Consider the following 144,179-nt stretch of genomic DNA (forward strand, 5'->3'; position numbering starts at 1 on the left):
ACCGGTCAAATTTGGAAAAAGACCTCCAAATCCAGTATCTCAAGAAGAAGTTGGCAGAGGATGAAATGAATCTACAGGAAGTAGAGGCAGAGCTACAGTCAGTGAAAGGTTCTCTTAAGGGGAGAGAAGTGTTATGCTGTGCAGCTCAGAGAGACCTTGCTGCCAAAGATGAGGAAATTAGGACTCTCCTTCAAAATTGGAAAGTGAGGGAAGAGGAGCTAACAAGGTTAAGAGCCGAGATAATGGAAGAGGCAATGGGTCTCAAAACCCTTCATGTTCTTGCACAAACACGGGGAGCCAACAATCTAAGCCCAGCTGAGGTGGCTACAGAAAAACTTGAGTTCGAAGCTGCAAGGCTTAACGCAGAAGCAGCGATGTGTGCTCTCAGGAGCCTCGCTGAACTGGGCCATGTGCTTGTTAAAGATGGGAGAGTGGACGAAACTGGGAATAATAGTGAAGCTTCAACAGATGACATCAGTGCTTCTGAGAAGATGAAGCATAGTTCTACAGAGTATCAGAGTTCTCATGTCCTTTTTTCACAAGAAGGTTGAATGAGAGGAAGCTGTTGTTACATACAGGCTACAGAAGTTGGTGTCACAGGTTTTTAAAAGCAACCAGAAGCTTCAGGGAGGCAGTGTGTCAAGAATTTTACAGTAGCAATTGGTTTCCATTTGCGCTTGGCCACGAGTGGGTTTACATTTTCCACAATTTGAGCTACGCATCCAATGAGTATAGTCTTAGCTTTTGAAGAACTCTTCATATTGTACATTATACTGCTTCGGGCATAGATGTGAACTTTTTTCTTCCTTCTTCAGGGATGAAGTCAAGACAGTCAGTCTGCAATTGCACCTGTGTGCAATGTATAGCTCATCCCCTAACTTGGTGGATGGCTGGAAGCACTCTTCACGGGTCTCATAGTAGTTGTATTGAAAGCCTATGGGTACTCTTGTCAGGAGGCCATGTATAAGAGTGGTTGGTTGCCTCTTTTGCAGTACACTGGGGCAAAATGGTTGCATAGGATTCGAACAAGCTGTATGGGTGAGTTTTGCAAACCAGTATGCTATGAGCTTCGGTATAATGCAAGAAGATGGTTAGTATTGCTGACAACCTGGTGAGAAACATTTTAAGAATGTAGCGTTGTTATGATGGGGTTCAAGTACGTTTTATTTTACTGATTTTATAGTATTACTTTTTGGCAAATTCACAGTTTGACATAATATGTGGACTTAAATTCAAAATTTGATATAAGCGTTTGAAAGAGGAACCAAATTGAACTCAGAAGATAGCCTGCATGCACCTCTGATCTAGTTTTAATTGTTTTTTTTTAATTTATGGACATGCAAATTGTTTTGGTCCAAGTTGTGGCTTGATGATAATTCTTTCTATTTGTCTAGTGCTATATTGGTCGATCAAGTATATTTTATGCTTATTTAAGAGAGAGTGAAATGAGATGCACTCGTTGTCGCAACCAGGAGGAAGAGTGTGGTTCCCACCAGTACCTTTTGATGAGCGTTCTCCTTTAAGCTGTCTTTTGTCATCACGACTAGGTTTTCCCTTCACCTTTGGGAGCTGACAGAAACTCAGTACAATTAACTGTGTATGGATGAATGATGCTTATGTGTGTGGGGGTGTAGGTATTTGTATTTATGTAAGGGAATATGTTTATATTTGGTTTACACCCATTGTTGGCTGATGACGTTGGTGGGGATGTTGTAGCAGATAGACAGTACTACATGTGATGGAGTTCATGGTTTCAACCTTGTGGATGACCATCATGAGGATGAGATTGCATCATTTGTTTTGATTTTTGAGTTGTCTGGGCATGTTCCTAGGTTCATCTGATATATGTTTGTGATATTAGCAGACATGTTAATTTCCCCTTCTGATTGCAGCCTGCTGATATTACGATAATACTTAATACTCTTTTGAAGAGAGAACTGAAACGCTCCACTTCACAAGAAATTGCAACTTGGATGAAGAAATGTGGAGTACATTTTGACACATGTTCTCCTTTAGTCCTAGCCTTTTTTTCCAAAGAACCTTTAGTCCTAGCCTTTTGTCATATATGAGCTTGTTTAAGTGCTAATAGAAACTTGACATGAAGACCTTTGTGTAAACGAATGGTCACATATTGGTGTGTGGACATGTGTATATGTGTCTCACATTTGCTTATATCATGGTCTACACCCACGGTTGTGGGCAGTCATCATGGACGTTCTTTTCAACCTTTTGGGTGACTTAAAAGTGGTGCTATTTGTTTTATTTTTGGACTATGAGTTCGGGCATGTTAATGGATTCATTTAGATATGTATTTTTGTCGTACCGGTGGACATGAAATTTCACTTTGTGAATTTGTGGCCTGCTAATATTGTGATCATTCTTTGTGGTTATAGCTTGGATGAAACTACTTTTTTTTTAGCCTTTTCCTTGAGCACTAGCCTCACCTTTGAGTGCTAATTTTAGATATATATTTTTGTTTTATTACCAAAAATGGAAATTTCACTTTGTCAAGTTGAGGGTTGCTCATGTTTTTTATTCGTAACAGTGTTAGCTATATCTTTTATATGCTCGTTTAAGAGCAACTATATGAAATGCTTGTCTTCACCAGCGGTTGTAGCTTGGATGAACATAATGTGGACTACTTTTTGATTAACCGTCTCCTTGAGTGCTACCTTTTGTCATGGCTAAGTCTACCCTTTACGTTTGAGAGAAAATATAAATGGATGTGCATACATGTCTGGGGGTGTGTGGATGTCACATTTGAGAACATGGTTTACTAGCATCCTTGTGTGTTGATGATATCAGTGGCGATGTCATAAAAGCTAGTCCTTTTTGTGCATGGAGTTCATGGTATTTTACCTTATGGATACATAGTAAAATAGACTTTGCTTCTTACTACTGAATTCATTGCTGCATGCATTCAAGGACTATTTATAACCCCTTATCTATGAACTTTTCATTATTGAGATGCACTTGATTCTATAAGTTTTTTTCCAAAATCCTTTTTACGACACTCTTCTGTGTGTGTCCTTATGTTGAACTTATCACATATATTATTGAGTGGCCCCCCCAAGCACCTCATTCCTTGTGCGAATCAATCTCATTTGTTAGCACTTAAAAAGTTCAAAATTTTACTCACATCATCACAAAATTTAATAATCAAGTCTACAAGGATGAGATTCATCATCATCTTCCCCATTTTTCTCATCTTACTTGTCTTCATTGTGGTTTGGAAGACCAATAAGGTCATCCTCATCCTCCTCTTCCTCATTGTCCTCATCACTAGTACCACCTTCTTCCTTGAGCTCCTCCTCATTTGTTTCGACTACAATGACAATTTCACTAATGGCAACAACTTCTTTATGAGGGGTGGAATCAGAAACATATATGTCCATTGATTTATAATTACAATAAATATATACAAGCTTCTCAGGTCGATCTTCTAGGGGTCTATTCATCAAAGTATTGTGGATCTACTTGTAGTGACTCCAATTCGTTTTGGCACCTAAGTTGGAGCATGGCTGTGCCAAAATCCTCATGGCAAGTGGGATGTAGGAGTTCAAAACTACCACCATTTCCATGTAGGTGTAGTTTTGGCTACTACGTGTACTTTGGTAAATGCAAATAAACCCTCATTGCATCGATACTTAGCTAGGTTATTACAACTTCTGGTAGATGCAAAATCCTATGGAATAATATGCTGGATTCACCTTATGAAAATTATTCATGACACACTAGGAACCTCTTCAGGTTTCATATTCCACCACTCTGAATCAAGGAGGTACCCAACACTGTGCTTGCCTCAAGGCATCCTGAAAAGACTTCTATAATCGTGGTGATGATATATTTTCTTTCATATAATTACATTAATTTCTTACTAGTCTATTCCGTGGCTCAAACACCATGATTGAAGGTCTCCATCACATTTTTAAAATTTTTAATCAATGATTGCAATGTCTAAAGATGCATGCAAGATGTTCTTCTTGTAGCCAATTGCAACATTGTGGACCCATCCCGCGAATTGTATATTGTCTTGAGCTGTTGATGCAACCGAACAATTTCACAATTTAAGAGCATCATATATAATCTCCTTGAACCATGGTACATGCTCGCACCAATCTTTCAACACCAAGTTCAAGGTGTGAGTGTAGCTCATTGATGCATACAATTGGAAAATTTCTCTTTGTAGTAGTCTACCAATCCTTGTGGTTGATGTGATCATTCTACTTCACATATGCTTAGTCTAGTATAGTAACTGACCACAAGGCACTATAACTAAAAGGTTTGAAAATTGCATTATACTATTTCATTCACTTATATGCATCTTTTAGGTCACCGTTTATCAAACATACTCAATGGAAAACCAAAACTCTAAACTGATCGACCAAGAACGTATTGAGCCATCTCCACATCTTGGTTTCAAATACTCTCTACAATTATACCTTGATGGGAACTCTCATGAACATTATGCGGGGAGGATGCTGCATCCACTTGTGGTTATGGAGCTTCATTTTGACTTGCATTAGCACTTATAGCTCCAAAAATAGTCTCATCAACCACATTGTGCACAACACCAACCAATGAGGCCTTTGTGTTGTTAGCTTGATATGTAATCTCTTACTTCTTACTTGTAGATTGTTCTCTCATTATGCTTCCTATGCACCTCTCTCTCTCTCTCTCTCTCTCTCTCTCTCTCTCTCTATCTATATATATATATATATATATGAAGCAAGTTGCACTAGGATTCCAATCCAAAAAACTGGGCAAAAATGACCTCTTGGAAAACTCAATACCTCACATAATCCCCTTTCCATTCATTGGCTTGCAGTTGTGATTGACCCTTTCTCCAATACATTGGATATCGAAGCAATCAACCACTTCAATAACCAGAATGAACACACTCCTTCTCACGACTCGATTGTGCTCCACCTTACTCCACCATACTAAGTGCAAGCTTGAGTTATGGATTATAATCTTTCCAAATGAAAATTGCTCATGGATCTTGCAAGCTTTCTCAATTGTGGTCCACCTTATCCCACCACACTAAGTGCAAGAGCTATGCACTATAATCTTTCCAAATGAAGAGTGCTCATGGCTCTCACAAGCTTTCTATATTCAAAAAATGGGCAGGAAAGTTTGTGATGTGAGACTCTATTTTTCACATGGAGAGACAGATCTAATAGTCCTTGAGAGATGTAGACCCTGTCTAGCCTGGGGGGGAGTGTTTTTGAATCGCATCCAAGCTCTACTAAGACAGCTCAATGACTTGGGAGCACCAGTTGCGGATGAAGACAAAAAGGCCATTTTGTTGAAAAGCTTTCCCTTGGAACAGTATGGAGAGAGAGTACGTATATTGCGCCTTGATGATGATCTGGAGTTTCTAGACTGTGTGGGGGTGCTGCTAAGCGAGGAGAAGCGCAATAGTAATCAATTGTTTGACAACATGGTGTATGCTGCAAGTGATAAAAGGATGAGGACACTGTGTGATAATCGAAAATGCAATTATTGTGGGAAAGAGCATCACATAGAGAAATTTTGCTATACTAAATAGCGTGATGAACTGATGAAACAAGCCAAAGATAAAGTGCTGGCAATAGATGATTCAAAAAAGAATGAAACTACCATGTTGGTCAAGGCTGATCATCTTCATGATCAGAATTTCTCTTTCTAAAATTAGGCTCTTTGTGAGCTATTGGTGCTTTATTTAACAGTTGATGTCTAGCTCTTTGTGAGCATTGGATGATGAAGATTTTTTTGTTGAGTCACTCTTTGTGAGCACTTGATGGAAATGCTTTTCTGAGTAGTTGTCTTGTCGACATAGTCTATTTTTCCTTCCTCGTTTTGGCTAAGGGGGGGACTGTTGGAGTTAGTATGTAATCATCAGTCTCCACACTATCTGTTGCACCAAGTGAACAAACCTAGGCATCCTGTATCCACTAGTTGTTGTTATTCCTTTAAGTCTTCCCAGATCTGCAATTCGAACCCTCTTAGGACTGATCCTTTTTGAAGCCATCTGTCTTGAGGCCCTTCTACCATGTTAAAGTCTTCTAATAAAACCATGTTGTCTACCGTCTTAAGTGTCTCCCATGTTAGCCACCTTTTTGATGCACTAGTAGGGGAATACATAGAAGTGATTGAGAAGTCAATGACTCTAATCTTGCACTACAAAGAAATTCATCTGTCACCTCCATCTGATACCTCTATGAATGCTAGCTCTAGTAGGGGAATACATAGAAGTGATTGAGAAGTCGATAACTCTAATCTTGCACTACAAAGAAATCCATTGTTGCCTCTATGAATGCTAGCAACACCCTCATTTAAGAAAGTATCCCTAATGTAACAATTCCTTTTCCTTCCTCATGGGTAGTGTAGTACTGAATTCTTCTTTTATTGTCTCAAACGACTTTCGAGAATTTCCTATGTTCCTAGAGAGCCAAAAAGGTGAGAGAGAGTATATTTCCCTTAAGCCATCTGGCAAGTTCCTGACTTCTGAGTGGGTCAATTAAACCACACACGTTCAAGGAGAGAAAAGAAAAGGGGCTACTTACCATTTTTTATTTTTCCCTTTTTAGCCTTGGGGTCAAAGCTTTTTGGTGGGACTCCTTGGCCTTTCACTTGGGATAACCTTTTCTTTTTCCGAATAATAGCTTGTCGCTTACCCTTAGCAATCACAACATCTTTCTCCACAGTGTTAGGCATAGGTAGTTTTTCCTCCGAATCATCCATCTTTGTGTCACTCATACTGGAATTAAGTTGATTGACATTATTCTCAAACTCTTGAGACCACCCTAGATTTAAAGAGTCCACAACCATCTCATTCTCTCTTATCCAATCTTCTGTTTCTTGATCCTTTAGAGCCTCAAAAGCATTGTTTGTTACAAGTGGTAAGGGGGTCAAATCATGCTTGGTCAATGCCTTTTCTTATTATAAAGGCTTTCTAGGATCTACTTGATTCCTGCCTACTGGTTTTTTCTCCCTATCCACTAAATCCTGTTTGCTTTTTCCTACTTCCCCTTAGTTGTCCACTTTGTTTTTGGGGGTGAGGGAGCAGGAGTCTCCTTCAGCGATTTTGTCCTATTTCTCTTGAGAGAGCAATCTTTAACAACATGAGAAGACAAACCACAAAGGAAGCAAGAGTTGGGTAAGTATTTGTAAACTAGAGGTTGTTCCCTGTAGATACTACCATTTCTATTAACAATAACTAAAGTAACTATCTGGTAGCTCTTCAGCAACATCAAGTTTGACACATACTTGAGGATATCCTATGGGGTTTATAAACTGCTCTTTCTCTACACCAATGACCTGGCCTAGACTCCAATAAAGGTTTGTAGCTTGGTTGACCAGAGAGACGAGAAGATCAAGTAACTCAACCCACACAAGGATGATAGTAGACTTATGTCTGTCAGGGTTAAAGTCCTAAGTCCAATATTAGCTGGTGTCTAATTGTCCACAAGCTATGGCTTGGCTTTGAAGTTTATGTCTTCTTTCTCAAAAAGGGAAAAATAAAACCTTTTCCTTAAAAATCTAACACTAGTTACAATGAGATGCTTCCTTATCCAATTCTCTAGAAAAGCAACTGGGGGTCTAGGGCAGGCCTGGTAGGAAACCTATTAGAACATAAGAAGAAAGCAAATCTATGGATTGCTCAAGTCTTTCTTCATTTAAGAAAGCAATAACCTTTAGAAATGCATAGGGATTTAACCAAACACAAATGGATTATGTTACTTTTTGTAGATTATGAGTCACATAAGCATAAGTGTCTAGTATCTAAGACAGAGCCTAATATGAGTCACATCAACAAAAGTTTCTAATATTTACGAGACTAAGTTTCTAATATGAGCCTAATAAGTGTCTAGTATCTAAGACAGACCCCAATACGAGTCACATCAACAAAAGTTTCTAATATTTAAGAGAGATCCTCATACTGCAACAAATGCACATGGCAAATTGTGTTTGTACTTTTATAACATTTGTCTATTTAAGTCAATAAAAAACCATGTTGACATTATTTATGAGTGGTTTTCCTTGGACATATATTGAAGATAATAAAAAATCATGTTGAAATTATTGGTTAACCATTCGTAAGAGTGGTTTGGCTTGGACATGTAATGAATTATTTTCCTTATTCAAGCTATGCTAGAGGTGCTAAAACTAAGCCCTTTTAATATTTTGATTTATAAACTAGGAAATCACTAGGTAAAGAAGCATGGACATGTACCTAGAGCTATTGATAAAGGAATGATAGGAGTTTTGGATGGGTGTACAAAGATCTAAAATATAATGTGCATTCTAGCCAAAGTTTCACATTTCATATCATCACGCAATGTGGACCTTTCAAGAATGCTAAAAGGGTCTTCCAAAGGGATATGCAAGCTAAAAATGTATCTTTTATATATTGGATTAATAGAAAAATCTAAAGATTGTTCATAATTTGGCTCAATGCATATTTGTATAATTTAGTAGATGCATTATGGAGGCATATCACTATTGAATCTAACATGCAAGCAAAGAGGAGATCTATAGGTAGGAAATGTAAAAATTTATTTGTGGCTACAACAGATTGTTCATAACTTGGCTCCAATGCATATTTTTAGAATTTGGTAGATGCATTGTGGAGCATATCACGATTGAAGCAAAGATCAAATGCGTATATATTCAAGGTTTGAATGCTTTTTGGACTGCATATATTCATTGCCTTAGCCCCCTTTTTATTTGGCAGTTTGATTGGATCTCTCCTTTGTTAAGGAATTTGCTTGTTTCCAAATCTTTAGGCTCCGTCCTTTAGAGTTCAAGCCTTGAAAACAAGGAAAAAAACCAAATTCATTAAGGTATTTTTAAACCTCCAAGTGGGGAACAATCTAGCTGGCTTTTTAGAATTTACCTCATATTGGAGAAGAATTCAAATTGGTTGTTGTATATGGATTACCACCAAATGTGTCTCATTCCTTATGCTCGTGCTTGAGATAGGTAGTGGGTAAACACATAAATTGGTGGGGTCCATTGGACTACCTTTTAGGTTAAGGGTGGGTACACATGTGCACACGCACCCACACCCACACACACATGCATGCACGCACATACAAACATGAGATTTTTTGGGTGAAAATACACACACATGCATCCACGCACGCATGCACGCACACACACACACACACAAGTTCTTCTATCCTATTCATCTAACGCTCTCCTCTAAAGCTTTGAGAATTTTATAGAACAAATTTTTGGAGCATGCAAATAGCCCTCTTCCCTTCGAATTGATTATTGTCTTACCTTACAAGACATCTAAAAAGTTATTGTATGTGGAATTGGGTGCTAGCTTTATGGTCAATGTATAAGCTAATTAACTAGGATGGGCAATTGACTTAGACTAATCAAATGACTATGAAGAGCAAACCAAGACAACGATCAGCTCTTATAATCCTTTATATCTCTGGACATACCTTATGCACAAATTCCTCTATACAAGGAAAATAATCAAGGAGCTACTTACATGGATGGAATGGGCATGATACTGAGATGTCAAAATAATCAAGATAGATGACTTTTTTTTAACACAGATCCACGACTCTACTCATAGATCCTATATTTCTTGCGTGAATCGATCATTCTCTTACTTCAATTAATGAACCTATTTCAGATTTATATCTACTCTCAATTTACCTACTCTCTATTGGAAAACATAGGCCATAGGTGAAGTCCTTATATGTGGTATAGCTATTGTATTATTCAAATCTTCTTTGACTCTTTGTGTACCATGTGCATACTTTATGTGCTCTTTAGCATGATGTGCTTTGGAATGTTCTAAATAAGTTTCATAATGCGTTGAAGCATGTCCGTGGTGCCAGGCATGAAAATATTCTAATTTGAGAAGAGCTAGACTCATGGACTCGTGAAAATTAAATCTTGCCTTAGGGAAAAGTGGAAAGACTTGGACCATGGATTAGGGAAAAAATTCGAGTTGGATTCGGATACATTTTTTGACTACTTTTTAAATCTTTTAACATTAATGATATGCTTCAATTTTTTTTAGCTTGATTTCAAGCTATGAGTTTAGGATCAATTGTTGGACTTGACCTATTAAATCTAGACGGATGGATTCAGTGTTTGGATAGGGATAGTAATGTATTCCATGTTGAGATATGGTGCCATGAGCACATAACTCAAAGGCTAAGGTATGGTGTAGGAATGTATTAAAGTAGCCACCCTAGGATGTGGACTACATGATGTGAAGATGTGGATCAAGGACATCCACTAGGAGAGATGTGGATCAGAGGATCCCACAAGTGTTGACTATTCTAAAGGCTCTCTCTATATAAGAAGCCTTTCATGTATTGTTGATATACACATACGCTCAAGATTCTCTTTATGAGTCTAAGCTAGTCTATCTTGGAACCTAATTGACTTGAGGTACATGTCACAAGCACTCTCTTTGTCATGTTTACACTTAGGCTACATCCTCCTTAGGTTAGTGTTTCATTAGGATATTGTCTCATTAGTCTCTAGAGAGCTCGATTCGTGCTTTTACATGGTATTAGAGCTTAGGTCTAGCTCTCCTTGATTAGTTGTAGGCAGATCGTTGGTGCTCATGGTTTCTCTTGACTAATCTTGAATTCCATTTAGAGATTTGTGTCCATCATGTTTGAGTAGATAGCTCGAAGGCAGCCTATAGAGGTCCAAAGCTCAACCTCCTTCTTCAACTCCATCAATCACAACATCTACACAAGCAAAGTTGCTACCGCTTTCTGGGCAATCACATTGGATGCTTGATAATAAGATGGAATTATAGTCCCTCATAAGCCGAGCTTTGCCGCTTTAGTATGAGAATATTTTAGACTTGCACCTCCATACAACAACCTAATGCAACCAACATAGACAATAGGCAGTCGGCTAACCAATAATGTCCAATGCATGGATGGAACCATCGACGACTCATAGCCCACAAGTATGACTTCAAGAGATGCTGAGGTGCTCCTACACCTTCAACGACTAGTGAGAGCAAGAGCCAGAATGAGTGACGACAATCAAGATCATCAACGTCCTCTAAAGTAGCGCAAACAGACTTCACACAAGATTCAACTGCACTATAAGCAACTCCAGCAAAAGTTTGGGCAAGCGCAGGGGCACCAGCTCTCCAGAGCCTAGCCTTAGCGAGATGATTTTGATCACTTTTCCAAAGGTAAAGACAAAAGGAAATCTTGCTGGTATTGCTATTGATATTCTCAAAAAGTCTCCATCTTGCATCCTTCTAGCATCCATATTTGCCCTTTGTTCCAAGCTGGGGAACTCACATCTTCAATTGCCAAAGGCACCTGGGAGAGGTTATGCAATGTCAGAGTGCACATGGTGACATGAAGAGCGGGCGACCGGGAAGACATGAGCATAGAAAGAGCTAGGGACGGTAGCAAGAATGAAGTCAAGGATAGGAGAGTGGCAGGGATCAAATGGCAAAGGATCAACAGGGGAAAGGCGGGCAAGGCAAAGACGAGATGAGACGGGAAGCCATAACAAGGGAAAGCTACGAGCAACATGAAGATGGCTCGAAAGGTCTAGTAGGTGACGGCAGGTGTAGTCAGGGAGTAGAGGGATTTAGACTCTATGAGTAGGAGAAGATAGGGGCTTTGAGAGGTTTGTGAGGGTGTGCATCAAGCGAGGGGGGGTCTAAATAGATGGAGAAGTCACCTGTGTGAGCAAATGGAGTGATCATCCCGAGGTAATTTAGACAATCAAGGGAGGGGAGGATACCATGAGGATGGTGAAATCAAGGGTCGGTAACCTTGGTGCAAATTGAGGGAGAGTCGGGGGCCAAGTAGGTCAAGTTTTGATAGGGAGTCGGGTTTTGTCAGGGGGTAGGTAGTTAGGGTTAGATTAGGAGGTTGGGGGTTGGGTCTAAAAAAGGTTTAGAGTAAGGGAAAGAAGGGTTAAGAAAATAGAGAAATTAGGAGAAATTTAGGAAATAAAATATAGAAAATTAGAAAATTAAGAAATCAAGGAACAAATGTGAAAAAGATTTTGAATTTTAAGGAGAATAAGAAGAAGAAAGAAGTAATAAAATATAAGAAAAAGCTGAGAGAAACAAGGAAAAATTTAAAGAAAATTACGAAAAATGAGAAAAATAATTTCTTTTTAAAAAATAAGACAAAATTAAGGAAAGCAAGAAGGAAAGAATAAAAAGGTAATGGGAAAAGTAGAAAAAAGGAGGAAAACATTAAAAAGTATAAATTAGGAAAACTAGAAAGGTATAATAAGATGAAAGAATTAAGGAAGGAAGGAAAAATGAGGGAGAGAGAGAGAGAGAGAGAGAGAGGGGGGGGAAGGTAGTTTTAAAAGGGTTTTCAAAGGATTATAAAGGGAAGAAAAGTAATTAGTAAGGTCAAAAGGAAAAAGGGATAGTATGCGTGTGTGTGTGTGTGTGTGTGTGTGTGTGTGTGTACCCATCTTTGCCCCAGTAGGATACAACACACTAGGTGAGACAGTAGGTCATCACCTACTGTCTACCCGAAGAGAATAAGAAGTATTAAAATGAAAGAAAATTAAGGAAAATGAGAAAAATAATTTATTTTTAAAAAATAAGACAAAATTAAGGAAAGCAAAAAGGAAAGAATATAAAGATAATGGGAAAAGTAGAAAAAATGAGGAAAACATTAAAAAGTATAAACTAGGAAAACTAGAAAGGTATAATAAGATGAAAGAATTAAGGAAGGAAGAAAAAATGAGAGAGAGAGAGAGAGAGAGAGAGAGAGAGAGAGAGGGAGAGGGGGAAAGGTAGTTTAAAAGGGTTTCCAAAGGATTATAAAGGGAAGAAAAGTAATTAGTATGGTCAAAAGGAAAAAGAGATAGTATGTGTGTGTGTGTGTGTGTACCCACCTTTGCCCCAGTAGGATCCAACACACTAGGTGAGACAATAGGTCATCACCTAGTGTGATGACCTACTGTTTACTCCAAGCAGAGGAAAGTGGACAATTCTGACAATAATCTAGGCTAGAAGAGTTTATATGAAAAAGGAAAAACTAAAAGGTAAGTGTAATAAAACAGTATTGCTCATAAGACAAATGAAAGGAGTCAAAAGGCCAAGGGCCATGATGACTTAAATGTATTGTTTGGGATGTGGGAGTCGAAATCAGGGGCGAGTTGTAGTGAGCTTTGGATTTGGAGTGTGACATCCCCTGAATAATTCTACGAGGACAAGAGAAGGATTAGAAAGATGTTTAATAGAAAAAATAAATAAAGAACAAGCTATAGAAGGGACTCAGGAAGCCAAAGAGGCCTTGATGACTTAACTGTACTATGTGCAATCGTCCAGAGTTACAGGGGAAAGGACATGTGTGTGGAAGACTTGACAACACCCCTTTGCATAGTGATTTAAATGCCTAGAGAGTGAAGCTGGAGAATGGAATAGAAAGAGAAACCTATTGCATTAAAGGAAAAGTATTTGAACAAGGAGGTGAACCTCTAAAAGTTACCAAGCGGTGGGCAATTTTGTAAAAATGATTTTGCACAACTGCATAAAAGTAGAGCTTGGATAAGTCCTAGCAAGCATCACTTTTATTGAAGAGGGGAGTCTGCATATTTGCCACCATCCAATAAGAAAACATGGTAAGAACAATTTTATTTTCTTTCCCTCCTTACCCTTAATTTTCTTTAATTTCCCCCTCTATTTCTTTATGATCCTAACCTATCTATCCACTTCTTTTCTTACACCTATTAAGGCCACATTGAGCTATTTAAGTTTGTGTTTAAGCGCCTATTTTATTGTGACCCCGATAACAAGGGAAGGGTGTTTATGACACCTGTCTTCCCAATCAAAGTTAAAGGAACATGCTAAAATATCTAGAAATAGAGGGCAAAATTGAAGAAAATTAAGGGGAAGGGGGGAAAGAAAATAGAGTAAAGAAACATGCTAACATATCTAGAAATAGAGGGGGAAATAAGGGGAAAGGGGGGAAGAAAATAGAGTAAAGAAACATGCTAAAAAGATATATAGAGAAGGGGGGGGGATATTAGAGAGGGGGGTAAATCTCAAGAAATAGAGAAGGGGAAACCTCTTCAATTGTGTCATTTACCATTTTAGACTCATTTGCTTCTTCTTCATGTACGCTTTCTCCTAGTTTTCCCATATTTTCTTATCTTTTTTCATCACAGGTGCAATTATAACAATGTTTTATTGCATGCTCTTCCTTTACACAATTTTCATACTTGAGCATCTTTGGTTTTTGAAGCTTTAATAAAAAGCAGCTTCGTGTGAAAATAGATTTTAGTTACTTTCCATTATGTGATCCGCATTTAACAAAGTACTGGCAATAGTGTTTAATTCTACTGTTTAATTCTACATCAATATTGAGCCTTAGGATCTTTACAATGCCATCACACCTCAGTGGTCAAATTGCGAGTAGGATTGCTTTTTAGAGCCATCTTCATCCACCTTGGCTTCTATTCTAGTCAGCTACTAATGAAGAACTCCTTGCATTTCACTTAGGTCCATGGCAATCGGCTGATCGTATGATGTCTTTAGTCGAAACAACTTTGGCTCCAATACTACCTTATAGATCTTTGAGCAAAATATTTGATCCAAAATGATATAGTTCTTTGGTGTCATCATCGATAAGAACGTAAGCTTCTCTAAGTATTCTATCGAGTACATCGATAGACCTCTAGTTCTTCTACTTCCACATATGATCTTATCACTCCCTTGGTTGTTGCTAGGTTTCTTCTACGTCCACAACTGAATCTTATCACTCCCTTGGTTGTTGCAAGATTTCTTCTGCATGCTAGACACCACCTCCCAAATACTCTTCTCCATGAGATGAAGATGAATGCCCAGTTGCTAGATGGGGAATTGTTTTTGTCAAACTTTCCCATGTGTGATGCTTTGACAATTGAATTAATGAGCACAAATCCTGTGCTCATATATTTTTGAATGAAATCAAGCTATTAATTCATGTAACCATGCAAAGTAAGAAAGTAATAACAAGATTTCAAAGCTTTTGAATAGTACACCATGCTCACAAAAAGATGAAGAGCAACATTTGTATGAGTGCTCATAAAGAAATCTTTACATAGAATAGATCCGAGCCCTTTGAAATATTTAAAGCCTTTAAGACAACGGTAGAATCTCAATCAAGAAGAAATATTAAGAAATATTTGTGGTAGATAATAAGTTCTACAATAGCAATGGCATCTTGAGGTAGAATACTATAGCATATATACACTCTAGTATAGAATAGAGTCTTAGAATTATAGAACTAGGCAATTTGTGAAAGTGCCCAATGTACGTTGCAAAGAAGTAGTTTGGCATATTCTTTATGTGTAGACACTCTAAACACTATAGTGCTCACTAACCCATGCAATTCTCTTTACAATCACACACACATATATGCACGCACTTCAATCTCTCCACTTATCAAATAAGACAAGCATAGGTTGTTTGTTGTGTTGTACTGGAGGAACCATCACCACTAGATGTGCCGATGAGATGAGGTTAGAAAAGAAAAGGCTAGGTATGAGAGTAGAGATGGAGTGGAAGAAGATAGCTGACATTCTCATGCATCAAGGGTAAATGGATGGTTTGATGAGGTGGGCAAATATTTGCAAGCTTACGGAGTTGCGTTGGATTTCTTAGATAGAAACGAAAGACAAATGTCAGTTGAAAGATGAGTGTTATGATGTATATTGTGACCAGCCTCGGGAGAAATGATAAGAATGGGAAAAAGTGGTCAATGATCTGGGAAGACAAGAGCAAAAAATGCGTACATGCTCATTTTGGACTATGATGTTCCTGGGAAAGGATGAACAAGATTTGGAAAGAAAGATACTAAAGATTTGTGGAAAAGCATTAAGCATTGACATGCGTTGAGAAGCAAACTTAGCAAATAGGTTGAATTCCCTCCCCCCCCTACCCCTCTTTGTTCCATGTGGGGGAGATATGCAATGGAGATTTTACGCATTTCTAGAGTCAATAGTGAGTGATGAGATCCTTTGAGTAAGGCAAGATAGATATGCTTTTGAGATATGCGATGGACATTTTACACATTTTTAGGTTGACTTGCCTCCCCCCCCTACCCCTCTTTGTTCCACGTGGTGGAGATATGCGATGGAGATTTTAAGAATTTGTAGGTGATGAGATCTTTTGATAGATATGCTTTGTGATTCAAGTAGGTTAATTTAAATAGACCCCATGCCACCCACTTTTAAATTTGTTGGAAAAATGGAGTCAATGGCGTCAACGTTAAGACCCTAACTTGTGGACTCCCACAAAGAGTCCTATGGGTGCACCCCATTACAAACCAGCTCCCCCATGGTACCCACCATGGGCACCCGGTTTACACACTGTCCCAACGAATTCCCTGACGCTGATAACATAGGTGATTTACACTTTGAAGGGTGCCCATCTAGGAATGTGTGTGGCTGCGCTATCCCCCAGCTCTGAAACAGTTGGTTCAACTTGGGTCTGTCCTTGGCTTTCTGGAGCAAGGTGACGATACGGCGGTTCTGTATGGAGGCTTTGCAGACGTACGGGTCGGACTCTGATTCTTCCGAGTCTGAAACTAGTGGGATTGGCGCTCAGAAGAAGCCGCGTTCGGAAGAGCGTCCGGGTGAGCAGTTGCCCTATACGTTACACGGCAGCCGGTCGCGGCAACAATTGTCGTATTTCTCCGACCAGGACGATCAAGCGTCCGTCAGGGAACATAGTTTGGGGCAGCACGCTCGTCCTGACGATGACAGTTTTGCTTCTTCGCAATCTAAGCGATTGACGGAGCGAAACTTCGAGTCGTCGAGGGATTCTCCTCCAAGAGCCTCTCGCTTGCCTACCTCCTCTTCGTGCCTTCCTCCTCCAACTGACCTTCTCAACTCTTTTAATTCAGGTAAGGCTTCCCGCATTCCACGTATCAGTTTCAAATGTTATTCAATTCTATTTTACCAACAGTTTGAAATGTATTTTTAATACAAAAATACATTGTCAAAGTAGTGTCTCAGTTCGAGCTTGTGCACAATATATTTACAGTCATGCAATGCAGCGAATCCAAATGGGTGGCAGACATACCAGCTTTACTGTTGCAATTTTATTTCATTATTGCTGGAATGGCAGTAAGAATAAATCTGTCCCCTCTTGAAGCACGTAGAGCTTGTATCTGTGGGACTGTTCCCAGTCCCAAATCAGTCCTGGATCCCAGATTTTAGATTCCAGTCTTCAATCTAGAATTGCACATTACATGTCAGTACCTGGATTCTGGAGCACCGTTGTGAATTCTGACAACTGTCAGTGCCCAATCGGTTGCACACTTGTGAATTCCGGCACAAACCATGAGCAAGCTGCCATCCACAGTGGGAGTGCTTTCTTGCAAAGGATGTCAAAGATAAGCTCATGGTATGCAGGACACTCGTACACCAAATGAGCTGAAGGAATGGTTCATGAAGCGGAAGATATTTCTGCGTTTATCCCAAACATGATGAGGAATGCCTCATCTTTGTTGGCATGCATCTGCAGGACTTGGTGGCGCTACATGTGAGATTCCTTGCACAGACTCACCAGCAATACGATGCATGTCGATGAGGTTGTAGGACTGAAACTTTTGACATAGTCATCATTAAGAGATTTTGTTTCTATTCGTATGTTGGCATTCCCTCATATCAATACTGAAGATTCATGGGAGCTGTTATTACATGGATGTGACAAATGGAAGCATGAAATCAAAAATAGATTTTAATACACTACTTGCAATTGCAGATTATGGTACACATATCCCATGACAAAAAGGAAGTTTTCATTTGTTAGCTGTTCCAAGCAAAAAGGCAGTAGTAAAGACGACTCGTCAGCTCAGAGAAATTGACTGGAATGAACAAGGTTAAAAAGGATTCTTAGCTGCTATGATGATTGTGAGAGACATAGACTTTAAGATCTTTACAATGTTATTTACTCTTGGAATAAACTCCAGCTCATATGACTTAAATGCAGACCTTACAAGGTGTCAAATGCCTTGAAAGTCAGCCTTACAGTAGGCAAAGAAACTCAAGGGCTTTGGTGTAACTGAAAAGAGCTGCTGAAACGGACCCCAACCTTGCGCCGTTTGCTGTCCCAACTCCCTGTTTGATGCGCTGCATGAACACCTTCCCAGAGGGCTGAAGTGATGTCAAAGGCTGAGGCTGGTCAGAGGGCCACCGTGGGTGAGTGTCAGGCTGTTCGGAGGGGGCTGGAAAGGAGCTGTAGGAGGCTAAAGGAGTGGGGGAACTGAATCAGAAATGGGGGCCTGGAGGCCCCCTATTTATAGGACTGGAAGGGCTGAGCCAACCAGCCCAAGATGGCCGACTTTTCAGTCGGTTTTCCTGGCTGGTTGGCTGGTCCCTTGGCCCCATAAAAGGCAGCCCTAGGCCCCATAAATGGCAGCCTAGGGAGGGGTGCAGGGTAGCCTATAAGGGCAGCCCTTTCTTTGTGAAACCAGCCTCAACAATGTAAAGGTTGGTAGGATCTACTTAATTACAGCATACACAGTAATTTGACAAATAAATATGCACCACAGATTAAATCACAAGGGAACTAGAGTGCTCCTACTCAGAAACAAGGGCACCAATTGGCCCTAAACGTTGGCGCCCCTTGCGGTATTTATTTAACATTCATTTGAAGCCAAGCAGTTGATTACAAAGGTATCTGGGAAGCTGCACCACAGGCAAACCAACGCCCGTGGACTCCCCCGTCCGGCCCACCCTGTAATTCCCTGCTCAACTCCAAACGGTGAAATGGCATCCAATCACTAGACAATCCTGTATCTTCAGCCAACCAAAGCATGCAACAGAGACCTCGAAAGCATCCACAATCTGCGTTTATCCCAAACATGATGAGGAATGCCTCATCTTCGTTGGCATGCATCTGTAGGACTTGGTGGCGCTACATGTGAGATTCCTTGCACCAGCAATACGACGCATGTCAATGAGGTTGTAGGACTGAAACTTTTGACATAGTCATCATTAAGAGATTTTGTTTCTATTCATATGTTGGCATTCGCTCATACACGCCACAAAGGGCTGGAGCCACAAAGGGTGCAGACTACGCCAAAGGGAAAAACCTCATACAAGCCACAAAGGGCTGGAGCAAGGACGCGCTAAGGCCCTTGCTGAGTACTATGCTGAAATAAAGAGCTAAAAAGCTCAAGCAAAATCAAGTACAAAACATGTCTGATCTTTGATCTGTCGTAGCAGGATATCCTTGCGTCGTAGCAAAATGAGACTCCTCTTCTACTACTACTTTTTAGATGCAAACACTAAGTACGCTGAAAAATGTTTTTTCATTACGTTGCCAATGGCAGAAGCAGATACAACAGGGATGGATTCTCCCTTCAATTTAGCATCAAGAACGTGGGTTTTGCCACGGTGAGTGATTGTGATTGTGATTGTTTTATTCTTTGTCACAATCTGTGACGTATTCCTTTCTCTATATCTAGACTTATGGATGGTTTGATGAATGGACACTTGTGGAAGGGTATGCCCTTTCGACGGGACACTTCCTATGAAGGGTTGTCCTTCACTTCCTATGAGGCACAACCCTTCACAAGAGACATTCTATTGAAGAGACACTCCTATTGTAATGTACCCTGTCATCAAGGGTCACACCCTTCACAAGGGGTACACACCTCTTCATGCACATACACTTTGGAGTACACACCTTTTCATGTGTGACTCTTCACTCTCTATATAAGAGAGGCCCAATTGTATGGATGACACACTACAGCTACACTACAGACACTCAAGCAATACAATTATTCCTTGTTCTCTACTATTTCAGTCTCCTTTCTGTTCCTTAGCACATTTCTAAATATAGTAAATCTAGGATTTCTTACAGTGGTATCAGAGCAAATTTCGCTCCTGCCTGTAGGAAATGCCCCCCACCTTCTAGCGCCTATCTGATACATCTTTTTCCGCTAGAAGGATATCCGTGCACATTGTGCATGGAAGAGATGGAGAGAATGAGCGTAAAAATTTTTAGTGCCAACCTGCCTAAAGTCATCAATGGCCTCTACATCTCCCACACATCACGAGTTGATGTGAATGGACTCGACAAAAATGGTGTCTTTTCATGTGCTTGGGCTGTCCCAAAACCAAGGGACGCACCTTTTCCACGATCGGACACACCTTTTGATGAAGAGTTCTGACTCCTCACCCAAGGGACACACCCCATCGTGGAAAAAAGGACACACCTCTTCATGTGGGGACACCCCTTTTAAAAACAGGGACACACCCCTTCATGAAAAGATGCACCTATTCCAAGGGTCACACCCCTTCGAATAGGCACACCTTTTGGAACCAAGCACCTTATAAAAAGGGTACCTAGAGGGGTTAAAAAGGAAAACCCAGCCCCAAACCTGAGGTCTACCCTAGATTACCCAAGGGTCAAATAAACCCGCCCTTTAATTTTTTTGGGCAACCACCCAACCTAGGCAGCACAAACGAAAAGACAAACGGGACGATCCATTTCAACGCCTGTACAGATTTTCATCAAACAGGTTTGCCTCCCTGCGCAGCCCCTGCCCTCGCCGTTTGCTGCCCTGCCCCCCTCGCCATATGCAGCCCTTGCCCTTGCCAGTTTTTCGGCCCTGGTTCCCTGCCAGCCTGCAGTGCCAGATCAGCGCCAGCCCCTACCATTAAATCATCCTTGGAAGCCTGCAGCCTGGTTTCGCCAGCCTCTATTGCGATCCAGCCCTTGGAAACCTGCAACCTGTTTCGCCAGTCTTTATCACGATACAGCATTGGAAGCTGCAGCCTGTTTCGCCATTGACAGCCTGCCCTCCCCCCTTGTTTCGCCACCTTATCTGCCAGTTCAGCAGCGGTTCAGCCCTCCTCTCGCGAAGAAGACAGCCTGTTAAATGTGCCCTGTTCCTGCTTTCCAATCCGGACCAGCCAGGTCCAGATCTGCTCCTCGCAATCCACTGCAACATGGAACTCCGGACAGAAATCTGCAGGCCTTTTCTACGCAACAAATTGGCAGATTAAATCAATGCCAGGTGGATTCTTTCCATTCTACTTCTAAGGATTCTCTTATCAAATTACAACAAATGAAAGACGCCCCCTTAAAGCATGGAAACCCCTGGTAATTCACCCGGCCTTTCAAGGACACCTCAGGCATCATTTACCACACAATATCGTGTTCAGATTGCACAACCAGCCCATTTCGGAGCTTTGGCATCTTGGGTCTTCTGTGTCACGTGGCCTCCTAGTGATTTGGACCACATCCTATACCTTCTGCGTGAGGCACCTCAGTTACATTACTTCCTCAGCACAGTCCAGGTTGTGTTCCACGAGACATGAAGATACCCAGAACCCGATATTCCTCAAGAGTTTACTGTCCATCTTTGGAGAGAATTTTACCCCTCACCTTCGGCATCTCCGGGGTACTGTCCACCTCCTTCAGCTCTCAGATATCCTCCTATACAGGTTGTACCTTCCCCAAGACAGTATTTACACTCTGAAGGTACTCCTTCTCCTGGATATCCTCCACTTCCGACAACAGCTCCTTATTCTTTCTCAGATCCGTGGACTCTGCAACCTACCCCTGTACTTTCATGAGCAGTAACACCCATTTCGGCATCACCAGTGTTACCTCAGATAGGACCTCCTTTACCAGATTTCCACGGGTGGTTTCATCTTGTGTCGCCTGCGCCCTCCAACATGAGCAACCTCAGGGAGCAGCCTGAATCTTCTTCTAGGAATGGTACAAGCTAGAGCGCAAGTTCATGCTTTTCTCACGGGGACCTCAGATATGTCGCAACGCTCGCGTGCAGCCTCTCCAGAGATCAAAGACTCAAGTCCAAAAAAGGCCCTTGAAGTCAACGTACAAGGCGACACAGTACTGCAACTTCAAATTTCCCAGCTTCAGGATAGCATCTTCGACTTGGTCCAGATGGTCCAACAACTCCAAGATTCTCGCAGTACCACACATACAGAGGATGAGTGACGCAACCAGATGACTATGCTGATTCATTTTCACCTGAGGTAGAAAACAATGAACTCCGTGCCCTCTACCGTTTACTCCAAGCTTCCAAAACTAAAAGACTTGACATCAAACTTTCGGAAGCCTACACTGGTCAATGCAATCGCCTAACAGTTGACCAATGGCTCGCAAAATTGCACATGTATTTTGATACTGTTGACCTCACTGAAGGCAAAAAGATCACCTTGGCAGCCTCCTTCCTCAAGGATACAGCTTTTCTATGGTGGCAAAGACGCTTAAAGGACGGCAAAAGTGTGTTGACATGGGATCGTTTTGAACACGTGCTCCTTAAGCAGTTTATACCTGCCAATGCGGACTTCCAAGCACGATCAAAACTCCGATAGTTGGAGCAAACAGGCTCCTTGTCTTCCTACATCTCTCAGTTCACCACATTGGTGCTGGAGGTTGATGGTTTAACTGAGGATGATCGCCTTCACGCTTTCATCTCAGGCCTTAATCCCTCGTTACGCATTGATGTTCTTAAAGCAAACATCACCACCACAGCTGGCGCTATTGCTTACGTAGAGCGCAGTACAGATTTTCAAAACACAGGGAAGCAGAGTGCTAATCGCACACAGAACTCTACTATGGCCAAAGGTACTCGCCCTCAAGATAACCTCAGGTTTCGAAAAAACTCGGGTAATCAAGGTCAGCGACAGTCTCAAGATCCTTAGAAGTCTCAGAAATCATATGCTGGATTCCAACAGAAGCACTTCTCCAAGGATCGCGCCTCTTCTTCTTCACAAAGTCATTACCGACATCCCCAACATAAAGGTGCGGCCACTGACAAGAAGAACAACTCCAGCACAAAAGGACTTTGTACCATCTGTACAGCATAGATGGTTTGATTGTCCCAAGTGACCAAAGCAAAATTCCAATATGGAACCTAGCACTTCCCAAATAGAAGATGCTACCCCAGCACAAGACAAGAAAGGCAAAGCTGTTCGAATGGCGAATACCATCCACCTGAGCCTTGCCAGCAACCCCGAACCTTCCCTGGTCACTCAAGTACTTTGTGTTCAAGGATCGATTCGTGGAACAACGGTCGCTATCCTCATCGGCAGTGGCTGCTCTCATAACTTCCTAGCTAGTTCTATGGTCGACAAACTTCGGTTGACCACCAGTCCTAGTCTCATGGACTATCAGATTGAACTCGCAAATGGAACTACCTTCTTGTGCAACACCAGGATCAAAAACTTGTCTTTTCGCATCCAACATTATACGGACAAGTTGAACTTTGACATCATGCCTCTTTCTCGGTACGATGTCATACTTGGACAACAGTGGCTCTACGACTGTGATCCATCAATCAGTTTTCGCAGCCATACTATCCATTTTGTCCACCAGGGAAAACTTATTGAGCTAACTGGTTCTAGGGACTCTCCTTCAATCCCAGTTGCCTCTGCTCTACAAGTAAAGAAGTGGGTTCGTAAACGCCAAGTAAAGACTGCACTTCTGTTGGTTACGGCAGTAGAGGAGACACCAACAAAGGATCCTCCTGAATACCTCAACCAACCTTTTTTCCAGCCCTACCTGGATATTTTTCCATAGGAATTGCCAAAGTAGTTACCACCTCGACGACCAGTGGATCACTTAATCGAACTTATTCCCGGCAGTAATCCACCATCGAAACCTTCTTATCAGGTTTCTTACACTCAAAATGAAGAAATCCAAAGACAGGTGACCGAACTACTCGACAAAGGTCACATTCGGCCTAGTCGCAGTCCTTTCGGATCTTCTGTACTACTTGTGCAAAAAAAGAATAAGTCAATGCGCCTCTGCATCGACTACCGAGCCCTCAACAAGCTCACTATCAAAAACAAGTATCCATTGCCTCGCATCGATGACATCTTCGATCAACTTCTACACGCAACACAATTCTCAAAGATTGATCTTCGTTCAGGTTATCATCAAATTCGCATACGAGAAGGTGATGAGTACAAGATAGCTTTTCGAACAAAGTATGGACACTATGAATGTTTGGTCATGCCTTTTGGGTTAAACAATGCCCCGGCCACATTCATGACACTAATGAACGACATCTTTAGGCCTTTCCTCGATAAGTTCGTCATCGTTTACCTCGATGACATCCTCGTTTTCAGCAGATCCCTACATGAGCACAAACAACATCTTCACCAAGTTTTTGAAGTTCTCCGCGCAAATTCTATCCACATCAACATTGAGAAGAGTGAGTTCTTCAAGACCCAACTCGAATATTTGGGACATGTTATTTCAGCGCAAGGCATCTCTGTGGATCCCAAGAAGGTCGAGGTAATCCGAGACTGGCCTACTCCTAAGAATGTTCATGATGTCCGCTCTTTTCTCGGATTGGCAAACTTCTACCATACAAAGGTCTATCAGTTTTCCGAAATTGCAGCTCCTATGTTCGAATTATTGAAAAGCACAGCAGTTTTTCAGTGGCTTCCCGAAACAGAGTATAGTTTCCAACAACTCAAGCAAGCACTCACTACCACACCAGTTATGGCTATTGCTGACCCAAACCTTCCATTTGAGGTCATGACCGACGCTTCCGACATCGCTACAGGAGCAGTCTTGATGCAAGAAGGCAGAGTTATTGCTTTTGACAGCCATAAACATTCCGATATCCAAACTCGATACCCGGTTTATGATAAGGAGTTTCTTGCCGTTGTATATGCTTATCGCTCTTGGAAACATTCTCTCATGGTAGCCGACTCGGTGGTTAAGACAGACCATCACTCTCTAAAGTATATCTTTACTCAGCCAGTCATGAACGCTCGACAAGCACGCTGGGTTGAGTTTCTGGCCAACTTTCACATGACCATTGAGTACATTCCAGGACTACGCAATGTAGTTGCAGATGCTCTCAGCAGGTTAACTCTAGCATTAGCTATGGTAATCTCTACATTATTTGTGGATGTTCCGAATTCATTCAAAGGGAAGTATTTTAATGATAAAGACTTCGGCACCACAGTACAAGTTCTTTCAAAAGATCAACCTTTGACTTCCGAACAGAAGATTTTCTCATCCTATTCTTATACGGACGACCTTCTGTATTATCAAGATCGTGTCTGTGTACCACATGACAAGAATGTTCGACGTCTTTTGTTAAAAGAGCATCATGTAGTTCCTTATGCTGCCCATCTAGGCATCAACAAGACTTATAGGTTACTCAGTGCAACATACTACTGGCCTCAGATGAAAAGCGACGTCATCAAAATGGTTACATCTTGCCTATCTTGTCAACAAATGAAAGCAAGCCGACGACTTCCAACAGGACTTCTTCAGCCTCTTCCAGTTCCAACTGAAAGGTGGGAAAGTATTTCCATGGATTTCATTACAACACTACCACGATCCTCCAAAGGTAACACTGAGGTTATGGTAATTGTTGATTGACTGTCCAAAATGGCACACTTTGTTGCTTGCAAAAGCAGTGCACAAGCTCCGGACATAGCCAAACTCTTTATACAACACATTTTCTGACACCATGGATTGCCCAAGAATATCGTATCTGATAGAGATCCTTAGTTTACCAGTCACTTTTGGATTTCACTGTTTAAATCTTTAGGTACAACTCTACTGTTCAGTTCAGCCTACCACCCAGAATCAGATGGCCAGACTGAAAGAGTCAACCAAGTTTTGGAAGAAATGCTTCGACATTATATTCAGTCACGCCTAGCAGCTTGGGAAGAGTATCTATCACTCCTTGAGTTTGCTTATAATAACTCTTTCTATAGTGCCATCAGCATGACTCCATTTCAAGCAGCTTATGGATACACTCCGATTGTACCAACGAATTTTGTACTTCAACATCGAGTGGCCCTAGCTGATCAACTGGTTCAAGAAATGCAAGACATTCTACTCCAAGTCAGGGATCATATGCGAAAAGCGCAAGAGCGGTATCAACAGTCTGCCAACAAACATAGACGTCACCTGGAATTTGACACTGGTGACATGGTGCTATTATTTGTAGCCCCACATCGCTATAAGACGGTTAAGTCTGTGTTTCCTAAGTTGCGACCAAGATACTATGGACCTTTCCGGATCATCAAGAAAAATTCACCTTTAAGTTACAAATTGGAATTACCACCATCATGGGGTAAAATCCATCCGACATTTCATATTTCTTGGCTAAAGACGTACATTCCAGGCGATGAAGCAGTTCCTCTTGCAAGTGATTATGTCCCAGAAATCGAAGACGATTATGTTCTCCTTATTCCTGAGCATATTTTGGACCATCGACAGCGAGAGACTCGACATCGACTTATCATAGAATTCCTTGTTCTTTGGCGAGATTTGGACAACTCCGATGCTACTTGGCAATCTGATGAAGACTTACAGCAGTACCCTGACATTTTACAGCAGTATTTTCAGAATTTACCGTGATATTTTCTACATCAGTTCATTATCTCCACCAGGGTCTTCTTTTGAGTGGGAGGGGATGTCACGATCTGTGACGTATTCCTTTCTCTATATCTAGACTTATGGATGGTTTGATGAATGGACACTTGTGGAAGGGTATGCCCTTTCGACGGGACACTTCCTATGAGGCACAACCCTTCACTTCCTATGAGGCACAAGCCTTCACAAGAGACATTCTATTGAAGAGACACTCCTATTGTAATGTACCCTGTCATCAAGGGTCACACCCTTCACAAGGGGTACACACCTCTTCATGCACATACACTTTGGAGTACACACCTTTTCATGTGTGACTCTTCACTCTCTATATAAGAGAGGCCCAATTGTATGGATGACACACTACAGCTACACTACAGACACTCAAGCAATACAATTATTCCTTGTTCTCTGCTATTTCAGTCTTCTTTCTGTTCCTTAGCACATTTCTAAATATAGTAAATCTAGGATTTCTTACATTCTTTGTATCCAAAACAGCCCCAACACGAAAGTGCTAAGGTATCCCTAGTAACACATAACAACCATTCAATGGCATAGCTCTGAATATGCATCCGCAGCTCGCCTATCACCAGAGTAACTGACTGGCTGAGTCTCGGTTAAGTCATATTTGCATCATACAAGGGACCCATCTCTTCAGCCCCAATTCCCAACTTTCCAGCCAGCTCTGGAGAGATGAAGTTGGCCTTTGCTCCTAGATTGAAAAACATTAGAGCTGTCTGGTCTCTTATCTTGCCCCATGCCCGGCATAACTCTGTAGCATCTGTAGTCTGAACGGCCCCAATCAAGTCTGGCAAAAGACCAATAGTGGGCTTGGGCTTTTTATTCTTCTGATCAGTTCTCTTATCCTCCTTGTGCTCACCCTGCTTAGTAGGAGGGAACTTCCGCTTCTTATGTGGGTATTCAAAAGCCTTGGGGCCTTCCTCCTTGCAAATATAACACTCGTTGGCATCATAAAGAATTTCTTTTCCTCATCTGACATATGGGTCGGTACTCGCCTCTGTCCTACAACAAACTTTGCCTTCATGGGCTGCGGAAACTTTCTGAACTTCTTAGGGATTCCGTCTTGCCCCTTTGACTTTGATGTCTCCTGTGAGCTTCCTTTGAACCCTGAAACTTTTCCTTGCATTAGTGCATAAGCGGTAGTAGCATTCTCAACCAACGGGGACATATTGGAGACCCTAGTCTTCGTGCAGTAGTCTCGAATCTCCTTTGGTAACCCATAGCAATATCTTTCAATTTGCTTGGATAGCAGTACATGTCTATAAGAACTCATTGGCAGTAGGCCTTCCCAAAACTTCTTATTGTAGTCCTCCAAATTTCTCGCAATTTGCAGCATCTAACTTGTACCAGGCGGTCATGATATCCACCTCAAAAGTGGTAGTGAGGCATGCTGCTGAGAAGCCCTGCTTGAATTCAACCCAAGTGGTAGGTGCTTTGCCTTGCAAGAGAAGGTTGGTCCATTGGTGGAATGGAGCGCATTGCCCTTCAAAAAGGTGGCTGTCTTTCGGACTTTGGAAGATTCTGTAAACTGTTTGCCCGAGTAGGCAGCATCAATTTGTTGCATGAATGTCAAAGCCTTCAATCTGTCGTGCATCCCATTGAAGGTCTCAAACTTGACAGTTGCCCCTCCCTCCTTGTAATCTTTCAACTTGCCTTTAGGGGTGAGATTATCATGAACGGGGGGCTGTAAAAATGAAGGAGGCATCACTGCTCCCGCATTTGGAGCCATTCCACGTGTACCCATGGTGGGGTTTGGCATTCCAGGTCCCACTTCTTGCATCTGCGGCATATTCCAAGTATTGCCCATTGTCCCAGGCATTCCTGTTTGCATTCCAGGTTGCATCCCAATGTTTGAGTACATCATATTGGCATTTGCAGGGGGCATTCCACCCATCAAAGGTTGCTGGAAATTCTGCATTCCAGGCTGCGTGCTGCCCATAAAGCCACCTGGCATTTTGGGTGCCTCTACGGATGGTGCCACCATTGCTTGAAAAACCGATCCCCCTCCAAGGTATCCTGGATGCATCGTGGGCTGAGGAAGTGCTTGCTGTCCGTGATTGATTGAATGAAAGTTGTTGGCATTACTCGCTATAGGGGTGAGCGAGGGCATCTCTGAAGGCTGTCCATTGAAAGAAATGTGCCTTTGAGTCTTCCTATGCTTCTTCTGTTTCTTTTGAGCTGACTTTTTGCTTCCAGGGGAAGCAACCATAGGGGGAGGAGCTTGCATAATCTCTGTGACGGCATGTTGCAACTGCGACAGGGCTCCCGCTACACTTTGCATTCGCAGCTGAAAAAGGGCATTGGGATCAAGCTCCTTTGCCTCATCTACCTCATCCTGTGAGTCCTCAGTGGCATGCTCAGGAGAAACTGGCCGTGCCCCACTATCCTGCTGGTCATCACCCCCGCTGATGCTGTGCTCCTCTTTAAAGCTCTATGAGGCTCCGTCTTCCTCTTGCACCTCCTACACCTCCTGCTTAGAGATGGTCAATGACCTCTCACGGTGTCACATGCTTGCTAAGATTGATGGCTATAGCAACAATTGCAATGATAGTGTCCTTTACCCAATACTACCAGGGCTCACCTCTGTACAAAGATGGTGACTATCCCGGCAATGGAACCATTGAAACCATTCTTCAATAACTAAAAGGGTAGTGATCTTCTTGTACTCAGTCATAAACTTCATAAATAGCCACAATGCAAGATTCATTCACTTCAACTACTTGGCAAAACTTAGAAACAGATGAGGCTAGAATTCTATTGCTCAATGAAAATAGTACACAGTGCACCCACTGGCCCCAAATGCCTTGGTGCCCCTTACGGTATTTATTTAATGCTTCTGAATGGAAATGCTTTACAACAGGGGTTCAACCTTGCAGTGTTCCTCTTTGCAAATCGTCTACCCGTGTTCAAGGCATCTAATTCAAGTGCACCATGTTAAGCGTAGGTTGAGTTACAAAGATACTTTACATCACTCTTCGCATCCCCGTGACAGTTTCCCGAGCTTTCAGATCGGTTGATTGGTTTCTAGGAGCTTTCCTACTGCCTTAGAACCTTCAGATTCTTTTGCTTTGTGCAGCTGGTCTTTTTGTTTGCTAGGACCAGCCCAAAAACTCAAGAAACCGTGTCCTCATCCTCTTCGGACCCTTTAGACTAAGAGGCACTCATACCAAAAGGATTTATAGCTTGCTGTGCCTCAACATTTTGGTCATCCTGAGAGGCTCCCTCATGCATAGATTGCTCTTCTTGCTCATCATGAGAGGAGGATGCCTTCTTATCCCAATCTTCATTAGTGTAATAAGACATATTTGCTGAGTTTTCCTTGCTGTAATCCAATTATAGTAGGCCTATTTCACCAGAGACAATCACAGGTTCACCTTCTTAAGAAAGATGGTGATGTCCTAGCAATGAAACCATAGAACCGGCGTCAAGGCCAACAAGAGGGCGGTAATAGACAACTAACCAGCCATTGCTTTCACATTAACAATATTCAGCAACTACCAATGGGGAGCTAGAGTGCTTCTGGTCAAGAACAAGGATGCTGATTGGCCCAAACCCTTGGTACTCCTTTCGGTATTTCTTTATTAATTGGAGAAACCAGCAAATAAGATACCAACTCAGTCTCACTTGCATTCAATGCATTTCCCACTCTTAGTAGGCATCAATATCCCTAGCAATAACCGTGCTGGGCTCTGCTCTCACACTTCAATGGAAGAAGGCATCCACCTCTGTGCAAACCACCTGCATGAGGCTTGGAGTTGTTGCTAGCAGTCCATACGGGGTCACACAACTCCCCTCACTGCCTCTAGTGTCCACTAATTCGTTGAAAATACCCAAGCAATGGGTTACAGCATAAATGATCTGCCCACAACCTTGGGAACAAGAACTTGAGCTACAAGCATCCACTGTGGACCACCTTGCCAACTAAGCCTCACACAGCTCACAACAAGGATCAAACATTGAGCAACTCCTCCTGGGCAGCCTTTGGGCATGTGACAAGGCCCGTACACTAGGCCAAGCATCTGCAATCCGTGCAGCTGCCAGCCCTCAGTTAGCAGCCCGTACTATGTATCAAAAGCAGTCAGTACAACAGAGGTATAGAAACTTGTACAGTCTATACACATCAAAGAACCCGTACAACATCAGTCTATATAGCAGGCCGGTTCAGTCCGTACACAGTTCTACATGTTCGCCCGTACACTAGTAGAGTTCCGTACCTGTGCTATGCCAAGTGATTCATACAGCCGCCGCAATCCGTATCCGTTTCCGTGAACCAGTTCTTGGCTTCTTTTGTCATGGACTTTTACTCGTCGTCAAGCCGCCTTATGTGAATTCCAAAGAATTCCTTGCCAAAACCATCCAAAGCATGGGGAAATGCCACATGGCATGCTCCTCTTCATTTGTCCCCATTACCCCTTCTAGTGGGGCAATTTTAAGGTTAGGTATGACCCAGTTGGGTTCTAAGGTTATTTGCCACCCTCTTTAGGCTAATCACAAAATTTACCCCCAAGGCACAATCCCCTAGGGGAAATCTTGCATATCCACATCGCATGGCCTTGCCAACTAATTTTCTAGGGTCCCCCTCACATGCAAGTACAGAACTCATGCCCTCGTGTCACCCCACCACTTAGCTTTTATTGTATTTGGTTTTTTAAATTCTCATAGATCCTTCGGTCTTTCAAATAGGTTTAGAAACTTTCTTCTCACTCATGCACCTTTCTCTTCCTCTCTTCTCCACCTCCCCTTTCCCCATCTCTCCCTTTCTCTTGCCTTCTTTCGCTAAACCTATCTCCTTCTTCTAATTTGCTTTGTCCTCTTCATTATAGGCGACAATCAGCCTCACGTGGCACGCCATACAGAGAGGAGTCGACATCTGTTGATCTTAGACATGCTCCAGAAACACCAAATTTCTCGATGGGACCCTAGTCAGGCCCACATGGAGCTTACGCTACTCATGACCGACACTTAACGACTCCCAAACTCGAAGTCTTTCCCTTAGTTCCTGGGATTACCGGTGTTTTAATTTATTTTTTGTTTACGGAGGCATGATGGACACCCCCACGAGAGTTGTACTTTCATGCGACTTTAGTCTCTTGGTCTCATAGTTGATAAGCCTCTCTCTCTCTCTCTCTCTGTCTGTGTCTCTCTTCCCCCCCCCCCTCTCTCTTTCTACGTGCTGCCATCCATCGCTCGTGCTCTTCTTTCTGCTGCTGCTGCTGCTCTCTCTCTCTCTCATCTCAATTGTTCTCTCTTTCTTAGATAGTTTTACAAACCTCTCTCTCTCTCTCTCTCCCCCCCCCCCTCCCTCCCTTCCTCCCCCCTGGTCCTTACGTACTTGCTTGTCTGTCCGTACATTCACTCTTCCTCCATCCGTCCGTACTTGCTTGTCCATCCGTACCTGCTCACCCATCGTCTATACGTACGTATGCCCTCGGCCTTTGTCAGTCGTACTTGCATCATACATCAATTGACGTCCGTACTTGCGCCGTACATCAGCCCCAGATCTTTTTGAAGCATAAGGGAGCAGTGCATCGCAGGTAGTTTTATGGGTTAGTCCAGGCTGGGCTGAGCCCTTGGCCCAGTTCTTGGGGTTAGCTCTAGCAAAGGGCCTCCAGGTTAGGAAGGGCATGGAGTTCCCCAAAATGAAGCTATTTGCCTCTACCCCAACCAACAAGCCCTCATATTCAACTATTGCAGCTACACCCAGCCCCTTTGTGCTGGCCTACAAGAGAAGGATCGGATCAGACCCCTAGGAACGCATTTATTCTCTGGAGGATGAATTATTCAGGCTCCTAGTTCCATCTCTTAGTAGAAAGGTGAATGATATGGAGAGCAAAGGCAAGCAAGAATCATTGCAGAAGTTATGGGGAAATGCAGCACATCTCCACCAGCACCAATACTTGTCTCCAAGGGCAAGGAAATGATCAATACTCAGGTCAGTTCAGCCGAAGAAGAGATGGCCATTGTTGCCAACAGAAAACTTAACAAAGCAGATCTTTACACAGAAGTAAAAGAGCAGCAGGCCATAGTACATAATAAGAAGATACTACGCATTGGAGGACTGCCCAAGGATTGTCTTGGCTGCTTTGGTGTAGAAGAGGAGTACATAGAAGATGAAAAGATTGCATGCCTCAAGAAGGAAATACCACAAGTAGAGTGGGATGAAAATGATATCAACTCTGTCTCCCAAACAGGAATGCAAGTACACGTATTTTTCAGAGAGAGGGCAGGAAGAACTAAGATTCTTCAGCAGTCAAACAAGATGAAGGGCACAAGGATTTGGATCTCTGAGGAACTCATCCCAAATAGAGGAATGTTGAGCTTATTAAATTGAAGGACGCATGTAAAGCTGGAAATTGGGCTGTGTATCGAGATGGAATAGCTTTAATTAGATATTTCAAATCTATACCCGAAGACTCTCAGTCTTAAACTGATGTTATTAAGACCATTTTTATAGATTTAGTATGTAGAGGTATGTGTTATAATGATCGAGCTGAGATGCCATGTGCACTCCTCGACTCTCTGGTTTATCCAGATGATTAAGTCATTTTGATATTTTGTCTTTTGTCCCATAGGCCCGTGAGGCCTCCCGCGGACGTTAATATGACATTCTTTCTTCTCTCTCTCTCTCTCTCTCTCTCTCTCTCTCTCTCTCTCTCTCGGTCACACAGAAGAGTTCTGCTGTACTAATAGAACTGATCCTTTTTACATGACACGATTGCTTTATCATTCTTGTGCGTATATCCCACCTCTTTTCTCTGCCTTTCCTGCTTGTATAGAGCATGGGAGATTAGTAGGGGGGCAAATGAAGAATCTTGTATTTTCTTTTAAATCCATTTTTAAACTCCATGTATTGTATTATCAAAGGTGTATATACAGCAAATTCATGTGTTAAATACTTTATTGCCCGGTTGTGTTGATGTTCGTTTTTGTGTTCCTTCTCATTTTGTTTTGCAAGTAATTTGTGATTCTGTAGGCTACTTGTTTGTGAAACAGCATCTTCGCCAATAATTGCTGATGCTCATGGCGGGCGAATCAGAAGCTTCCCTCACGTCGAGGGCAATTTTGCATTGCATGTGTACATACCTGGTATAGCTCTGCTCCATCCTCTTTGCATGTGGTTGTAAAGGGGTCCTAATCTAGGAGAAAATAACACTTTCTCAAAAGGCCATCAAAATTGTCAATCTTTGAAAATGAGCACGCTTTCACCGAACGGTTATATTTGGTCTTGCTCAGCTGTTTACCCAATGGATTTATTTGAAGGTTCTATGTCTTACCTTGTTTTGGTCCTCTTTGTTTGAGTTGCAGGCTTCTTTGCTTGCTGGGGTTTCCATTTAATGTTTTCCTTTACCTTGTTGCCATTATAACTGTGTTGTATTCTTGATGGATAACATGCTTTTTGGTTAAATATTTTTGCATTTCGGTTTCTTTGATAACTTTTACAGACTGTAAATATGGACATTTGGAAGGTTCTGCTAACATCAAGGGATGGGTGTGTTTGATCCTCTGATTGAAAATGATGAGTATGAAGTGAAATATCCTAGAATCATCACTCAACTGTGGCAGAGGATTCAGCACACCGTGGTATGCACATAAATCATGATGGTTTTCTAGCCAGGGTATCCAGATGGATTGACACCTTCCCATCTAGAAGACAGAACAACATGGAAAAGAGAGAGTTAAATCTCATGCTTCAACTTTATTGGGCTTTTAGGAGCACACAAAGGGTATTGATCATGTAGAATCCGTCCAACAATAACTCTCCTCGAGTATTATCATCTGAATTTGTGTGCTTCTCTTGCACAGGTTTCGATTGTGTTTCATTTGAGTGCAGCATGAATTGTTCACAGACTGGCTGTTGATAGTGGCCTTTTGGCCAAACGCTCAGGGAGAAGTTTCCGTAGCCTTACATGGAGCCAAGTGGTTAACACTTTCACAATTTCTCCTTTTTTATGTCAAATATGGCACAGTATGCAATCCTGCTACTTGTGTTCAGCCCGCCCTTTAAGTACAAACATATGGAATTGCATGATGCTGCAACTGGCTGGGCTCTAGAACATGCCCTTCGGCATGTACATAGGAAAGTAGCTAGGATGGTGACAAGTGGCAAATACCAAATTTAGAGAGTTGAGATTCACATTTTTCCTGTATGACAGCCTCGAGCTGAGAAACTATGTATTCAGAAGTTTTTCATTAAATACCTTATGGGGGGGTCTAGCATGTTGGTTCTGGGCCCAAGTATGTTGGAGAGAGAGAGAGAGAGAAGAGAGAGGGAGGGATTTATTTTCATGAAGGCTACATTGAAGAAAGTTGATGTCCGGCGTTGAGAACAAGTCTAATGGTTTTAGAATTTTGCTCGCACACAGGAACTGCACAATGTGATCGTATGCTGAATTTGCACACTCCATATTGGGATTGCACGTGATTGCGATATTGGTGTCATAGCCAGCTTCAACACCTTTCGTGGTGGTGAGGTTCCAAAGGAGGAAAGCTGAGAAGTGATGAAATACCAAGCGGAAGCCACACCTGTGCCGCGTGTAGATGCTGAAGGAATTGGCATGAAGGAAACTCATTGTAGTTTGTGTTGGTGTCATAGAACTGATGTAGACGCTGGAATTGCACCTGGACGATTCCATCAGAAATACACAGTGGGATAGCACATTGAACATTGCATTGGTGAATACTGCCAATTCGTCACGAGGGGGGTCGCCAACGGGTGCCAATTGCCATCGGGTCTTAGTTGTTCCATTTGGGACAAATCCGTGCAGTGGGACGATGGACAGACTGTGCGATCAGTCACACAAGCAAATGTGCACTCGGGCACACTTGATGTTGGTAGTCCAGAACGTCTGTCAGCCAATTTTACAGACAATTGCCCATGATGAGTGGTAGCGCAGGCAATAGAGACGGACTCTAGGATCAGATGTACAACGAATTGCCCATGATGAGTGGTAGTGTAGGCAATATAGACAGACTATAGGATCAGATGTACAATGAATTCTGCGATCAATCAAGCGTGGTAGCATGCAATGCGCACGAAAGTGTAGAGAGTCTGCTGTGCGCAGTTTGTGGCCAACGAAGGAGTGGAATGACAGGACACAAGATAGAGGCGGTCGAGGAAACCCAATGGAGTTTTAGAGCATGGATGGCAGAGCTGCACATACCTGGAGACTTGCTACATGTGGAGGCTCTTGCACTGCTCTAGCCCTGTTGCACGAGATATTTCCGACCACCACCAACTAGCCCACCTTCAGCTAGTTGGCAGGCAGAGCAAGCATCTCGTAGTACACACACAAAAAAAAAAACAGAAAAAAGAGAGCAGGCCTGAGTGCTTTACTACCCAAAATTGATAGGCCCAAAATGCAAGGTTTTAGTGATTTGATGCCTAAGAAAACTTTTGCGGTTATGCCTTGAGCTGAAAGCAAGTTATTGGCACAAGGGGAAAATTGTCGAAATAAAGTTGCAGGTTTGCTATACCTTTTGTTAAGGGATTTTCCAGTTGAACAAAAGAGACTGTTTGGATTATTTTTTTAATCCTGATAAATTTCGAGCTAGGATTGTAGAGATGGCTTCATAGGACCATGCTAACCCACCCTATGAAGGGATTGCAGAGATTGATAAGGTCAGGCAAGAAGAGGGCACACCGTTGAATAATGAAGACTCCTGCAAGGAGTTTGCTTGCACAGCTTGCCCATGCAAGAATTTAGAAGAATGGTGCATTCTTGTGGAGACGAAGAGCAGGAGAAGACCCCTTCTAGAGCAGCAGCCCAGAAGGAGGCAAGCGGAAAAAGATCACCCTGTCCATCTCTTTCTTTTTCATTTTCATTTGGGCATGTCTCTAAAAAGAGCAAGAAATCTCATCAGGAGAGCAAGAAAAGGAAGAAGAAGAAGAGTAAAAAGTCTTCTTCCTCGAGTTCTTCTATTGCTTCAAGCTCCTCTTCTTCTAGTTCCAGATCTTCCTCTTCTTCCATTGAGCGTGAACACTCTAAAGCCGAGAAGAAGAAACAGAGCCACGAGAGTTCAAGGAAGGAGGCAAATTAGTAAAGTTTGTCACCTATAATGGCTAGTATGGTCTTACAGAAAAAGGCCATGTAGTTCTTCAGGCAATTTATTGCAGCTTTTGGCTTTGAGAACTTGAATCATCCAAGTTACATATGGTTAGCTTGCATTTGACTAGCATAGCTAGTTCATTGTGGAGTGCACAGATCATAGATGGTTTAGCTCCTAAAGAGTGGAAAGTCTTCAAGAAGGCATTTTACAAGCAGTTGATGCAAGCAGTTCAAAGACTATGTCGTCCTCATCTGGGAGAGTACGCATATAGATGCAGGGGACACAATAGAGACCTGTAATCAGAAATTGTTGCATATTTCAGATTGCACTTTTCAAGAAGGTCTCTCCAGCTCAGGAAGTACATGGCTAGTCTAACTCCAAAGATACAGATTATGGTCAATACCCAGCACAACAAAGGCATACATAACATAATGCACTCAGCCTTTGTGGCTTGTCTCATGCACATGAAGGACCCTGCTACTGTACCGTCACTTCAAGCAGGGACAATAGAACAGAGGAAATGTGCTCCACCCATGCTAAGAGAGAGTACCCCGAGGCAGAAAAGAGAGAGCTTCAGCCTCAGAACCCGATCAAATGCCAAGAGTTTAAAAGGGCAGGTCCCAGTTTACCCCTGAGTAGATTGCCATATTTTGCAAAGAGGGGAAGTGTTTCTGATGTGGAAACGAGGTGCAAGGGCATGTGGCTGCCTAGAGCCCTAAGAGGCCTTCGTTCTCAAGGAAACAGAAAAAGCCACAAGGAGTGGCAGAAGGAGTCCCAGATGTATCGGGACGAGTTATTGATTCTGAAGAGAGAGCTATGCCTTGCTTGGGGAAAGATTAGAGACTAGCAGGTATTAATTCTGTTTGACCCAGGGCTTATGGATAATTTCATATCAGAGGGCTTAGCCCTCAGATTTTGATTGGGAGCTTCGTTTGCATGCACATAATTTTGTGGATCAGGAAGAATGTTTTATTTCGCCTCTCTAGCATCATGACGCTGTACTTGGCATGCCATGGTTTCATCGTAGGGGAGTGAAGTTATCCCTTCCAGAAAGGTGTTGAATTTTGTATATAGAGAAAAAAACCAACGGATTGTTGTGAAGGAGAGAGGGGAGACCATCCCCATTTTATCAAATACTTTTGCTAGCAAAGCAATAAAGTCTGCTATTTTTACGTATACAATTTTTATTAAGGAAAGAGCTTTGAATGTGCATGCTGAGTTAAATACTTCTGAAGAGGGAAAATTCCAGTTTGGTGAACATTTTAAAGATTGCTTCTCAGATGCCCTACCAAGGGAGTTGCCCCCTGAGAGATTAGAGGATCACTAGATAGAGTTAATGCCAGGGAGTGAGCATCTCATTTGATGCTGTTGTTACAAGGATGTGAAATTATGCGACTTTTGATTTGCGACTCCCGTAATTTGCGCGTGATTGCCTTGAGCCTCCAGTGGAACCTTGGGAATTGTGAATGTGCACCTAGTTACTAGGCAATTAATTCCTAGGGCCAAAGTGTGCAATAGGGGGCCAAAAGAGTGGTGCAATAAAAAATTGCTAACTTTAGCACAGGATTCTGAAAACAGCAGAGAGCCCTGTTTTTGGGGACAGGAGGCTAGAATCAGCCCCAGAAGGAGCTAGATCTTTAGTTGTGACCTGTTGGAGCTGCTAGGTGTCATAGTTACCAGCCGAAACGGAAGAAACGGAGTTTCCGGGCCCCGCCGAAACGGAAACGGAAGAAACGGCAATATGATACAATTTATGTATAAAAATTTATTTTTTATACATAATATAATTATCAATAGAGTGCAAATCATACATAATACAAATTACAATTATCTATACTTGAAGCTTCAGCCTTCAAGCATCAATGCATCATTCATGCCTCTATGATTCTAAATTCTTGAATGATGCTTCAATAATCTGAAATCAACATGTATCATGAGTCATGACTAACAAGTTTGGCATTACAAGAATCTGAAATTTAGAAGTTTGAAGTACTTTAAAGTTTAAACTTAGCACACAAGTTGAAAGTTGAAACGTGAAACTTGAAACTTGAAAGTATCCAATGTCTTGACTCCATAGATGATCATGATTCATGATCCACAAATTTCATGATCATGACTCATGACTCATGAGTCATGCAAGACTCAAAATAAAAGCACCCATGGATGATATAAAAAGAAGCAGCAGGACTATTGATCATCTGCATCATCCATGGACTCCTCATCATCGTCATCCTCTGCGTCCTCAGATAAGCTTGAGGCATCTGTGTCACTGTCTGAAGACGAATCATCAACATCAGGATCAGGACCATCGGGTGCAACTGAAGTACTAGCACCATCTCCAGATGGTTGAGTGTATGATCGTGTGTGGTGTGCTGGTGCTGACAGCTCCTCATACAACATGGTGTATATGTCCAGCTCCTCCTGTGGGATATCTGGTATGGCCATCATCTTCTCCACGTCCACCTTGTCTACATTCACTTGGCGAGGTTCGGGGCAGCCGGTGGCGAACTCAAGGAGACGGAGGTTGCAATGACAAAACATCAACCGCTCCAATTGAGCCGTGCTCAATCTGTTCCTCTTCTTTGTGTGAAAGAGGGCCCAAGTGCTCCAGTTCCTCTCACAAGGACCGGAACTGCAGTCCCGTGAGAGAACACGTATAGCAAGGCGTTTCTACCATAAGCCAATTAAGCCGAGATAAGTATCAGGAACTTGATAACTTTAAACATATTTGTAGTAGATAAAACTTCAAATTACTTAACGACTAAGCTCTAACTAGTGGCGTTGGAACTTGTCTCTTAGACTCTTACCAAAGTAGGAGTACAGTTGCCATATTTCTCCCACCAGGAGGCAGGTTGCAACTGTGTCTCTCGGAGCCTAGCCGTAGGTCGACCAAAGGAGAGGCTGTGATTGCGGAACAATAGAAGTTCATCCTCCATTCTTCGTTGCATCTCCAAGTCACCACCCGTCCAATTTTGTAGATACTGTTGCATCCCCTCCTTCAACTCGTCATTCTCATATTGCTCTTGACTGCGCCAGAGCGGATGCAATACATGTGCCACCGCATGGATTGGGCGGTGGAACCAATTCCACCGCTTATTCCATATAGCACGGATGGACTCAACCCTAAATCATGCCACAAGAAATTAGAATGCATTATGCATGCAAAATTCATAGACTATAGATAATAGTACATACATAATATATATCTGAAAATTCCAGGCTTCATGATAACAAAATGCCATTTAGTAACTGCAATAATTATACATATTACGAAAGTAAAAAGTCTTATCAGGCGATAGGGAAGTGTTTCTGTTGAGGGCCTCTCCAATCTTGTCCATAAACTCGTACAAGAGCCCTAATGTGCTTCCCTCCATGTCCGTGATGCGAAGCACTGTGTAGATAGGATTAATCGATTTGATTAATGCCTCCGCTTGATTCCACCAAGACTCATCCATGATCATGCGAAAAAATTTGATAGACTTTGCTTGGCCTCTATCATCCCAATCTCCCCACTCCCGAGACACAATCGTGCGCAACAAGCCCTGGCGCACTCGCACAAGCCTCTCCACCACTCTGAACATGTAAGCAAACGTTGTGGCTGGAGGTTTCAATAGCTCAAGGTCACTGTAAGCCCGATAGATGCTGAGGACTTTGGGTCTCTTTGTGACAAACTTCACAATACTGCGGGCTGTGGAGAAGATGGCATCAATCCAAGGTATCTTCCCTAGGTCCTCGATCAAAAGATCAAGGCAATGTGAGGCACAGGGTGTCCACACAATCTTAGGGAACTCATCTTCTAACATGGCACCCATTGACACACAATTGCTGCCATTATCTGTCACCACCTGCACCACATGCTCAACACCTATCTCCATAATGGCTGCCCGTAAATGCTCCCAAATATACAACCCTGTAATCACTGTACCTGCAGTGGAAGCGTCTATGGCTCTCAAGAACATGGTTCCCTTGCAAGAAGACACTAAAATATTGTACACATTCCTCTTGCGTGCATCTGACCATCCATCGCATAAGAGTGTGCATCCATATTTTTTCCAAGTCTCTTTCAAGGGCTTCATTTGGTCTTCCACACATTCCCTCTCTCTTCTTAGCTCTCTTGTCCGCAAGGCCTCATATGTAGGCCCTTACCATTCATACCCAATGCGGCTTACGGCTCTCATGGCCTTCCTCCATCGTGTAGTCTTCGCCACATAAAAGGGTATTGCACACTGTATGAAGAGCTTTGTGAGCTCACTAGTGGCCTCCTTCACTGCTTGCTTTTGCAAGCGTGCTTGAATGCTAGACCTTTGCAGTGATCCTCTTTTCCCCGCACTAGCATCCACACTAATTGATCCATGTGGCAAGGGTGTTCTTGTAGCACTAGGACCCGCGCTCGATGTAGTTGATGCCCCTCTACTTCTCTTTGCAGAACCCAATGTGCTGGCATCATCCAATGGCTCAGTGTCAGCAGCCTCTTCTTCATCTTGCAGCCCTTGTCCTCCACTCTTTGCAACCAAGGATGCCATATGCACACGCTTCCATTCTGTTAGGCCACCTTTCACTGGAGTAGACACGAACTCACAAGGTCCTATATCCTTGCTGGGAACACCTGCTAGATGGTCTTTCACCCGTGTGACAGACCCCGTTTTGCTTATGCCGCAATAGTTGCATCTCCACTTCTTGGAGCCACCGCCTCCTTTATAACTATCCAGGAGGGAGACGTGGACCCAATAAGCATCTCTCGGCATTGAGGAGGATAGAGAGGTGAGAAGGAGGATGGAGAGGTCACAAGTGAGAAAGGATGGAGAGGTAGAAGGAGGATGGAGAGATAGAGGTAAAAGAGGATGGAGAGGTGGAAGGAGCCTGGAGGATCAGAGGTAGAAGTGAAGGAGGATGGAGAGGAGGAGGATGGAGAGGTAGAAGGTAAGATTAAAGAGAGGATGGAGAGAAGAAGGATGGAGGGATGGAGTTTGGAGAGCAGGCTGCCAAGCTGCAGCTTGCAAGATGGAGAAGATGGAGCAAAGGATGAAGAGGATGGAGAGAGAAGGATGGAGGTCCAAGAGCAAAGGATGGAGGGACTCAGGGATGGAGAGAGCTTAGAGAAGGTGGAGAGAGCAGCAAGGATGCACAAGAGGAGTGGAACGGGTGGGAGGCGGCGAAAGATGAAGAGAGGCGGTGAAATCGCATTTTTAGGGTTTAGGGCAAAGCAGGTTTTACGAAACGGCATTTCTTGACGAAACGCCGTTTCTGTTTCGTCGTTTCCGTTTCTGGCCACGAAACGGCCGTTTCGTGTAACTATGCTAGGTGTTGCCAGAGCCAAATTGCTTTTTGCCAGGAGGGTCCAGAGCTTGCCAGGGGAAATTGCCATCAACTAGGGCCAATTCTAGTTGATTCTAGGGCTCACAGGAGAAATCACACCTGATCTAGGAGCCTGCTGTAAATTACAATTTTTGCCAGGGAGCCTTCTATAGATTGCGATTTGATTTCTAGACCTTCCGGGCTGTTCCAAGTGATTGCGACTTGTCAAGGCTGCTGTTGGAGATTGCGATTTGTTTTCTAGGCTGTCCAGGCTCTGCAGGGAACTTGCGATTTGATTCTGGGGAGCTTCTGGGTGTTGCTGCTGATTTTGGGAACTTTCCAGGCGTGGATGTCCTCTTCTTCTAAGCTGCTTTTGGGGCTATGCCAGAGCAGAATCTAGCTAGGATTCTAGAATTTGCTTTTCCAACCCCGGTTACCTAGCTTCTGAGGATTCTAGGTAGGAGGAGGCTTGTTTTTTTATGTGCTTTTGCGGTTCCCGGATTGGTTGCTGGCTAGTTTTTTCGTTTGGGTTTCTTTCCTCGTGAAGAAAGGTTGATTTATGCTGTTGGGCAGTGGTTGAGTAGGCTATAGATTGAGGCAACATGTTTGGAAGTGCTTTGTTGATTGATTGCACCAGAGTTTGGCTGCAATTGTTCAGCCGTGTCTGGTTGGTTGGGCACTTGGTTGTGCAATTGTAGGTGTCGCAGAGATAGTGGGTGCTTTTGGGTGACAGTAGCCATCTCTTTTTATCGGATCCTTCAACATTGACATTTTCAAATCTCCTCCATTTTAGAGCAACGTGGTTGTCTTTTCTCATTTCATTTGGACAGACATTGAATGTCTTCTTTTTTAGCTTCAAACTGCAATGCTCGCATGTGCCACGGATGCATTTAATATAGTGCCACTCACGGTCTCCCTTTGGACAAACCACTGGCTCCCACAGAGACCTTAGGCTACAAAACCTACCCTCCCTTGCAACACACGATGTGAATCCAAGTGGCTTACAGAGTGCGCATTCATCGGGGAGGCATGGGCATTGATCCCTATGGAGCAATGCTCCAACACGACTAGATCTCAAGTCATTCATAGCTTGCCGGGCCAGGTCAAAGTCTATGTGTGTTTTGTAACAACGAACATTCCTGTCTATGAGTTTCTTGACGTACCAGGGCTTACAATGCTGAAGCATTGGATGCAGGCCATGTAAGCGTAGCTTGACTCCATTCAACAAAACCACACTTGGTAGCTAGTGCAAGAAAGCAGTTGGAACTAAATGGGTGTACACATTGAAACAGAAGTAAGATGGTTCCATAGACAGGTACAAAGCCTATCTCGTTGCAAAGGGCTATACTCAAAAGAAAGGTATAAATTATGATGAGACCTTTGCTCCCACTTCCTGTGTGACTATCGTTGGGGTGTGGTTGCTTTGGTTGCGCTGGTTTCCTTAGCTAGAGCGTGGCCGGCCGGTCAAGAGGCTATGGCGTAGTGCTGGAGTCCACAAGTACTATCCAATACAATTGACACTCTCATCTGTACAAATATGAAGATATTCTAAAGAAGCAAGACTGGAGCAGAGTGACAAAATATGAAGAGGGAAGGGGAGAAGAGTGGAGATGAGGAGAGTGGGCACAGCTAGAGAGCACACAACAAATGACTAACTGTACACTAGATTTAGTTGAAAAAATAGAATATATGCAAACCCTTTTAGGGTTAGGGTTAGGGGATCTAACCCTTTCCTTTATAGCACTCTATAAGGTTAGTGCTATGCACATATGATCACGTGATGGTGCTATGCACACATGATCACATGATGTTGAGCGTGAACTCTCAACACCTTCCCTCAAGATCAACATCATGAAGTAGGCCTTCCCTCAAGATGATGATTCTGGGGAATCGAAGAAGGACTGAGCATTACATTCCATCACACCCCTTTAATGGGAATGTCTTTCCTCTACGTCAAACCAAGAGCTAGTTGGTGTTTCTCGAATAGCTCTTTACCGAGTGGTTTGGTAAAGATGTCTGCAACATTCTCTTTGCTATCACAATGCTGCAGTGTGATGTCACCAAGTAACACTCTTTCTCTGATGAAGTGCTCTTTGACATCAATGTGCTTTGTCCTGGAGTGATATACTGGATTTTTGGCCAATGCTTGAGCCGATTGATTATCACCGTATATTGTTGTTGGCTTTGACTCATCAAAGTAATCTGTTTCTGACAATAGTCTTCTGAGCCATATAGCTTCGCATGCACGTGTAGTGAGTGCTCTATATTGTGCTTCAGTCGAAGACAAAGAAACAGTTGGTTGTTTGTTTGACAACCATGATATAGCACCTTGACCAAGGAAAAATGCATATCCCTGTGTCGATCTCCTGGTCTCATGATCTCCGGCATAGTCACTGTCACAGTATCTATGCAACCGTGGATGACTTCCTCTGTATTCTATCCCAAATTGTCTTGTACCTCTTATGTATCTCAAGACTCTTTTGGCTGCATTCCAGTGAGACTGTTTTGGATTTGCCATAAACTGTGCTAGTGAGCTTACTGCATAACAAATATCTGGCCGTGTGATTGTCAGATATATAAGAGATCCGATGAGCTGCCTGTAGTATCTGTCATTGACTGTAGGTTTTTTTGAATCTTTAGTAAGTTTCAAACTCTGTTCCATGGGAGTGGCTGCAATCTTGCAATCTGCCATATGAAACTTCTTCAGGAGACTGTTAACATACTTGAGCTGACTCATGAATGTGCTATCTGAATCTCTCCAGAACTCAATTCCAAGACAATAGTGCATAAGTCTAAGATCTTTCATGTCGAACTCTGCAGATAAGTTTTGTTTCAATTTTCTGATGAAGCTATCCTTGCTTCCTATCACAATCAGATCATCTACGTACAAAAGTGCAATAGTAATATCTTCCCCTTGAACTTTTTAGTAGAGAGTATGATCTGCATTGGACTTCATGTATCCCAGATCAGCAAAATAGTTGTCAATTCTGCTGTACCAACTTCTCGGTGCTTGCTTTAAGCCATAGAGACTTTTCTTGAGATGGCAAACCTTATTCTCCTTTGCTTGTTCAATATAACCTGCTGGTTGTTGCATGTAGACTTCCTCGTCTAGGTAACCATTGAGAAATGCATTCTTGACATCGAGCTGGTACACATTCCATCTGCTGAGTGTCGCTAGTGATATCCAGAACCGTATGGAATCCATCTTTGCTACTAGAGCATAAGTCTCATCATAGTCTTGACCATATTGTTGTGCAAATCCTTTTGCAACTAATCTGGCTTTATATCTTTGAATACTTCCATCTGGATTGTACTTCACTTTGTATACCCATTTGTTTGCTATGGCCTTCTTTCCTGGTGGAAGGTCGCATAATTCCCAAGTATTATTCTTATACAAAGCATCCATTTCTTCATTCGTAGCAGTTTGCCATTTTGGCTTTTCTACTGCGTCTTCGAAGTACACTGGCTCTTCTGTAGCCATGATGGTAGTCATAAGAGCATAGTTGGTGGTTTCCACCTGAATTGCTTTGCCTTTCTGAGCATATGTCAATCTGGCTGGTGGTCTGCTTTCCCTAGTAGACCGTGTGAGCTGTTGTGACTCTGCTTGGGGTGTTGCTGGCAATTCTTGCTCTTCTTCATCAACCTGTTCTGTAGATGACTGTGAAGTCGATGCTTCTATCTGCTGTGTAGGTGAGGTTTTTCATTCTGATTAAGATTACATCTCTGGAGATAATGACTTTGCGGTTGATGGGATCATACAATTTGTATGCTTTGCTTTCTTCACTGTAGCCAACCATGATGCATTTGCATGACTTCGCATCCAATTTCCTGCGATGATCATCATATATGTGGGCATATGCTATGCAAATATGCGGAGATGCCCAATGTGTGGCTTTTGTCTAGTGAATGCTTCATAAGGAGTCATACCCTGTATCGGTTCGGTAGGAAGCCGATTAAGCAAGTAGTTTGCAGTGGCTATTGCTTCTGCCGAATACTGATTCGGAAGATGCTTTTCACTAAGCATTGCTCTAGCACTGTCTGCTAAAGTCCCATTCTTCCTTTTAGCTCTTGCATTCTGCTAAGGAGTATCTGCACATGTGAATTGTCTTCGAATGCTGTGATTTCTGCAAAAGTTCATGAATGCTGAAGACATGTATTCATCTCCTCTGTATGATCTCATGACCTTGATCTTTCTCCCTGTCTGGTTTTCTACCATGGCTTTGAATTCTTGAAATTTGAAAAACACTTCAGATTTCTCTTTTAGAAAGTAGACCCAACAATATCTGCTGTAGTCGTCGATGAAGGTCAAGTAATAAAGTGAACCATTGATGTTGTGGGTCTGGGCATAACCCCATACATCTGTATGTATCAAATCAAGAATACCTCATGCACGAGAGGTACTTCTGACAAAGTTGGTTCGCTTTTGTTTGCCGAAGCAGCATGCTTCGTAAACCTTTCAAAGAAACTGTAGCTTCGGAATCCCAATTGCCATATTCTGATTCCGGAGATCTAACAAGTACTTGAAGTTGACATGACGATATCTCTTGCGCCATTTTGCAGATAGTGGCATCTGTTGCATTTGAGCTGACATGGCATGCTTATTTGGTACTGTAGCTAGCATTCTGTATAAGCGTCCTTCCTTGACACCTTTTGCTACTAGCTGACATCTTTTGGATTTGTCTCTGATAGTGTATTCATCACCGTCGAAGATGACTTTGTAATTGTGTTCCGTCATTTGACCTACTGACAAAAGGTTCTTGTTGAGCTTGGGAACATAGAGCACATCTTTGACTAATCCTTTTGTACCAGTGAAATTGTTCATAGGGATAACACCTGTCCCTTGAACTGGATTCGGTGTATTGTCTGCTGTGTAGATGACATTTTTCTGTCCTTCTAATGGCTTCATTTCTGTGAACCATTCTTGATGATTTGTCATATGAGATGATGCACCGCTGTCGATGTACCAAGGATCTTGTTCCACTTGGTCGACTTGATAGCTGTAATCCTCTTTGGGATTGAAATCAGTGTCTAGGTACACTGTATCAGTCTGATGCAATTTCTCACTTGCAAGAAACATATTTCCATGTTCATTTGCAAAATGACTGTGACTAGAATGTCCACCACGATGATTTCCTCTGCCTCGGGAATTCTCTCGGTTACTGCTGGATTGACCGCCTTGGTTGTACTGCTTCTTGCGGCAATCTCTTTCATAGTGTCCAAACTTGTGACAGTAGTTGCACTGAATGTTTGACACATTGGTGGATGCATTCCCTGGTCCTTGGAATCTTCCTCGATTGGAATGATTTTCTCTTTGCTGATTTAGATTTTGCTGAGGATGATGCTGATGCTGATGTTGATGCTGACTTTGATTTTGTTGCTGATGATCACTTTTTTGGTATGATCTACCTCTGCCTCTGCCTGTGCCTTTGCCTCTGCTTCTATTTGAAGCTGTGAATGCCTGATCATTAGAATGACCTTTACGTGCTTGAATTGCCTTAATCCTGAGTTCTTCACCAAGTAGAACTGACTAAAGTTCTTCCAGTGTCGGAATTTGCCATTGGATCGCAATACTCTGGACTAGATTCTCATATCCCTCTCCTAGTCCATTCAGGATTACTTGAACCATTTTTGCGGGGTTCATAGTCTCTCCTGCTGCTGCAAGTTGATTGTTGTACTCTTTTATGCGGAGTACATAAGCATGACCGGTTTCACTGCTGTTGCGGAAACTTTGGTTGATCTGGTTTCTCAGGGTGAGAATCCTGGATGTGTTCTTGGACTCGTAGATGTAGGCCATCTTCTGGTGGTTCTAGTGATGCCCTATAGGCCATGGTATGTGCCTTGTAGGCATAAGTGTAGGCACTTATAGTGTTAGTGCCTTTTAGGCCACATAGGACACTTAGTCCTATGTGACACCTAGGACACTTAGTCCTAGGTCTAGGTACAAGTACTTTGTACTTGTGTATTTTCATCTCATCTAAGTTGTGATGTGACTACTCAATAATCGATTCGTCTTGTACCTGCACTCTCTCTCTCCCCCTTGTTTCGTACCTTCAGTGGTATTAGGGCAGAGCTTTCGCTTCCTGTGCCTCTGGTCCGTACTGCCCGTACAACAGTACGGACGTCCGTACAACCAACGGATATTGTACCGTGTACCGTACCTTCAGTGGCTGCGCATTGTCGTACACTGCATCGCCGTACTGAAATCGTGCATCGTTCGCATATGTATCGCGGGTTGCCGTACATCCGTCGTCACCTGTACCCGCGCCGTACAACCGTATGGCTCTACTCCGTACTCTGCATCGTCACTTGTACATGCTCCGTACTCTACGTCATCGTACCTTTAGTGGTACCTGATCCGTACTTGCGCTGCCCGTACAGACCCGTACATGCAGTACAAGTTCTATGTAAATCCGTGTACCTTACCTGCAGTACAAGTCCTACGCAGATCTCTGTACCTTCAGTGGTACACCGTACGTCCGTACAGCCATACAGCAGTACTTAAGCTGACAGTACAGCCATACGTTGTACTTGAGCTGTCTGTACAGCAGCTTGATTGCAGTGCATTCAGTCACATTTGGAGGACATTGAATCTTTTTTGCAGGATATTGAGTCAGATTTGCAGGACATTGGGTCACATTTGCAAAATTTCAGCAAAATTTGGGGCTTTTCCACATTTGCCCTCTTTTTGGCCTATTTGCCCTCAATAAATTTGGGGATATCACACCTTTCGAAGCATGGAAAGGCAGGAAGCCTTCACTTTCACACATGAAAGTTTTTGGGTCTCTTGCATATGTTCATGTACCATCTCAGCTGAGACATAAGCTTGATGACAAGGCAATCAAATGCATATTCATTGGTTACAGCCAGGAGAGTGGAGGGTATCGGTTATATCAACCAAATACTGGGAAGATTATTGTCAGTAGAGATGTGATCTTGCTGAACATTCAGCTTCTCCTCTTGTGGACTGCAAAGCAAAGCCAGATGTTGACATGTTTGATGCCTTTGAATCTTGGTTACCTCTACCATCATGAGAAGAGGATTTTGAGCAGCAACATGAGCCTCCTGCAGGCCCTCCACTAAGCAATAATCAGCCTCACCCTCATGCTGATTTGCAGCTTTCTCTTCGGGCACAAAATGATCCCACTACTCATGATGCAGTCATTGAAGAAAGAGCTGTCAATAGACAGCAAAGGCAAGTTCCCAGATGGCTTCTTGACACATTGAGGGACAGCAAACAAGATCAGCCTTTTGCTGCCCGGACAAGATCAGGGAATAGACAGCATGGTCACTTTCTTGAGCTTGCACTCCTTGCTACAGCTTGCAATGAAGAGCCTTTGTGCCATAAAGATGCTTTTGACAGCAAAGAGTGGATGGATGCAATGAAAGTTGAGGTACAATCTATTGCCAAAAATGACACATGGGAATTAGTAGATCTCCCACCTGGCATGCATGCCATTGGAACGCGGTGGGTCTACAAATTAAAAAGGAAATCTGATGGCAGCATAGATCGATACAAAGCCCGTCTTGTTGCAAAAGGGTATGCCCAACAACAAGGCATTGACTTTGAGGAGACATTTGCTCCCACATCCAGGATTACTACCATTGGATGTGTCATTGCCATTGCAACCCATCATCATTGGCAAGTGCACCAGCTTGACATCAAGACCGCTTTTCTTCATGGGGATCTGCAGGAAGAAGTCTATGTCACACAACCTCCTGGCTTTGAGGTTGTTAATTCTGAAAATAAGGTATGCCGGCTTAGAAAAGCCCTTTATGGTTTGAAGCAGGCACCCAGGGCATGGTATGCCAAAATTCATGCACACTTACTATCCCTTGGTTTTCAAAATAGTCCCACAGAACCCACTCTTTATGTCCGTGGGAGTGGACCTGATTTTTTAGTGCTGATTTTATATGTGGATGATATGCTTATTACGGGCCCAGATACTCAGCAAATTGCAGCTTTCAAGGCTGATTTGCAGCAGATTTTTGACATGTCAGACATGGGACTGCTCCATTATTATTTGGGCATTCAGTTTGCTCATGTTGAGGGGGGTATCATGATGTCTTAGTGCAAGTATATTGGACAGCTCCTTGATCGTTTTCAGTTTGAGGATTGCAAGCCAATCTCTACTCCAGTGGACCATGGCTTCAAATTCTCAACTCATGATGGGAGCCCACCATGTGATATCACTCTTTATCAGTAGGCTGTTGGATGCCTTATTTATTTATGTCACACCAGACCTGACTTGGAGTATGCGGTATTGAGACGGCTGCTTGTGAGCCATGGAGTTTGAGTAGCTAGGCACCTATCTCGTTGCAGGTGCTTGCAGCATGGAGTTGGAGCTCGCCTTAGGGGCTTTTTGATAGGGACGGCCATCAAAGGAGCTTTGTACGTTTGGAGCTTGGGTCGCGGCTGGACAAGAAGACTCCAGCGCCTGGAGATGTGACATAGGACGTGAGGCAGGGCTTTCGAGCCTAGAGCTTGGAGTGTGCAGCCGTGGTCGCAGCCGCATAGAAGGAGGTCCATCGGGAGTCACGTTTGGAGAAGGTTGCCGTAGATGGCATAAGAATATGGCCAGCTGTGGGCTTAAGGCTTTGTTGGAGTTGCATGCGACGTGAAAGGAGGCCCGTTGGTGCAGTGGCTTGCGTTCGTTGTAGCCCACAATATCTCGTCGATGGAGCCTTGGTTGTTGCTGGGCTTCTCTTGAAAAAGAAAACACTCTCAAACTCTCTTGAGACACCTCTCTATCTCTTTCTCTGAGAATGAGACTAAAACCTTTCTTTCTCACCCTATCTCTTTCACACAGTAATAGCTCTTGAAGCTTTCAATGAACACTCAAAGGTCTCTCTCTCTCACAGAATAAGAAACACTCAAGAGAAGGAACTAAAATCTCTCAAGAATGAACGGAATTCCCTCAATGCAATGGAAGGAATCAATGGACGGAAATTCTCAAAGCAATGAACAAAATTTTCATTCAATGGACGGAATTGTCTCTATCACTCAACAAGTGAAAGAAGAAGAAGTTCTCTCAACGGAAGAGAACACTCGATCTCTCAATCTCTCAATCACTCTCACAAGAAGGATGGTGCCTCATCGGAAGGCAGAACCATGCTCTGATACTATGACAAAATATGCAGAGGGGAGAGGAGAAGAGTGGAGATGAGGAGAGAGGACACAACTAGAGAGCACACCACAAATGACTAACTGTACACTAGATTTAGTTGAAAAAATAGAATATATACAAACCCTTTAGGGTTAGGGTTAGGGGATCTAACCCTTTCCTTTATAGCACTCTATAAGGTTAGTGCTATGCACATATGATCACGTGATGGTGCTATGCACACATGATCACATGATGTTGAGCGAACTCTCAACATAGAGGGTAATGATCTTTTCAAACTCTCAAATGTTAGATGATGTATCTCATTCTTGACTGGTTCTTCAAAACTAATATTAGTCAGTGAAGAACCGATCTTTGCAAAATTCTGAATGAGCCTCTTATAATAGTAGGGTTAGGCAGCACCCCATTCTGCAGGAGCTACACACACCAAAGAGCAATCTCAACTTGTGAATATTCTTGAGCGTAGGCTACTTTTGTGTTATGATAGTTTTCTTGGAATCCACCTTAAATCTCTTGGCGATGCCTGCATAACCTAAAGATTTCTTTCTGGTTGTGACAGCAAGTAGGGGACTTATAAGGTCCTTATTTCTTCTTTGGGATCCTCTAAATTTCTGGTTGTGACAGCAAGAGTAGGGCAGACATAACATTTTTGAATTTTTAATGATGTCTAAAGATTCCGTACTTCATAGTTTGATTAGAATTTTTGTTCTTCTTCTACTTTCTGAAACCTTGTTTGTCTGTGTTTGTGCAGTGCCTTTATCATCCATTGCCAAGAGGCAATTAGAGCCTTTGATTCAGAAGGCAGCTTCTTTGGCACCAGAACTTGAGTCCATGGGGATTGATCTACCAAGCTGTCCAGCAGATGCGAAAAGTAGAGATATGGTGTATGGCTTAAAACTTGCAGAGGAATATCACATAAGCTTGTCACGGACAGTCCCTATTCGCATTCATCAGATTGATTCAATTGTAGCTATGCTTCGGCACAAGTTTGCAAGCCAAAAGCGGTGAGGAGCCTGCCTTGCTAAATGCCTTGCCTTGATGTCCCTTGAATGAGACTTCGTGTTTTGTTGTGAAATTTGCAGGCTAATGGTCTCTTTTGTACTTGGGGATATGCGATTGCTGATTTTCTTGTTTTCCTGCTGTTTAGCCGTACAGGTGTTGGCTTGAATTTGCCCAATGGGAGGTGTTTGTGAATGATGACCACTCTCGGTCTTTTCTCGCTCTTGAAGTCACAAAAGCAGGATCTTCTGAGGTGTGAGATTCCTTGTTTTTTTTGGTTGCAACAATGACAAATGCTTGTTTGCTCAGTTTGTAAGACCATGCCATAGATAGGGGGAGTACCAATTGGAGCTATTAGTGTTACCTCTTGTCATGGACATGGGATTTTGGCGTGTAGGATTACTGAAACCAACTCCAACCACAAAATTGCAGCAGCTGGGAGACATGGTAAGTTATTCGCAATCCAATCTGGCAGAATTGCGGCAGCTAGGAGACATGGTAAGCTATTCGCAATCCAATCTGGCAGAATTGCAGCAGAAACGGGCCTGTTCGAGAAAACCACAACTACATCTAGCCTGCTGGTACAAGTTGCAATCAGTCTCTCTCTCTCTCTCTCTCCGCCATACAACCGTACAGCCGCCGCCGCCGTATAGTTGTCTGCTTAAGCCTTCGTCTTATAGGCCATATAGCAAAAGCCATACAGGCCATACATTAGCAAGTCGTCCAGAACAGAACAGAAAGGGGGAGAGCTAATACACCTCAAACTGTGCTGATCCCCTGCCCCAATTTGAGGGGTTAGCTTCAGCTGAGGGGTCTATAGATTGCACAGGCTACTGTTATGGAGTCCCCCTCTTTCTGTAAGATGAAGCAACTCACCACCACACCAGTCAGCAAGCCCTCGTGCTCTGATATTGCAGCCTCATCAGCGACACCCATCCCATATGCACTATACTTTAAGCGAAGGATTGGATCAGACCTGCAGGAGCACATTTATTATCTACAGCAAGAAGTAAGAGAGCGCCGGATTACGGTGGTTTGGCCATTGCCTGTTGCTCTCTGATCAGTCGTAGTAGTGTCTCCCTGTGCTGACGCATCTCCATTAGGTAAAGCCCGATACAGACCTGGTCATGGAAATGGATGTCGTGATAAAGGGCCGAAGCCACTCTCCTCTAGGTAGAGACAGTGGTAGCACCCCCGGATCTCGTAGTAGTCTAGGCAAACACAAAGAAAATGCTCCTCTGTCTCAACCGCCCCCAACGTACATAGCGTGCAGACCCGTTGCTCTCTGGGTATTCCTGCTGCTCTCCTAGCCTCGATCCTCAGTTGATGGGATGAAACCCGCATCTGACCAATGGCAATCCTCAGCGCATGGGAGACTCGTCTGTCCTTGAGATACTGAGGTCTGATCATGAATCCCTCCTCTGATACTCTCAAGAAGTGGTCGCGGTAGAACTGGGTCTTGGTGGGGAGCTCTTGGTCCTCCCCCCAAGTGTGGGATGTATGAAGTTGGAGGAGGTCTAACCGTATGATACGGTTGATCTCATGTTGTGGGATTGACTCAATAGGCGCATCCATGCTGTACTGAAAGGGGGGAAGCCTGTCCGTTTGGATACCGTGCCTGGCAAGCCATGTAGATATGCGTGCATATCATGTGTCTGTCCCGCTCTCTGCTAGCCGTCTGGATGACTCTAGGGCCAATCTCGGGAAGTCTCCAGTGGGGTAAGTCCCAGACTCTGTGGATGAAAGTCACTGTTTGAAAGATGGCATCAACCTGGAGAGGTGTCATGGCGAGCTCTACCTGTATTGGCCAAATTCGGAGGTCTCCAGTGGGGTAAATCCTTGACTCTGTGGATGAAAGTCACTGTCTGAAAGATGGCATCAACTTGGAGAGGTGCCATGGCGAGCTCTACCTGTATTATCTCATGTGGGACTAAGGGCTTACATCGGATCATCATGGACCCCATTGTCACTTGTAGCCGCTCGAAGCTCCTCCAGTTTGTCCTTGGAAGATCACATCTCCAGAACGGTGCTGCATACATGGTAGTCGGTCGCACTAGTGTGTCAAAAAGCCAGCCCTTCGTCGGTGGATCTTGGACGTGCGCGTGGAAGCATTGTCGCTCTAGTCTAGCCAAAGCTCTACGCCCTCGTGTGAGCCGTGCCTGGGTTGCATGGGTCATTGTGAAGATGGGCCTTGTGAAGACTGCTCCCAAATATGTGTACGACTGCACTATCTACACTGGCTCGCCTCGATAGGTGAAACTAAGCCCAAGTTAATACTTTGTTATAGTAATTTAAACTTCTTTAGAAACATGTCCATAAATATCTTGTTATTTATGCTATAGAAACACTAGAAAGATATTGCCATATGATATAAATGTATTTAATAAGTAATTATATATGTATAATATTATTACATTGAGAGTGATTATGAGGGATGTTTCTTAAAGGAGTTATTTTTCAACACTTTTTAAAGGTAATAACAGGGGTACAAAAGGATGTCTATGAATAAGAAAATTTATGTTATGTAAAAATGAATGAGTGACTAGTCTACATATTTTTATGAGAAAGGGATCTAGTTCTAGTGAAATAAAAGTGTAAAAACCATGTTTCCTAAAGAAATACAATTTTTTAAATCTCTTGAAAAACACGCTCGGATAAACCTGCTCATAGGTTTTTGCTCGTAAAATTGATGCATCCGTGATTTAGGGAGGAAAGAAAGAAGAAAGAAAGAAAGTCTACTAACGTCCACTAGAGACCAAAAGGTCTATGAGACAGCAAGAAACTCTCTAGTACAACTGCTTTAGAGAGGGCGCATGGCAGCTCCCAAGGAGTGCAAAAGCAACCCCCAATTATTTAGAGTACCTACATAATAGTCTAAAAGAGTAATCAGCTATACGTTAGTTTAAGACTGAGAGTCTTTTGGTTTTGATTTAAACTCTCTGATTAGGGCTATGTCTTCACGGTAAACTGCCCATTTTCCATCCTTTCTGGCAGCCCTGACTTTAGCTAATTCAGTTGCCTTATTTTTGAGTTGAGCTTGTGTAAGCTCCTTAGCTATCCATACTTTGGTACTCTTCAGCTTGTAAGATTGTCGAAGAAGCTTGATTCGCATATCTTTTGACTAAGTGTAAGGATTGCCTGACCTTTGTAGTACATAATAGAAGCGGGCCTGGAGTTGTCATCATCCCCCCATCATCATCCGTCCATTCAATGTTGGGCAAGCCTGCTTTGATCTTTGTCAATATTTCACTATAAGTGTCCTCCTCTTTGTACCAATCTTCTGGAAGTCCCTCTATTCTAGTCTTTAGCACATTATCACATCTAGCTTCGTGTTCTTTAATCTCTGCTTGAATATCAGATTTACTTGCTTTGGTATCCACTTCCACAATCACTTCCTTCTTAGCAGTTTGTACTTCAATGTGAACAAGATCTTTGATTGTAGAGACTAGCTATGGGGTAGGGGAGGAGTCCTTACAAGATTTTACAGCCTCATCAATTACTGCCTGCTTACCAGGCCCTTTCAGAATGTGAAGTTGAGCTTTTACTTCTGCTAGGTCCAATCGTAGCTCTTCACTGCTTGCTGTAGATAAAAAATATGATCCTGTTGCCCAAGGAATGGTCATTTGGAGCCTTCTTGTTGATAATTGTGTGCATACGGAGAGGGTGTCATTGCTGCAACTGTAGAGTAACGAGTCCTGATGGAGGTTGAAGGAGTTGAGGGGGACTTGGAGGAGAGGGTAGGCCAGTCCATAATTGGCTGTTTGTAGAACCTCCTAGTTGAACCTAACCCCCAGGTTGGGTTGGGGGTTTAGCCCAACTCAAGGTTAGGGTTAGGGTTTAGCCCAACTCGGGGTTAGGGTTAGGGTTAGGATTGGGGGGGGTGTTTGTTGTTGACGACGGGATTGGAGGGTTTGTTGGTGACGACGGGCTAGGGGGGACTGGCGGCTGGCAGCTAACGAATGTTAGGGGCTTCTGGCTTCTGGCGGCTATTGGAGGGCACATGGCAGCTCCGAGGGAGTGCAAAAGCAACCCCGATTATTTAGAGTACCTACATAATAGTCTGAAAGAGTAATCAGCCATACATCAATTTAAGACTGTGAGTCTTTTGGTTTGGATTTAAACTCTTTGATTAGTGCTATGCCTTGTCGATAAACTGCCCATTTTCCATCCTTCCTAGCAGCCCTGGCTTTAGCTAATTCCATTGCCTTTTTCATCAATTGAGCTCGTGTAAGTTCCTCAGCTATCCATATCTTGGTCCCTTTCAACTTGTAAGATTGTCGAAGAAGCTTGATCCGTAAATCTCGTGACTTAAGTGTAAGAATAGCATGTCCTTTGGAGTGCCGGTTATTAGTTGCCCGGCCATCATCGTCATCATCATCATGATTATCATCATCAACCTTCAGGCATGGTTGCTTTGACAAGTGCTAAAGTCTCATTGAATCTTTGAACCATCCTTCAGGGAGCCACCCCACTCTAATCTTCAATGCATTATCACATCTAGCTTCGTGTTCTTTTATCTCTTCCTGGATATCAGTCTTATTTGCCTTTGTGTCGAACTCCTCAATCACTTCTTTCTTGATTGATTGTATTTCCATATGAACCATATCATTGACTGTAGAGATTAGTTGAGGAGTAGAAGGAGAATTCTTACATGAGTTCACAACCTCAGCAATTACTGCCTGCTTGCCAGGTCCCTCTAGAACTTGAAGTTGGGCTTTTACTTTTGCCAGCTCAAGCCTTAACTCTTTGACGGCTTGTCATGAGAACGTAAAATTATGGGACTTTCGATTTGCGACTCCCGTACTTTGCGGGTGACTGCCTTGAGCCTTTGGGGCGCGAGGGTCCGGCCATGGGACGGGACTTGGAGAAATAAAATTCCCTAGTGGGTCCTTGGAAATCCTGAATGCGCGCCCAGTTACTAGGCAATTAATTCCTAGGGTCAAAGGGTGCAACAAGGGGGCCAAAAGAGTGGTGCAATTAATAATTGGGCGCCTTGTTGCCTGTTAGCTTGTATCAGATTGTTCCTTGTGTTGAGCAGGTTGAGAAATATTGCTGCGGGATGCCTAAGGAGTTGAGAGACTACTGCACGAAGAATAAAGTCTCCAATATGTCTCAGCTTATCAAGAATGCTAGCACGGCATATGCTTTGATGCAGCGGAGGACTTCTGGATTCAAAGCTGGACAGAAACATGAATCTAAGAAGGATGACACAGACAAGATATCTGGGTTTCGATTTTCCAAAATAGAGAAGAAGGCTAATCGTCAGAAGGCTGCGTTTGTTGAAGGGAGGCGACAAAACAATAAAAAGGCAGCTGCGTATTTGAGTCCATAGGAGTGGAAAACTGTCTATGAGGAAAAGAAATGTTTTAAAAGAATGTCTAACATCCACGGGAGACCAAGTGGTCTATGGGACAACATGAAAACCAACTAGTATATCAGCTTAAATCACTGCTTGTATTGGTCGATGACATTGAGTATGTGATCCATGGTCCCATGGTCATGTTGGAAGCCAGTCTGCCCCTCTGTCCTAAGTCCTTCATCAACATAGCTTCAATTACCAAGGGGAGCTGGTTGAGATCATGCAGCCATACACCTATTTCTAGGGGCAGTCTTCGTGGGCCCATGACTCACACGTGGACAAGAAGCCTGGCTCAACTAGAGAGAGAATGCTTTCAGGCACACTTCTAGGACCCTCCGACAAAGAAATGGCTATTTGATCCACTTGTGAGGACGACACCCATGTATGCTCGAGGAGTTCCCTGTCGGTAGACTAATTAGTGGAGATTCGTGAGGCTAAAGGTGATTATTCAAAAAGCAAGCTTAAGTTTTTTGAGCAACGTGCAGCATCTGATTGAGAAGCTCTCAGGTTAGGGTCTCGGAGTTCTGAATATAGCACCAACTCACCATCCCACAGGCTTTGCAGGAGAGCGACTATGAACATGAATATTGAATAGTGAGATTCTTAACTTCGATGTACAAATCGATGATTTAGTTTTTAGACTTGGGTCCTCTTACAAAGTAGTGTGTACATACCCTTTCAGTAAATGTGCAGGTGTGTTTTTTGTGGGCTTGGATTTTCTCAAGAAACTCTTGATGTGCTTTTTGCACCATGCTTGCACACATACCACATCATGTGTGCAACATTTTATTTTTCTGAGAACTTGCAATGTATTGTGACATGAAGTTGGGGGTAATAAACTTCACGTACCTCTTCACTTCCTACTGCTTTTGAACTCAGTGATGGAGATATTCATCACTGGGAAAGGGACATTAAAAAGAAGCTTTTATACCAAGAGACCACGCCATACTATCCTCCCTTATATGAGAATGAAGATGGTAATATATATGAACATGACATGAACTACTATATATTGAGGAGTTTGAAGGGGCTGATTGGGTCAGATGGGTAGGTTCTGGGGAAACATTGCACCTCCTTCATAGATACCTTTACAATTAGCTCAAAACATTCTGCAAGCTATTCAGATGATTTGCAAGTCACGGCATTCAGATGGACCGTCCCCCCCCCTCTCCAGTACAGCTTGGATGCCCCATCCCTTCAGATACCACAAGATGTATCATACAGCTGGATCTACTCCAGCTCTATACATGATACATCGTGGACTTTGGGGGCGAACCAGAAGTTTCCCACCAAGATTCTATTCTATCATGATAACTTCATGAGAGTATTGAAGGATGGAGTGATTACCAGAGGCCAATATTTGACAAATGGGTTTCGTACACATTGAGAATTGCCAGTAGACAAATGCGGGTCTCATCCCATCAGCTGTCGAAGCAGGGAGAGCTACAGGCACACCAAGAGAGCATCCGATCTTTAAGTCATGCACAGTGGCAGAGGTGGAGACAGAGGAGCACTTCCTATGCACTTGCTTATGAGGTCCGAGGATGGTACCATTGTCTCTGTCAAGGGGGGCACGAGTTTGGGTCAGTATCCCAGCTGATCCACTCCCGTGCCGAAGTCTACATTGGCCTCTATCTGATGGAAATGCGATGACATAGAGAGACCTTACTTTAGCAGTTCAAACGGCAGGAGGTGACACTACCACAGGAATCTGACCATGCACAACGACACGTCACCAACTTCTTTGTATTCAAGTCATCCTCGGGACAAGTAGAGTAGAGGAGGAGATAGCCAACATGAGCATGGATCAGCGGGAAGAGGTGGCGGAAAGTAGTGGAGCCAAAGACATAGAGACCATGCACGATGCAGAAGTTGACTAGAGCACGTATGATAGAGGTCCAGCCCATCCCTACCCTACCCATCTTGAGCTCTTGAGACGGCCCACCAGATACACAGATCACGGAGACTACGCCCCCCGTCGCAGCGAGAGACGACCCGACTAACACAGATACGAAACATCTTCATGTCTCATCAGAGAGTCACCATGGTGCCCAGATATATATATGGAGCACTAGCTTTGAGTGTTTGAGTTTTTGACCTTATTAGCTTAGCACTCAGCAAAGGCCTTAGCGAGAATGGCTTGTATGAGTTACTTTCTTCATTGTACTTTGTCTCATGAAGGGTAGCTCCCAGAGAGTGCATAAAGCAGCTCCAATTAATTAGAGTACCTACATTATGACTTGGAAAGAAACATAATCGGCCATACATCAGTTTAAGATTGAGAGTCTTTTGGCTTGGATTTAAACTCTTTAATGAGTGCTACACCCTCATGGTACACTACCCATTCATCGTGTAAATTCTTCAGCTATCCATATCTTAGTTCCTTTCAACTTGTAGGATTGTAGAAGAGAGGCTTGACCCGTAGATTCTGTGAGTAAAGCGTAATGATAGCATGACCTTTAGATTGTAAGATATGAGTTGCTCTAGGTTCATCGTCATCATCAAGAGCATCATCCTTATCAACTGTCCAATCTATATTAGGCATGTCTGCTTTGACATGTGCTAAGGTGTGGCTGAAAGAGTCCTCCTCTTTGTACCATCCTTTGGGGAGTCCCCCTATTCTAATCTTCAAAGCATTATCATGCCTAGCTGCATTTCCTTTAATCTTTTCCTGAATGTTAGCCTTATTAACCTTTGCATCAGACTCCACAATCACTTCCTTCTTTGCGGTCTGTACTTCAGTGTGAACTAGATCTTTGACTGTGGAGACTATCTGGGGGGTAGGGGGGAAGCCTTGCAAAATTTTACAACCTCATCGATGACTGCTTGCTTGTTAGGTCCTTCTAGAACCTGAATTCTAGCTACTACATTTGCCATTTGCATCTTTAACTCTCTTACCTGCTCTTGTAGATAAAAATTTTGTTCATGGTGCCCAATGATGGGTCGGTCTAGACCTCCTCGTAGTTATATATTACAGAGAGGATGTAATAGCTGCAACGGTGGCATATCGGGACTTGCTACCTGAGGTGATTGGGGTAGAGGGGAGGGGCTTGGAGGAGAGGCTCAGCCAATCCTTGTTGGTCATGTCTGCTGCTACCCCCTCGCTCAGCTAACCCCCTGGTTTGGCTGGGGGTTCAGCCCAAGGGCTAACCTTTGTCGAGGTTCGGTTGTAGGATTGTGATACGAAAGAGAGAGTGCAAGGTACAAAGAGTTGATAGATGAACAGCCGTCACGTCAACTAGTGTTATGAAAAAGAAGTACATAGTACTTGTACCTAGACCCTAGGACTAAGTGTCCTAGGTGTCACATAGGACTAAGTGTCCTATGTGGCATAAAAGGCACAAAATAAACAAAGTGCCTATACCTATGCCTACAAGGCACATACTAGGGCCCATAGGGCATCACTAGAACTGGGAGAAGATGGCCTACAAACCCCCCTCCATGGTATGGGCTGAAGTATTCTAGAAACGTCTCAGAATACCTGGTATTTTTTGATCATGGTGGCACATGTTCATCCAAAAGGATATAGCCATCTATGAATGTACAAGGTATGTCAAATCACGTAACAAAGGGAACCAAGTGTAAAGCCTGGCGGAAGACTTCGAACTTGGGATGAGGAAGTGCCTTTGTAAACAGATCTGCTATGTTGTCCTCTGTGGAAGGATAGGACAACTCTATGTCTCCTACTGACAACCGCTCTCGAACATAATGATAATGAACTTCTATGTGCTTGGTACGCGCATGAAACACTGGGTTACGTGCAATGGCCAAGGCACTTTGGCTGTCAGTGTAGACCATAGTGGAGGATGTCTGGCGAATACCAAGATCTGTAAGTAACTGTCGAAGCCAAACACACTCTACTGTAGCGGTGAAAGCTGCTATGTACTCAGCCTCACAGCTAGATGTGGCAACTGTTGGTTGCTTCTTGCTAAGCCAAGAGATACATGAATTGCCAAGCAAAAAACGATTGCCAGTATGTGACACTCTGGTGTCGGAACATCCTGCCCAGTCACTATCCGTTTAAGCATGCATGGTAAGTGAGCCCTGATCACCATAGAAGAGGGCTAAATTCTGAGTGCCTTTGAGATATTTGAAAACTCTCTTCACTGCCTGCCAGTGCTGTGAGCTGGGCATGTGCATGAATCTGCTGAGCTGAGATACTGCATACTGTAAGTCAGGTCTGGTGTGACATAAATAAATAAGGCATCCAACAGCTTGCTGATAAAGAGTGATATCACATGGTGGGCTCCCATCATGAGCTGAGAATTTGAAGCCAAGGTCCACTGGAGTAGAGATTGGCTTACAATCCTCGAACTGAAAAGGATCAAGGAACTGTCCAATATACTTGGATTGAGACATCATGATACCCCCCTCAACATGAGCAAACTGAATGCCCAAATAATAGTGGAGCTGTCCCATGTCTGACATTTCAAAAATCTGCTGTAAATCAGTCTTGAAAGCTACAATATGCTGAGTATCTTGCTAAGCCAAGAGATACATGAATTGCCAAGCAAAAAACAATTGCCAGTATGTGACACTTTGGTGCCGAAACATCCTGCCCAGTCACTATCCGTGTAAGCATGCATGGTAAGTGAGCCCTGATCACCATAGAAGAGGGCTAAATTCTGAGTGCCTTTGAGATATCTGAAAACTCTCTTCACTACCTGCCAATGCTGTGAGCTGGGCATGTGCATGAATCTGCTGAGCTGAGATACTGCATACTGTAAGTCAGGTCTGGTGTGACATAAATAAATAAGGCATCCAACAGCTTGCTGATAAAGAGTGATATCACATGGTGGGCTCCCATCATGAGCTGAGAATTTGAAGCCAGGGTCCACTGGAGTAGAGATTGGCTTGCAATCCTCGAACTGAAAACGATCAAGGGGCTGTCCAATATACTTGGACTGAGACATCATGATACCCCCCCTCAACATGAGCAAACTGAATGCCCAAATAATAGTGGAGCTATCCCATGTCTGACATTTCAAAAATCTGCTGCAAATCAGTCTTGAAATCTACAATATGCTGAGTATTTGGGCCCGTGATGAGCATATCATCCACATATAAAATAGGAAGTGACACGGTCTTTACTACTAATCTCTCTTGTTTCGTCGATTCACGGGCAAGGCAAAATCACAGGCGATGGCATCCCGAATATCCTCCCAGCCTCCTCATGGATTGCATGCACACGAAGATACGTAATTTTCATTCCTTCATGCCTATCCACAAGCCCACAATTCCCTAGATGGTTCCCTCATGCCACATGTCATCATTTTAGACCTTTAACTTGGCACACCATTTACCCCTCTCTTGGGGCACAATTAAAACATTTGCCCCTTGGCATTCTTAAACATTTAGGTGCACCTAGGCCTGAGCACCCAGAACCACCTAGTCGATGCCAATACACCCTCACCTAGGACCTTGGCAGTTACTTCCCTTGACCATTTTATTTACGCACATAAAATATTACAAAAGTCGGTCATCTAAGGGAAAATGCCCACTGATCTTTCCGAGGTCATGCTATCTCGGCTAGAGCATAACATTCCTTCTCTCTTCAAGCATCAGCGTCCTCGATGATGAAATCTGGGAACACTCTTCGTAACTGGTATACGGATTCCCAGGTAGCTTCTGATAGAGGTAGACCATGCCATGCAACCAACACCGTGGGTGTCTTCCGATTTCGCACTTGCATTGTTCCTTGGTCCAGGATTCCTGTTGGTTTGCGTCTTGCATTATCCTCTGTTGGGGTAAAGGCACATTGCCACCCCTTTATTAAAGATAGGACATCTATGACTATCTTAAGACAGTCATAGGGTAAAACCTAATCCTAATAAAACTAATGAGTTTGTGGTGTGGCTCATCACTTCACACCCGCACATTTGAGTCTCTCTCTCTCTCTCACACTCTCCCTCTTGCTCTTCTTCCCCCTTCCTAACCCTTCAACTGGTATCAGAGCCTTACTTCCTCTCTACCCCTGCCTACCTCTTCCTCTACCCCCTCGGGACTCGTGCCCTCAGGCAGCGTGGCGGAGCTTGGCATTGCGCAGGCAGCACGGGCTGCAGCGGGGCAGTGAGGGCGCATCGCGGGCCAGCGGGACAGCAGAGGCGGCGCGCAGGTGTACGGACGTACGTCGTCCGTACATCCGTATGGACAGGAGTCGCCCGTACAGCCTCGCGGGCTGCAGCAGATCTGCGGGCAGCAAGGCGGCGCGCACGTGTGGACGCCGGCAGCGTGAGCTCAGAGGCAGTGCGGGCTGCAGCGGCAGCGCTCGCGCAGGCGCAGGCAGCGCGCCTTTTTTCGCGCGCCGTACAAAACAGTACGGACGTACGGCCGTCCGTACTGCCGTACCTACAGGGAGCTGCATCAGGGAAGAACTTTCAAAAAATTTTTTTTTTCTCTTCTGGGATTCCGTACCCTGCACAGGTACAAAAGTACAGCAGGTACATCTTTTTTTTTTGGGGAAGAAAGAGAAGGAGAAAGAGCACTCTGCTCTTCATTCAGGATCATCTTTCAGTTCTCAAAACTGTGTTTTCTTGAAAGTACAGCAAGTACCTTCATCTCCCTCGTGCTTGAGGTGAACAGAACCACAGTGTGTGGTTGATTGCACAGTTATCTGTTTTCGTGAAGGAAATGCCTTGATTTTGCAGAGGACTCTTATGCTTTTACTGGGTTTGAATCTCAGTTTACGGGTGAGCAGATCATAGGGCTTTTGCCTGGCAGTTGATGCTTTGTATGCCTTGAGGTAGTGTGGTGCCAGAGAGCACACATTTGCCTCAATTTCCGCAGTGTGGAGGTGACATTTTCATGCAGGTCACATTTCTTGTGCAACACTCAGAGAACCTCAGTTGAGCCACGCTTGGCCAGGGCGCATCGAGTTTACTCGGTCCCTAACTGTCCATCGTTGACAGTGCTCAAAAGGTTCCTCATTGAGTGTTTGTACGTTGGGATCTGTGTATGTCATTTCTACACAGGGCAGTATATGCATTACACTGTTGGTTGATTTTGTCAGAGAGATTTTCACATTGCATGCTACCTCAGCGTTGAGGTGTTCTTCACTTGGTTCAGGTGTCAGATCAAGGGGCTTTTGCCCAGATTTTGCTTGAGAACACTTGGGTTACTGTCAGAGATCTTCAGAGGCCTTTTATCCCCTTGGCAGAAGGGTGATTGCTTGGGATTTATCCCATTTTCTGTTGCAGGTTTGTGACAGGCTGAAGTGTCTGATTTTTTTTTGGTGAACAAAAAAAAATCAGTTTATGCATATTAAATCAGTGCAATACCTCGTCTGAGGTGGGAGAAGTGATCAGTACAGCAGTGTTTACAGCAGTGTTTTGTGCTTTGTCAGTTGATGATGCACTGTTAAAGCACTTGTGGAGCAGCTGCAGCATTCTGAAATTACTATTTTTTATGCCTATTTGAGCACGGTACAATGTGTCAGAAGGTACAGTAACTGGAGGGAATTTTCTGTTTTGCTGCAGATTTTCTGACAGTAAAAAACAGCACTATTGTGAGTGCTCCTGGCTCTTGATACAGTGTGTCAGAAGGTACAGTAACTGTGAGGTTTTTTCTGAGAAATCAGAATTTTATTCAGTCTTTCTTGACTTACAGGGAGTCAGGTACTTTCCTTATCTGATATGGCATCAGGGGGAAGTGAATCATCAATTCTGAACATAAAGAAATTGGAAGGGGCACACAATTATGCATTATGGGCAGAACAGTGTTTGAATGTACTTCTGTTAAAGAAGATTTCTAAGCCCATAAGGGTGAAGGGTGTCAAGCCATCTGACATGACAAATGATGACTGGGAAGAGCTTGATTTGTCCGCAAGGGCAGCTATCATGCTCACTATTTCTGATACTCTTGTGTTCAATGTTCAGGCTGAAAAGACCTCTTATGGCCTATGGCAGAGGCTAGAAGAGTTGTATGCCCAAAAGAGTTCAGCCAGTAAGGTTTATTGGTTGAGAAGCTGGTTGATCTTCGCATGAAGGAAGGTACAGCTATGACCTCACACTTGAGTGAGTTCAATGCCATCTTTACACAGCTTCTTGCACAGGAATTGAACCTTGATGAGGAGTTCAAGGCTACTTTCTTGTTGTGTACCCTCCCTGAGAGTTGGGACACTTTCAAGACCACCCTGTCAAATTCGAATGTCACTCTTATGTATGCTGATGTAGAGAGCTCTCTCCTTATGGAGGAGATGAGCAGGAAGAATAATGCGAGCAGCAAGTCTTCAAATGCCTTGCAGGTACAGGATAGAGGCAGGACTCAGAAGGGGAGATCTGCTAGTAAGTCCAAATCCCGCAGTCAGTCCCGTGGCAAAAAGGATATTGAATGCATTTATTGTGGCAAGAAGGGACATGTGAAGTCTAAGTGCTTCAAGTTCATACGGGATCAGAAAGCCAAGAAGGCTGAAACAAAGGATGCAGGCAATGGAAGCAAAGGCAAAGGCAAGGCCAAGGCAGATGACTTGGATGCAGTGAATGTTGCAGCAGAGGACAGTGACAGTGACATACATGATGTTTTATGCTCTTCTGCTGTAATAGCACATACTTTGGTTATTGATGGCCATGACATGCACACCTGGCTCTTGGACTCAGGTGCTTCCTTTCATGTTACTCCTCATAGGGAGTGGTTTACTTCCTACACAGGTACTTATGGAGTTGTTCATCTTGGGAACAACTATGCATGTCAGATTGCAGGGATTGGCAGTATACAGATAGTGTTCCCTGATGGACGCACAATTATGCTTGATGGTGTTCGCCATGTGCCGCAAATCAAGAAAAATCTGATTAGCACTGGCTTATTGGATGACAGTGGTTACCGCACCACATTTGGGGATTCCAAATGGGTGATTACTGATGGCCAGGTTGTAGTGGCTGAGGGTTTTAAGAGTGATACCTTGTACCCTCTTTATGTTTCCAGTGTGGGTAATCATGTTGTTGCCATAACCGAGCTGCCAAAGGTTTCATTGTGGCATAGCCGGTTGGGACACATGTCTGTTAAAGGAATGCAAGAACTGTCACGTTTGGGTTATCTGCCGTCTCTTTCTTTTTCAGATTTGCCTACTTGTGATCATTGCATATTTGGCAAGCATTCTGTGACTCCTCATAAGAGGAGAACTCCCCAGAATAGAGCACCGCTTGATCTAGTGCACACTGATTTGTGTGAGATGCCACAGTTATCACTAGGGGGTGCAAAATATTTTATTACTTTCATTGATGATGCCACACGCAAAGTGTGGGTCTATTTCTTGAAGCATAAGGGCGATGCCTTAGATGCTTTCAAGAAGTTTGTCGCTCAGGTTGAGAATCGGACAGGTCGCAGGCTGAAATGCCTCAGATCTGATAATGGGGGTGAGTATGTGTCACATGCTTTGTGCAGTTTTGCGAAGCTAAGGGCATCAAACGGGAACTCACAGCCCCTCATAATGCATCTCAAAATGGTGCAAGTGAGCGGATGAATCGAACTATTCAGGAGAAGGTTCGATGTATGTACCCCATGGCTTTTGGGCAGAAGCCGTGCAAACAGCAGTTCACATTATTAACAGGTCGCCAAACAAGGCTTTGGAGTTGAAAGTGCCAGAGGAGGTGTGGTCTGGCAAGCCACCTTCATATAAGCACTTACGTGTATTTGGCTGCGAGTGTTTTGCTCATGTACGCAAAGAACTGCGCACCAAACTGGATCCAAAGTCTATCAGATGCATCTTTATGGGTTATGGTGACGAAGGTGAAATGGGGTACAGGTTATGGGATCCCGCTAAACGGAAGATTATACGCAGCAATGATGTCATCTTTAAAGAGGATAGTGTACACAAGGAACGCGTGCAACCTGTGGAATACAGGAGGGTTATTTATGATGATGTTGGACAGCAAAGAATGCCCATTTATATGCAGCAGCAGGCTGCTGCAGATAACCCTGTTCAAGAGGGTATACAGGCTGAAAATCAGCCAGATAATTTTGAATGATGCACCACTGGATATGCCAGCAGATGGGGCTGTAGAACAGCCAGATATGGTGGTACAGCCACCCGTCATGCATGACGAACAGGCTGGACAGCAGCCTAATCTGGAACATTTTGTTAGGAGGAGCACCCGTGTACAACGGCCTCCTGCCAGGTTTGTTCCAGGAGCCAATAATGTGGCTGATTTTATCATGCTGACAAATTGTGGTGAGCCTTCCAGCTTCAAGGAAGCTATGGGAAGAACAGAGAAAAAGAAGTGGGAGAAAGCCATGTAGTCAGAAATGGACTCCCTACTTCAAAATGATACATGGGACTTGGTGCAGCTACCTGCAGGCAGAAAGGTTTTGCCATGCAAGTGGGTTTACAAAGTCAAAGTGGATTCAAATGCTTTACCGAGGTATAAGGCCAGATTGGTTGCCAAGGGATTTAAGCAGGAGAAGGGCATTGACTTTGATGAGATCTTTTCCCCTGTAGTCAAGATGACTACTTTGAGAGCAGTGTTAGCTCTTGTTGCTCATGACGACATGGATTTATGTCAAATGGAGTGAATGGGGCTGAAGGAGGGCTGGAAAACCTTGAGGATGGAGAGAGTATGAGGCTGAAGGAGTGGAAGGAGCCTGGAGACCAAAATCAAAAGCAAAAAGACAAAAAATGTGATTTTGGAGACCTAGCAGCCTGTGTTGTCTGAAACGGCACGTTTCAGGGCTCTGAAACGCGTTTCAGACTGGCTGAAACGTTTCAGCCAGCCGTTTCAGGGTCCTGAAACGTTTCAGACCCTGAAACGAGGCCTAGCTGGGCTCTGAAACGCGTTTCAGCGTAACTGTGACCGCAATGCCACTTGCATCGGTTTCAAGAAACAGTGGTTTCTGGGGATCAACTATTTTTAACACCAGTCCTGTGACCACAGCTTGTTTTATGGTGTTAAAACTTTCCTGTTGATTCTGTCCCCATATAAAAGGTGCTTTATCTGAGGTCAGATCAGTGAATGGTGATACTATTTCGTAATATCCTTTGATATGCCTTCGATAAAATTAGACAAATCCCAAGAATGATCGCAAAGCGGTCAAACTCTGAGGGATTGGCCAAGTCAGTATCGCAGCCACTTTCTTTGGATCCATTTCTACCCCCTCTGGAGTAATTATGAATCCTAAATATTCAAGTCTAACCATACACAGTATAGTTTTCTTTTTATTTACATAAATACTGGCTTTCCTCAAAGTACTGAACACTATTCTTAAGTGTTCGTGATGCTCAGTAATACTTTTACTGAATACCAGAATATCGTCAATAAAATGTACTACAAACTTTCCGATATACGGACGTAGTAAATCGTTCATAAGCATGACGAATGTAGCTGGAGCATTGGTAAGTCCAAAGGGCATTACCAAAAACTCATAATGACCAAACCTGCTTCTAAAAGCGGTTTTATGCACATCCTCAGCTCTAATACGGATCTGATGGTAGCCACACTTAAGATCTATCTTACTGAAAATTACGGCCCCATGCAATGCATCTAGCAAATCATCGATCCGAGCCATCGGATACCTGTGCTTAATAGTGATATTATTCAATGCTCTGTAATCTATAGAGAGGCGAAAAGTATCATCTTTGTTCCTCTTTAATATCACTGGGGAAGCAAAAGGTGAAAAACTGGGTCGAATCTGTCCTAGCTTGAGGTATTCTTCAAGTTGTCTTCGCACCTCAGCTTCTTCTGTAAAGCTTAATCTATAGGGAGGTCTATTTACAGGTTCTGCCCCCGGGATAAGCTCAATTTTATGTTGAACATTCCGCTCTGGAGGTAACCCATAAGGTAACTCATCCCTAAAACAATCAGAGAACTTCTCCGATATCTCTTTAGCCAACTCGGCCATTTCCCCATCTTGGGTAGCCTCAATGCTGTCCGAACTTCCATGGCTGAAATCAATGGTCCTCGAGGTAAATTCTTTTCACCTCGCAAAACACATTCTACCCCGTTCATCTTGAACTGGTAAATATGCTTTTTCCAATCAATGGCTGGATTTTTCAAAAAATGCCAAGCCATGCCCTCTTAATAAGCTTCGAGTTAATTACATTGTGCGTTGATGTTGAGTCAAACAGCACAATTTCATCATGATTGGCTACTTGTCCTTTCATTTTAATCAACTCGGGCTCATCGAAAACCGTATACCCCGTTGCTGCGGGCTTTGAAAGGATGTTATCAGGTGCACCGCTTACTAACTTAGTAACAGACACACTTAACAACACATGTACTAACCTCTGAGAAGGTCCCGCCAATTGCATCTGCATATGTTCCGCATTGGGACTCTCCTGCATTTTCGCGTCGCATTCAGATATTATCATATTGGCCGTGCGACGGTCTTTGTTTAGTGGATAATCTTTCCACTGATGTCGCTGAAGGTAGCCGAAGCACAATCCTTCTTTTCTAGCTTTTTCTTTTTGCTCAGGGGTCAACGAGGACTTTGACCAAGCCCGGGCTGCCATTGGAGTTACTTTTCTTTTCACCCCAACGGTGGTACTTGTCTTTGCTTGTCCCTCAACCGGCTTCACCTGCTTGGTTTGGTCACTTGGCTGCGAGACACTTGTCTTTGAAGTCCATTTCCTCTGAAATCCCCCTTTTCTCGGGTACTCATGCTGAGTCCCTGCTTGCACAAACCCACTAGGTGTGCCTCTGGCATCCTCATAGTTCAGGGCTACTGCAATAGATTCATCTAATGTAGTCACATATTTAGCCCGAACTTCCATTTTAATCTTGTCGTTCAGTCCATAGATATAGTCTTTCAACTGAACCGACATAGGGAGAGGGTCTGTTATTTTCATAACACATTCCCTGAACTTGTCAGTATACTAGCTCGGGACTCTTCGTGAGGTGGAAGAAAGTGTTTCTTAAATTCAGCCTTAAACCCTTCCCAGGTGGTAGGGGCCTGATCTTTCTGTTGCTTTATCCACCACCTATCCGCTGCCTCAATAAACAGGTGAGTGGTCTCGTGGATTTTCTTTAGATCAGATCTGATTTCACAAATGGCGAAGGCTTCTTCCCACTTGTGTAACCAAACCTCGATCACATCAGAACTGCGCTCGGTCATCCAACCAGCGTACTTTTCCGGTCTATAATTAGCAATATTAGGTACCTTGACCTTCGCACGTTCTGACGAGTGTATACTGGGTTCTGGCTCTGCTGGAGCTTTGCCCTTTTCATTTCTAGATGGTCTAGCCAACAAGGCTTGCACCATTTCTCTAATTTCATTTTGACCAGCATTAACTTGAAGCTGCTGGTTCATGATCTGTTGTAAGGCATCTTCTAGTACAGAAATCCTACCCACCAAAGTAGGTGTTGTGTGATGGGACACTTGTTGCGTAGATCATGCTCTAGATTCACCAAGATTTACCCTAGAATCTTGTCCCTCTGCCTCCATTGTTTCAAAAGGGAAAATAGATTGGGTTTTTTTTTCCCCCCCCCCTCTTCACTTCGAATTTCCCTCTGCTGTACAGGAATAAATCGACTGCAAAATGGAAACTAAAATTTTATATAGAAGGAAAAAAAATGCCCCCTGGAAGCTCCACGTAATGCAGATATCTCGATTTCCTTTGATGAAGAACAAGGTGACCTTCGGAACAGCTATGGAATCAGCCCGCTCTCTGTTTCGGAATCAGTCTCAGCCCACGGGCTATTTACGTGACCACATCCCAGATGTGCAACCACCTTGAAGAACTGCTCGATGGCTCGTCGACCGAACCAAATCCGCTCTTAGCCTGATGGCAACGGACGATTTACTTCTCTGGTCTTAAACTCACCGTAAACCAGTGGGCGTCTAAACTTTCGCCACCTGGCTACGTGAGCCATACGTCCCTGCAATATCCCGGAGTCCGAAATTCCTTTGCGTAATACCACTACAAGCCTGCGGCTGTGCAGCTACGGTAGGTTGATACATGCCCTGCGCTCCTCGTCGTACCTCGTTGAGCCAGTCAACCACGCATCTTCCCTCTTCAAGTCGCCATGACGCGCGAAGCCAGGTCCTCACGCCTGCGATGACGTCCGTGACTATCAAGCTACCGTCGGTCCTCTAAGGGAAAATGACACGATTCCACAGCGTAATCCTACGCTGAAGCCTTGCTTCTAGTCCCAGCGACAGTCCAAAACTCAGCTATGCCATGATCTGCCCACGGTGCGCCGCTTGCTACGTTTGTCTAATCGTCACAACGGTTTTTGCGTCATAATCCTGTGCGGAAGTCTTTGCCTCCCTTCTATAAAAATCGTATGAATCCCCTCGTCCACGTGAGCGCTCTGATACCAAATGACACGGCCTTTACTACTAATCTCTCTTGTTTCGTCGATTCACGGGCAAGGCAAAATCACAGGCGATGGCATCCTGAATATCCTCCCAGCCTCCTCATGGATTGCATGCACACGAAGATACGTAATTTTCATTCCTTCATGCCTATCCACAAGCCCACAATTCCCTAGATGGTTCCCTCATGCCACATGTCATCATTTTAGACCTTTAACTTGGCACACCATTTACCCCTCTCTTGGGGCACAATTAACACATTTGCCCCTTGGCATTCTTACACATTTAGGTGCACCTAGGCCTGAGTTCTCAGAACCACCTAGTCGATGCCAATACACCCTCACCTAGGACCTTGGCAGTTACTTCCCTTGACCACTTTATTTACGCACATAAAATATTACAAAAGTCGGTCATCTAAGGGAAAATGCCCACCGATCTTTCCGAGGTCATGCTATCTCGGCTAGAGCATAACAGTAAGTGTGCATGAATTTTGGCATACCATGCCTTGGGTGCCTGCTTCAAACCATAAAGGGGGTTTTTCTAAGCCGACATACCTTGTTTTCAGAATTAACAACCTCAAAGCCAGGAGGTTGTGTGACATAGACTTCTTCCTGCAGATCTCCATGAAGAAAAGGAGTCTTGATGTCAAGTTGGTGCACTTGCCAATGATGATGAGCTGCAATGGAAATGACACATCTAATGGTAGTAATCCTGGATGTGGGAGCAAATGTCTCTTCAAAGTCAATGCCTTGTTGTTGGGCATACCCTTTTGCAACAAGACGGGCTTTGTGTCGATCTATACTGCCATCAGATTTCCTTTTTAATTTGTAGACCCACCGGGTACCAATGGCATGCTTGCCGGGGGGGAGATCTACTAATTCCCATGTGTCATTTTTGGCAATGGATTGTAACTCAGCTCTCATTGCATTCATCCACTCTTTGCTGTCAAAAGCATCTTTATGGCACAAAGGCTCTTCATTGCAAGCTGTAGCAAGGAGTGCAAACTCAAGAAAGTGACCATGCATCTGTCTATTCCCTGATCTTGTCCAGGCAGCAAAAGGCTGATCTTGTTTGCTGTCCCTTAATGTATCAAGAAGCCATCTGGGAACTTGCCTTTGCTGTCTATTGACAGCTCTTTCTTCAATCACTGCATATTTTCAATCACTGCATATTTTGTGCTAGAAGAGAAATCTGCAAATCAGCATGGGGTACTGGCTGATCATTGCTGGTTGAAGGGCTTGCAGGAGGCTCATGTTGCTGGTCAAAGTCCTCTTCTGAGGATGGCGGAGGTAACCAAGAGTCAAAGGCATCAAAATGTCAACTTCTGGCTTAGTTTTGCAGTCCACAAGAGGAGAAGTCGAATGTTCAGCAAAGATTACATCTCTACTGACAATAATCTTCCCAGTATTTGGTTGGTATAACCTATACCCTCTGCTCTCCTGGCTGTAACCAAGAAATATGCATTTGATTGCCTTGTTATCAAGCTTATGTCTCAGCTAAGATGGTACATGAACATATGCAAGAGACCCAAAAACTCTCATGTGTCAAAGTGAAGGCTTCCTGCCTTTCCATGCTTCATAAGGTGTAACAGTCTTCAATGCCCTTGTAGGTGATCTATTCAGCACATAGTTGGCACACATCATTGCATCAAGCCAAAACTTATTGGGCAAGGACTTGGCCTTAAGCATGCATCTGGCCATCTCCATAGTGGATCTGTTTTTCCTTTTAGGAACAAGATTATGCTGAGGAGTGTAAGGAGTAGTGCATGAGTGAACAATGCCCCGTGAAGACAAAAATGCATCAAACTCCTTTGACATATACTCTCCCCCCCTATCTGTGTTGAGGGTGACAAGCTTCCATCATGATTCATTCTCAACCATATTCAGCCACCTCTGAAAGCATAAGAACACTTCAGATTTGGCTTTTAAAAGATATACCCAGCAATATCTTGTGAAGTCATCAATGAGAGTCATGAAATATTTGTACCCTCCCATGGAAGTTGTCTTCATTGGGCCACAGACATCACTGTGTACTAGCTGCAATTTTCTTTGTGAGAATTTTAGACAATTCTTTTGAAAAGGAAACTGATGTATCTCACCCAAAAGACAACCCTCACACACATGTTTGGAAACTGTGTGAGTTTCAGGTACATCATCTGCCATCTGCTTTGAATGTAGCTTTGCAAGAGCTCTATAATTGAGATGACCCATTCTCTCATGCCAAAGATGAGTTTCAGCACGCTGTGAATCTGAAATAGTAAATGCTTCAACAGAAAGTGCAGCTGAGTGATGATCAGCTCTATAATTGAGATGACCCATTCTCTCATGCCAAAGATGAGTTTCAGCACGCTGTGAATCTGAAATAGTAAATGCTTCAACAGAAAGTGCAGCTGAGTGATGATCAAGGTGATAAAGTCCCTTTTGCAAAGTGCCAGTGAGAACTATGGCATTGTCATCACGAAGATCATATACTAGGCATCTGTATCCATCAAAAATCACTCTGAAACTTGAAGTGGCAATTGCTGAAATTGAAATCAAGTTGACTTCAATTTCAGACACAAAAAGAACATTTGTCAAAGTGACAGGATGGCTTGAAACGGATGTGAGCTGCACGTCTCCAATTCCTTTTACAGCATAGGAGGCATTGTTAGCGCATGTGATAGTTCCCCCACGAGGTGCATCAGCTAAGGAATGAAACAACTGTCTGCAAGACGTTACGTGCTTGGAAGCACCACTATCAAAATACCAGTAAAGAGTGCATAACTTTGGAGGGATCAAATGAGCAATGGACAGCCCATGTTCAATCATTCTGGAGAGCATGTGCATGTGAAGCATTTGCTGGCTCGTGGGATTCAATTGCATGTGAGGCATTAACTGTCCATCCTGCTTTCTTTTTCTCCGAAGCAATGCGCTTCCTGCATTCTGAAATGTCATGTCCAGGCTTGCGACAATAGTTGCATCTTTTCTTCTTTGACTTATCTGCTGTATTTTTAGATGCACTGGTGGAATTGCCACTGCTATGCGCACATTCAGGCTTGCCCATGAGCTTGGAAGCCTTGCCTCTTCCTGTCTGCTGTGAAGCAAATGCATGATCAGGAATAATAGCTTGTCTATTAGCTCGACTTTGCTCTTCCTGCAAAAGCAATGTGACTAGCTAATTAAAAGAGTAGTGGTCTGGATTACCCATGGCCACTAATTGAAGGGTTGTAGCAAACCCTTGATATGTATCTGGCAGTCCATTCAATGTGGTACTGACAAGCTGAGAATTTGGCATCACCTCATCAATATTGGCAAGTTGTTCCATGAGGTCCTTGACCTTAGTCAGGTATGCATCCATAGAGTCACCTTCATTCATACTGACTTCTTGCAATTGCCTTCTTAAAAATGCAACACGTGTCTCATTGCGAATTTGACAAAGAGAAGCCAATTTGTCCCAAGCATCCTTTGCTGTCCTGCAAGACCGGATGTGTGGAATAATGATTCTCTTGCATGATAAAGCAATACAGGATTGTGCATTTGCATCTCTTGCATCCCATATTGATTGTTCCTGAGTTGGGGGAGCAGCAACAGGGGTGCTAGAAGATAAGGCATCAGGAGGAGTACCCTCTGCAGAGGGACCAGCAGTAGAGGCAACCACTGTAGCATTGGTTGGCCTCAGATCAACCCCAGAAACAATATTCCAAAAATGCCTTGCAACAAGAATATGTTTCATGAGATAAGACCACATCGGATTGTTGGTGCCATCCAACTTATCATCTTCACGAAGAATGCCAAATAGATCATGATTGTTTCCAGCCATTGCAAATGTGATACCGTGAAAAAGACCTGAAAACCCAAAAGCCTTAAGGCTATCACTGCAAAGAGCTGGTTGTCCAAAAATGACAGCAAATATTTGCAAATAAATATTTTGCAAATTTCCAATCCAAATCAAAAGGCAAATGCAGATTTGACCCAAATGTGACTGTGTCAGGCAATGTTCACTGCAAAAAACAGCAAATCTGGCAAAAGCCCCAAATTTAATGAGGGCGAATAGGTCAAAAAGAGGGCAAATGTAGAAAAGCCCCAAATTTTGCTGAGATGTTTGCAAACGTGACCCAATGTAAAAAAATCTGACTCAATGTCCTCCAGAAAATACTCAATGTCCTGCAAAAGTGACTCAATGTTCTCCAATCTGACCCAATGTATTGCAATCAACCAAGAAATTGCAGACCAAATCCCAAAAGGTAGCCTCAAGGCTTGCAACTGCAAAATTAGGACATGCTGTCCACAAGGTGACTGCAAAAATGCAACTGTCCCAACGTATAGACCTCAAGAGGTAGGCTTTCCAAACTGTTGAAATAGCTTGATACGACTTCAAACAATAAAAGGAAGATAAGGACAGCAAAAGCCCTCAAAAGCCCCAAATTTTAAGAATGTCCTGCAAATGATTTCACACGTGTCAAACCTGTATGGAACTCCCGGGACAAGTACGAGCTGTACTGATAGCTGCTGTGTATGGATGGTACAAGTGTCCAATGTACGGTGTACTTACACCATACGGAGGTTGTACTGAATGCAAGTACGAGACAAGTACTATGTATGGAACAGGTACAGAGCACAGTACGGAATCCTATGTACGGCACAAGTACAACGTACGGATGCTGTATGAAAAGTGTATGACATAGTACGAAAAGGTATGAAACCTTCTGTACGGAGCAGTTACGAAGCCTTCTGTATAGAGTAGAGCGTATGGTTGTATGGAACGTGTACGGCACAGTACGATGTATGGAACACAGTACTGCTGTACGGGAGATGTACGGTGCAGTACTTTTGCTATACGGTGGCGTAGGTAGGGCGGGTGTCCTGTGTGCAGGCTGTATGATGGCGCAGGTATGGCAAGTGTCCTGTGTACGGGCGTCCGTATAGTCGTACGGACTGTACAGATGGAGGAGCATATAGGCTGAGGGGAGCTGGTGCAAATCCGGAGGTAGGAGACGAGTCAAACCAAGCTTTGATACCACTGTAGGATCGTTAAACGAAAGAGAGAGTGCAAGGTACAAAGAGTCGATAGATGAACAACCGTCACGTCAACTAGTGTTATGAAAAAGTAGTACATAGTACTTGTACCTAGACCCTAGGACACTTAGTCCTAGGTGTCACATAGGACTAAGTGTCCTATGTGGCATAAAAGGCACAAAATAAACAAAGTGCCTATACCTATGCCTACAAGGCACATACCAGGGTCAAGGCACATACCAGGGTCCATAGGGCATCGCTAGAATTGGGAGAAGATGGCCTACATCGGTTAGGTCAGAGTAGGCTAAGTTAGGGTTTTTTAGGAGGGCTGTTGTCGACGAAGTTGGAAGGGGGTTCGAATGTGTTGTCAGAGACGCTGGTTGCTCCTGTCGCTGGCTCTAGTGGTGGCTACTGCTGGTGGAGTTGGTAGCGACTGCTACTTAGCGCTCATTTGCTCATTCAATGAAACCTACACGACTCAGTGCTCATTCAATGAAACCTCAACCTACACGACTCAACACTCATTCAATGAACGATTACTCTCCCTCTCTCTTCCTCTCTTTGCAAACAGCTAGGGCCCAAGACAATTTGTCGGGCTGGGCCCCCCCGAAGGTTTTTATTACTTGAGAGAAAACTGAGTACATGAGTTTCAGCTTGCAGGCTGAGATCACCAAAACATACATGAAAAATCTGTTTTACAAAGAGCTTATGGCTCATTTCTTTGGCAACATGCCAAGTGTCAAATTTTGACTCTGCGGGTCTTTAGAAACCCAATATAGCTGCTTATGCTTGGGCACTGATGACGACATAAGTGTTGCTTTGCTTGCTAAGTATGTCTTCCTTTTGTTTTTCATAAAAGTTTTTGTTTACCTCTTTTTTCTTCTCTTTCATTTCCTCTTTTATATTCTTTGTAGATTTTTGATCTTTAGAACAACAAAAAATCTAAATTTGTATGATTGGACTTATTCTAGTCTTACAAAGGTATATACTTTCTAATTACATGCCACTAGGGGCAACTCTAGAGTCTTCGAAGCACTTGGTCACGCGAACAGCCTCCTAGATGCTTGTTAGGCTCCATAGCGCTTGGGCTTTCAATCCCACTTGATACCTGTAATAAATAACTAAAGCGCACAACCATAGCACACATTAATGGTTAGCGCTTTTGCATGCAATCAGACCATAGACTAATCCTAGTCACTTGTGGGCATCCCCACTGAACAATAACACATGAACAAAATATAGAACACAATTCTTAGTTGACCGAGGTCAACCCTCTTGGTCATAATTAAGAGTGCGACAGTCAAAGCGCCTTAATTACAGCCAAGTCTAGAGTCAACACTCTCTGACCGAAGTCAACACTTTAATTGCTTGGTTAACCGGGGTTAACCATCTTGGCCGAAGCCAGATCTTCCCAACCGAGTTTAGGCTTACTTAACTCGGGGTTAAGTATCTTTGAACGCAGCCAAGACTTGACCAAATATAGGTAACTCTTTGAACATAATTAAATAAAATAATAACTCATTAAGTATGATCAATAAATCTTCAACTTATGCTTTGACTTTGGAATATTTACAGCCCGGTGACACAGAGAGAGAGAGAGAGAGAGAGAGAGAGAGAGAGAGAGAGAGAGAGAGATGACATGATATGATTGTATTAATGTCCTTTTGAGACCCTCAAGATCTATGGGACAGGACCACTATTAAATTAAATAGTGGTCCATTACAACCATTGAAATAAGAGTTTCCCAAATCTTATTATGTTCTGTATCATTTTCAGCATCACTAAATCCCTGATTTCACATGATTCTTTGGGTAGAGAGAGTTAGTTGTATTAACGTCCAGAGGAGGCCCCACGGGCCTATGGGAGAGATTATTAAAAGTCTTTGATAGACCGAAGGGTCTATGAGACTGAAAGAACTTGACACAATGCCCTAAAAGGATTCAACACCCATGACGAATACAAAATAGCCATAATCATAGAGACACCAATACACAAAGAGAAATCTATGAGCTCATGGAGAAGATGGGAGCTGGCAACACTGTAATGATCATCTGGGAGTTGGGGGATAGGTCAACCCTACAAGGGGGTCGATGATGTATGAGGCTGCATTAATCTATTGAAAGACATTGGTTAAGTTGGATTGGGTGGAGCTTCCTTTGATATGGGCAATCATGTTGTCACTTTCATCGCAAGCCACCACTTTTTTTTGGCTATCTTTCGCAAGAGATTGTTTGGGGATATCTTGAAGCATTCGGACACATGCTATACTTACTTCATTATATTGAAGCAGCTTTTTATGCTGAAAACTTATTTGAGACAGCTTATTATTACTTTTGAGTTGGATGCATGGCGTGAATGTAACTCTGTAGGGGCTCAAAGACTTAAGTCCATTGTTTTGGATGACATGTTTTGGATGATGTTGGACGATCTCTTAAGGTCACAAAGCCTATTCTCATGATGTTGAGGGTTCTTTGATGGGGATGATCCTCATATTGGGAAGGTATATGAAGGGTTGGATAGGATGATTGAGACAATTTGAAGTTTGGATGCTTTGTATGGTTGGAGGAAGGAGGCTAGTTGAGGGCACTTGCAACCTCTCGGTGGACAAAAGATCATTCACCTTTGGAGATTGTAACCTTTGTTTTGGAATCTGAAATCTCAAGGGAAAGGGCAAGAAATGAATACAAAGATGGTGCAAGGATGGGAGATAGCATGAAGACGACTTGTCTCAAATGCAGATGATGGAAAAAAGTGTGGGAAGAGCTGTCATATAAAAGGTAAAGAAAATGGTAGTTGTTTAAAGGATGCACAAAATGACGTGTAAGATTTCCTTTGTTTGTTGGTGGCAGGTCTATGAGACAGATGCTCTATTATTGTAGAGTTTGACCATTCGCATACTCAGCTAGGATGCTAGCCACCCCCCTCTCCCCAACACAACCCCTTGTGCCCCGGATGCCCCATGCGCTCGCACCGTCCCGACCCCGCTCTCTTCGCCTATTGAGTACCTGTGGAGAAATTTGGAAAAATTGCAGCCAAAAAGAGGAACATGCTTAGGGTTCATAAGGATTTGACCTTACAAGGCAAGTCTGGTTGCCAAGGGCTATTCTTAGCAGGAAACCTGCCCGCACATCCAAGATGAAGACCATCAGGTGTGCTAGTTCATTAGCTAGCTCATTTTGGTTGGAAACTACGTCAGTTGGATCAAAATAGCCTTTCTCAATGGGGTCTTGCAGGCATGGTTTTTTACATATGTTTCTATACGGCATACACATACGGGTATGCAAGTATGGAATAAATATGGAGAATTGCCCCTGGCTGAAGCATACATGGCCCTAAAATTTTTCATACTTTCAAAACATAAGGTGTAGGAAGTTTTATTAACAAGTTCAAATTTCAAGTTTCGATTACTTAAGCATTCGAAAAATATATTTTAAACCATAAACAAGTATAGAATCTAGATTCACAAACATTGAAAGACTAGACACTTCATGATTTAGTAGTTGCCAAATCCATCATTGATCAAGGATTGAAGAGTCATGAGACTTAAAACTTTAAAAGACAAGTCTAGGAAAAACTTCCAAGTTCTAGCTTTCAACTTTCAAGCATCAAAGCTGAAAACTCTTAAAGTCTAGGCAAAAAAGAAATGAGACTGCAAAAAAGGAATGAGGCTACAAAAGTCAAGACTCTAGCTTCAGTGTGCTAGCTCTAGTGTCTAGATCATCAACTTCCTCCTCTTCCTCTCCTCCTCATCATCATCATCATATTTTTTTTTCTAATTTTTAAAAAATTTGGAGGCTAGTCACGCATGAAATTCGATTTCATACGTTTGCAAACGTTTGGTATCAATACCACAAGTGTATGGAAAAAACTATGCTTACGGGAATAAGTGAATGTGAGCCAGCGTATTGGTTTTCAGATGCCTCGTTAGAAACATAAGTATGTAGACTTTGTAAGACACTTTATGGGCTGAAACAAGCCCGAAAGGCTTGGTATAAGAGAATTCATAGAGTTTTGACCAATCAGGGTCTTCAGAATAGTCCCAACTGAGAGTACCCTTTATGTCAAGAAACACATTTTTTTTTGCTGATTATCATTCTGTGTGTGGATGATATGTTGCTCGCAGGCACAAATGAAGAGAAAGTTGCAAGGATCTTGAAGCTTCATTTGAGACGATTCAGTTTTGTTATAGTACTATTTGGGCATTTAGTTTAGAAGAAGGCATTTTGCTCAAACAGTCTAAATACATGCATGGACTGTTGCAAAGGTTCAATTTTTTGGGCTGCAGGCCTATGTCACCTCTTATGGAGCCAGGGTTGAGGCTGTCCATGTATGATGCAGGTGAACCTTTTGATGCTGTTGTATATAGTCAGGCTGGTAGATGCCTTATTTATCTCTGTAATACCCATCGAGACATTAAGTTTATATTGTGTCCTAATTGATCTGGCATATGCACAGCCCAAAGACACAACACTGGTATGCTGTAAAGCATGATTTCAGATATTTGCAGGTACCGTAGTCTCTTGGACAGTTTTATGTTGAGGGAACGCTGACTTGCATGCTTTCAATGTTTTAGATTATGACACTACGCATTCCACTAGTGGAAATTGTTTCTTTATTGGCAGTTCATGCATTTCATGGTTGAGCAAGAAACAATCTAGTGTGGCAACCTCATCTTGTGAAGCTGAGTATAGGGAAGCTTTCACAACTACAGCTGAATATGTGTGGCTTAGGGGATTGATGGTAGATCTCGTGGTAGTTTGCAGCCATCTACTCCTATACTCACTAAAAGTGAGATTGCTATTGCGGTGGCACGAAACAGTTTCATGTAGACACGAACACATTGAAATCCATTATGATTATGTTTGAGAGAGGTTACATGATGGAGAGATCACTTTTATCTACCGTTCTACACAGCAGAACGTTGTTGACCTTTCCACCAAGGTTCTCTCCACCACAAGGCTTTGGGCTTGCTCCGATTTGGTGATTGAGATCACTCCTTGTACACCGGACATTGTCACTGGGGTGTGGGGAATAATGTATCATTAAGGCAGTGGCCAATGTACCTATTGGTTAGAAGGCTTAGGGGCATTTTTAATCCTTATCTAAGGTTTGTTTTCCTAACTGTAGTTTGATGTTGAGTTGGTCTTAGCACGCTAATCCTGGATTGAGTCGCGGACGTGCGCCTGCATCTTAGCGTAGCCCAAGGCCCAGTAGCAGATCCCAGGCTTCACAGCGCCACCTGGTGGTATGAGACACTAGGCTGGTTTGAATCTGGTTGGGAGTTCGTGCCAGTAGCTCAGCTCGTGGCTCGGAGGGGACATCTCGTGATTCGGGATCACATCCCGTTAGATGTCACATGGAATCACCCACAATACCGACCATCTAGCATGGCAAAACACAAGCTAGTCAGGCGTCCCCAACTAACCACACAAAGTATTCACTAGGACCCCCGCCGCGTCTGGTGCGCTCCTATGGAGTACTTTGTCATAGTCTCACTCGACTAAAAATAATAATGTCTAAAGCAAGATATATCAGAAATATAATTTTCGTAACATCCCTCTTGCTTGGATTGCAACTGACCTTAGTTGCGTGTTTGATTATAGGAACTAAGGAGGTCTGGAAAAGTTCGAAAGAACCGCTCAGGCATCCACTGAGCATCGTCTCTTGGATGGTTCTTAAATTTGAGCAAGTATTTAGTATAGATATTTCCTTTTTGGGTCGAGGTCTGTTGATGATCAACAATGCATTCGGGTTCCAGAATTTCTTCTTCATCAACAATCAATGGGGCCTCTTCATAGATAGGATGAATAGGTAAAGGTCCTTTAAAGGGCTTTAAGAGGCTGATATGGAAAGCATTATGTATTTTTTAATTAACAGGTAATTCAAGCCTATAAGCTAGATCATTGATTTTCTGAATCACGTTGAATGGTAATGGATGTGCAATGTATGCGAAATTCTTGATAAACTTTCTGTAAAAGCTACACAATCCCAAGAATGATCTTAATTCATGTATATCTCGGGGTTGAGGCCATGTGACTATGCACTCAATCTTCTTTGGATCTACTCGAATTCCATCGACGGATACAATGTGACCCAAATACTCTATCTGATCTTGAAAGAAACTGCTCTTTTCAGAATTTATGTACAATTGATTTTCTTTTAAGAGTGAAAAGACTAGCTTCAGATGTTCCTTATGCTCCTCAACATCTTTGCTAAACACCAGAATATCATCGAAAAATACTATCACACAATCTTGGTGTTTAAGAAAGATTCGGTTCATCATTCTACTAAAAGTAGTTGGAGCATTAGTTAGCCCAAAAGGCATAACTAGAAACTCATAATGTCCCGTTTGAGTTCTAAAGGCAGTCTTGTATATATCCTCTTCTACCATACGAACTTGATGATAGCTAGATTTGAGATCTATCTTACTGAAGACCTTGGCCCCTTTCAATTTGTCCAAAAGATCATCAATCCTAGGGATTGGATATTTGTTCTTCATTGTGATTTTGTTTAGTGCACGATAGTCTATGCACATTCGATAGGTTCCATTTTTCTTTTTGACTAATAAGACAGGTGCTCCATAAGGAGAACTGCTGGGTCTTATCAATCCTCTCTCTATCAGTTCCTCCACTTGCTTTTGTATTTCCTTTTGCTCTAGGTGGTTGACTCTAGAAGGAGCTTTGCAAGGTATAGTATTGCCCGGTCAGATTTCTATCGTATGATCTTCAGGTCGAGAACATGGTAGTCCAGGCGGTAAATCCTCTAAGAAACAATCAAAAAATTGAGAAAGAAACTTTTGGTGTGTAGGCTTAGTATTTGGCTGAGTAGCCGTTACCGTATTCACCAAAATTAGATATGTCTTCTCACATTTTCTAATTGCTCTTTTGGCTTGTGTGTGGTTGAGTAAAGGACTGATCTCAGATTTCATTGAGCTTTTCAAACATATTTCTTGTCTGTCCTTCTTAATCCACATCTGATGTGAATCGTAATCTATCTTAGGATTGTATTGATGCCTCCATGGCATTCCTAAGATGATGTCCACTCCCTGTAGGGGGGCCACCAGAAAATCTCGTGTATCCTTGTAGGATTTGATTGAGATTTCAAGATTCTTGACTTCTCTAGTGAAATTGTATTATTTTGTTTTGGTAAAAGCAGCTTTGACCTTATAGTTAGATGGGAAAGACTCTAGGTTTAGCTTTGCTAAGATTCTTTCCGAAATGAAATCATGTGTACTACCATCGTCATGCAAAATAACAACCTCTTTGCCATTAATGAAACCTTTCATCTTTAGAAGAGCATGACAATTATACTTACCTCCCTCTTGCTTGGCTGCTTCGTCGTCAATCATGTGCACCTTCGCTGTCAGGGTCTTCTTTCTTTCAGGACATTCAATGGCTATGTGTCCCAGCTTGTTGCATTTAAAACACCTTATTTCTTTCTTTGGAAAATTCCCACCGTTCGGCTTCAAAGAAGAATCTGTCTTCTGTGGTACAAAACCATATTTAGATTTAAAGGACTTTTTATCAAATCTCTTTTTCTTATGGAAGGGTACATGCCGTTCTGAATCTTTTCCTTCTTTTGGGATTGCATTCTTCCTTTCACAATTCATTGCAAGAGAAATTGCTGAGCTCAGTGAGCGAGGATGAAACATGTTAATCTCAGCTCTCAACTTAGACTTTAGACCGGCCACATACTTCCTGCGTTGATCTCGCTCATTAACTTTCTCTAAGGATTGTAATTGGATCAACGTTTGCGAAAACCTATCAGTATATGTGGAGATCGTTTCCTTATTGAACTACCTGAAAGTATCCCACTGTTGTCTAGCTTTTGCTTTGAAATGTGAGGGAAGGAAATCTCTCTTGATGAGCTTTTGAAAAGACTTCCAAGATTTTGGTCGCCTTTTACTGTGCTTAGTGATGTTCTACCAAAGTGCAGCACTCTCTACTAAATGATTTGCAACACATTTAATCTTATCTTTTTCAGAGAATTTCTCCCCCGAGAAATAATCATCTAGCTGACTGATCCAAGACAAGACAATGCGTGCTTCTTTCTTTCTATCAAAATTTTGAAATGAGAAAGCTTTTCTACATATCTTACTCTTCTTCCTCTAATTTTGTGCTCTTAGTGTGGCTTTGACTGTCATGATAATAGTATCATCGTCAGAATCATCGTCGGATGACTCATCATCATATGAATATCTCTTCCTTTTCTTACCATCGATTTTCTTTTCCAATGTCCCCCTATGCACCTGAAGTGTGTCTAACTGCTCTTGGAGCGTGGGTGGTTGTGGTTGATGCGCCATGATAATGCAATAAGTACAAATAAAGCGGAGCGGAGAAAAAATAAAGATACTAAGTGTATGAGAATTAAACGGATGAAAAAGTGCGATTCGAGTGTATGGTAAGGGATGGCGGAAGATACTAAGTGTGAAATATAAAGCAAAAGAAATCACTTATCTCGCTCTTTGATTCGAAGGTAGAAAAGACTAGAGTGGGAGATATGTGACCGATGATGTCGCTCGTAGTTGTTTATGCGCTCGACTGATCTCCAATTAATTGCTCGGTGATTCGTGGTTCCAAACCGCCTTCTTGATTCAAGCTTTCAGATTTTGGCTGTGGTCTTCGCCTTGTTGAGCCTCGTAGCTTGCTGAGTTTCCTCTCTTCTCTTTTTTTTTTTGGGAAATTAACCTTAGAGGACTAAGGTGTTTTGGAAGTCAAAGAAAAACTTTGACTTTGGTCATTCCAAAAGAGAAAACGTCGCATCCAGGGACGTCATCGATGGAGAGTTTACAATTGGGCACACGCATCGAAGAAGCTCATGATGAATGACGATCACAGGGGAGCACGCAGGGAGGAAAGGGCAGCTGCAGTAATTATATTGCTTAGAAGCTTGTTGAGCAGTTTTGCAGGTGGGCGCACGGTCTAAGGCTTGGAGGCGGTTTTGTAGAGATTGCTTCCCCAAGGGTGGCGGCACGGCGTGATGGGATCTGTGGAATGATTGCAGATTGCTTAAGTTTGCGCGCGGGCAGAAGCTGCCGTAATGAACCGAGGGCTGCTTACTGAAGGTCTGCGGAAATGAGCACACACAATCTAGAGGCGGTTGGTCTTGCTGCTAATGAGGTGTTGCGCAGTGCGCAGTCTGAGAAAAAAGAAGAGCCGCAGGCTCTAGAGGGCTCTAGGGCTTCTGCCGTAATGAACCGAGGGCTGCTTACTGAAGGTCTGCGGAAATGAGCACACACAATCTAGAGGCGGTTGGTCTTGCTGCTAATGAGGTGTTGCGCAGTGCGCAGTCTGAGAAAAAAGAAGAGCCGCAGGCTCTAGAGGGCTCTAGGCTCTTCTTAATTATTGCGGGTTGCAGGTGGGCGTGCTTATGGGTGCACGGCCGCCGGGCTGTTCATTGTAGTGCTCAATGCATCCCAAATCCTCTGGAGTCTGCGCGCACGAGACGGTGATCCTCTGAAGGGCGGTGGATTGCGTAATTCGCGATGGTAGCTCCTCTATCACTGTAGTGCTATAGGCCGGTCCCCTTTTGCAATAAGATGACCATGGTAAAAGCTTCGTAATTTTTTTCTTTCTTTCTTTCTTTTGGTGGGCTCGATGCGCACATTCTTGAATGCAAGATTTCTCTCCCCCACGAACTCTGTTTTTGCATACGTGTCCTGTAGTCCTCTTCACAACTTCTCTCCCTTTCAATTTCCACACGAGGGAGCTTCTCTTTAATTCCTTCACAAGAGCGTGACCAAAGCTCTGATACCATTGAAACCAGAAGGTAATTATCTTCCACACAAATTCACCACTTAATCAATTGGAGAAGAACACAATCACACTATAAGAGCGACAGTAGGCTGGGTACAATCTCCCCCCCTTAGATGAGTGGCTCATGCTTCCTCATCTAGAGTATTTATGATATTCCATACAAGCACCAAGGAGCCAAAATTATCCCTCTCATCCAAAAATGAGGGATTTGCTTTACATAGCCATCTTAGGGCCCAAAAATGAATTATGTCCACTAAAATATATTGCTCAAACTTGCAATAATAAAACAAATACAAAAGTGGCCCATGGCCATATATAATGCGTTGTGCGACACCTCGATCGGTACCCTCGCACTAACTCCAATCCTCGCTATGAGTTCCATCACCTGTACTCAAGCCACCAATTATATTAGTTATTAACAATTGACCGAACGAATCACCGAATCAACCGATCCCAACATAACCACGCTCAAAGCATAATAATCAAGCACAACACCAATAATACTAGTGACATCAGTATTAACATGGAATCACCCACAATACCGACCATCTAGCATGGCGAAACACAAGCTAGTCAGGCGTCCCCAACTAACCACGCAAAGTATCCACTAGGACCCCCGCCGCGTTCGGTGCGCTCCTATGGAGTACTTTGTCATAGTCTCACTCGACTAAAAATAATAATGTCCAAAGCAAGATATATCAGAAATATAATTTCCGTAACAGCTACAGTGGAGTATGTTTGGCTTCGACAGTTACTTACAGATCTTGGTATTCGTCAGACATCCTCCACTATTGTCTACACTGACAGCTAGAGTGCTTTGGCCATTGTGCGTAACCCAGTGTTTCATGTGCGTATCAAGCATATTGAAGTTCATTATCATTATGTTCGGGAGCGGTTGTCAGCAGGAGACATAGAGTTGTCCTATCTTCCCACAGAGGACAACATAGCAGATATGTTTACAAAGGCACTTCCTTGTCCCAAGTTCGAAGTCTTTCGTTAGGCTTTACACTTGGTTCCCTTTGTTACATGATCTGACATCCCTTGTACGCTCATAGGTGGCTATATTCATTTGGATGAACATGTGCCACCGTGACCAGAAAATACTAGGTATTCTGAGATGTTTCCAGAGTACTTCAGCCCATCCCATGGAGGGGGGTTTGTAGGCCATCTTCTGATGGTTCTAGTGATGCCCTATAGGCCATGGTATGTGCCTTGTAGGGATAAATATAGGCACTTGTAGAGTTAGTGCCTTTTAGGCCACATAGGACACTTAGTCCTATGTGACACCTAGGACACTTAGTCCTAGGTCCAGGTACTTGTACTTGTACTTCTCTTTATCAACGATCCAAGTTTGACGTGACGGCTAAGACTTGTGCGACGCTTTGCTATCTGCACTCTCTCTCTCTCATTCGATCCTACAAGTCCAAACAATAGGCCTGGTCGCCCTGCTCAATTGACAACCAGCAGAAGAAGGTGACCAAAAAGCACACTAGGGGAGTCGCCTAGTAGAGGAAAGCCCATAGAAAGTGGTGGAGAAGCCTAGAACGGCAGGAGAGGTGATGGCTGGTCCAAAATAGGTCGACCAGCAACTTTTCTTGCGATGGATTCAAGTTTTTGCATGACTGATTTGTGCTCCCCAGCTTGGAATGCAGCAGGGATCTCTGATACGAAATGTGAACAAAATGGGAGCTTGGAAGCAGTGGAGATGGAGGGAGCAAGCGAGACTCAAGATTACAATATGAAGAACAAGAATACAAGGGCCGCCGGACATGAAAAAACTCTTGGGTTAACCACACGTGCTACTAGAAATAGTGGGAATTGCCCCTAACCTTGCTAACTCATAGGTACATTGGCCATTGCCTTAATAATACATTATTTCCAACAAGGGCTCTAGGCTTGAAAAATGTCCTCTCTCTCTGATCTATAGTATTCTGGCATGGCATTATGTACATTGTAAACATCTTCATCAATGTACATTTTAGTTTTCTTTGGATTTTTTGTGTGTTTTTAAATTTTAAAGCTGAAATGGAAAGTCGGGTTGTTAAAAGTGACATGGCGTTCACATTCCTACTCCCACATTTCTCCCTCCCATAGTGTTCCTATCCTCCAGCATTGAATGTTCTCATTTTCTGATAGTTATGGTTTAGATGGGCATGCTCAAGCTATCCTATAATTTCTTCTTGTAGTTTAGCCACATGTACATTTGTGACTTGAGCTCTGCTTCTCTAAAGGTTGTCATAGATCTTTAGCAACAGACATTGAAGAAGGATTATTGAAGCGAATTAAAAGTAGATCACTACGCATGTATTTTCTGGGTGCATTTTAGCTTGTCAGTTTGGCATATTTGTTCAGCTTTGAAGGAAATTGCCTCCATTAACTGTGCTTTACAGATTTGCAGGCAGATATATTCTGTAAACGAAGTCTTCAAGCTGCACAGGCTTCCAACCTTTTATGAGGTGAGTTTAATTCTTATTTTCTGCTAGACTAAAGCTTGGATAAAGCCGATCTTTTCATTGATAGATACATCTACCCTTTCTCATGCAACAACACAGCCCTGGTGTTACTAAATTTCGTCATAGTCTTGCTAGCATTTCATAATGTGAAAAATGCACTGGGAGAATGCATATGTTATTACCTACTTGATGCATAAGGTGAGAGCACGAGGCCACTAACCAAGTCAATGTGAGAAATGGTGATAATTCCTTTGTGAACTGGTGCTATGCAAGGTGTGATGGATTTCCCAAGTGGCGGGAGATGTGTGAGGCTTGGAAATGGAGGGTGTAGATCAAGCCCATGGCTCAAGATGACCTTCAGATTTGCTTAATATGGTAGACGAGTCTCATTGATAAAGTATTAAAGTCAAGGAGCTCACCTAACCTAGATAGAAGTGAAAGACATGAGATAAGACAAGCAAGCCACGAGTGCATTTTGCAATGAACCACAAACAACTTAGGTGATATAGGAAGCCCTAAACCTAACCACAGCCCTATTCTTAGAAAGTCAAAATTGAGTTGACTAACATATTTTTCCATGCCATTGAAATCTCAATGTATGGCTGAAGCAATCATGGAAACTTCGTAGGATACGCAGTGTACACATCACAAATTCATTCCATGGGTATGTAGCAAGATTTTGAGTAACATAAACCATGGGAGTACTATTTAGAACTGTCATTTTGCTACCCTTTAATGCTTTGTAGCATCTCTCATCAATCTTTTGCATCCAAGTTCATGTAGTCAACGTCAAGATCTAGGTGAGAGAGAGTGAGTTTTTTTTAAGTCTTTCAAAGACCGAAGGGTCTATGAGTCTGGAAAACCAGATACAATGAGTTGAATGGGTGGAGCGTCTAAGTGGGCATCTCCACTCAAGACAAGTACAACATAAACATAAAAAATCTCTATTGAGTTAGCCAATGTAAAAGGGGCTAGGGGCACTTTTTCCCTTTATAAGGTTTTCCCCCCTAACCTCAGTTAGAGGTTTAGTTAGTCACCACATGTATGTTGACCCTAGTTAGGGTCCATCCTAGGGTTTTTTCTCTATGACTACCCTAGTGTTCTCTTTGTTGTTGCTGCAATCTCATTTCAGCTTCATTCAATGTCATGTTTTCCTTGAACTCTTGTTCCATTTCCAACATTTGGTATTAGAGCAAGTTGTTGCTTGCTCCCACACCACTCCCCGCACCTCCCTTGCCTCCGTGCTACACTTCGGTTGTGAAGATGACCACTTTTAGTGTGGGGAAAGCCTTCAGTTTGCCATCTAGAACTGGGCAACCACTCTTAGAGGTGTTCGAGGGCAAGGCGCCTATCTCCAAGTCCTCTCCTTGATCGTGGAACACATCTAAGAAGTTTTTGAGGTCCTTTGTGGCTGGTCGACTCATACTCAGGCCGTGTGATGACTCCTGCTGTCTAGGGCCAAGGTGCCTCTTCCTTGTTATTTGCTGGTTTTGATACCTCCAGGCGCTGGTCGTTACAAAAACAGACTGGGCAAAACTGTTTTGTGCTGTTCTGGAGCTTTGGAGCTAAGTTTTCAAGCAGGTAGGCTCATTTTGTGCAAGGTTGAAGCTGTTTTTCATATTGAGCACCTGTCCCAAGACATTTTGTGGCTGCAGGCATCACGCACAAGGTGTTTTTCACACCTGTTTTACTGAATACTTACTGGTCAACCCAGTAGAGGACTGTTGTGGTGCTTTTGGTGCTGTCCAGTCACTGTTTTGGACCTGTTTCAAGCAGTTTTGTGAAAGGACATCTTGGTTATTGCACTCTTGAGTGCATAAATAATCCGCACAGCTCTGCTATTCACTGTTTGGTTTAAAATAGAGGTGAAATTCAGTCATTTAATGCTTGACCGGTGAAGGTCCAACTGAGGGAAAGAGTTGTGTTTCTGTTGGAGCATTTTTCACTCATTGTTTGGACTGTTTTCAGAGACGTTTTGCTGCCCACTCTCCATGTGTAACACTGATACACACTGAGTTTTTTTCTGCTCGCATTTGGAGTTTTGTTTCTTGTCCATTGCTCGCATTCGTTCCACTAGTTTTTCCCCCCCCCAAAGGTACGCACAATTTTCAGTGGGTGTATGCCTCCTTCTCCTTGCTGAATTGTCCACACCTGCTCCAATCAGCAGCAACCACCGTCTGTCCCAATCACTCTCTCCATGTGCTCTGATACCATGTCAGACACAAGATGAATATTCTACCAGTTGGTGAGATAGACATCTTCCTATTAGCAATACAGACCAAGAACAAACAAAGGGATGAGCAACTTGTCAAATAAAGAAATGTATATCCAGAGAAGTTCTTTAAAGATAGAGATGGAGAGAGGGAGCTTACAAAGGCAGAACTGCACCACCGACTAGCTTTCAGGCAGTCATGAACAAAATATTGCAGCCGCTTCTCTTCCGATATGTGATAGTTTTCTTTGATGACATACTCATGTACAATCAAAGAAAATAGGATTGGAAGATACAAGCAATGGACAAGAATTGCACCCATTTATAGGAAGGAGAGGGGAGGGGGGGCACCATGGCCGGCTGACCTGGACACGCTGATTGGCCTGACCTGTCTTTGGTTGGCTGGTGGGTTTAACCTGACCAACATATCTGCGAACTCGACCCAGTGGTTGGGTGGTTGGATGGCTTGGTTGGCCCCAACCAGCCCTGCAGTGGGTTGCCATAAATAGCCCTTGCTCGCCCTTAACTAGCCTCTTAACCATGCCCTATACTCAGCCCTTCACCTAGCCTACATACCCTAGCAGAATGCCCTGGCACAGCCCCCCAACTACCTACAGAATTTACTGGGAGAGAAGAATAGACTACTACAAGTATCCTTGGATGGGCATACCCGCACAACACCCTCACTCTCTATAGTACAGATAGGAGATGACCAGAATTCTAACAGAATGCTGTGTCAAGGGGTGGCCCAAACTCAACCACAATCTTATTGCGGATCATTTATGACATAAGAGAACTTGGAGCCTCTCTACTTTGGCCCAGTCTATCTTTGTTAGATCAGGTCCCCAGCAAGGACTGCCTATAGAGCGGACCAAGGAGTCAAAGAGAAAGAGACTTGGTCCAAGGATCCTAGAAATGGGAGTGAAAGCATTTGTTTTAGGCCTACCTATTTCATTAATTGTGTGCACGGGTAGAGGGGTCATGGCACAAACTTTTAAAAGAAGAATTAACTTATGTTGAGATTAGACTAATTATTTAAACTATCGGGGTTAAATAGAGAAGCAAAAGCCAAAAATCCGTTTCTCCTTTTGCATAGTCTTCTTCAGCTTTCCTTGCTTTCTTTTGTTTAAGAACACATGTTTGCTTGTTTCTGATTCATTCGTGCATGTTGTTTACTAAGTAATTGCACCTTCTTGCTCAAACTAGCCTCCTATCATTATGTTGCTCCCTTGGCAGTGGAGATCAGCTCACATCTATGATAATTGTGTAGCAAATTCTAAAGCTTATATTGAAAATTAGGTCTTTCAAATTGGTCGGTTTGGAAAGGCTTCTTTCAAAATAATTTTTCAGAAAAACCTTTAGGTCTTCAAAAAGTGCCAAAGGACTCTATGGATAAGAGGATTCTGTTACCTAGCAAGGCCATGAAAGTTTGTCTATGTTTAACTGCTGTAGTAAAGATCATGTGGTTGGACAAGGCTTAGCAAACTATGAAGCAAGTTAATAGTGTGTAAGTCTTACCAATTCCTCAATACTCCAACTACAAGGAAGTAGAAGTCTTCTATGAGGATGAAGCACATGCTTGCTTTATTCCTTCGGCCATGTGTAGTGGACCTTAGGTTTCCATGATGATCTAGTCAAGATGCTTGGTGGATGATAGTGCTGCCATAACTTTTTCAATTATGCTATCAATTAAAAGTGTAAGCTACATGAGAGTCTCTGTGCATGTAGGCATGTGGCCGAGACAAGTTTGGGACATTATGGTAAACAATATAAATTAAGGGTATAAAACAGAGGAGTTATTTGAATAACTATAGAAGGATGGACTGTTAATCCACCTTAAGGTGAGCATGATATATTTGTCACTCGTCTCATCAGTTGTATGCAGTTTCAACACTTGGTTGAGGTAAAAGTTATTTGGAAAAGTGAAAAGGTTCAATTTTTGTTGTATGTTTTTTGTTGTTTCCCTAAGTATCTTCTTGGCGATTTACCTCTAGAGAGAGTAGTAGATTATAAGATAGAGTTACTGCTAGCAAGTGGTCCTATTTCAAGAGTTCCTTACCCTTTAAGTAAAAATAGAAGGGGAGAGGGTAGAGTGACAATCAGCTGAGTATTCTAGAAAAGGGCAGATTCAGCCCAGTAGTTTCCCTTGGTATGTCCTAATTTTGTAAGCTAAAAAGAAAGATGGGTCTTGTATATAGACTATCATGCCCTTAAAAAGAGGTATCCAATGCTATACATTGATGAGCTCTTTGATGAGATAAGAATGGGGCAAGTGAGTCTGTTATGTGGACATGAGAAGAAGATGCCACATGGGTAGATCTAGGAGGAGAAGGACATCCACATGCGAGTCGTGTTGGCAGCACTGTGCATTGCCACATGGGCTGCTATACAGCATAGTTTACAGAAAATAGGAATGTTCCGCCATCCAGGATGTTCGGCAATGGGAAGGCCATACGAGATGCCATCATCCGACTAAAACACACATTTGGAACATTCAGCCGAAAAACACACATTTGGAACATTTCATAATCTGTCATTCGAGTATGTGGATAACTAACTCCTAATTCTGAGAAGATAATTTCCATTATGCCTAATATAAGAGGAGAAATTTTTGAGATTATTATTTTTTGATGTTCCATCCGTTTTTGCTTCCCTTAGCATCATGGAATAGCATCCCCCCATTCCAGAAGGGGGAATGGTGTTTCCCGGTAACTATGCTGTACGTTCCACTATCTAAGGTGTGCAGGAGCTCTGAATTAGGGCTAATTTGTAGGCTTGTACACAGGTACAACAGACAATTCTTCAACAGTACGGACATGTATTTCATGGCCTGCAGCTTAGTCACAACAAAACATGTTTCTTTGGGAAGTCTCTCACGTCTCGAAATGTTTCTTCCCAAAGAAACGTGGTCAAGGGTAGTATTACTGGAGATTCTACATGTTAAGCATCATTTGAACGTGCCATATGTATGTGGAACATATTTTAGAAATTTTTGGCACTAGAGAGTACAACTAGGCGTTTCAAAACATTTTTATTTTTTTGAAACGTTTACGTTTCGAAATGTTTCTGGTGACTATGCTTGCAGCAAGTACATCAGGTATAGTGCTGATCAGCAGTACGGCAGGAACAACAGAGGGTATGGAGGTTCGGCAAGGCTTGGAGGAGATCATAGATGTGCCAGACTTTGTACCCAGAAAGGGAAAGCAGTGCACAGGCTGGGGGCATTTATAATAGGCCCCAGACACGGTTCGGTTGGCTTGTGGTAGGTCGGCCATACAACAGTCTACCAGGGGGTGTTGGAGTTTAGAGGTCACCTTCCCATGTGTAAGCCCCCAAATGAGGAGAGCATGGGGGAGGTGCACCATATAGGTCTCAGAAAGGCAGGGCTGCCTTGGGCAGCATGTAGGCTGACATGTGAGCAGCATAGAGAGAACCAGCCTGCCAATGGTGGGCTGGAGAAGTTGTGAACAGTGGGTAGGAAAGCCCACATCTGGTTTGTAAGGGTGGGGGAGTGCAAAACAGGGTCGCTTGAAGCTGGGAAGCCATGTGGCAGAAGGGTGCTTTCGATGAAGCAGATTCTGGGGCCATTTATAGGCCAAGAGCAGGCTGGTTGGGAAAGATACAGGCTGGGTCAGTCCACTCTGTAGGAAAGTTGACCAGTTTAGGGGAGTTCCAGCCCTATAAAAGGCCCCCACTAAAGGGGCATTCCGTATTCCATTGTGCCAGGGTCCTTTTGCCTCGGTTTGGGCTGTCACTACTCAGGAAGGGAGGCCTAGAAGAGCAGCAGGAGTCTTCATCAAGGGGCTGCCTACCGAGCAGCAAAGGAAGACAGAATCAAGGGACACTTCTGCCTCACCATTGGGCTGCCTTCACAGTAGCAAGGAGGTGAAGGGAGCACTGCCTCACTATAGGCTGTCCAAGGGAGCAGCAGGAAGGTGTGTTTTCAGGGTACCATTACAAGGGTGACACCCTTGCACGCTCCCAAATTTATCACCACGTACTAGAGTTTTGCACAAATAACTTGAATTAGGCTGAGTGTTTTGAAGGTGCCACAAGGAGGAAGGAGAACAGTTTTGGGAGCCACTGGGGTCCGCATCTAGTCAATACCCTGCTGATAGAGGGTGGTACATTGTGATCATCTTCTGTATATGATTTGGTCTACATTGGACAAATATATATTGCTGTTTCTACATCTCTCTCTAGCACAATTCATTTACTGTCTACACCCCTATACCTCTCTACGACAGTACACATACAAAAAGAATAGAATTTAAAATTGACACTCTGTGATACTAGGCACTATCTTGTTTATCTATTTTTCCCTGCGGGGAGCGTTGGCCTTAGCAAGCAAGCTCCACCACCCTCTTTTTCCTAATAGAGCATTGTTTCAACCAGGAACGGTGTACTGGGATCATCGATCTGTAGCATAGGAGCTGATGTAAAAGCTTGTTTTAGTTGCGCATCAAACTCCTTTGTCCACACATTGGGTTGGTATTTAGATAAGTCTGACAGGGGTAATGCTAACTTAGCATAGTTCCAGATGTGAGTCTGAAGAAGTTTCATAAATCCTAGAAGAAAGGTAAGCTAAAGGGAGGAACCAAAATAGGTCATTCTGGCTTTCTTATAGTCAATGCACACATTTACAAAAATGACATGTCTGAGGTATATGAGCTCCTATTTCAAGAATTCACATTTGCTTTCTTTAGCATAGAGCTGCTCTTTCCTAAGTTTGGACAACACTATCCCCAGAGAGCAGCTCTGAGCAGCTCTATGCTAAAGAGAGTCTTTTAATATGAGAGCAGTCTTTTATAGTGTTGTCCAAACATAGTGTCCATGCTCAAAGAGAGTCTTTTATAGATCAAGATGTCGTCCAGGAAGACCACAACAAACTTTCCCAGATATGGTCAAACTAAATCGTTCATCATCTGTTAGAAAGTTGGTCGGTAACACCAAGGCCTCATAATCACCAAATTGTACTCTTAAAACCGTCTTTCTTGAATGTCCTTGGTGATAGCCCGTTCTCAAATTGATCTTCGTGAAGTACTTAGCTTTGCAGAGCCAATTGATGAGGCTTGTTAACGTTGCACATTGTGGAGTCATACAAGAGAGAGAAAGGAAAGGAAAGTCTATTAACGTCCACGGGAGATCAAAGAGGTAGAGAGAGAGAGAGAGAGAGAGAGAGAGAGAGAAGGGGGGGGGGGGTGGGCGGGGGAGTGGAGGTGAAGGAAGGGGCAGGGGAGAGGGAGGGTGGAGAGAGAGAAGGCGACACAAACCAATGGAGCCAACAGTACACACACACACACACACACACACACACATAGTCTATTAACTTCCATTGGAGACCAAAAGGTCTATGGGATAGCAAGAAACCCTCTAGTACATCTGCTTTAGGGAGGGCACATGGCAGCTCCCAAGGAGTGCAAAAGCAACCCGCATTATTTGAGAGTACCTACATAATAGTAAACAGCCATACATTAGTTTAAGACTGAGAGTCTTTTGGTTTTGATTTAAACTCTCTGATTAGAGCTACGCCTTCAGGGTAAACTACCATTTTTCATCCTTTCTGGCAGCCTTGACTTTAGCTAATTCAATTGCCTTATTCTTGAGTTGAGCATGTGTAAACTCCTCTGCTATCCATATGATGCATGAGTTTGGTTCTATGTTCAAACGTTCTTCATAGGAGGTACATGGAAAGTTTCTTCAGAAACACTTTGAATTTTGAGGACATAAGGTGACAGATTAGTTGAGCCTTGGGTGAACCAAGAGCTCCGACTAAACGTGTCGGTTATCTCAGTAGTTATGGCATAAGATGCAACGGACTGATTTACATCATAGATATAGGGAGCAGTAGGTAGTCCATCCACAGACTGCTCTCCCACCATTGACTCATCAAAGTGGGCAGCCGTATCTATGGTTGAAGTATTTCTACATGCAAAATAGCTGGCTGTATTCTCAGCCCAGTTGCTGGTTTCCGAAATAGCAAACCTATTATCATCATAATGGCAAGAGAGAAATGCTGCATAATTGTGCTTTTTAGAAAAAGAACTCAAATTATTATTAAAATACAGTTCAGTTTTTTCAACACACCAAAATTCTCCTGACTGCAATAATTGATATCTTTCACAAGCTGAACAGAATATTTATTATTAGAAACATATGAATTCAAATCAACTTGAGAACCACTGCTCTTTAAAGATCTCCTTGAGCAATCAGCTTTTTGACTGAATTACATGGTTCTGGTAATTAATATTTATAGGGCTGTCACTACAGAACCACTCCATCCCAAAGCAAAGTGTTTACCCTATCCAATCTCATTACATGGAAAGACAGCTCCTCCGAGTAGTCTTGAATCTCCACTCAAATATTCGAACCATCTCCTCCCACGACTTTGTTGCTCCTTGTATGAGATTGACCCATATAAAGGTCGGTACTGGGAAGAATTGGGATCGTAACTTTTGCACAAGCGAAGCATCAATGCAATTGTGAGTAAATCTGTCATCAAATAAAACATGAACTAGATGCGTATTGACCCAACCCACCATGTGGATTAAATCATGGGGTCCCAACACATCAATAGTAAATTGACATTCCTCACAATTTATGTCCGAAGAAAAGACATCTAAACTAGCAATGTGACAAGCATTACCTAGAGATTAATTAAGTGGGCAGTTGCTTTTCCTTTGTCCTTACCATGGTTCAAAGGACAAGCATCCAACACATAACCTGGCTAGCCGCATTTGAAGCAGAGTCACTTCCACCTGTGGTGGAGAATCGGTAACTAGGCTTCTTAGTAAGAGGCCCCGATATCTATTTATTAAACTTAGCCTTTTTAGGCTTGAAGCAGAGTCCCTTCCGCCTGTGGTGGAGAATTGGTAAGAGGCTTCTTAGTAAGAGGCCTCGATGTCTGTTTATTAAACTTAGCCTTTTTAGGCTTAGAGTTGCGGGCTCAACTATTCTTATGATTGTTCTTTGGCTTAGGCTTTTCACTTTGTCTAGGCGGCAAAGATCCAATGTCCTAGTGTGTCGCAAGGGCATGGTTGTAAGACACTTGTGTCTAACATCAAGACACTTTTGACACTATAAACACGTACTCTTCTATAAGACACCTTTAGACACTCTTGCAATAAAATACTTCAAAACCTTAAAGTTTTTAACTTTGGAAATTGGACTGTGAGCCGACTACGCAATCTTTTGTACACGTGTGGCGCGCCTTAGCTCCAAACTCTACATCACGTTGGTTGCTGACCAGCAAATGTGGACTCTTAACTTTTAAGTCTCGAGTCTTGACTCTTAACTACAATGCTAAGTGTACTTCAGCAGCTAGCTATGCTACTAAGTTGTAACCAAAATTCAAAGCTATATACTTGTATACTTTTATAATGTTTATTAAATTGAATATTTATTATTATAAATAAAATGACGTGTCTTGATTATCTTATCTTTAAGACACTTTAGACACCCATGTCTAAAGGGTGTCTAACGTGTCGTGTCTTAACATGTCTTACAACCATGCGCAAGGGTACTATCATAGAGCTTCGCAAAATGGATGGCGTGGTCTAGTGTCTCAAACTTGTTCCTTCTGATCTTATTTTCATAATCCTTCGGTAGGCTACAAACGAAGAACAAGCGTAGTGTCTGTCGACTGAGCTTGAGAAGTTTAGAAGTAATCTCTCTTAATTCTTGGATGTGTGTATCCAGGGGCTTGGTACCTTATTCAAATTTTGAAGCTTTCGAAAGTTGTCGAACTCATCGGGCTCTAATAAGAGTTCAGCCATGAAGGCCTCACAAAACGCTGCCAAAATGGCTTAGGTGAGGAAGGCTTTGGCTTCAAATCTCACCACCACGAAAAAGCTATTCCTCAGAGATACATCTCCACAAGGGTAGCTCAAATATTATCAGGGTAATTTGTAATGGAAAAATGTGCCTCGCTCCTGCTTAGCCATAAACGAATAGATTCTAGAGTTCGCTCCTTTCTTCTTCCTTGAGAATATCTTGGGAGGGAAGGAGGGCATCATGTTTCTTCTGTGCTCCTTGAGTTTGTTGCAATACCAGTAATGTGAAGCAGAAGGTCCAGGACTAGTTGTTTGCGGAATTCCCTCGCCAAAAGATTGCTCCATGTTGAGATATAAGCTGGAGCATTTGCAAGAGAAGGGATGCAAGGAGGGCGTGAGAGAGAATTAAAAAAACGACAGCCTTTCTCGTCGCAAAGGGACCAGTAAATGCTTGACATTTGCAGACTTACAGCAAGCTGGAGCTGTAGAGAGCAAAGAGAGTAGTTGATTGCAGCCAAGAAAGAGTTGCTAGTTGTAGAACAGGCGAGTTTAGAATAGTCGCTAGGAATAGGCTGGATTGCAGGCTGATTGGCAGCAGGTTCTAAAGTGAAGGGGCAGGAAGAGACGAGGTGGCTTTGGTGAAAGGTTTGGCATGTGCGCCACAAGTCTTTTAGCTCTAGTGGATGTACTTCTATCGCACATGGCACTTGCATGTGTGCTTGCACACTAGCACTCCTACATGCACGCATGCATATAGCCAACTTGTCTACTTTAGAACTTACCTGGCAGTCCCACAAGAGTCTACATGGCAAGTGTGAGAGGGAAAGAATGAGTGAGAAGTACAATGGGGAGAGAGTGAGAGAGAGGGGTGACACAAAAGATGTGGGTGTGAAGTGATGAGCCACACCACAAACTCATAGGTTTTATTAGGATTAGGTTTTTCACCCTATGACTGTCTTAAGACAGTCATAGGTGCACTATCTTTAATAAAGGGGTGGCAATGTGCCTTTACCCCAACAACCTCCCACCTAAAGGCCAATGTGCCTAAAGGGGAGAAAAGAATAAAAATTACAGCAATATACAGTTACTGTATACAAGACCATAAAATAAGAATGGTCTCATCCTAATCCCATGATGTGGCGGCAATGTGCAAACTGCTCTGTAGACAAGCTCTTAGTGAGCAAATCTGCAGGATTATCATCAGTATGCACCTTCACAAGCTCAAGTCGCTTGTCTTCCAGTACCTCCCTGTCTGATGAAATGATATTTCACATCTATGTGCTTGGTCTTCTGATGAAAGACCGGATTCTTTGCCAACATGATAGCACTCTGACTATCACAATGCAAAACTGGCATATCTCTTGTAATGCCCAAATCTCCCACCAGCCGAGTAAGCCATATTGCTTTCTTGCAAGCCTCAGTGGCTGCAACATATTCAGCTTCAGTAGTTGACAGTGCAACGCATTTCTGCAACCGAGACACCCATGATATAGCACCTCCTGCAAATGTGAAAATATAACCGGTAGTAGATTTCCGGTTATCTGCATTCCCTGCATAGTCTGAATCTGTAAAACCATGCACCAATGCATCCTGTCTACCATAGCATATGCACAAGTCTTTGGTACCCTTGAGATACCTCAAGACACCTTTCACTGCTTCCCAGTGCCGCTTGCCTGGATTTGCCATATACCTGCTGATGACTCCCACCGCAAAGGCAATATCCGGACGAGTGGCAACCATGGCATACATCAAAGAACCAACTGCAGATGCATACAGAATCTTGGCCATTTCAGCCTTATCATCATCTGATCTGGGGCTGTCCTTACTGCTGAGTTTTAAATGTGGAGGCAACGGGGTACTAATAGACTTCCCCCCCTCCATTTTAAACCTCTGCAGTACTTTGTCAATGTACTCCTTCTGTGACAGAAATAAAAGTCCCTTGGACCTGTCACGAGTAATCCGCATGCCAAGAATATGGTTTGCATCACCCAAGTCTTTCATGTCAAAAGACTTATGCAGTTGTTTCTTCAAAGCACTAATCTCCTTCTGAGATTTACTGGCAATCAGCATGTCATCCACATATAGAATGAGTAGCATCAAACTGCCATCCTTTGCCCGTTTGGTGTACAAGCAATGATCGGTCTCACACCTATGATACCCTTGGGACTGCATGAAGGCATCAAACTTCTTGTACCATTCTCTTGGCGCCTGCTTGAGTCCATACAAGCTCCTCTTGAGCTTACACACAAGCTGCTCTTTCCCTTTAACAGCATATCCCTCTGGCTGACTCATATAGATCTCATCATGGAGATCTCCGTGAAGAAAAGCAGTCTTCACATCCATCTGACATAAATCCATGTCCTCATGAGCAACAAGAGCTAACACTGCTCTCAAAGTAGTCATCTTGACTACAGGGGAAAAGATCTCATCAAAGTCAATGCCCTTCTCCTGCTTAAATCCCTTGGCAACCAATCTGGCCTTATACCTCGGTAAAGCATTTGAATCCACTTTGACTTTGTAAACCCACTTGCATGGCAAAACCTTTCTGCCTGCAGGTAGCTGCACCAAGTCCCATGTATCATTTTGAAGTAGGGAGTCCATTTCAGATTGCATGGCTTTCTCCCACTTCCTTTTCTCTGTTCTTCCCATAGCTTCCTTGAAGCTGGAAGGCTCACCACAATCTGTCAGCATGATAAAATCAGCCACATTATTGGCTCCTGGAACAAACCTGTCAGGAGGCCGTTTTCCCCGGTTCTCCTCCTAACAAAATGTTCCGGATTAGGCTGCTGTCTAGCCTGTTCGTCATGCATGACGGGTGGCTGTACCACCATATTTGGCTGTTCTACAGCCCCATTTGCTGGCATATCCAGTGGTGCATCATTGGCAAAATTATCTGGCTGATTTTCAGCCTGTAAACCCTCTTGAACAGGGTTATCTGCAGCAGCCTGCTGCTGCATATAAATGGGCATTCTTTGCTGTCCGACATCATCATAAATAACCCTCCTGTATTCCACAGGTTGCACGGGCTCTATGTGTACACTATCCTCTTTAAAGATGACATCATTGCTGCGTATAATCTTCCGTTTAACAGGATCCCATAACCTGTACCCCATTTCACCTTCGTCACCATAACCCATAAAGATGCATCTGGAAGACTTTGGCTCCAGTTTGGTGCGCAGTTCTTTGCGTATATGAGCAAAGCACTCGCAGCCAAACACACGTAAGTGCTTATATGAAGGTGGCTTGCCAGACCACACCTCCTCTGGCACTTTCAACTCCAAAGCCTTGTTCGGCGACCTGTTAATAATGTGAACTGCTGTTTGTACGGCTTCTGCCCAAAAGCCATGGGGCAATGCAGCATAAGACAACATACATCGAACCTTCTCCTGAATAGTTCGATTCATCCGCTCACTCACACCATTTTGAGATGCATTATGAGGGGCTGTGAGTTCCTGTTTAATGCCCTTAGCTTCGCAAAACTGTACAAAAGCATGTGACACATACTCACCCCCATTATCGGATCTGAGGCATTTCAGCGTGCGACCTGTCCGATTCTCAACCTGAGCGACAAACTTCTTGAAAGCATCTAAGGCATCGCTCTTATGCTTGAAGAAATAGACCCACACTTTGCGTGTAGCATCATCAATAAAAGTAATGAAATACTTTGCACCCCCTAGTGATAGCTGTGGCATCTCACACAAATCAGTGTGCACTAGATCAAGTGGTGCTCTATTCTGGGGAGTTCTCCTCTTTTGAGGAGTCATAGAATGCTTTCCGAAAATGCAATGATCACAAGTAGGTAAATCTGAAAAAGAAAGAGACGGCAGATAACCCAAACGTGACAGTTCTTGCATTCCTTTAACGGGCATGTGTCCCAACCGGCTATGCCACAATGAAACCTTTGGCAGCTCGGTTATGGCAACAACATGATTACCTACACTAGAAACATAAAGAGGGTACAAGGTATCACTCTTATAACCCTCAGCCACTACAACCTGGCCATCAGTAATCACCCATTTGGAATCCCCAAATGTGGTGTGGTAACCACTGTCATCCAACAAGCCAGTGCTAATCAGATTTTTCTTGATTTGCAGCACATGGCGAACACCATCAAGCATAAATATGCGTCCATAAGGGAATACTATCTGTATACTGCCAATCCCTGCAATCTGACATGCATAGTTGTTCCCAAGGTGAACAACTCCATGAGTACCTGTGTAGGAAGTAAACCACTCCCTATGAGGAGTAACATGAAAAGAAGCACCTGAATCCAAGAGCCAGGTGTGCATGTCATGGCCATCAATAACCAATGTATGTGCAATTACAACAGAAGAGCATAAAACATCATGCCTGTCACTTTCACTGTCTTCTGCTGCAACATTCACTGCATCCAAGTCATCTGCCTTGGCCTTGCCTTTTCCTTTGCTTCCACTGCCTGCATCCTTTGCCTCAGCCTTCTTGGCTTTCTGATCCCGTATAAACTTGAAGCACTTAGACTTTACATGTCCCTTCTTGCTACAATAAAAGCATTCAATATCCTTTTTGCCACGGGACTGACTGCGGGATTTGGACTTGCTAGCAGATCTCCCCTTCTGCTGAGTCCTGCCTCTTTCCTGTACCTGCAAAGCATTTGAAGACTTGCTGCCGGCATTATTCTTCCTGCTCATCTCCTCCATAAGGAGAGAGCTCTCTACATCAGCATATATAAGAGTGACATTTGAATTAGACAGGGTGGTCTTGAAAGTGTCCCAACTCTCAGGGAGGGTACACAACAAGAAAGTAGCCTTGAACTCCTCATCAAGGTTCAACCCCTGTGCAATCAGTTGTGTAAAGATGGCATTGAACTCACTCAAGTGTGAGGTCATAGCTGTACCTTCCTTCATGCGAAGATCAACCAGCTTCTTCAACCAATAAACCTTACTGGCTGAACTCTTTTGGGCATACAACTCTTCTAGCCTCTGCCATAGGCCATAAGAGGTCTTTTCAGCCTGAACATTGAACACAAGAGAATCACTGAGAGTAAGCATGATAGCAGCCCTCGCGGACAAATCTAGCTCCTCCCACTCATCATCTGACATCCCAGATGGCTTGACACCCTTCACCCTTATGGGCTTAGAAATCTTCTTTAGCAGAAGTACATTCAAACACTGTTCTGCCCATAATGCATAATTGTGTGCCCCTTCCAATTTCTTTATGTTCAGAATTGATGATTCACTTCCCCCTGATGCCATATCAGATAAGGAAAGTACCTGACTCCCTGTAAGTCAAAAAATGACTGAATAAAATTCTGATTTCTCAGAGAAAACCTGCTCTATCAAGAGCTAGGAGCACTCACAATAGTGCTGTTTTTACTGTCAAAAAAATCTGCAGCAAAACAGAAAAAAAAAAATTTCCCTCCAGTTACTGTACCTTCTGACACACTGTACCGTGCTCAAATAGGCATAAAACAGTAATTTCAGAATGCTGCAGCTGTTCCACAAGTGCTTTATCAGTGCATCATCAGCTGACGAAGCACAAAGCACTGTTGTCCTGGACACTTCTCCCACCTCAGATGAGATATTGCACTGATTTTATATGCATAAACCAGTTGTCATACACTGTTTTGTTCACTGAAAAGAGGCTCCAGACACTTCAGCCTGTCACAAAACCTGCAACAGAGAATGGGACGAATCCCAAGCAATCACCCTTCTGCCAAGGGGATAAAAGGCATCTGAAGGTCTCAACCAGTAACTTAAGTGCTCTCAAGCAAAATCTGGGCAAAAGCCCCTTGATCTGACACCTGTACCAAGTGAAAAACACCTCAACACTGAGGTAGCATACAAAATACAGCGCTCTCCTGGCACTTTCACCTGACAATGCAATGCATAAACGGCCCTGTGTACACAAGAACAACACAGATCCCAACGTACAAACACTGAAGAGAAAATCTTTTGAGCACTGTCAACGATGGACAGTTAGGGACCGAGTAAACTCGATGCGCCCTGGCCAAGCGTGGCTCAACTGAGATTTTTCAAGGTGTCGTACACAATATGTGACCTGCAAAAATGTCACTGAATACACTGCGGAAACAAGACCAATGTGGGCACCCTGGCTCCACACTGCCTCAAGGCATACACTGCATAAGCTTCCAGGCAAAAGCCCTTTGAAAATGTCACCCAAAAGCTGAGATTTGCACTCAGCAAAAGCATAAAAGCCCTCTGCTAAATCAAGGCATTTGACTTTCCCGAAACAAGATAACTGTGCAACCACCACACACTGTGGTACTAGTCACCTCAAGCATGAGGGACACGAGGGTACTTGCTGTACCTTCTACACACAGTTTTAAGAATTGAACAACCGGGAATGTGAAGAGCAGAGTGCTCTCTCTTTTTCTTCTTCCCCAAAAAAAACTGCTGTACCTGCTGTACTTGCTGTACCTGTGTACTTGCTGTACTTGCTGGACCTGCTGTACCTGTGCAGGGTACAAATCCCAAAAAACAAATTTCGAAATGCACCTTCCCTGACGCAGCAGCCTCCCTAACGCAATCCGTACAGCGGCCTGTACGGTGTCCGTACGGCGGTACGGACGGCCGTACGTCGGTACACGAGCTCCCCTTCCGCTGCCTGCGCGCTGCCCTGCTCGATGCCCTGAGGCTGCCCCGCGCTGCTCCGCTGCAGCCCGCGCTGCCTGCGCGTGCACCTGCGCACCGCCTCTCTGCCCGCGATGCCCACGCTGCCTGTGCAATGCCCACCAGCTCCACCCGCGCTGCCTGCACGCTGCCCCGCTGTGAGCTCGCTGCTGCTGCTGAGGGCACGAGGCCCGAGGGGATAGGGAGGGGTAGAGAGAGAGGTAGAGGTGACAGGAGTGGAGAGGGAGAGGGTGAGGTGAAGGCTCTGATACCAGTTGAGAGGGAAAGAATGAGTGAGAAGTACAACGGGGAGAGAGTGAGAGAGAGGGGTGACACAAAAGATGTGGGTGTGAAGTGATGAGCCACACCACAAACTCATAGGTTTTATTAGGATTAGGTTTTTCACCCTATGACTGTCTTAAGACAGACAGTCATAGGTGCGCTATCTTTAATAAAGGGGTGGCAATGTGCCTTTACCCCAACAAAGTGAACATGCATGCTCCCACAGTGCTTGCATGAATCTTGCTTGTGACACAAACAAAGGCCTAAAGTAGAGGCTTCCAACAGTACAACTGCCAATGTAACTTTTCAAGGCATGCAACCCAGGAAAGTAATTGCACTTTCACATGCAACCTCTTTTTCCCTACTGACCCGTAAGGAACCAGCTCTTCCTTGTTTTACCACCTGACAGGCCAATTGAAGACCTGCGCACAACCCATGAAGCCAAGTAGATGCCTATGCACCCAAATCGCTCCCTAGTTCTCAGTCGCACAGCCTCATAACAGATTCATGACTGTTCAAGGCTGTCCAATGTGCTGTAAACAGGCGAATCTACAGCACTTGGCATGCAGATTTTTCGTTTTTGCCAATTGCTTTCAGCTAATCAGTTCTAGCAGCTCGTGCTAGGCTCTAGCTGAATTTTGCCTAAAGAACTGCTGCTAACTTCCGCAGTTTACTAGCAACAATAGAATTTCAGAGAAATTCTAGAATCAAGGCTCGTATGAAGCGAATTCCACACAGTTATACTAGCTGCGTTTTCCTAGGTTTCACCCCTTTCTGTGCTCACACAGCCTACCCTTGCAAGGACTTCAAACATGCATACAAAGCATCATTATTCAGCAAGCCTTAGACGACCCTTGAATAACATGTTCGAACTCAGCTCTACAACCATATCTCAGCAAAGCACAATTTAAATTCAAGCATCCATGAAGTCTCAACACTCCAGATTTGGCCCACAATTACACGCATGCAATTGTAGGAATCAAGAAAACAAGCAAGGCGTTCACAAACAAGAAGATAGAGACAGCTTTGATACCAAATGAAACAGGCCGTAACAGGTTAGACACCACTAAGCGGGGGGGTTCTAGGATCGTAACAACTATGAAACATATATTCTAGCTCTTTTTTTTAATGTCATTGTTTATGTATTCTTATCTTTATGTCCTTGTGGATAACGAAATTCATGCGATATATTATTATCCATTGGTATTTCTCTTTGCAATTGTATATATAATTATATATAAGCTTTTAAAGGTTGGTACTCTTTAAGAGGATTGAGTCTTTGTATTATCACTCTTAATTTGCAAAAAAGACTCGAGATAGCATTGATAGAGATTCATCGATAATCTTGATTAAAATTTTGCTTGAGACAATAATTCTTTCTTCGCTAGCCACCTAATCTCCGTGCTAACCCGCAAGCTCAACAATCGTTGGTATACAGATATAGGACACATATGGTGTAGTCTAGTGCGGGTCACCACCCCACTGTAGATCCCTCAGTATCACCCCCGAGCTAGAGGCCAAGCAACCTCCGACCATAGTACGACATGTCCCATGCCATGCAGCCCACTTGCGAATAGATGTCATTAGGGAGACACAAGCCTAGACGGGCTTTCAACCTCGTTGAGTATTCTTGGAAACCCTGCTCCCAAGAATGACCCAAGTGTAAAATGGCTCTCAATTATATAGATGCCTGGTGTCTTAGAAGTTAGGTGTCTCAAGCCTAAGACTACCCTTAGTGTACCTAAGGTACCACGTGTCCTAACTGTCCCAAGAGACCATATGTTAACCTAACCTCCATAACACTAGCCACATTATGTCCATACGTGAACATAATACTAGCCACGTTATGTCCATACGTGGACATAACATGGTTCATCGATGGCGTCTGGTGGACTTTAGAAGCACTTGAGGAGAACTGAGAGACATTCTAGATGGTGGGCCTTCTCCTTTCTGATTCCTGCTCACGTTTTTCTACGTCTTCTCGAAATGTTGTATGTGGGATGATCAATGACACTTGGATGTCGAGAGATAGGTTAAAAAACAACTTAGAGGGGTCATTCATCAGATGTAAATATAGCATGTGGGTTCAACAGAATGGGCTTTTAAATAGCAATGATTAACATTTTTTAAAAAGAAAGACATACTAGCATCTCCCTCCTGCTCCTCACCAGCCCGACTGCTTTTCCAGCCTCTCCATCAACTCTCCCTGCTCCTCCCCACCTTGCTTTCTCCAATATCCCAGCAGCTCCCCTCTGCATTTTGACTCCTACAGCACCTCAGCAGCTCCCTTCTGCATTTTGACTGCTACAGCACCCCAGCAGCTCCGCTCCCTCAGGCTTCCAGTAGCTCTTTTCAGCTTTTTTGCCACCCGTCTGCTTATTCAGCATAGCAGCTGCCATCTTCTGCAATTGGCTATCACCAGCCTGCTCTTACCGTGCTTTGCCAGAACCATGCTGGCTCAGCAAGTACTTTGCCCATACCAATCTGCTGCGATAGTACCTCAGCAGCACCTGCTCACTCCATCTTGGCAGTTTTCAGCCTTATCTCTGCTGTGGGTTATCCCCTGTTCAAGTCCCCTGCAATATAAGTTCTGCTGTCAGTTCAGTATCTTCAGCAGCTCTTTGGGAAGCCAAAGCCTGTCAAAGTGCATTCTAGTCTCTGCTGTGAGCTCAATTCTTGGGAGAAGACTCTTGTCTAAAATACTTGGAGATACCGCTTCGAAGCTGCTGATTGCAGAGATCAACTTCCTGCCCATTGAAGTGATCAACACTCCTTGAAGTTATCCTCATTCGTCTAGGCCCTAGTTGGGTAATGCTGCTTTCTTCTCTTAATCTAGGGCCTTGTTGGGTAAGTTTGACACTCTTTAATTTGTTCTAAAGCAGAACAGTGCATAACAGAATTTCATTATAAATTAAGTCTGACTGAATTTTGTGCATTGGGTAGCTTTTGGTAGTGTGCTATAGATGATACGTCGAGGCAGGGGGGATGTCTCCCAGCTTTCTTGTTGTTGCATCCATGCTTGTGTTGGGTGTGCAACATCTCTTGAGTGCCATGGTTTATTATCTCTAAAGGTTTCTTAACAGCTCTTACTCTGAAGAGTTCTTTTTATTCAGTGCTCAGCCAGCCGTATGAAGTGCGAAGATGGTGGAATGAAGCAAGCCACTACTTCTTAATAACACCAAGTGACCACTTTGACACGCTTGCCAACTATAACTCGTACAAATGTAGAGAAGCATCCCAAATGCCCCCTAGGTAGTAAATGTGGTGTCTCATACCACCATAAAGCACCCACAAAAGATGCTCTCATACCACCATAAAGCACCCACAAAAGATGCGCCATCTAGCTTGGTGACTTTGTTGGATCTTGACATTCAATTAATGCTGCAAAGTCAAGTCTTCACAAGACTAGCAATTGTGAGCTCTTAGACATTAAGTACTTTCAGAATAGTATGTCTTCTTTATTCAAAGGAGCAATCCTTATTGCATTAAACGCTGGTCTCAAACCAATTCACTAAACTTCTTTCAAATTACATCAAGAGTTTAAGGTGGGATTTTTGTTGAAAATCAACCTAGGTTATACTTAAATTGACTCCGAGAGAGAAGTAGAAGTAGAAGTAGAAATTATTATCGTCCACGGGGGGCCGAAAACGACCCATGGGACCCGAACGGTGTACAAGAAAAGTCTCCTCCGGTGTGGAGGGGTCAAGAATTTTCAAGTTCTTGACGGTACAAAAAGAGGCGGGTAACAAAAGATCCTAATGCTGCCGGCGAGGCAGTGGAAAGGACTGATGTTAACTGTGTGGAGTCTCCCAGTAACTTCCGGTAGTCCTCCCTAATGTGTGCATAAGTGGGACACTGCAGAGCTATATGTGCCTCTGTCTCCACTGTTTGAGAGTCACAAAATCTGCATATTCTGGCATGTCGCGGAAGATTCAACCACGCTCCCTTCTCAATTGCAAGCATGTGAGATCTAGTCCGGAATCTAGCAATATTTTTGCGATAGAGCAAGGGGATGGAAGTGCTGATGTATGCCTGAGCATGGGCCTCTTTTGAGAGAGAGAGAGAGAGAGAGAGAGAGAGAGAGAGAGAGAGAGATGATATGATTTGGTTGTGTTAGAGTCCGTGTGAGACCCTTCAGGATCTATGGGACTGGTGATCTTTATCAACTAATAGTGATCCCTTACAGCCATTGAGAAAAAACATTACAAACTGGTTATGTAGTGAGTACTTTGTTGGGCTAGCTTCCGTGCTAGCCCCGGTATCTTGTTCAAGTAGCTTTCTAGATTTTTGGCTGGCTTTTCCAACAGAATTACGCAGAAAATGTTGCAGAAACTATGGCGAAACCCAGGGGCGAAAATGCAGCTCTACAAAAAGGAAATTAACTCAATGGATGGCTATGGAATGCAGAAATACCTCGGGGAAGACATATCAACATTTAAAAGACATCTGATTTGCAAAAAACAGAACTAGTTCACATGATCTCGAGGTGGAGAGGGGTAGGTCCCAGAGAAGAAAGAATCTACGAAATCCGCTCCACAAGGGAGGTAGAAGATGAGCAGCATGTACTCCTAAGATGGAGAGCTTACACACACATAAAGAAAGTTCAGCCAGTAGGTTGGGATAGGGTGTGTGTGCCTTAGCCCCTAACTCCCCTATTAGGAAACGTTTATGTAGAGTTTCTATTCTTTCTCAGTAAATCCTAGAGAACCCAGGTGCCCAAGCTGAACATGTGTAAAGGATGAACTTTCTCATTTCCCAATTCCATAGGTGTGTCTTCTTGCATTTATTTTGGAAGCTATATAAAGCTTTCAAACCTCCCAAAATCCTCCTTTCCATGCATGCATTCCATTTGTAGTTGTCTGTGAAATCCAGACTAGATATTTATGTTTGCTTACTGTTTCTAGGGGCACTCCTTCAAAGGTCACATCCACTTGTTTGTTACGCGTCCCGATCACCATTACCTTTGTCTTATCAATGTTGACCTGCATTCTTAAGTGTTTGCAGAATTCTCTCTGTGCATCCAAATGTGCTTGCAAGTTCTCCTTCTTCTTTGCAAAAAATACCACATCATCTGCTTAGATAAGCATTAACAAAGCGTAGCCTGCAATCTGAACGTTCACCTTCCTTGCTGTGTATTCTCATCCACTCGTCCAAATCATCCATCGAAAAGTGTTGGTGAGAGAGGGCAGCCTTGCTTAACCCCTATGTCACTGCTTCTCACAGCTTTCCCTATGGACAAGACCCATCCGCTAGTGGCTGTGCTAACTCTACTAAAAGCCTCTCATAGAGTTAGTTTGTGGCTTCTCTGAGTTCCAGAGGGACTTCAAGCTTTCCAATCTTTCCCGTAACTTCTTACGTGGGACTGTATCGAATAAGTCTACAAATCAATAGTAGACAGCCTTCTCCTTATGTTTGGCTCCTTCAGTTGCAGCTCTTATGGCAATTAGATGGTCAATCATTGAGTGTTTGGGATGGAACGCTGCTTGGGATGGCGCCGTGACTCCTTGTTCTTCCGCCCAATTGCTGATTTTTTGTTCAAGGATAGTACCATATAGCTTTTCCATTGGGCTGCTTACCATGATTGTCCCAAGGATTCTTTGCCAGCTTGCTATCTCCTAGGACCCTTATGGATCGGTACAATCCTACTAAGTTGCCAATCTGATGGGAAACCTTTCTCTAGCATAAGCCTGGTAAGCATTTTCTTTGTCTTTTCACCTCCCCATGTTAGCATTTCCGCTACTGGTCCTTGTGTGTCTGGAACTTTCTCATTAGCTATTTTTTTCAGGCCTTTCCCCATGTCTTCCTCTTTTATGATTCTATTGTTTCTTTGATAGTGTAGTTGTGGTTGATCTTCTCTTTCCATTCTCTTTCATAGAGGCTTTCGGCAAACCTTATCATCTCATCCCATTGCCCCTTGTTTGTTGCCGTGTAATTTTTGGAAAAACTCTGGGATTCTGTTTCAGCTCTTCAAAGGTCTCAAGCTGCTTGCTTTTGAGAAACATTTATTTTTTGTTCCTTAGCATGTGTTTATATGTTTGAGCTTTGTCCTCTTTCTCGATTGTGTTTGTTGTTTTCCATGCTCTATTTGCATCTTCACAATCCTGATCATACCAGTGGTTACATGGCATTCCCTTCTTCCCTTGCTTTTAGTGAAACATTTTTGGGCTGTTAACAGCAGCACATCTGTTATGTATTTAATCATTTCGTGACATGTAGAAGGCATTTCCCCTTGTCCCACTACCATTGCTGCCTCTACCTCCCTTTCATAAATATGAGCTTGTTTGTGGTCCAATCTTAGCCTAGGATTCGTTATACTTTTTTGTTTTTTAACCACATTACTTGTTCCCATTATGCGTATAGATAGTGCCTTGTGATCAGACTCGAGAGACGACTCCTCAATCTTGATATATTCAATCATGTTCTTTGCATGTGAGTTTGTGATCACCTAATCCACTACCCTTGATCCTTGAGCCGTCTTGCAAGTGTATCCTCCCGTATTTTGAAAATTTTCTGTGCCATTACATATTTGCAGCCCAAAGCATCGACATAATGTGAGTAGCTGCCTTCCCATATGAGTGATTTCGCATGTGTCATTTAATGCCCTTTTCCATCCTCTTCTTTCTTCATTGTGTGGTATCCTAGAGATATGATATGATATGATTGTATTGAAGTCTGCGTGAGGCCCTTCAGGATCTATGGGACTTGCAATCATTATCTACTAATACTGATCGCATTACATCTAGTGACAAAAAATATTACAAACTTGTTATGTAGTGAATACTTGTTGGGCTAGCTCGTGTGCAGTCCTAGTACCTTGTTGTGGTGTTCCGAAATCTCTTTCAAGTAGCTTCCTAGCCTTTTGGCTGGGGGGGAGAGAGAGAGAGAGAGAGAGAGAGAGAGAGAGAGAGAGATTTGTTCCAAGGAAAAGGAATAAATCCCTTTTTTTTTTTCCCCCAAAAAAGAATAAATCCCTTTTTGAATGTTCAGATCTTACAAAATATCTTCTATGTGTTTATAAACACAAGTTTATACCCTTTGTTAACTTGCCAAGGCTTCCTTGGGTTGAAAATATCTTACGCTGATCATAACTTCTTATGAAGCAATGCTTGTCTTATGGCAGTATCTTTTACATGTTTTGCCACTCACTAGGTTTAAAAGTATTACAATGCGAAGATTCAATGGAATCATATATCGTTGAGCCTGATTCTTCTTTCTCAGCATCTTTAGTCAAATACAGCATCAATAATCATGTACCTCATTCACAATGTGTCAACTCATTACTCAATTTAAGACAAGCAGCTGTATTCACTCTAAAAGGAGGCACAGTGAATGTTCAAGTAGCTTCCTAGCTTTTTGGCTGGCTGAGAGAGAGAGAGAGAGAGATTGTATCTCCAAGGAAAAGGAATAAATCCCTTTTTGAATGTTCAGATCTTACAAAATATCTTCTATGCTTTTATAAACAAAGTTTATACCCTTTGTTAACTTGCCGAGACTTCCTGTGCCTCCTTTTAGAGGTGTCTCCTTTGTTAACTCACTTGTGAACATTCACTGTGCCTCCATTTAGAGGTGCTCTGTCAAAACTAAAAACCCAAGATTTCAATTTCTTTGAAAAAAGAGAGAGAAAAGACCAATATTTCAAAAAGCTTTAGAAGGCGACATGATGACCCATGGACCCAGTCAAACTCGTTGTAAACATGTGCTCAATTCAGTGGGGAATTTCATTTCTGATGGTAAGTATACGTTCTCACACTGTTCCAACTAAGAAAAAGTACACCAATTTGGGTGAGTATGAGATTCATTTCCAAGACCAATCTAATGTCTCCTAAAAGCAATCATTTTTTATGTCAAATCCAACACCAAATGACTGAAGGACTTTGGTTTTTTATGCCTTGGTTTCAAAAACAAATTTTGTGTCTAGAGATTCTGTGTTGGTGCTAATCATCATCTTCCAAAGCCATGAACGTTTACTCAAGATTTTGATGTAAACCACCTTTTCTTTGTTCTAGAAAGGTTTCGTGTAAGAGGCATGTGCCATCTTTATGATAACTACGCTAAAGAAAGACAGAAGGAATACTTATGACCCATGCTTTGGTTACGTACATGACAACCTTTAACTAGCACAAGTACACTTGAGATGATGACTCTGAAATCAAGAAGATCTTGTCTTTTCTCTAGACAGCAGGCAAAAGTTTCTTCACCTTACATGTGCCATATGCACGCATAAGTGCCCACAAGGCTACCATTACTACCAATTTTTAATAATTGTGTAGCTCATGCACAGCTACAAGGTAATGCATGCCATGGTTGCAGCAATTACCAGCTAAATGTGATTAAGTTGAGGACTGTAAAGGCCAATCTTTTATTTTCCTCAAGTGTCATGGTAAGCATATTTTTATCAGTGGTAGATGGTATTCAATTCAGTCATTATATGAAGTCGGTGGAACAAACTTTGTACTTGTGAACTGCACTTCCTACTGGCACTATAATATTTGACTGGACTCCGGTAAGTGTGAGAGATGTGTGCTAATGAACTTCATGGTGTGCTAATTGTAAAGATGAATCACCATCTTGATTGATCTACCTTGCTGTACCTGCAATTATGTTGGCACTGTTTGATCGTTACTATTGACATCGCCCAAAAAATAAGTCACTGAGTTTTTACTCTTCCTTTTCCCCAGATTATTTTTTTGTTTGCATTTCAAAGACCACAATGTACAACAGCATATCTCTAACTCACAAAACTAATTTTATTGTGCATTGAATATTCATTTACTAAGACTTGTATCAGAAATTTTGTTGACACAGGAGAGGTACTTTCTTATAAAGGGTGTGTATTTCTTATGAAATAGATTGTCTTAACAATAATGGTGTTTTGCAGAACCCTCGTCCTCATATTTCTGTTGCTTGGGCTTTGGGAAATGCTACACCCTCCTTGAAAACTGCAATGGAGGAGCTAAATAAGCTCATAACAAGAGGTTCAGACAGTCACAGATCACCTATCTGGTCTCATCTTTTCAGCAAAGTTGAATGCAAGATTGGAAGCCAGACATACTGCATTTGGAAAGCAACGATGCAGCCTAAAGCTAGCAGGTGCAGTTGAAGCTGCTTATATCAACATGCTACTGTTTCGGTCTGGTTCTCCTTTCTGAAAACATTTTCAAGTTTTTAAAGGCAAGAGAATGGATGGGTTCCAGTTATTAACTGACATATAAAGCCAAAAGCAGCACTCATGCGTAAGTCATGGCTCGTAGTCTTTGCTACCCATAGCTTACACAGTATTGCTTCACACGGACATTAACAGGAGTGATTAGGCTGTCATTGCCATGCAAAGTCACTCATTATTCCTAGTCACTTTGGCTTCGTGGCCATTGTGGAGCATCAGGCTAATGAACAAGAACCAGTGTTTTTTGGAAGTTTTCATAAGCATATGCTTGTAGATCCCTTTCATACTTTGTACTTAGTTCTCACCATTTCTATTCTTTTTTCTTTGTGCCAAACGTACACTAAAACAATCTTTGAGGTTAAAGAAACTTGAGAAGACTACCATCTTCTTTAACGGGTTTGCCCAAGAGACTCCGCGGGTCTTCGTATAGCTGCTTATGCTTGGGCACTAATGATGACATAAGGGTTGCTTGGCTTGCTAAGAATGTCTACCTTTTGCTTTTCAAAAAAAAATTGTTACCTCATTTTTCTTCTCTTTGTAGGATTTTGGACTTTAGAACAACAAAATTCTGAATTTGTACGATTGGATATATTCTAGTCTTACAAAGGTATATCATCTTTTTTCAATGCATCTAAGAAAGGAAGAGCGGATGATCTGGTCAAAGGAGAGGAAAAAAATTTTAAGCTTGTGGGTAGACTAATTGGAAGATGGACTTCAATAGTTTAGGATTTTATGGGCAATTTTCACAAGGTGTAAAACAACACTTCTCTTTTGGAATAGTGTGGTTGAGCTCATGGATACACAGACAATGGGAGAGGAGGTTGGGTTGCTACACAAATTTGGACCTTTTCTATCATGTTCATCAATATGATACAGTACTATGCCCTATGATGCCAAAAATATCAATTTACTTGGGCCTCTTTTGATCTTTTGGTTTCTTTGCCAAGGCTATAGCATTTTGGTAATAACAAAAGATCACTATAGCTCCATCTTAGGTTGCACCAGGATCCTCTATTTAGCTATATGGACACCTAGCAAGAGTGAGATGCTCTGCCTCTATTGCAAGAAGTGCCACATTGTTTTTTTTTTTTTTGAAACCATGATATCACCAATCATCACAAAACCTAATAAGTTGTGGGCTTGCCATCACAAAACCGAAAGTTGTGGGCTTGTCAAGGTATAGTTCTTCTATTAATGTAGCGTATGTTCTATGGTGAACTTATGCCTTGTCCGTGAACATCGATCGACAATTTGTGATTGAGTAGCTTGGGATGACGGAGATTTGGTGCTAGGGAGGGTTGAGACCTGACCAGCACATGATTGCAGCTGCAGCAGAGTGGCTCAAGTCCAGTTGCCTATCATATGTTGGAACATGTTGCTGTCATGAAACATATTAGCTTGCTAGTTGCTTGTTGATAGGTGTCGATTTTTTACTCCTAGCTAGTGCATATTGTGTCTAGTCTCAATGGGTGTGTTGATTGGAATAGCATTCAACTTCTTGAATTACTCAAGCATAGAAATCGATGTGCCTTGTCTAACTCCATAAATACAACTAGAATGTAATGCGAGAAACACAAATCATGCACTTTAAACCGTTTTGACTTCGTGAAATGGTGCGATGCATGCCAATTAGTTGGACCAAGATCCAATAGGTTCAACAATAATTCTTTGAGAGTTAGGGGATTGGTTTTATTGATCCAATAAATCCTCCATCAAGGTGGTGATGGGACATTTTGGAGGCCATAAATTCTTCCATCAAGTGGATAGAGGATAAGGCAACAATGTAATGCGAAAAACACAAATCATGCACTTTTAACCGTTTTGACTTCGTGAAATGGTGTGATGCATGCCAAACAATTGGACCAAGATCCAATAGCTTGAACAATAATCCTTTGAGAGTTAGGGGATTGGTTTTGGTGATCCAATAAATCCTCCATCAAGGTCGTGGTGGGACATTTTGGAGGCCATAAATTCTTCCACCAAGTGGGTAGAGGATAAGGCAACAAGGGACACCTTTTTCATTTTGATAATACATATGCCCAGTATGCATACACATTTGAAGATAATGAGCAACATGAGGTATGTAATTGTCCACTTCCAATCCTTTGCATGTTACGAAGAGCAAATGGCCGAATTGAGAGCACAAACAAAGTCTTGTCCAAACTTGGTACTCCAAATTTGTAATGGGAATCATCAACATTGGACTGAAGCATTCCTAGGAGCTTTATGGGTATATTAGATTGCGTATGAAGCAACAACTACCCCCTTTCAATTAGCTTATGGGTTAACTTAGCTTGCTGAAGGATGCCTTCTTTACAATGGATTCACCTACTTGGATGGATAGCAGCACTGCGAAACAATGCAGAGCTATTGAAGAGGCCATTAGGTACTTACAAGTTCATTGTCCCAAGGGCAATATTTTGATGAAATGTGTGTCACAGAGGCCTAGATTGCGCTTGAGGAGGATCAACTTGACTAGAGGTTTTGGAGAAAAATAGACTTCCAAGTTTGTTAGATTGACTTTGTACTAATGAACAAGGCAAAGGCCTAAAGAAAGAGAAGAAGAAGTTCATTTATGCCTGGAAGGGACCATTTGCTACTATGGATATTCTACCCAAAGGATCAATACTTCTTGGCACCTTGGATGGGCAAGTAAAAGTCCTTGCTAATGCTAAATATTGTCAATCTTATCTAATTTATCTAGCTATTTTTATTCTCTCTCTCTCTCTCTCTCTCTCTCTCTCTCTCTCTCTCTCTCTCTCTCTCTCTCTCTCTCTCTCTCTCACTCAACTATTACTTTAGTTCTTGGGCTGCCACATGGTGAGTTCTACCAATGCTATGCGCTTTACACATGCCATGTGGCTTAGTGCATGCTTATGCAGTTGTGCACGCCTTGGTCCCCAAATGCCGTTAAAATCCTAACATGTCCTAGATAGCTCACAATCTCAATATTGTCAATCGCTATCCATGCGTACATGTTGCTACTTATTGCCATTATCCATGCTTGTGTACTACTGCCATCACCTTGTGTCCATGCCCATGCACTATCGCCACCATTGCTTATCACCATGTGTCCATGCTCCATCAATGTCCCCATGTGTCCGTGCTTATAGATCGTCATTGTCATGTTGCCTATGGCAACTTATGTAGATGGATTTTCCAAACTTATTTTCACTATGAAATTATCACATCGTGATGTTTAAACGTGAAGATCAACAAGTGCCAATTGTGTATGACTATGTTGTCATCAAAAACACTTTACTATTGATTGTTTCCTTCTTATGTTAGCTTGCATAAGGTTGCATACTCCTTGTTTTAAGCTTTGCTCGCTTGTTGATGAATCTTGTCACTTGAGTGTTAATGTACATTTTTCCTTTGCATATGGACATGTATTTGCATTCCATGTGTTGGTTGTTTAGGTGTTGTTGATGCTTACATCTAGTGCTGCATGATTACCATTTGGGCATCGACCATCAAAATCCACCATCCTTTCGTAGATCTTTAGGTAGCCAAGTGTACAAGAGAGGCAAGAATACTCATGCTTCCTCACAAATACCTTGCTGTCTTTACTAAGTTAATGCCAAATGCCATGGATATTACATATTATAAAGTTCAAGCCACCATGGTGGTTGGAGCCCGGGGTTCCATCCATATTAATTGCAAGTCACCACAGTGGAATCTTAGGTGCCATCCCAGACGGGATGGTAGTCATGAAGCAGACGCCCGGTGGTGGGTGAGCAGGCCACTATGGTGGCTGGTAATTAACTGCCAGCCCCCGGTGGCATATTAGCCACGATAGATGTGGCTGATGAGAGTCACCACCTCTAGGCAGTAATTCCCACAAAAGTAAATTCTGAAGCCTAATCACCTCTAATCACTCATTACCATGCGCTCTAGTACTCTACTGAGCATGCACGCCTAGTGACTGGTAATTTTTATTGCACTCGTAGTGATTCCCCCTCTCTTTATCCTCTTTATTGAAAAGTATAGGCTAGTGCTCGAACTTAAGTTTGAGAGCATGGCACACATGAAACGTATAGGTCATGCTCGACGAGCATGACATGAAAGTAATAGTGACTTTTCTATAACAGTGGGACATAGGACTTTCTATATATTACTAAAAAGTCTTAGAAGAAACTAAAGATGATTCATGATGAAAATGAAGCTCATTTTGAAGGGACCCAACACTTGAAAAGCACAATGATAGATGAAGTGCCATGAAACTTAGTCACAACTCTCCAATGCTTAAGCCCGGTGGTGGGTGAGCAGGCCACTGCAGTGGCTGGTAATTAACTACCAGTCCAGTAATCTTAGCCATGATAGAGATGGCTGATGAGAGCCACCACCACTGGGTAGTCATTCCCACAAAAGCAAATCATGAAGCCTAATCACCTCTAATCACTCATTACCATGCACTCTAGTACTTTACTGAGCATGCAAGCTCAGTACTGGGAATTTATTGCACTCATAGTGATCATGCATGCAAGCTCAGTGGTGGTAATTGCCAGTCCGATGGAATCTTAGCCACCACCACAGACGTGGCTGGGAGTCTTAGATGCCAACACCTCTAATCACTCATTACCATGCAAGATAGTACTACCGCCTTAAATCAATCAAAATTCAAGTCAACCACCGGTGTGGTGGCTCTCACCTCGACAGTGTAGTCGAGCTACAAACTTAAGCCTCTGCTATTCCATTCCCTTAACTATTTTGTCTTCTATCCCTCTCCATCGTTTCTTTCTCCCTTGCACTTGGACTGAAACTCAAGCCTCCACTACTCCATTTCCTTCACGTTTCATCTTTTATCCCTCTCAACCATTTCTATCTCCCTTGCACTCTTCTTACAACTTCTACCCCCTCTCGTAATGGACCATTCATAGTCTGGTAGCATCTCCTCCCTTGATCTTGAAATCGTGACATACAGGAGCTCCTGTCTCACTCTTCAAAAGCCCAATTTGGATGCTCTCCAAAACTTCACTAGGTTGGTACAGGAGGTGAACGTGAAGGAGGGGCAACTAGTCTGTCAAGGTTAGAAGATTACCATCACTAAAAATGCGCTCGGAAGTTCAGTTAGTAAAGATGGTGGAGTTAAGTGTTCTAGCTTGCCAAAAGACCTCCAAATGTGATGAAGAAGACAATTCTTTCCTGATATGAGAGAAACCGTGAAGTTCTGACAAGTTCAAGTAGTAGTAGAGTAAGTGAAAGGATGTGATGTATCTTTATCAAAAAAGATCTCCAAGAGTGTGATAACCAACCTGAAGAATTACGTGGATGGCAAATCCCAATTGTCATCTTAGTTCATTGGAGTTGCATTGCACTTGATGGCATCTACCCTCAAAGGGATTTTTAAGCAATACGATAAGAAAATGTCTCAAAAGGTGACTTTTCTATAAGAGAAAGCCACCGATGTAGCAAAGGCAACGCAACTTGAGAAAATTCTCAAGGAGGGTGCAGAAGCCAAGGAAGAGGAGGCACAAGCGAGGGCCTTGTAGGCACAAGAGCAAGCTAAGGCCACTTAAAAAAGGCCGACATGGAAAGGCATAGAAGAGAAGAAGCAGAGAAGCACTTCAAGGAGCTCCGAGATAGGTTTGAAGAAGTGAGAAGTGATGGGGATATCACAGACAAGGAGCTAGCAATGATGCAAAAGGAGCTTGAAGATCAGACAGCCAAAAGGAAGGCCTTTACAAACCGCTCTACAACATGCAGAACACATTGAACATTGAAAAAAACCAGATGATGGAGGAGCTGAAAAGGGAGAATGCATAAACTAGAAAGATGATGCAAGAACTACAAGAGAGCTTCAAGGCCAGGAAGGATGGGATAGAGAGGAGCCGAGGTGGAGAAGACAATGAGGTAGCTCTCTAGGCCAAGAAGGATGCAGAGAGCAGCACAGTGGAGCAAGTTACAGCATCCACGGTGAGGGTTGTTTTTTCAAAACACTGTTGGAAGTTTAAAGAGTAAGCTACAAGACCCTGCAAACAAGATTACGATAAGGTTATGCACAAGCTTGCCGTGGCTTTTGACAGTTTTGAAAAGAGTAAGCTACAAGACCCTGCAACAAGATTACAATAGGGTTGTGCATGATCTTGCCATGTGGCTTTCGATAGTTTTGAAAAGAGTAAGCTACAAGATCCTGCAACAAGATTACGATAGGATTGTGCACGAGCTTGCCATGGCTTTTGACAATTTTGAAAAGTAGTCCGTCGTCTTGAGAGATTTCCAAACTAGAGTGGAAGTCACCTTGGAAACAACACATGTTGATGTTTTTGAGTAATTTAAGCAACTTCAACAGATGCTAAGGGATTCAGATGAAGTTGTTGCATAGAGTGAGCCTTTGAGTGGAGGAGATGAAGGAGAACATTCGCAGCCTTAGTATGTGGGAGGAAGGAATCAAGAAGCAACTTCATCGTGTATAGAGCAAGACTGTGGTATTGATGGCTGCAATAGTTAAATCAAATGCCTATCCTACTATGCAACAGGGTTTGAAATGCATGGTCTACCATACCTCCCATCATAGATGACTGCATGATCCGATGGCCTGTGTGCTACCACCCTCTGCACATTTTTTGCTTTGGGGTGTTTGTGCATGCAAGATCACTATGTAGAGAATTCCATTTGCCATTGTCCAGGTCATGGACAAATCAAATGTGCATGCTTGCTACAGCTATATATGACGAGAAAGTAGATGCTGCAACTCAATTTACAATTTGGGAAAAAAATGCAAAAGACAAGGAGCTCTAATTGAAGAAGGCCAAGATCAAGCCTGACTGCGAGGGAACGAAGTCTGAAGGTAGGAACCAGCCACCTTCAAGAAAGGAGTAAGAAGGGTTGAGCCTACAACAACCAGGAAGCTCAAATCAAGGAAAGAGAAAGCGACATGAAGGGAGGGGCTAGGCCCCTGAAAGAAGAAACTAGCCCCATTCTAAAAAGGAGGAGGGTCGAGCCTGCAATAAAGGAGCTAAAAAAGGCAACCTGCTCAAAGCAATGTAAAACTAGGCCCCTGAAGAAAAGGAGTCCTTGAGATGTAATCTGAAGGAAAGGAGTCTTTGAGATGTAATCTACATAATCTATGTGTAATCTATTGAATTATTAATCTTCTCTAGAGTTTACTTGGGCAATGTTTTCTCATCTATGTGATTAGATAGTGTCCTTTGACATGCCAAGGACCATAATGTGAGATGAAAGATTTCAATTAGAAAACTAATGTGAGATGAAAGATTTCGATTAAAAAACTAATGTGAGACTAAAGAATGAGAAGGTCGGGTCAATGAACTCTCTCCCTATTTAACTGTAGTGCAGACATAACTAAGAACCCATTATGAAATCTAGCCCCAAAACTCTGTACACCGATCCACCTACTACAAATCTATGGCATACCCAAAAGACTTGGAATGCTTTTTTTTCTATCTGAGAATGATGTTGGATGACCTCCTCACAGAAACAAACCTAGAGAAGGAGGAATTAAATAGCTACAAGGAGGACATGCTTTGGTGATGGGTGTATTACTTGGAGTTAGCATATTAATTTCCCTAGCTAGTGTTTTTTCTTCTCCTTTAAGGCACTTGTCAAGCTCATGATGTAGGTTTCTTTAGGTAGGATATGATAGAGGCGCAAAGTTGTATAGAGCACAAATACCAGGATGAAGAGGACCCCAAGAAAAAGGAGGAGTCACATGGGTGTACAAGTCAGCAGAGGCAAGCAAGTAGTTGGTGATCCAAGTGTGTGAAGAGGTTTGATATAGTTCTCATCAGACTGACCTAAAGAGCTAGGAGATGCTTGCTACTATAGAGGATCATAAGATAGTTGGGAGTTTGGAATTTCCTTGAGCCACAAAATATCAACGTATTTTTGAAAAAGTAAAAATCTTGAAGGCATTTCTTGGACTTGTGGACTTTCTTGGCCTGTCATCATCCATGATCTATGGTGTTCTTAATACCTAATTTTGTGTTGACCTGCTTTCATGTTAGTACATAAATGTTTTAAGTAACACGGTGGTTAAAATCTAACAGTTAAAGATAATCAATCTAAAGGGAACTATTTTAGTATAGCATTGTGCAACAAATTTTAGGATAGCACGGTAGTAGTGTAGGATAAGTGGTCACTAGCATGATGGTTAGTTACACTAGGATATTAACAGCCACCAGCACGGTGGTTTGCTTTTATTATTACAAGATGAATGGATTTGTGGATGTGTGGATTCGTTATGGGATTTCATAAGACCAGTGCGGTGGTTGTTTGGGATATACAAAAAACAAGCATGGGATTTATCGTTTGGGATTTACAAAAATAATTTAATAAAACCAGCGTGGTGGTTGTTTAGGATATACTAAAAACAAGTAACTATGGGATTTAATAGAACCATCATGGTAGTTGTTTGGGATATACTAAAAATAAGCAGGGGATTTATCGTTTGGGATTTACAAAAATAATTTAATAAAGCCAGCACGGTGTTTGTTTGGGATATACTAAAAACAAGCATAGATTTATCGTTTGGGATTTACAAAAACAAGTGTGGTGGTTAGTTTGGGATTTACTAAAAGCACAGTCTCAAATACATTTTTCAATTTGGAGGATAAGTGGAATACTGTTTCCTTGCAATGAGACTACATTTTCTTAGTGCTCTCTCAGCTATCATCATCCACTGCTCTAAGACACCCCAAGATATATTCATGCATGTCTAAATCCAATTTGAAGACACTCTTACCCTTCTTTTGTTGTTAGCTCTTACTAGATGAGAGTACACAAATGTTTGTGGACTCTTATGTAGCTGTTCGTAATTGTGGCCTCTCGTTAATGTTTTTTTGTACCAAAAAGCTCGAACTACTACATCCCACTTCTCATAGGTTGTTTCCCAATTATCCTTAAATGCTTCCTCAACTTGTCTCTTAGGTTTTGTGCACTGCAATAAAAAGTACGGGTCATCTTTCTCATTCTCCCAAGAGGTAGTGAGCGATAACTACAAAGTTATCCCCCTCTTCCAAACACCAGTGAGGTCATCAAAATTGTCCCCAACTGTGGTGAGTCATTTGTCTCCATTTTTTGTCACTCCGTCTGAACGTAGAGGAAAAACTTAAACTTGCTCCCATGTCTTCATAGTTGCAATGTTCTTACAATTGTCATGATCCCTTATGATACGCGCATTGCAAAAACAAGAAAGTTTTCTTGTTTTAATCAGTTGATTGTTTGAAAAGCTCCATATGCTGTGCAGACCATGAACTTCTTTAGTTTTCTTGCAATCATGCCAACTTCTCCTTTGCACTTCATCCACTTTCACTTCATGGAACACTCTATGTACTACACTATTCTTAAGGCTTTGTTTACTATATATTGAATGCGCACCTATGGAGAGATTGGTTGTAAGCCATGTTACAGCATCATGGGCATCATTGAATTTTTATTGACGGCATGTTAATTGGTGTATAAAGAAAGCTTGCTTAATAACAACACCACATCCATCATGTTCACCCTTGCCATGGCTAGACCCAAAGAAATTCCACATCATGTCTAGACCGGTTAGGGATTTGAACCTTGAGACAAAGTAGAATCCACGAGATGATTTAAATTGAGAGGCAATACCATCTGACCACACCCAATGTTGTGTTATATTTTCTGCATCGGGATTTTTCTTTTTCATCCATTCCCAATGCAGTAGAAAAGCATGCTGCACAACTAAGGTGTCATGTTCCCTATCATCTAAAATGTAGAAATGGTATGTGCGTTGCACTGACCTGGGCTTCTGTGAGTCAGCACAAGCAGATTGGCATCAGGGGTAGATAGAAGAATCAAGCAAATGATTATACATGATATGCACAAGAATTGTTATCTGCTTGTTCTACCAGTGAGCACTTTGTATCTCATCTTATTCTTGAAATGAATAATTTTTGACAAAGATAGTAGTGTCATGGGGAAAATTGGTAAGGCATGTCCTCTGAATTGCTTATCCTGCTAGTTGGCCATGAAATTGTAAAGCATGTATTTGGTGATGGTTTGAACCACGTGACCTATAAGCTCCCTTAGTTGAGTGCTCTTATATGACAATAGCCATATCTTTTTATTAGATCCTTCAACATTGACATTTTCAAATCTCCTCCAATTTAGAGCAATATGGTTGTCTTCCCTCGTTTCATTTGGACAGACATGAAATGTCTTCTTCTTTAGCTTTAGATTGCAATGCTTGCATGTGCCACCAATGCATTCAATGCAGTGCCACTCACAGTCTCCCTTTGGACAAACTATTGGCTCCCATAGACCTTAAGCTACAAAATCTGCTCTCTTGACACATGTGATGAGGATCCAGGTGGCCTATAGATTGCGGATTCATCGGGGAGACATGGGCATCGATCTCCATGGAGCAATGCTCCAAAATGACCAGATCTCACGTCATTCATAGCTTGTCGAGCCAGGTCAAAGTCTATGTGTGTTTTGCAACAACAAACATTTATTTCTTTGAGTTTCCTGACATACAAGGGCTTACAATGCTTAAAGCTCCTCTGCCCAATTGAAATGTAAGGATTCTGATTCATAAACTTGAGATACAACTCTATATGCTGACCCAACATGCAGAAACAACAGAAGAGTGAGCCCTCTTTAAAATGGAACAATAGTACAGTGAGCCCCCTTTTTGCACTACTAAAACAAGACAAAACACAGTTTAATTAAAATATATAATGAGACAAAACAATTTTCAACCAATGCGCTAGTTTAGGATAGTCACAATTTCAACCACCGGGCTAGTTTAGGATAGTCACAATTTCAACTACCAGGCTGGTTTAAGACAGTCACAATTTTAATCACAAGGCTCGTTTAAGACATGTTTAGGACAATCAACCACCATCGGGCTGGTTTAAGACACATTTAGGACAGTCCCAATTCCAATCATCGGGATGGTTTAGGACACTGTCACAATTTCAACCACTGGGCTGGTTTAGCCTGACGGTCTCAACTTCACATATTAGACAATCACAAGTATATTGCTTTTCATTTCTAAATTTCATAATTAGAAAATAACAATATATTACTTTTCATTTTTTAATTCCATAAAATCACAATTTATATCAGTAACTGCTTATTATTTGTCTTGAACCAGCACCGAGCTGGTTTAGGACAATCACATTAAGTCCAAGCCATATCGGTCTAGAAATAGTGGTATATGACCCGAATAGTAGGAAATTAAATTTAACAAGCTTAAGTACTAAGAAACACAATAATTTCGACCACCAGGCTGGTCAATAACTAATGTCTATTCAACCATGCTGGTTCAAGATAATGACATAACTAGTGATTGAGCTGAAGTAGCCACGATTGCATGATGTTCCAACCACCGAGTTGGTTTAGTAAAATAACAATCTATTGCTATTTTATTGCTATTAATTTCTACTCAATCATGCCACCGAGCTGGACAACAACTAATGTATGTTCAACCATGCTGGTTCAAGACAATCACATAATTGGCACGATTGAGCTGAATCAGCATACAGTTGTATGATGTTACAACCATCGAGCTAGTTTAGGACAACCACATTTAGTCCAAGCCTGGTTTAAGAAATGAAACACATCACAACTCAATCACAAACAACCACCAGACCGGGTTGGTTCTAGTACATTGATAGAATATAGTTTCTCATTCCTTAGATAATCATTGATAACGATGTAGTTGCTATGGCTAGTGACATGACTTTGTTCCCACTATAATATTATCATATTTACCTTATTTATTTTATTTTCTAAGAAATTTCTTATTTTCTTCCATTAAGCTTTTCTAGTTTTCTTAAATTGAGCAAATTGTAGCCTAAATTGATTGTATGGCTCATTTAATTATGTGTTTTAGAAACACACACACACACTTTCTATCCCTTTCCCCTTTACTTTCACTTTTTCCTATTTTCCCTCCGCCCCCCCCCCCTCCCCATTCCTTCCCATTTCTTTACTCTTCTTTAATGCCCCCCTGCCCCCCCCCTTTTTTTGCCTTCCTTTTTCCTAACCCATTTCCCAATTCCATTTTTTCCTAAGTAATCCTATTTATTTCTACTCTTTCCTTTTCTATATATTTTTTCCTAACTTTTTTTCTAATTATCTCCCTCCCCTCCAAACCCCCTCTACTTGCCTTTTCTATTATTTCCCCCTTTGTTTCCAATTCCCCCCCCCCTAATTTTTAAAGTTATAGAAAAATTTTTCAACTTTTTCCTCCCCAGACTTATCGTCGGATTTATGGACTCTCAAGTCCAGTCTCTTCTTTAGGAATTATTTACTTAAACCTAACCCCCCCCTCTCTCCCATCTCTCTTAGTTCAAAATTCCTTTTCACTCCTCCTTTGTGACCCACATCAAATTTCATTTCCAAAAACCTCCTCCCCCCATTCTAATAACCCCCCTTTTTCCCCCCCATTATTTTCCATCAATTTATTAAAACCCCAAACACTCCCCTTTTAAAATTAATTTTCCTAAATTTTATTCTTTACTGCCTTAGCCCATTTCATAATCTTTAACTTTTTCTTCTTCTTAGCTTACCTTTACTTAGATTAATTTTTTTCTAACCCATTCTTGAATCCCCTTTTCCCCATTATTTCTATAAATTTGTGTTAAATTTTCCTCCCTTTTTTTACAAAGGTTTGTTATTTTCTCTTCTTACCTCTAGACCAATCATGCTACCCAAACAATTCTTATATTTACATTTAGCTTGATAAGTATATGGCCAAGCATTGATTTTTATCGTGACTCCAATAACAAGGGAGGGGTGTTTATGACACCTGTCTTCCCAACTAAAGTTAAAATTGGTTCTCACTATTTTGCTTGTTGGGTGGTGACAAGTAGGCAGACTCCCCTCTTCAATAAAAGTGATGCTACCAACAACTTATCAAATTCTAGTCTAAATTGATTGTATGGCTCATTCAATGATGGATTTTTGAAACACACACATACACACACGCACAAAATCATTTTGATTAGTAAATGTATCTCATGCACACAAACACTTATATAATTCTACACACACACAAAAAAAAATATTTTTGATTAGAAAATGTATCTCACACACAAACACTTATTTCTTCACACACACATGCATATGCCCCCAACTATTCTTTTATGTATCCCACATGAAAACTCCCTTTTACACTCTCTTTTTTAACCACCCCATTCACCAAGCCCACCAATGGTCCCATACCTCCTCTAATCCCTTCTCAACCCATGCACTCATTCACTCCTTACTCCACTTGTGACTTAAACTTTTTTAAATATCTAAGAATCCATATGATTGTCTATATTCCTAGGTAAAGCGATAACAAGCTAGGAAAAACAAGCACTACCTGTCAATCCAAGTGTAACTATGATGTTTTAACACCTAGTTTATTTGGATGGTTGGCAAGTAAGTGGATCCCTGACCTCGAAACTTGAATTGCCTAAGGATTCAACATCTTTTATCAATATTATGTTTGTTAAACTCAATATTATTAAAAATTATTAATCTTGTTCGAAATTTTTACAAACTCTAGTTGTTGCATTTTTCAACTTAGATGTCTCAAACATTTTTTCCTTATATGTTTTCCTTTTTTTACTTTTTATCCAATTGATGGAATTAATTGTATGGCTCAATTATTGATGGGACTTTTTAATCTAAACACACACTTTGATTTCCCAACTAGTCTTTGGTGCCATACAATTAATTCACATCCATTGGATAATTTCTTAGCATGGATAATCCCTACTCATTTTGTGATCCACCTTATTTTTTACTAACTTTTATATCTATTTTGCAGAAGTGGTTTACGCATTTACTATTGGCATCATTTTTTCATTTTTGACACTTATCATACAAATCCACTTTTATTCACTTATTATAAATAGGTGGGAGAGTAAGTTCCACATGGTGGGCTTACTCCCCACCATGTGGTCTTACCCTTTCGGTTGGGGGTGGGCCACACAGACACACACACACAATTTTGATTAGTAAATGTATCTCACACACACAGACACTTATTTCTTTACACACAAACACTTATTTCTTCACACATGCACACACGCACACACATGTAATACTTTTCCAACTATGAATTATTCTTTTATGTACTTCTTATGAATCTTCCCTTTACACTCTCTTTTTAACCACCCCAAACACCAAGCCCACTAATTGTCCCATACCTCCTCTAATCCCTTCTCAACCCATGCACTCATCTGCTCCTTACTCCACTTGTGACTTAAATTTTTTTTAATTATCTAAGTATCCATATGGTTGTGTATATTTCTAGGTAAAGCAATAACAAGCTAGGGAAAATAGGCATTACATGTCTACCCAAACATAACTATTATGTCTTAACACCTAGTTTGTTTGGATGGTGGGGCAGATAAGTGGACCTCGACCTCAAAACTTGGACTGCTTGAGGATTCCACATCTTTTATTGATATAATGTTTGTCAAACTCAATATTATTAAAAATTCTAAATTTTGCTCAAAATTTTTGCAAATTGTAGTTGTTGCATTTTTCAACTTAGATGTCTCAAACATTTTTTCCTTATATGTTTTCCTTCTTTTACTTTTTATCCAATCGATGGAATTGATTGTATGGCTCAATTATTGATGGGATCTTTTAATCTAGTACCCTAGAAAATTTTATTTAAAAATTACTTGTATGCATGATTTCGATATCCAAATTATTAGATATGCTCCTAAAATGCCCTAACTAGCAAAAAAAAATTGCAAATTGTGCACAAGAGCAAAAAACTTGGTCTAGCATATTAGATTTAATCAAAATCGTGTTTTTGTTATTCTCCATATTTTTTAGGATAGACTTGATTGGCCATTTCTCATGAACCCGTGCATTGACTTCAAGTAATGTGCCTTGCTGTTGCTTCAAAATTTAACTATTACTAAAGGTGAAGTTGACTAAGAAACAAATATCTAAATACTTTTTCTCAATTATAAAATAACCCCTTCACATTACCGAATCATCAAGTGTTCACCATTGCCACCAACAAGTTCACCCTTCACTTATAGGATGCTCCTAATTTGATGATTGTACCTACCAATGTGGCTTGCACATAATTGGCTTGGAAAACATTTCTCAGATCCTTGCAAACTTGCTTGTACTTTAAAATTGTAAAGAAAAGGGGATCTATAATGTTGGGCGCTATTTTATTTTTTTTTAAAGATAAAATATAAAAGAGTATTTTAGGCTTCCAAAGATTTGGGCACTAATGCTACCACTTTGGCCAAAAGGTTGTTGCAACCATGATGTCAAAAGGAATATATATGTTTGGATTTTATAGATTTCAATATTCAAAGTGACGTATGGGTAAAGCTGGCCTAATCACCCACTAGGCTAATCGTCAAATAAATTGCAAAAAACCCTAAATTAGGTCGTATTATAATATGATTAATGTGGCATATATGTTTGGGTGCAATTATGTAAGGGTTATGCCTATGGAGCTCTAAACAAGTGGCACTATGTGAAGTTGTGGCATTGTCATGTGTTGCATAAACGAATGTGCTTGTAGAGCATTGTATGCCTACGAGGCATAGTCATGGCATTGCACTATATGATGATGTGGTAATCTTGATGTTGTAATTCCAAATGGCTTGGTAATTTGAATAATGTAGTAGCCTTGATATGGCAATCCTAATGATGTGGTAGTTTGAATGTTAACATGTGATTCCAAATGATGTGGCTACTAGTGTGATGTGTTGTGGAATCTGAGTTACTAACATGGATTTGCAATCCAATAATGATTATGTGGATATAGGTTACTAATGTAGATCCAAGGATGCTGGCGTCGATCCGTATAGCGATTGGAAGTGTTTTATTGTGTGCAAAATTATTTGCAGACCGGACTAGTTGTGGAGTGGTAGTAGCCTATATTGATAGACTATAGGTGTAGAGAGGTTGGTATGTTAAAGTGTTATACACTTGCTAGAATGTCATACTATGAACTACAAGTGTGTGAAGAGTGATCAAGATAGAGATGCAATAAAAAGTAGATCGTATAGGTCCATGCTAAGATTAGAAAGTAGTGGTGACAAAGAAGTAGGCAAAGAAGGAGGGACATGTGACACAAGGCGTGTGATAAAGGTGATAGGTAAGATGGAAAATAGTTGATAATATGGTAATTGAGTAGTGATGTGGCACATTCCAAAGGTAAACTAACAACTATCATGTTGTGCAAACTACAAATTAGCATGGTGGGAGCAGAGGGTAGTCAGTTGCATGGGGATGCACAAGTCAATGCACCAAACATGACTATGGTCTCCTTATTATACAGATTGCTGAGATGCAAGCAAGATAAGGGACTTGCTACACCATAGTGGCAGACTATAGGCTGCTATAAAGAGGGCTCTAGTATAGGGTTATTATGACGTAGGAGGTAGTGTGAATATCCAATGAAGGAATTTTTATGAGCATTGTAGATGCAAGGGATGAGGAGAGAGTAGGGCTTGTGACTTATGATCTAGCACGAGGCATGATAGTTGGGAGGGACATCTTTAGGGCTTGAGATGCATAACATAGATAGGTAGACTACAAGCATGACCATGTAGATTGCAAGGGCACAACAGAACATTGAGGTAAACTATGAGGTGCCAAGTCACAAATTTTGGAAGACTGGGATTCATTCTAGATGCACAGACTTTTGCCATATCTCTACATGAAGGATGCTAAGATTTTTTTTAGTGAGGCCCAAATTCAAGAGTAAGATTTCAATAGAGAATAAGGATCCAAGAACAAAGTTCAAGATTCCAATTGAGACTGAGATTGTGATACCTACCTTCGACTGTGATTGAGATTGAGATGAAGATTGTGAGTGTGATTGTAATTGAGATACAGGAGGTAGGGCAATACATCCTTCTTCATAAGGGGAGAGTTTCCTTGTAAATGATTCTCCCTTGAATGAAGATACACACTCTTCTCCATTTTTGAATCGTTATTTTGTGTAAAATCTCAACTTCTGTGACTTGGTGCCTCACAAGTGGTATCAGAATAGTTTTCGATTCTTGAAAGATGCACCAAATTTGAGAGGTTTTAAAATCTTGCAAAAAAACCTAAATTTCAATTCTATATTCTATCCGGAGGTGCAATTTTCAACATTGATTCCTCTTTTAAGAAAGACAAAGATTTCAAATTTTAGTTTCTCAAATTATGAAAGAACAAAATTGGGAAAGATGGAAGGTAATGAAACTTTGAGTATGTGCATGCTAGGCCTACTTGAGGAGCAGTTACAGGCTCTCAAGGCACTTCAGGAAAAATAAAAGGCTAGTCAAGAACAGCAATGATATGGGATCCCATGTGAAAAAGGCAGCACATCAAAATACTATAGCTAGAGGATAGAAAGATCTAGAATGAGTTAGCCTTGAAAATGAAAATAACATATGGGAAGGCAATGAAACAAGGGTAAGGAAGAATATAAATATCAGGATTCAATCCAAATTTTTGATAGCACTATGCTACGAGCACAAATTTGAAGTCCATCCCAAGCTCGAAGTCTGGTGAGAAGGAGATATGTAGCAGGGAATAAAGGGATAGAAGAACCAAGCAATAATGGTAGGTACCATTATGGCAGAGGCAAAAAGATGAATTTCTAGGATACAAAGAATCCTATAGACACAACATTAAAACAAGTTTTTAAGAGAGGATTTTTTTTAAAATTCAATGGAATTGTGAAGATGAAGCTTGGATCAAATAATCAGAGGGCTATTTTGCTTTGCCAAAGTTCCATAAAAGTAGACAAACTAAAGTGATGATCCTGCAATTTAATGGACCCACATTAAAAAAGAATGCAAAAGAAAGCTATTTCCAATCACATTAAAAATAAATGAAAAGATGAATTTCCTTGAATTGAAGCAAAGATATCTAATGTTTGAGGAACATCATGATAAATTCTTGGAGCTACAAAGTTGTCAAGGGTAGTTCACCCACTAATTTCCTTGATACGGTTAGAAAGCCTGAAAACTATGAATAGATGCATAGTTTGCAAAAACAAAAGGCAAAGGTATAATCGAAATGTAAATTTCTAGGATGGGTTGATACAAGAAGGCAAAATTGTAAGTCTAGAAATCAAGTTGGGAACCAAAACTAAGGTGGGCAGCATGAAGGTTTTGAACCCTAGTACTGGTTGCTCCCTAAGATCAAGCCCTATGCTAAACAATCCTTCCTAGATTTGTGCAATCATCTTTGACATGGAATTGTAAGATCTTAGAGGCAAACATCTTTGATGTTCAAATCTCAAAGATAAGTTTTAATACATTTATTTATGTATTTGAGTTTCAATACATTTTTCAATATTATTATCACATTTGTTTAATCTCGCTTTGAGGACAAAGTGTCTTAAGGGAGGACTATTCAAGGTGCTATTTTTCATTGGTAGTATTTTATCTAGTCTTAAAGATTACTAATCAATTTTTCATTGGTAGTATTTTATCTAATTTTAAAGATAACTAGTCAATTTGAGTGATTTTAGATAAAAATAATAGGTGCATGAAGTCAAAATATAAATTTCTATCAACAAATACTAGAAATAGAGTGCTTTTTAATCTAAAACCATCTCTTGATAACCACCTAACGCATGTTGAATTTTCTCTAGTTTGAAGGGTCTTTTGCAAAAAGTGTCCATGTGCGGATGTAGATTAGATGCCTTTCGGTTCTTTTGACTAGCTATATGAATATGTTTGCAAGTCCAAGCATAACAATATTTTCAAAACAAGTAGTTGGCTTTGTTAGGGTCTCCAAGAAAGCTGCAAGCAAGCCTCAAGGTGTTTCTAGACATGGAGATGGATATGTATTCTTCTTTCTTATAATCTTTCTCTTGAAAGATTGCGACTCAATCTGACCAAGGATTAAGATTGTGATCAAGGCTTCAAGGCACAAATTTTTGAAGACCTAGAATCATTCTAGACACACATGCATGAATTTCAAGGCAATTTTCAGAGAGCTCCAGATACCAAGACCCAGATCCAAATCCAGACTAAGCATCCAAGAACAAATTTTGAGATTTTGATTGTGATACCTACCTCTGACCGTGATTGAGATTGTGATTGTGATTGACACTAGAAGTAGGGCACGAGGGTGGCAAGGCGGTGCATCCTTCTTCCAATAGGAAGAATTCCTTGTAAAGGATTCCCCTTTGAATAAAGATACTCTTTCTCCTCCAATTTTTGAATTTCTATTTTGTGTAAAATCACGACTTCTATGACTTAGAGCCTCACAAGAACTTAGAAGGAAGAAGCAAGAAAGACGACAAGAGGGGCATTGAAATGTGAATTTCCCAAAATCATTTGTGGTTTGGATGATAGATGGAGCATCATGCCATGCAGGCGTGTGGTGCAGCTTTAGGGACTTGAGGGCGGGCATGCTGACAAAGCTTCAAGACTAGTTGTGTGGGGGATGGAGCTTGATGAAAGTTGTCAATTCTCCCTTTTTACAACTTTAGGGCCTTGAAATCAGGCTATTGGCAGATCTTCAAGGCTAGTTGTCTAGGGGCTAGAGCTTAATGGAAGCTATCAATTCCCTCTCTCTCTCTCTCTCTCTCTCTCTCTCTCTCTCAAAACTTATAAATCAGTCATGGATGGAGGCTAAAATTCAAGAGCCCATAGATTTCTTTTAAGAGCTTTGTGAATCAAAATGAACGGGAGAACAAGCTCTATAGCTTTTTTTAAGGAGCTTTGTGAACCAAAATGAAGGAGAGAACAAGCTCTATATAGCCATGGGCAAGAGGAAGCAACCTAATTTTTGATACCATGACAAAGTAGGACGGAGAAGAGAAACCTTTTCCCAACCTTTTAGGTTTAGGTTTAGGGATGGGATTTTATTTGTCTTTTTACCACTCTTTGAGTGCTAATGTATATTTAACAATATTGCACATATGATGTTGAGATTGCTTCTCATCATGGCTCTGCTTTGACTGCAAAAGGAATGAGTGGACTCAAAGGAGACCCTTCCTTACTAGTGTCTAAAAGTGATTTACCAAGGCAATGCTAAATAATCCCTAGAACAACTTAGTAAACTTGGTCTAAATACTCTAAATTCCTTATAAATTAGTCCTTTAGAGGATAGTCTATAAGTGATTACCCTTACCTGGATAAGATCAACATGTTGTTGTAAAGGAATACTCATAACCCCTTTATTAACATTTGACTTGGGGAAGGCCACACATCAAACAAGTCTTGGGTAAAATGGTGTGATGGTTTGCAAAAACACGAAAAAAATTTTCCCAAGATCATCTAGTGGAATCATGTATTGTTTGGAGACGTTAAAGAATTGACTTTTGACGCCTAGATGGATTTGCTAGAATGTTAATCAAATCTCTCCTAAGGCCACTTCAAAGGTCATTTTGAAACTGAAATGCCTTAAATTGTTCTTTTTCAAGAACAAGAACCATACTTAAGCTTTGTGAAATAGATACGTGCATGATTTTATTGATAATACAAGTAACCCCAAAGAGAGATTTTGTGATGCGATTATGGCTTTCTTAGATAGGCTACAAGCCATCCAATCATGAGTTTTTGTCTATTTCTTTGCAAGTGGAGAGAGAGTTTGGATAGACTCTCCTTTTTCAAAAGTTGTCTTTTGGCTCTTTCACTGACTCTAAGGAACATTGTCCTCTTCTTCTCCAAAAGACATAAGATGGTAAAGCCACTATATAGCCCCTTTAAAAATAAGGCATTAAAAGTCACTCTTAGTCCAAGAAAAGGTAAATTCCAGTAAAGTAGGAAAAGGGGTGAAAAATGAGATGAGCAATTCAAATAAAAGGGGAGTAATAGGAAATGAGACCCTTATCATACACACATACAAATACCCTCCATCATGCAATCAATAAAGGCCCAACTAATAACACCTTAGTATACTTTCTAACTAAGACAGTGATACCATGAGGAGTGATGTAAACTTGATTAGGACCATGAGGAGTGATGTGAATTTGGTTAGAAGCAGAGTTGAGTCAAAAGGGAAGGAGAGGAAGAACCACTCAAGAGGGTTATGGATCAAGGTCAAGGTGGAATAAATCACAGCAAGAATGAATTTATGGCTGAAGCTAGAAGGACACATCCACAACACTCTCCCAAGTCTATACCCTCATAGAACACAGCTCACTCTAGTGGTTTAGAATTTGATCCAACACATGGAGCTGGCCATGAGAATGTATCTAGCTCTTCCAAGTTATATCAGCCTTCCCTTAGGAGAGGTGGACTCCTATCTCAACAATTGTTGGCCTATAATCAGTTTGTGAAGGCTACACAGGGTGATATCCATAAAGAGTTGAGTCAAGGGACAAATATGGGCAAGGACTGTAAGGACAAGATTACGTGAAATAAAATAGAGCAGCCCTAATTTGCACCTGTTGGAGCAGATTTTTGGCTAGAGGTAGGGGGGCAAATGAAATCCAATTTGACAGCTAAGGCGATTCCTAATATGCAATCACATCATCATTTGCAACAAAAATTATGCAAATCGCAACAGATTATGCATCCTAGCAGCACATTGTTTTCTAGGCAATTTCCAGCTTTAAACTTGGACTTTGTGATACCTTAGGCCATTTGATCAGGGGACCAAGCTCTACTCATGGACATAAAAAATGTTGAAATCTAAGAGCTTGAAAATTAAGGTTGCTCCCAAGCCGACAAGTGGCAGAATACAATCTAGGGCACACGTCTTGCAATGAAATCTTATACAAGGGTAACTCTTGGCCTTAAGATAGGATGCTCCAATTTTCAGAATGAAATAATGAAGATTCACCTACAGAATGGTAGCAAAGGGGTAGAATTATATCTCCCTTACATGAAGAGGACATGAGATTCAATGAGTGGTTGGCAAGATGAAATCTTGATGGTCATTCTTGGCATTAGTAGCCTATAGGTTGATGCTTGGGAAGGGTCAATAATGAAACGAATGAGTGTATTGCATTAATGTAGAATGAATGAAGAGTACAACTGAAGCCCCTTTATATATTTTTGGGAAAGCGAGCCAGCACACTTTTGCTTATCGGATTATTACGACATGTTGCCATGTGGCAAGCCCACAATCAAACCTAGAATCTCTATTAAAAGTACAAGAGAGTACTAAAGTATTTACAATGAATGGGACCCCCTTTTTCAGGCTTATTGGACCCATTTAACTAGATGACTGCTAACCTTAGAGTTCCCTACTATTACACGTGCGCGTGCACGCTCACCTGCACACACACACACACACGCATATATACATGTGTGTGTGTGGGGGGGGGGAGGGGACATGCACTCCATCATGAAGACTTTGATATTTAAAACTGCTTTCGTGGGTTATTAATAGACCAGCTCATGAGGACAATGCCAGACTACTTGAGCTATTTACACTTGGTGAGCTTGAGGAATCCTTCTGGAATTTCAAGAATGGCTTGTATAGTAGCCACAAGATGTTATCACCTAAAACAATCCTAGATGTATGGAGAACTAATTTTGGAGCTTTTAATACCATGTTGGGAGTAGTAAAGGTGGGCGATGAGAGGAGAGGAGAGGAATCCATCCTAGTCCAAGATATTTTAGAAATGCTCAGATGGCTCACAAGGTTATATAGCAAACCTAAGTGGAAATGGCTTAGACACTTCACTGTGTCTTACATTGTAATACATACCCTATCCTATCCTCACTCTGTACACTTTGCCTCTTGGCATATATATTGCCTCTCTTATGCACATATGCAATTTACATCCTTAACCCACAACATTGTGTTTCAATTCAGTGCCAGAGTTCTTGGTCAAGACATTAGACAAGGCACTTTCCACATTGCAAAAACTATTAAAAATGAAGATAAGGACCATAAGCAATGATGGCTCACAATATATGAGGAACAGTAGAGGAAATTTGAGAATTCACTTATATATTTTTATCTACTACATATGTAAAATATTCTCATGATCATGGAAGTGGAAAGAAACATAACATATCTATTGCCACTTTCAGTTTGACAGTAAATTCATTGATTCTTTTAAGTCACTTTGCCAAATGAATAAAGATACAACAATATAAGAGCTCCCTACACCTAGAAATACATCCTGTAATGGAAGGGATATCAATGCAAATCCACTCACCCCAACAAGGAGGATATTAGAGGGAGTAATTTTGTATAAGTTGGCCATAAATTGGCAGTTGAGTGATTGTAGTATTATGGAACCCATCACTTTCAAAATGTGAGGAGTGCTTGGAAGCATGACAAAGGATACTCCTACTTTATGATACAGATTTACAACTCTTTTTATGGATGGTAATGCTAGCACATGAGGACAATGCCACACTTGGTGAGCTTGAAGAATCCTTTTGGAATTCCAAGAATGGTTTGTTTTGTAGACACCAAGATGCTTCCACCTAAAAAAGTCCTAGATGTATGGAGAACTGATTCTAGAATAGAGGAGAGGCAACCACTACAAGCTCAAGATATTTCACTTCTATCTATTACATGGGTCACAAGGTTATATAACAACCATAATTTGGAACTCTATTAGACACTTCACTGTATCTTACATTGTAAGACATGCCCTATCCTATCACTCATTATGTACACTTGGCCTCTTGGCATATACATTGCCTCACGTATGCACATAGTGCAACTTACATCCTTAAGCCACAATATTTGTTTCAATTATGTGTGACATCAAAGGATGTATGCCGACATCTATGATTGGGGCATGATGATGCTAAGAAGAATGCAAGTTCATTATTTGATACTTGTGATAGCCCATCACATTTATAAGGTAATGGATGCATGGATGTTTTATGCATTTATCGACATTGCACTGATTGTGATGTTTAGTTGATGTTACAGTTTCAGGTTTCTCTTTGTCATACTTGTCATGGAGGGAGATTTTCCTCCGAGGAAAAGCTGGAGGAGCAAAGGTAGTTCTTTTATTTTAAAGTAGAGGATTCAATCGTGAGTCATTCATCAGGCACAAAAGTTTGGCAGCCATAATACATACCGACAGAAGTATGGACAATGGAGAGATGGCTTCCATAGTGTACTCAAGCTAGGAATACTAGTAATGAGGAAGCAAGCATGATGTTGCTGCCGCCACACACACACCTTTGTTCGGCCACAATTACTCAAACGGTTTGTAGCAAAAATTGGAATGTATGGGCAAAATACTCTCACAAACAAATATACACCCAGCCACACAACTGATGGGCAGCTTATCCTAAAGTATCATGAGAGTTTCATGTAGACTTGGATGGTGTCCAATCAACAGTCCTCAGTTCCAAAGTGGATAAAAGGGAAAAGTTCCCAAGGTAAAGGAAGGGGGGAAAGATAATGGGCACGTGGCCACTTACTTCTCCACCCCCAAGTACCACTCTATCACCCTCCACATTAAACTCCACCTAGCTATATTTAGTCCTCTCTCCTTTTAGCACTTAATGGAGGAGATGGTCTCATTTTTTTCATACAAAACTTTTTAACTACACCTCCATAGCATATCCATGCTCATAAATTGTTCCCCTACCAACAAGCATTAAATGAATTGCACTATAAGATCTCACTAATTCATAATAGCATCGCCACTTCAATAATTCAACTTGGGGCAACTGCCAATAAAGTTTGTCAGGGGACCATCCACGTTTTGGCCCCTAGTGATTCTTCACCAGTGAAATAAAAGTAAGTAGGCCCCAGGCTCCAAGTAATATATACGGATGGAGTCCTTTCAATCTTGTATGTTTGTAGCATGTCCAAGTGTGGTGGTATATACGGTTATGAGCCACACCATGCATATTCTATCCACTATGTCTAATAGTATTTGCGAACTTGTAGGCATACTCACAAAAAGCGAGGGTCCTTGAAGGGAGGTGTGTGTGTGTGTGTTTCTTATAGGTCCGACATACAATCCAAGTGAGGGCAAAGGATACATTATTAATCAAATTCACATTCAACTCATATTAGGATGGAAATGAATGGGCCTAGGGAGTACCTTTCAAATAAAGTATTGAAAACTTATGGGTTAGTGCAACACCCACTCGACATGGCAGTGGATCTAAATTGATAATTCCAGAGTAAGTAAAAGTTAGAAACCTCTCCAACCAGTAGGTGGAGGGTAGCATGGTCCCCATATTCATGTAAGAATCCTTTGACCAATCATCAGGGACTAGTTTAGAGTGGAACAAGTGAGCATCCTTTGACCAACTGGGCGTCAGTCAAAGTATCAAAAGATAATTTATCATTTCCCACTTAATATTAAAAAATCCGACATACAAACAAATTATATGTGACAATTGGAGACTTTTACTTAACATCAAGGAGAGGAGTAAAAGTCTTCACTATCAGTTGGTCTCGCGAGCATGACAACTCCACAATAGAAGGGTGGAGCAAATAAAAAATTCTCATGTAACTTATACATACCAAGGGTTACGTTTTATGCCATTCATTTAATTTCGATCCAAACATCAAGGTCTTGCAACCAAGGGAGAGATCTGGCCTCTAGTCCCAGTGCTAAAATTAGGCCTGGAAGCCCAATCAAATCAAATCAAGTATACCCAAGTCACAAGATTTTTGTTATCTCACAATGGATATACCAGTGTGTGTTTGTCCTCTCAACTATACTCCAGGGTCAATTTTCAATGTACAAGTAAACCAAATGCAACCATATACCATTTCCTTTAACACCGCGTGCAAGTGAGAATAGTCCATTACTATACCTTCCCTTCTGATAGAGTGTCAAAGTGGGAGTCCATTTACGTACTCACATTCATATCAGTTTGCACATTTCAAAGAAATACGAGGCCTAGTAACTACATAGAGCGTCAAACAAAGACATATTGGTACTAGTGCTTAGGAGTTGGGCCATCATGAGAGGTCAGGTAAATACTACACTCTGTTATCAGGTTGGTAGAATGATAATATGGGCTATGTAGCTACATCCAAAGTTGGCCCTAGCACTGCAGACCCTTCTTAAATAGTTGACAACCTCTAGCAAAATCACCATCTCCAAGGTGTTGTGTCTTAAAGATTGCAGGAACCTAAATTGAGTCCAAGGCCATAAAAGATCCTTTCCTAGTAAAGATAATTTGACTTTTTATCTACTCAAAGGCATGCCATAGTGTTCTTTGCAACTGACTAGTCGCCCTTGGTTGTGTAGGGTTTTGGGTTGCATAAAGCTGATAGTATGGAATAGTTCTTCCATTTGGCATTCCTACTAGACCTGACATATTGAAAATTTATCAATAAAAGATTTGCCCAATCAGTCTCAGGGTGAATGATATGTCTTATGATCCAAGAGGCTACTAGTTTATAGGTTGCTTGTTGAATGTTGATGACTCCCAACCCTCCTCCATTTCTAGGTCTTGTACAAAAAGACCACCTCAATTTGAAGATTCTCCTCTTAGTATCATTGCCTCCCCATAAGAAATATCTGCATATTTTGATAAAATTTTCCAAACCACTTTGTGAGGGGCACCAGCAACAAGAGAGGTAAAATATGGCTATAGGATAAATGTAGTGATTAAGAACAACTTTTCTCCCAACCAGGTTTGCTTGGAAACCTCTCCATATGTCTAGCTTAGAAGGAACCATTCCCATCTATCTTTGATGCCCACCTTGATACCCATAGGAATGCCCAAAAGCCTGAAAATCTACCCCTGTTGAATTTTTTACAACCCAGTTGTTTGTGTTAGTTGTTCCCAATCCTTACTTGAAAAGAGAGCGTACCTTGTTTTACTATGATTAACTTTGATATTCACACATTTTAGAGAATTATGGATGTCTTGTGTTGTGTTCCTTATAGTGAGATTGGTTCCATCATCATATTGCTGATTTACCAACTGATGTCCAAAAGGGAGTTCAATTCCTAGAATGTTGCCCTTAGCAACCTGCTCTTTGATCAACTAGCCCAAAGCATCTATTGCTATAGCAAAGAGGAGTGGGGTGAGTGGACATCCTTGTCTTATGGTTCTTATCAGCATTATGGGTTGAGACATATCCTCATTTATGCATACTTTTGTTGAGGCGTTAAATAAAAGTATAGCCACATAAGTAGAACACTTTTCTCCCAGGCCAATATCTTTGAGGGTCTAGAGTAGGAAATCCCAATTGAGCCTGTCATAGGCCTTGTCAAAGTCAATCTTAATGAATTCAGCACACATCTTGATGGGTTTCCTCTACATGTGTGCATCCTTCCCGGATGTTAATAATTGCATCCAGTAGATGTCTACCCTAGATGAAACCTTTATGTTCCTTAAGTATATGTTTGTCCACTTTGACTAGGACAGAGAAGGATGTTGTGCATAGGAGAGAGAAGATGGTTGTGCATAGGAGAGAGAAGGTTGTTGTGCACTAGAAAAGAGACAAGGGTGTTGTGCATAGGAGAGAGAAGGCTATTGTGCATAGGAGAGAGAAGGTGGTTGTGCACCAGGAGAGAGAAGGGTGTTGTGCACAGGAGAGAGAAGGTGGTTGTGTGCACAAGAGAGAGAAGGTTAATGTGCACCAAGAGAATAGAAGGGTGTTGTACACAGGATAGAGAAGGTGGTTGTGCATAGGAGAGAGAAGGTCCTTGTGCACTAAGGTTGGCTTCTAGAGAGAGAGAGTGCATTTAGAGAGAGTGAGTAAAACATTGGAGAGAGAGTGCATCTAGAGAGAGGGTGGGTTATAAAGAGAATAAGAAAGATTTCTGGAGAGAGAGTATGTTTAGAGAAAAAGTGAGAAAAGTTTCCTAGAGAGATTGCATCCAGAGAGAGGATGCTTTTAGAGAGAAAATGAGAAAAGTGAGAAAGTGTGGATACTACCACGCACCATCTCCCATGTCTTGTGTCATCATGGAAAGAAAACCATTGCACCATGGATTGAGTGTAGATATGACACATTGCATAAGTTGGTGGGTGACTGCATCATGTTGTATTCTTGTCCAAGTGATGCCTTGTCCCAAGTCTTGTATCCTTTTTCCAAGTGATTGATTCATGATATGACATATGTCCCAAGTCTTGTATCCTTGTTCCAAGTGATTGAGTCATGATATGACCTATGACTCAAGTCTTGTATCCTTGTCCCAAGTGATTGAGTCATGATATGACATATGTCCCAAGTCTTTTAAGCATGAAGTAAGTAGACATGTGTTCGCCTACTACAAGAGCAAGAAGGAAGTCTATTGTGAAGCTTGAAGGTGACCCGCTTACACCCCATGAAATACTGTTGAGGGGAGAAATGCTTAAAAAATGTATTGAAAAAGCAGGATAGAGTGAAACCTAAAGAAAGCTAGCTAATTGAACAGCCACACCCTTTTTTTTTTTGAAAAGGGTATATACAAACTCCTCCAAAAGAGTTTACGCACGCTGATATCTCTTCACTCTGGAACCATTCACTAGGGCTGGGAGCACCATACCATTCAAATTGGCCAATACACACATGCCACTAGGCAGAAGTTTGGAGATGAAGTAAGGTCCATTCCACCTGCTATCAAATTTAGGTTTATGCTTCAAAAACGTGCTCGAACATAAGAGAACCAAATCACCCATTTTTAAACTCACGATAACAAAGGTTCCTTTCATGCCATGCCAATTGCCTATTTTGCCAAACTTCTTGTGCAAGGATGGCCTCCCGTTGGTGCTCTTCTAAGGCTTCAAGATCCCAAAGCCATTCAAGGGTGCAAGCCTCCTAGTTGTCATCCATCTCAACAATGGCCCTAGTAGTCTTCATATGAAATTCTTAAGGCATAAGTGTCTCCAGGTTGTAAACTAATTGAAATGGTGAATATCCAGTACTGGCTTTATATGCGGTCCTATAAGAAAAAAGAGTTGTAGGGAGTAAAATATCCCAATCTGCTAGAGAATTAAGGCACAACCGGGTCATGATATGACACATGGTCTTCTCAGCCAAGCCATTGGCATGAGGGTCATATGAACCAGATGTTTTGTGAATGATTTGGATTTGGGTGGTGAGGTCAACAATGAGAGAATTTAGAAAGTGGGTGCCTCAATCGCATCAGGTAGGCTTGAGACCAGCTCATTGTGACGTGAGTCACAATGGCGCACCTGAGTATAGCAGACTTGAAACAACTTCAGCCACCACAATCTTGCATGCAATATCTTTCGAGAGTAGTGGCCTCCGGGGCCATATGACCACCCCCCATGCTTGAGTGAGCCTCATCAAGAATGGCCTGTATTTCATGGGGGAGCACGCACCATCAAAGGATATGGTCTTTACCTAGCTTGTACAACTGTCTAGCAATCAATTAGGAAACTCACCTATGGACAACAAATGCACAATATTTGCATACCATGGTGGAATGGAGTCCAAAGCAAACAAGCAATCATCCTTCGTCATTGTCATGCCAAAGAGGCCCGTGTTTGGCAATTTATCCTCCACCCTGGTTGTTGCTTCACCCAAAGAGATCCATGACAAGTGATCTACAAGCTGATGCAATCGTCTTGCCCTCACTACACTACCAAAGTTGAATTATTGAAAAAGAAGTATCCACCTACTTAATCTACCCCAAGTGTGGGTTTGTTCAGCAAATACTTGAGAGCTTCATGATCAATGATGATAATAAACTTACATCCAAAGAGATAGTGCCGGTATTTTGTCA

At 42.3% G+C, this 144,179-nt stretch overlaps 2 protein-coding genes across 5 annotated transcripts in view; both read left to right on the plus strand.

The window, feature by feature from the left end:
* LOC147886110 (protein involved in starch initiation 1-like) overlaps positions 1–1,171 on the plus strand; it is a 3,280-nt gene extending 2,109 nt beyond the window's left edge. The window contains exon 2 of the mRNA XM_087395509.1: positions 1–1,171. This exon is cut by the window's left edge and continues 1,705 nt beyond it. Coding sequence (XP_087251635.1) covers positions 1–551 — 551 coding nt within the window. The 3' untranslated portion in view covers positions 552–1,171.
* Positions 1,172–16,275: 15,104 nt separating this feature from the next.
* LOC147886111 (U6 snRNA phosphodiesterase-like protein) lies at positions 16,276–115,114 on the plus strand. Of its 4 annotated transcripts, none has more exons than XM_087395531.1 (6): positions 16,276–16,859; positions 33,365–33,457; positions 51,587–51,839; positions 51,991–52,087; positions 88,577–88,642; positions 114,392–115,114. In XM_087395531.1, the coding sequence occupies exons 1-6, from the start codon at positions 16,490–16,492 to the stop codon at positions 114,611–114,613; spliced, it is 1,101 nt and encodes a 366-aa protein (XP_087251657.1). In that variant the 5' UTR covers positions 16,276–16,489; the 3' UTR covers positions 114,614–115,114. The 4 variants fall into 4 exon arrangements, with proteins under 4 accessions (XP_087251657.1, XP_087251659.1, XP_087251658.1 ...); XM_087395533.1 differs by having other exon boundaries at positions 88,585–88,642; positions 114,392–114,525; XM_087395532.1 differs by lacking the exon at positions 88,577–88,642.
* Positions 115,115–144,179: the final 29,065 nt, after the last annotated feature.

This window comes from Dipteris shenzhenensis, chromosome 24, assembly GCF_047967505.1.
Source record: "Dipteris shenzhenensis isolate YYH24624 ecotype China chromosome 24, Dip_SZ_1.0, whole genome shotgun sequence".
In the NCBI taxonomy this organism is placed as follows: domain Eukaryota; kingdom Viridiplantae; phylum Streptophyta; class Polypodiopsida; order Gleicheniales; family Dipteridaceae; genus Dipteris; species Dipteris shenzhenensis.

Coding starts and splice junctions, on each gene's coding strand:
- LOC147886111 (XM_087395531.1), top strand. CDS start 16,490: ATGGAGGCTTTGCAGACGTACGGGTCGGACTCTGATTCTTCCGAGTCT. Junction 51,840..51,990: donor AAGTTTGCAAGCCAAAAGCG/GTGAGGAGCCTG, acceptor TTAGCCGTACAG/GTGTTGGCTTGAATTTGCCC. Junction 88,643..114,391: donor GGCTTCCAACCTTTTATGAG/GTGAGTTTAATT, acceptor GGTGTTTTGCAG/AACCCTCGTCCTCATATTTC.